The sequence below is a fragment of the Pieris rapae genome, chromosome 15 (assembly GCF_905147795.1).
Source record: "Pieris rapae chromosome 15, ilPieRapa1.1, whole genome shotgun sequence".
Classification (NCBI taxonomy): Eukaryota; Metazoa; Arthropoda; class Insecta; order Lepidoptera; family Pieridae; genus Pieris; species Pieris rapae.
In genome coordinates this window covers 67,052-188,947 of record NC_059523.1, presented here as the reverse complement: position 1 = coordinate 188,947, position 121,896 = coordinate 67,052, and the positions used below count along the sequence as shown (strand labels likewise).

Genomic DNA, 121,896 nt, shown 5'->3' with positions numbered 1-121,896 from the left:
AATGCTACGAACAAACGCAACTATGTCATTTTAGGGTTTGAATCGTAAGTCGTAACTAAGTACTTCCGCCTTCAGCGGTGATGGGCGATTGAGTTTCCATTTAATTTCAAGAACTACAACAACAACGCTACCAACGGATAAGCATGAATAAAACAAAGGCCGAGACGTCAAAGAAATAAAATATTCAAAAAATTACGCATACGAGGGGTTTCCCTAAGTTATAATTCGCAATTCGACGGAAAACATGGCAGTTGCAAATCGCGCGCCGAGCCAATATCGCGTCTCGCTCGACTCGATGTCTGTGGGAAGCGCGCGAAAACCCAAGTGACATATTGTTTTTTATAATGAAAGGTCAGAGCAAAAGATACGTGAACCAAAAAGGTCAAGCCTACGAGATGGGAATTAAGAAGAATGACGATGTCGGATTTTTTGATTTGGTATTTTGTTTTTTATTTATTTATTATTATCGTATTTAGAGTAATTAAAAAAAAACTCTTACTTTTATAAGATTTCTAATCTGCAATCTCTTGTTCGGTTTAAAATATAAATTTACTCGTATTGTTTTGATAGGTAAAAAAATAATAATTTATCTTAAAAGTTTATATATACGTGTCAATTTTGGATATTCATTTCAATATTTAGTATTTAAGATTTATTATTAAATAATTAAATATTAAAAAATAAACAATAGACAACATCTGAACAATAACCAGTTTTCCAAATAAATGCCAAAAAGCCAATAAATATCTTCCAAACCTAATCTAATAATTACTATTAAAACCTAATTTTAAAATACCCGACCGGTTTATCAGGTGCGCTTAGCGAAGAGGTCCAAGCAAGAGCTTTTATTATTAAAGCATTTGCAGCGGTGAGATTCAGCTTCGATCGGCTTATTCTAATTTTATCAAAATAATTAATCAATTACAGTTTTTATATTGATAAAAATAAATATTCTTAGGTTATTCACATTACGCGATTCGCAAAACATACTTATTTACTTACTTAATACATAAAATAAGCAATTATTTGCTTTACTATGTAAACTTATCTCGATGGATACTTACGATATTTAGTTCTTAAGCAGTTATCCATATTGTACAAATTGAATGTCTGAAATGGGTTAAAACATAAAACCACAATCTGTATAAATAAATTTATGTCTAAAACGAAACACCACGACATAAGTGACGTAAGCGTTATTTAAAACGATTATTATGATCAAAATCATATTTGAGGTTTTAAGAAAGGTCAATTTTGAGACAATTATTATTCAAATATCAATCTGCTAAATGTCAAATAAGCACAAAAATTAAATCTTTAAAGTGACAGTTCAATGAGTGTAATAACAATTAACTGTTATTTTTACTTTTAGGTTTTTTCCCTACATTTTCTCGACAACGTTTGGCTCTCTTATATTTTTACTTAACTCATGCTTAAATTAAAATCATACTCATGCGTATCACGCGACTCGCGACATAGGTAGGTAATGTTATTATACATTAGATGTTTATTTCGCAGAATGGTTCTAGGTACGGGCAGTATTACATGTCTTATCGGCCGTTAGTTAGTTACGTTTAGTTAAATCACTAAACCAATTCCTAAGGATCTTGCCACAAAAATCTAATTTTAAGTCTAGTTTTAAATATTTTTTTTCAGTAGGGACGTGCAGAAAAATATTTGGAGTTTTTCATTTAACCAAGATAAGCCTGCGAATACTAAACTTAACCATACCGGTCGAAAAACCAATAATTTTTCCTGCCATGAGTAAAACTAAGTTATTCGTAGAAACATTTTCCTTATAATAATATCTATAAGTGGTTCAATTGTGCGATACAAATACAAATTATACATAAAAGCTCAAATTTAACCGCGACATTACTTGCAGAATTTTTTCGTTTTCTTAAGTTACGTCCATTCTTCCAATTTCTTTACTTCTAATGAACTGTTGTCTCTCAGTTGGAATATAATTTAATATAATTTAAGAGAAGGGTGTTTAAATGTGTCTGTGTAAAGGAAAACGCTTCACAGAGAATTGTATGACTTTATTTTCTGTTTCCTGTTAGAAAGGCTTTGCTGGCAAAAGTAAAGTCCCGAACCCCTAAGCTTACCTTGGCATTCATCAAACGCCTTTAGTCATACAACATACAACCTCACCGGCGAGTCACATTTACGTCACACTTTTCGATCCTTGGGCAACTCTCTCAACTGATACGAGCAAACAATCAAATAAAGTTTTCGTAAATAAAAACTCTTTGTTTTGATATTCGTAAAAAACAAAGTTAACCGATAACAGGTGGTTCCGGAGACGGTTTTTCAGGAAGCTTATTATTGTTAACAGTTTATTATAGCTAGTTAAAATCCGCAAAGATATTATTGTTTATTTTTCTCACGATATTGAACCGAAACTACGACCCTAGCCTTGGTTTAATTTTTAATTAGGTGTAAAACGCCTACAATTTGAACAAAAGAAAAATTGCTGATTCGTAATTTAATTCTTATCGCTTGTATGGTTCAGTTGTTCCAACAGACAAGCACGATATTTTACTCGCGTATGAGCTTTGCATGTTGTTGCTTTTATTTATGATAATATCGCATCAATAGAGGAAACAAAGGAAAGAAATATAAAAAAGATGTGTGTAAGCCTGAGTTCGTATGAATAAATCAGAAAAGGCTACTTTAGTTCACTATTGCCCGTGTGTAGTATTATAATATTAATAATATAGTCCCACCAACAGGATAGGTACATTGCAAATATCACAAATCGCTTAACAAATGATCGTAAAATATTATTTTAATGCTTATTAGTATTGGCATGACATGGTATCACCGACGATGATATATCATAAAATAGTTTTGTGAATGGGTGATTGTGTGATACTGCCTGTTTCTTTTGAATGCTGAGTTGCTTTATTAATCTATTAATTATATTATCCGAGATTAGATATCTATCTATGCTTGTCTATCCATGGCCCCAAAGGGTATATTCTACTATGAAATAAAGAGAGCTAAATAACAACATTAGGTAACGGTGGTCATACTTAGGTACTACGCTCTATATTTATTGCCAGTTCTTCTCTTCCGTTCTACCCCCTTGATTTGAGAATTGGCAGTAAATGTAAAATAAGATTCAATTTATATTTCTTTTTTTTGACGTTCATAAGTGTACATTATGTTACCTATATGAATAAATGAAATTTGACTTTGACTTTGACTATACCTAATATAAAAATAAAAGCAAGTTAAATACGTTGGTTTGTTAGCTTAAGATCCGGAGTAAAATCACTTATTAGCCTCCGCAGACAAAACTGCCAATTAGCAATTTGTTTCATGTAATCAATTACCTCTATTAAAATAAAAAATATTCATTTTATAAATATTATGTTTTTAAAAGTTTGTTAGGTACTTTAAAATGAATAATAAATGCTCGCGGCGTTTAACGTCCTTAAAAACAACCAAATGATGCTGATGCACGGAGAAATTATGCTTTGCGAGAGAAACATGAGGCTACCTGTACGTACCGCAATGTACTTTTGCGCGTCTATGATTCATGAATGATAAAAACACTTCGGCCACCTAACGTTATTTTCCTGTTATAGGTACATACCGGGTTTTTGTAAACCAATTTATATGTTTATCGTGCCGTTTATATTTTTTACGCGAGTTTTTACCAGCGGGAAGCTATAACTTGTTGGGGTACGACAGAAATCCACCGAGACTTTAAATGGCCGCAGAAGTAGAAAATCTATGTAATAGTTTCACTTAGTTTCACTATCTCTCACTCTTCTAATCGAATACGTCGATATTTTCAATAAGTTTCATTTGTATCAATAACGATTGACTTGGATATAGAAATTTAAAGTATACTAAGCGATTATTCGATCAAAGCCTTCAATATGGTCAATGGAAATTGAAAGAATCAAAAGACACATTCAGTATCTTTCTGAAAAAAAGTAATAAATTGCAATAAAGCGCGGGATTCCCTAACGACGGTCAACCAGTTTGACAACTGCTTTGACCACGATTTCCTTGCTTTCAGGTTTCTCCCCTTTGGCCTCAAATTATATTTCCTCCTCCCATAATTGCGATGATGATGATGATGATGTATTTCAGTCAGTCAGTCAGTGAAGAGCTCATTTTGCTTAAAGTTTTACGTTGTCTCGTTAACATTTTATCCAAAGTTTCATTGGATTCAGAATTTTACACAACGTTATTTAAGTAAATCTGAACTGAATGATAATGTGATCTCGGCTCGTGATTAAAAATCTAAGTAGTAAATAAAAAATGATTTTGTACCTTGTTAATAATTTATACGCATAGTATGTGTCATACGGTCAATTGATAAATAATATCTTATTCTCATTGGAGATTCCCAATAAACTGTTTACAGGATAAAGCAATTATGATGTAACTTTTTTAAATTACAATCAATATCCGTTAAATTAGTAATTGCATTTACCCGTATGTACACAGTTTAATGCACACATGTAGATACAGACTTACAGTCCACTGTATCAATGAAATTATTTATTAAGAACGTTCGGTTTTGACTGTGCAAGAGACATCATAGTCACCCGAAGCTTTCTTCGATGCAATAAACCTGTTCGTGAGTAGTGAGTGAGATGCCCCTTAAATGTCAGTGACCCTGGTTTAGATTTCGTTTGAGTATTAGAAGTTGTGTACTTGAAATGAGTAATCTCTGTATGTTTATAAAAAAGCTACATTATACACTATTAAAAGTGAAGACAATAATGTCTCGTAACCAATTAATCTCTGATGTCGGCGTTGATTCACTATAAAAGTGATTAATTCTAATTTATTTCTATTGCTTTAATTCTGCTCATAGCAAAATGAATTAACACGTGTAAAAAGCTACTGCGTAGAATAAATTAATATAAACTTGTAAGTATTGATTACGAGTAATTGATCTCTTAGTGGAAATTATTGTGTAATAATTGGTGTTTGATATTTCTATCTCACCTGCACATGGGATGGGATTTAGATATTAAATTTATTATTAGAAAAGTATTTTATACGCCTTTAGAGCAGGCTCAATTCATACAATCGCCGAGTCTGACGTATTAGTTCTTATTTTGCTTTATTATCTGATATAACATATTTGTGTCCAGTGGCGCTATGCAACATATCCAGAGATCATCGCAACTATATCCTCAGCTCTTTGTGGATTTCTGTGCTCCGTGGGTCTGGTTGGGGCGGTACTTATCTACGGTGAGCTGACCGCACTTTTTATTCAGAGGGACCAAGGACACGACCCGCCCTCGGAGCCATTAATTTTGGAACTCTTTGGTGGAGGAAGAATAGTGTTAGTATTTGCCTTTTTCACTTGTTAAAATATGATAAAGAAATAAGACTCAAATTGACGCAATTCATGAAATGCTTTTCTCACTGCAAACTCTGTAGGAAAATCTGTCCTCAACTGGCGAAGATCATAAAATTTGGAAGTGGAAATGAGCTCTCAACATCATTAATTAATGTTCTCTCTTGCTTTTGCAGCTTGCGAGTAAGCTTAATATTGCTGTAATTGTATGAATGTTTCAGAAATGACACTGACAAGAATGAACACATGGATGCATTGGTGGACGACTCGATTTCGTTTGCGTTGGCCAGTGTTGCCATTATGCTGGTGCAAATATGCCTTGCTACGGCTGCCGTGTCTTTGGCGAACTGGGCCGCTGCGAGGATGGTAAGAATTTCAATATTAATAAGAAAATAAGAAATTTTATAGTACTGGTACTAAACACAAAAATAATAGACTTTTGCTAAGATCTTGATTCAATACTTAGCTACTTGCCTTACAGATAGCCCGAATACGATGGCGACTCCTGCGCGCGGTCTTAAGTCAAGAAACTGCCTTCTTCGATCTAAACACAACTATGAATTTTGCTACAACAATAACAGAGTGAGTTTAGATGTTTTTTGCTAATAAGCCAATTATAACTGAATCGACTCTTTTGAAATGTAAAACAACTTATTTCAACCGTTTACAGAGACACGGACAAGCTAAAAGCAGGTGTGGGGCAACAGGTGGCAATGGTGTCGTACCTGGGTGGGAGCGTGGTATCCGCCGGGATGGTGGCCATGCTGTACGGATGGCAGCTCACTCTGGCCGGGCTGTGTGTGGTGCCCGTCGCTTTGGTCATTGTCTCGCAGGCTGCTAAGGTACTTGGATCTTTCGTTTACGTTGGATTTAGAATGTTTAGAACTAATATTTAAATTTAGAATAATTTTCCAGTACCAGACGAAGTATACATCAGAAGAAGTAACCTCATACGGCACAGCGGGGCGTCTGGTAGAACAAGCATTGGCCGCCATTCGCACTGTCAGGGCTTATGCCGGGGAGACCAAAGAGGTGGAAAGGTAATTAAGGAAATAATTAACTATTGTTTATTTAATTTTGTCTTATTCAATTATTTGTAATAGTTCTAACCGCTTCCTTTTAAGTAGACACATTACATACATACATAATAAAATGTATGGTTTATAGGTTGTTTAACATTCGATCAACATGAACGCTGTTTGTGTCATTTCGCGTGGCTTTTCTTTTTCATTTCTTCTGAAAGTAGCTTACTTAAGCTATTGATTAAGTTTAATAAACTTAAAAAAGGCGTTCCATTACGCTATATCACCTTACATTATTTATTGAATTCGCTTTAGTTACGAGTCCGCCCTGCACGTCGCCAGTTCGTCCACCCAAAAGCGATGCCTCTGGACCGGAGCGGGCTCCGGCCTCAGCTGGCTGCTCACCTACGTCCTCAACTCCATAGTCTTCGCGTACGGAACAATCCTCTGCGTGAGGGACATGGGCGTGCCCGATGATGAGAGGATCTACCACCCCGGAGTTATGGTCACTGTGAGTTCAATCCACAAAATTGCGAATTTTTTAAATTTATAATTTATTCGAATATCACCCGAGTCTTTCCGACACAGAAATTTGTTACAAAACGTAGTTAGTAGTTACTGCACTATTTTTACGAGTAGGGGAGTAACTTTAATCCACGTTATAGAAGCAGTGTTTATGAAATTACCGTTTAATCGCAGGTTCTCTTCTGCTGTTTCATGGCTGCCCAAAACACAGCGATGTGCACAACCCACCTGGAAATATTCTCATCAGCACGTGGCGCGGCCAAGTCTTTGTTCGCCCTGCTCGAGCGCAAATCGAGCATCGACCCTTTACTCGAGACCGGGATGAAGCCCGATTCTATTAAAGGAAATATTTCTTTTGATAATTTGTATTTTAATTATCCTTCGCGTCCGGATGTCAAGGTATTTCATATAATGCTTTATATTGTATAAACTTATATCGACGGTACTCCTTATTTCCTCGTTCCATATGCACTGTATTTCAATATCTTTAATCCGATTCTTCAGGTCCTCCGAGGGTTGTCTCTGACAATTAAAGCCGGGGAGACGGTGGCCTTCGTGGGTGGTTCGGGGTGCGGCAAGTCCACTTTACTGCAACTCTTGCAACGGGCTTACGAGCCGGAAAGTGGGACCGTCACGGTGGATGGCCATAGGCTGAAGGAGCTGAACCTGCATCACTTCAGGAGCAGCATCGGTGAGAAGCCTTAAAATGTAATGTAGTCTTTCTTGCGGAGGTATAGTGGATTATATTGTAATATTGTTACATGTTCTAGGCGTCGTCGGCCAAGAGCCCGTCTTGTTCAGTGGCACTATCAGAGACAACATAGCGCTAGGCGTAGAGGGCGCTACCGAGGAGGAAATCGTCGCCGCTGCTAAAACTGCGCACGCGCATCAATTTATTACAAAGTTGGCTAGTGTATGTATCAGTTTAAGCGACAAAAACTGCATGACGTTGAATGCAGTTTCACTTGAAGCAAATATATTACACTGACAATTTCCAGCATAATTTTTTTTGTTGCTCGTGTATTTACTCTAATAGACCTGTCACATAAAAAATACTCAAATTGACAATTCTTCTTCAGGGCTACGACACGCGACTAGGCGAGGGCGGGGCACAGTTGTCGGGAGGGCAGAAGCAGCGCGTGGCCATCGCTCGAGCTCTCATCCGGAAGCCGGCCCTTCTGCTCTTGGACGAACCCACCTCTGCTTTGGACCCAGCCTCAGAGAAACAGGTGACAGCTCATTCTTCACATTCGTGTCTTTAGAAAGCTGTGTAATATCTGACTTTATATTAAACAACAAAATCAATGTTCTAGGTCCAATTAGCATTGGATGCTGCGAGCAGAGGACGGACCACGCTTGTCGTCTCACACAGGTATTGTTCAGTTTTATTTATTTAAATTTTAGTTTAGTTTTGCTTTCGTTTTTAATTTCAGAGGCAAGGGCTGATACTAAATTATAAATAATGCTTATAACAGGCTATCGACAATCGTTAACGCGTCCCGCATTGTGTACATCGAACAAGGCTCAGTTCTGGAAGCTGGCTCTCATCTAGAACTTCTGGAGAAGAAGGGGGCCTACTGGAAACTGGTGCAGGATGACATGACTCACAGGTCAGTGGGTTAAGGGGGAATGGAGCATAGAGACGATTTCCCGATACACCCATATAGATTAGTGCACATTTCATTGTTTATTTTTCTACATATATGTTTGTACCACAGCAGTATTGCCGAGAATCGAACCCTAGTTTATTGTGTACAAAATATACTGCTCTACTTGACATGCAAAATTGTTACCATGTCTGTGTTCACTCGTCTGAAGTCCTAAACCAACATGTCCATAATTATTCTTTTTATAATACATTAAAAAGAAAAAATATTAGTAAATGGGAGGCGAGAAAGTTACACTGCCTTGCGTTTAAGAGACGCTTCATGTGCTTTATGCTTTATGAACTGACAATAGAAAGGGTCTTGTTATTTTTTCTATTGTAAATAGTTAACAAATTTATTGAAACAAATAAGTTTCTTTATTAAAATAAAGCAGAAAAAGCAAGATTCTGTAACCATAATACGGCTTACGAGTAAAAGCTTCAGTCATGTTTAATGAGCGTGGACATTTCTAAGGTTAATACGAGTTCTTCATTCAATTCTACTTTTAACTATGAATTAACTTAGGCTTAAATAAAACTCTAATTTAAGAAGCGTGGAAAGTATGCAAGATGAGAACGGAGATGACGATGTCGTAGAAGAGAAGATGGTGAGAGTGAGAAGGAATAGCAGCGTACGATCACATAGAGGTGAGGTTTACAGGACGTAAATCCTTATATTTAATCAATATTTTTAAAGTTTACAAATTCTTGTTTTACCACTTCCAAATGTATTTTTTTTTGTAGGAATTTGATATAATGTAAATATATAATTTTAAACGCAGAGTCGTTAATGCGCGAGAGTTTCTCCCGTGGCAGTCGCAGAGTCGCTTCGGTGACGTCATTGCATCCTCCGCCAGATCTTATTCCATCTCATGTGAGTGTTATAATTCGATAAATAAAGAATAATTACACTTATGTATAATAATATAGTTTACTGATATTTTACCAAAAATAATAAAATTACAATCTTTGTCTTCCGTTCACTGATTTTTTCTATTAAAATATCTTTAATCTAAATAGTTTAGGAAATACAATTCACGCTTTATCTCATTAGGAGTCAACAGAAGAGGCCGAGGAGACCAGTGGGCAAGTGTCCACTTGGGAACTGCTGAAGCTAAATTATGAAGAGTGGCCTCTTCTTCTGACGGGAGGAGTCGCCTCCTTGATCATCGGAGCCACGATGCCGGTCTTCGCATTACTGCTATCCAAGCTATATGGGGTGAGGGTCGAAGACTAAAAGTGCCGTCCAGTCGCCAAAAAGCCAACAACTTTTTTAACCTTGTCTCTTTTTGTGATTATTCAAATAATAAAATATATAATGACGAAAATCGATTCCAGATGTTCTCATGGCCCGATCCAGAAGAGATTCTCCGGCAGTCACAACTGTACGCCGGCCTATTCGCCATAGTCGCAGCCGTCAGCGGTCTAGTTACGTTCCTTCAGACCTGGCTGTTCGGTCTCGCCGGAGCTCGGCTGACGAACAGACTCAGGGTTACGATGTTCGCCAATTACTTGCAGCAGGCGAGTGTCCTTTCTTAGCTGTTATTATTTCTACTTTTCTTCCTTTATAACATTAAAGTCGATTTGTCCAACAGGAGCAAGGCTGGTTCGACTCGCCGTCCAACTCCGTAGGGGCGTTGTGCGCTCGACTTGCCACCGACTGCGCGGCCGTTCAGGGCGCTACGGGTAACTCTTTTTACCTATTTTCATATATTTATTTTCATTGGTATGGAAAATACTCAATTCGATCTCGAACAGGGACTCGCCTGGGCACAATGCTACAAGGCGTGAGCACGATGGTGCTGGGAGTCGGAGTCGCCATGTTCTATTCCTGGAAAATGACGCTCATCAGCCTGCTCAGCGTGCCCTGCGTGAGTATGCGACGTTATAAATAGCCTCTGTGCACAATTGAATGGTAGGACGGCTCATGGTAGAAATGATGGTCTAATTACTCTTCCTGATGAAGTTGTCGCACGTTTCAGGTGATAGGTGGTATCTGCATTGAGGGTTGGGTAAACAAGAGGTCGGAGGTCATAGAGCAAGAAGCGATGGAGGAGGCGTCACGAATGGCCACGGAGGCCGTGCTCAACGTCAGGACTGTGCACAGTTTGGGTGAGCTTTCACATTAAGGGATGTCTCTTCAGCTTATGCGATTGATGGCTAATCGATTACATATATGTATTGACTCAGGTGTGGAGCGAACCCTCCTATCGAAGTACGTTCGAGCCATAGAGGAAGCCGAGGCCCGCGCCGGAGTAAGCCGCGGCATCCGGGGCCTTGTCTACGGACTTTGCCTGTGCGCCCCAACTATGGGATACGCTCTTTCCTTGGCCAGTGGGGGATACTTGATCGCGAGAGAGGGGCTGAAATACGAATACGTTATACTGTGAGTGTTATAGAGGAATATCAATATCAAATTAATCTCAAATTATAACTGATTCCATAATATGATATTCATCGCAGGGTTTCAGAAGCCCTCATATACGGCGCTTGGATGTTGGCAGAAGCCCTGTCATTCGCCCCCAGCTTTGCGGGAGCCCAGAGGGCCGGAGCCAGAGTGGTGAGGGCTTTGCAGAGGACTCCGCGGGTCATTAGCGAGTATGATGAGCGTGATGACGAGGACTGGGTTAGTAGTTTTGAGAATCTCTTTTATCCCAACACTGTTTCATTTTTTTTGTTTACTGCCCCTTTTGGTATAGATTGTGTTTTTCAAGAGAACTTTTGAGCAATTATGGAAAACCTGAAGAGGGAAGTTTCCAATTTCATGCGTATTTTTGTATCATACAACTCGTCCGCACTTAGTTTGATTTTCTCATTATAATAAATATAATAAACCGCAGGTCTCCACCGGCAACATTACCCTATCGAACGTCCACTTCGAATACCCCACGAGGCCCCAGCAGCCAGTCCTTCGGGGCCTTGAGCTGTCGATCCCCGCAGGACGGACCGTTGCAATCGTGGGGCCCTCCGGTTGCGGGAAGAGTACCATCATGCACCTCATTATGCGGAATTATGACCCCGTCAGTGGCACAGTGGTGAGTTATTTTTTTTAATTGTTTTAATTCTTGTTTATCTTTGTGTTATCTTAGGCCGGAGAATAACATGTATTTTGTTATAGAGCCTGGACGATCGCAACATAAAATCAAAGATATCCCTGAAGCGTCTGCGGTCGCAACTCGGCCTGGTGCAGCAAGAGCCCGTGATGTTCGAGAGGAGCATCAGAGAGAACATCGCGTACGGAGACAACGGGAGACAGGTGACCATGCACGAGATCATCTCGGCGGCGACGAAAGCCAACGTGCACGGATTCGTCTCCTCTTTACCACTGGTTGGTTAAAACTTCACGAGCTTGATGCAAACTTTACCAATTCTAGTGAGGTCTCTTTATTGATCTTTATATCCGACACACGCAGGGTTACGACACAGTCCTAGAGTCGGGCAGCTCTGCCCTGTCCGGAGGCCAGAAGCAGCGCGTGGCCATCGCCAGAGCCCTACTCAGAGACCCCAGGGTGCTGCTGCTGGACGAGGCCACTTCGGCCTTGGACGCCGGCAGTGAGAAGGTGGGCTTATCCTATCCATTTTCTAATTATTATAATCTAATGAGATTTTTAATGATCAATAAACCCTGATAATGTTATTTCTTATTACTCTTAGGTAGTCCAAGAAGCTCTGGAGACGGCGTCCGTCGGTAGGACTACCGTCATCATCGCTCATAGACTCGCCACCGTCAGACATGCGGACATCATCTGCGTGCTTGATAAAGGTATTTTGAATATTTTTAATTATATCTTAACTTTTAGACAAATTCATTTCACGTGACACGATTCGTTCCGATTTCAAAAGAAACTAGTTAAAAATGATTCGTTGGTTGCAGGGGTCGTGGCAGAGAGTGGTTCCCATGACGACTTAGTGAAAAAGAGAGGCCTCTATTGGGAGTTATTACAACAGCAGGCACCCAACGAGGCGTCGTAACCCACCGCCGATTTAAAAAAACGAATTTTAATCTGACTAATAGAAATGAATTACTAGTGTACACACAGGAAACTGTTTTGAAAAACAGGGAGAAGGCCGCGGGAAGCTAGAGAAATGTTTTTATTGTTAAGATTTTTCAAGAAATTTAAGCTGTGATTTTAGTGTATAAGTAATTATTGTATTTTAGGTTGTATTAAAAAATGTTATTAATAATCGCTTTATTATTCTAAATCCTTGTGACTATATACATATAAAGAGAATCCAATCGATTTTGAGACATACTCCAATAATGCATCTTTAAACTTTTAATCACAGCCCAGAAACTGAGTACTTGGCGTATTATCATAGTTTGAGAGATAATCAGATGGAACTCTTGTATTCTCCTACAGTTACTGGAATTAAACACCCAGTTGTTAAAGTTCATTTCTTCTAATTTCTTCTACAATTTCATCTCTAACACTTGTAAATAAATTACAAAACAATTCAACTTCTTGCCTCGATTCTCTCTTCAAAATTCCGACTAGTTGTATAAATTGGACAAATGATAGGCCTTCTCGATTTGGACAAAGTCGTTCATAGGATTTTGCAAATAGTTCCTCAGTTATTATTCTACCGTCAATAATCTTACAGGCTTTGAACCATTTTACAATTACCGAATAACTTATAAGGCCACCGTCGCTGGCTCCACGTAAGGTCACATAAATTTCTTCTAAATTCATATTACTAAGAGACTATTAATAAATAATCATAATCTATTCGGCTACGGCAAATGACGTCAAATTTAAGACTCGAAATAAATAGATAAATCTGTTGCAGAAAACTATATTTACATATTAATTTGATACAATTACCTAAATCTTAACAATTAAATCTACAACGTAATATTCTAAATCTACAATCTAATACAGAACATATTATATTTTTACCATGAAATTAAGGTTTTGTTATGAACATTACAGGAAATAAATGTAATAAAACCATACAAAATTTATGACCACAAAATGTATTTGTCTAAAATTACATAATAGTTTAATCTATGTGGTCATAAATTTTGATTCTCAAAAATTTTACAAATACAATGTCTAAAAGTCATCCCGACGGTTGTACAGGTTCCCGTAGTGCAGTTTGCTGTTGAGCATGTCGTCTTCGTTTGCGTCAATGTGCAACGGTGGGATCAAAGCACCTGCTATTGATCTGTTATATATAGATAAACTAAAGTTAACATAAATTCTTGTTGTTGTTGTTTATGGAATATAAAATATACATTTTAATTACAAAATAAGACTGAAATCATGATGTCTATCAGAAACTCGAGTCTAAAAGCAACATATGATTGAACTAAAGAAGCCAAATAAGAAACAGACCCAGGAATATCACAGACAATTAGTTCATTTAGTTCAATTTTAAGCTTATTACCTGCTTTCCGCATTGAGAAAGTTAAAGGTTGCACAGGCATGTTCAGTTGGTAAAATCTCTACATTCAGTTTTGCTTCACGACTGGCACGGAACACTGAGTTTAACACTTTACGGTCTTTCGTTTCAAGTCCTATTATCTGTGGGCAATAAAAATCTTACTTTGTTTGTTATGTGTACTCTTTTAAATTCCTGCAATGTAATTGCTATATATAAACTAGAAGCACATGTTATTGAGACAAATAAGACACATTCTGCTGACAAATTCAGCTGCTATATAGAATTTCTATATGCATTACTGACTTATTTAATACCTTCTTTTTGACAATATATAAAGCTAGAAATTTTTGAATTCAAATGTTACAAAGAAGCTATAATGTTAATACCACAAGATCCACTTTAGGTTCCAGCAATCTGAACAATGTGAGTGAATCAGCTGTGATGTTATTTGAACTGTGAATTTGCCAAGATAAGACTGTCCTGTAATGAGAAAATAATATACCTTTTTTAAAAACCAACCGCATCATTACGAGAATTTGGTTTTATGAAATACATTATATGTATAAGCTATAACTTAATTTACCTTGGAAATATAGCCATAGGTCCCAGCACAGTAAGACCATTGTTGAGGCGAAAGCCAAACTGAAATCAAATGCTATTATAATATCTAAGTGTATAGTCATGATGACAATTGTTTGAGTTATTAAAAATTATTGTTGGGTTTTGTTTAATAAAGCAGTATAGTGTTTGCAATAAACTATACATCATTATTAACTTCTACAATTGTAATTTTATTTTCAGCATGCAGGTTGTTTATTTAGGTTGAAGAAAATATTAAATATACCTAATCACTTACTGTGCCGTATGAGTCTATAATGAGTCCGAGGTCAGGATCCTGATTGATAATACGGACTGTTGTCTTGCCATCACCCTCATATGCTGCTTTATGGTATACTATGCTGAAAGGAGGACAAGAATTTTTTTTTTTGTAATAGAAGTAAGCACGTTGTCGAGCGTTAAATCGTTAAGCTTTATAATATAAAAATACTACGTACCAACCTCGAGCGGGACAAATATTTGGAATCCCCTTGAAAGGAAGATCTTAAAATAGCCCCAAACAGGGGTCGAACCTTTTGAATTAACATTTTTTAAAGGAATACTAATTAATGTGTTTAAATGGTTTTTACTTTTCATAAACAAACACTAAATAGTGTGCTAAATGCTAATCACATAATATCGACATCTGATGACAGAAACAGAACAATTGTCACTTTGAAGGAACAAGTGAATACAGAGCTGCAGATACAGAGTAACTTTGTAAATTAATATGTATTTTTAAATACACGGTAAAGTATAGGCGTAGAGGAAATTGTGAAAAAGAAACAAACATCAATGAAGTTTTCATAATTAGTATTATTATTATTTTCTTGTGTAGCCAAGTCCACATTTCAGGGATCGTCATGCTCACTTAAATGTAATTGCTTGTGGCGGCGTCCATGCGTCGGGTTGTCTCTGTCCCTGAAATATGGTGAGGGGGCCGATGGCTGGCCATGCGTCATACTCGTGAACGGATGCTACTTGTGTTGACTGGTCGTACTTATATTAGTGTATGCGGTGATATTAGTTATTTCTACTACGTATTTGCGTGTTCCTATTTCACCATGCCTCCTGCTGATAGAGGACAAATCTTTGTTTTTTATGACGTTCACAAGTGAACATTAAGTTACCTACATGAATAAATGATTTTGAATTGAATTGAATACGTATCGCGTCAGTACGACGGTAAATTACATTGACTACACTCGTACGTTTCGTATTACAAAAATGAGTAACAAAATTAAGAAAGCTTGCGTTGCCATTATTATTATTATCAGTATATTATGAAATACCCAAGACGTTTATTGTAAACATTTTCCGCTGCAGTACCAGATCGAATCTGTTATTTTTTTTATTCTTTTCTGTATTTAGATTTTAATGAGTTGTTCTTGCAATTACGTCTTTAGATGTCGTGCCTGGTTTAATTTTCTTGAATCTTAAGTTTCAAGCAACTACTCATACGCATTGGCTCTTTTCACTTATTCTCCTATTTGCATTTCAGCTGTTCCATACTTTAAGTAGTTTCTAATACAAGTATTAATTCTTTCAAGTGTTTTTGATCGTTTATTTGAAGTGCGGTGTGCGCCGCCACAATATGCGCGTCCTCTTTCATCATTCATCATTACTGACGCGATAAATATCGACCAGACACTAGACGCTCGGTATTTATCGACGATAATTTATACAGATCGTGGATTTTTAGATTTCTAGAAATCCAGCGATCCGTGATATGAATGCACTACACATCGTGATTCTGGATTATGATCCAAACATCACGATAAATATCGACCGTGTAGCATCCGCCGAAGATTTTGTCAAGTATTTAGGCATTCAAGTCGATTTTTAAACTATAATTTTCAATAGACGTTCGACTCATCACACTAACAAACCACCTAAGGACACAATTTGCAAAGCAAATTTATTTCATAGGTACTGAAGTATATTGTATTACTATATGGTCAAAATATTTTTTTTGTATAATATTCTGTATATTTCTAAAAAACTTTGATAACGACGATAATATTTTCTAATTTTCGAAGAAATTCGAGACAAAAGTTGTTGTTTAATATAATAAGTAACTTTGAAGTTTCAATTGTTTTTATAAAAGGGATGGATCACAAAATCAACAATCAAATATTAATAAACTTTTTAATAGTCTTAATATATCTATCAGTACAAAAATATAATACTCGCATATACATATTTATTTACAAATAGAAAAATCTAATGTGGTGGTTAAGAGTATTAATCAGCTAAACGGCTAGACATGGCCATGACAAAAGATGATGTTCATGGAGTGTAAAGAGCCAGATTTTTTTATCTTAAACATAAAGATTTAGAAATAACGATTTGTACAAATATTGTGTACGTTAAGTAAATGATTAGAAAATGATATGGATAATAAATATGAATCATTAAATAATCGGAAAATTAAACAAAAAATGTACAATATTCGAAAGCATATCTCTAAAAAGAAATTACACACTCATAGCCTCACTGATTTGGAAAACATAATCCTAGCGATCGACAAAGCTTCCTTTAAACTAAACAGTCTTCGACGGCTCAGTCTAGGCGTTAATAAATAAGAAACATGGAAAGAACATTACACAATTTATATTTCGTTACAATATTTATATCATTTTGTGCAGCGTATGCCAGTCATTTTGTACAAGTATGGTAACCGCGTTAAAACTATGGCTTAGGAGTTTAAATACACGGGCAACGGTCGCTTTTGGGTGATTGTAATCGGGTAACACTGGTTCGTAGCTCTGACTAGTATCTTATCAACCGAACGGAGAAATCAATTCACTTACACCACCGGAAGTCGGCACAAGGCGATCTAAATCAAAACTGTTTTTTAATCATTCTGTTTCGAGTGCTCTGCCCTTTTACCGACTCGCGTGCGCCTAGAATTCGATTATCCCACAAATGTCCGTTTCGATGTCCGGTCTATCCGTTGACTCCGGGTTGTTCTCGCGTCGGCCGTTTGGGTATGAAAGAAACGGTCATGAGGTCGTCCTCTTCTCGCAAGAGGCAGCCCTCACTCGGCTTGTTTCTTTGAAATAATCTGTCAAAACAAATAAAATAATACGTCTATTATGCTGTAGAGATGAAAGGGGAGTTTGCCGAATTAACACGAAAAAAGCTCAACGTCACCGAGACGAACAGAAAACATCACAGAGACAAAATATATAAATTGAAATCCAAACAGTTTTTGAAAAAGAATTTAAAAGTCGAGAATTATTTCTATTCGTGGACCGAGTTTTAATTTCAATTTAATATTTTGCCAAAGAAACAATATTCAACATCAAATAACATTCTACAGACGTGTAACACATTAACCTCGCGACGCACAAACAAAAATAAAAAATTAGTCAAAAACACACCAAACGACTAGACCTTTAAGAGTGCTGTTTTCAGTGAGTCGCGCCTTTCGCTGGAGACAAAATATTGCGTGAGTCGGAGGATTGAATACACAATAAATCTATAGATATAGTTAGAAATCGTGAGCATCGGCTTCCACTTGGTAAAGATCGGATTAAAAATGGTAAACTAGAGAGCGGTTGCTCCGAGGAACACTCATTTCATTGTTCTCCGGAGAAGTAGTAGCTTTTGAGAGGTTCGATGCAAACAGACAGACCATCGAGTCTTCGATCTCCTCCACGAAGTGGGAAAGCCCGGTGAGGCATTGGCGGAAGGGCAGCATTTTAAGTTAACATGTCAATTGATGATGTCACCATCGGAACGTACTTAGCCAGCGGTGAGGCGCGGCTGTCCGGGTATATTTTGTCGTCCAGGCCGCGATGCACGGAGACGGAGTCCAATCGCTCCAAATGTATCGACTGGAGATACTCCGTCGTTCGGAGATTCTCCGCTTTGGCTTTTCTGAAACTGAGGGACACGATTGAGCTGCCGCTCGACGTTTCGCCAAAAGTCGATCTCTGGCTGATACTCACGTCTTCAGCATCAAGCTAGAGCAGACGACGGACACCGAGCTCATGGCCATCGCCGCCGACGCCATCCACGGCTGAAACGATAACGATCAAATTAAACCTAGTGGCGCGGTACGAAGTCGGAGCCTCGACGCAAAAAGAGAGAGAAAGAGAGAGAGAGAGACGAATGTCGAGTCGCTCCCTTGCTTCAAACCCCTGGAGTGGCGTGGAGCTCGATAGAGACCTGCAGCTGAAGACCGAAGAGCGCGAAGGCGCCGCTGGCCAGAGGTATTCCCAGCAAGTTGTAGACGGACGCGAACACGAAGTTGAGCCGGATCCGACGGACGGTCGTCCGAGACAACTCGAGACACGCCACCACGTCCAGCAGGTCGTTCTGCGGGAGATCAGAGGGTCATCGTCGTACGGGAAGACGGGCGTTTGAATTCGAGTCAAGTGGAGGTAACACGCGGTCGGACGAACCCTCATGAGCACCAGATCCGCGGCTTCCACGGCGACGTCCGTCCCCGAGGCGATGGCGATGCCCACGTCCGCCTGCGCCAGCGCGGGAGAATCGTTCACGCCGTCTCCGACCTGCGACCGTATATTTGCTATTATATATCTGACGGCCTCGTAGACAGAAACCAGGCAGAGCGGACTCGAACTCACCATGGCCACCTTCTGGCCCTTCTCTTGCAGCTTCTGGATCTTGGCCACTTTGTGCGAGGGCAACACTTCGGCGTACACCTTGGTTATTCCGACCTGAAATCCAATCGTAGACATACAATTAATAAAATCCACGGTGTGAAGCAATCCTTCCGACGGAGACTATTTACCTGTCTCGCGATGGCCACGGCGGTCTTCCTGTTGTCTCCGGTGAGCAGACACACCTCTAAACCCATCTTCTTCAGGCAGTAGACCGCCAGGTGGGCCTCCGGTTTCACATCGTCGGCCACACCGATCGTGCAGACTAGCTGATCTAGATTTATATAGATTATTTATGATTAAACATCCAAATAAATGAGACTTCTCACTCGGTCGACGTCGGCCTCACCGTTGATGGCGACGAGGACGGCGGTCCTTCCCAACTCCTCGTCATCTTTGAGAACTCGCTGGACTCTCCTCGGGACGGACACTCCGTTGCGATGCATCCACTCTCGGTTGCCGATCAGAACTATTTGTTCCGCGTCCTGACAAATTAAAATTGGTCATGAGCATATTGTGCTTCGGGAACGTGAAGAGTTGCACCAAATATATTAATTTTTTTAAAGGTCCGGTTCGAAGGACCAAAAGGGCGCACTGTGCGACATCGTTACCTGATCGTTGCCATTATGGATGATGGCGTTCAGCCGGTGCGCCGCCTGCGCGGAACTGAGGGCCGAATCGCCATCGCCCTCGATCATGTCCACGGGAACACCGCGAAGTTGGAACGACGAGCCTTCTCTGAAAGTATAATTCTAAATATTTAATTTCTTCTTTTAGATTTAAACGTAAGTTTACGTGCGATCTATTAAGGTTTCGCATTTTAGCTACTTGAAGAAATACATTATTATTAACATAGACGCAAAAACTAATCGCGATCGATAGTTTTCTACCTTTCGGCCCCGATATCGAGTCGTGGGAAATTGTTGCGCGTGCGCAGAGTGAGCTTAGCCCTGAGGCCGCAGCCCGGTGCCGCGGTGAAGCCGCTGCATTGCGCCCGATCCGACGAACCGAGGACCGCCGTGCACCACCGGACTATGGCTGGCGGAGAGATTTCATTTGGGTTAGCGTCGATCAGTCTTCATAATAATACTCCGCATTCAAAATGCTACTCACCGGAAGCCACGGGGTGTTCGGAGTTCAGTTCCGCGGTGAGTATGCAGGCGAGAATGTCTTGGAGGGAGTTGGCTTCCCCCGTGAGCAGCGAAACTCTCGCCACGGCGGTACTCCCGCGGGTGATGGTCCCCGTTTTGTCGAATATCACCGTTTTAACCTGCGACAGAGAGAATGGTGCGCGTGATGAGCGCGGAATATCTCATCGTCTGCGGCACTCGTGAAGGTACGTACTTTGTGGGCGTTTTCTAAGGGTTCGGCCCCCTTTATGAGCAGGCCCAATTTGGCCCCGACGCCCGTGGCGACCATGACGGCGGTGGGCGTGGCCAGCCCGAGCGCGCACGGGCACGCTATGGCCAGAACGGACAGAGCGAAGTGGAACGAGGTCTGCACTATTAGTTCCCAATCGGAGAAGGTGCGGTAGATTTCCTGAAATCGTAAATTTCCTCGTGTTCATTTCTTCATTCCCGTCTTCACAAACTTGCTTAAAAAATACAATCTACACTGACCGGTGTGATCTTTTTGATCTTGTCGATATCCACCGCGCCCGTGATCATCCAGCAGACCAGGGTCAGAACGGACAAGAAGACCACGATCGGCACGAAGTATCTGGAACGAATGACGCGAGTTGGAACGTTCGTTCTATTGATTACGTATTGTAGGTGGAGACGCGACGGCCGCCCTCACCCCGCGATGGTGTCGGCCAGCCTCTGCACGGGCGCCTTGCTGCTCTGGGCCTCTTCCACGAGACGCACGATCTGCGCCAGGGTGGACGCCTCTCCGGTGTGGGTGGCGCGCATCAGAAGGGCTCCGTGCTGGTTTATGCTTCCGCCTATCACGAGCGAATCTGGAAGATGGCCGGTTGGCACTTCAAGTATTGTTTCGTCGCCGGCTGTCGATGGAAATGGATCCGTCGTACCTTTGCTTTTGGCGACGGGCATGGACTCTCCGGTGATGAGGGACTCGTCGCACGTGCTCTGCCCCGACATCACTTTGCCGTCCACGGGGATCTTGGCGCCCGGAAGTACCTACGGAGCGGAGGAAGCCCATTACTCGGATTCGAAGAATTATTATACGATTCTCTGAGAGAGAAATATACCTTCAAGACGTCTCCTCTCTCCACCAGCTCGACGGGAATGCTCTTCTCCGAGATTTCTCGACCCTCGCCGTCCAGCGTCACCAGCACCGCCTCCGTCGCCTTCAGGGACAACAGCTTCGACAGAGCTTCGGAGGTCTTGCCCTGTCACATCGGGTCGACGATTAATCCGCTGATCTGTCGATCGCAGGCTCGAGGCGCGGCGAACGATACTCACTTTCGCGATGTGCTCCAGCCACCGTCCCAAGGACACGAAGACCAGCAACATGGGCGGAGTGTCGAAGAAAGTCAAGGGGCTGGTGTCCGTCTGCATGGCCATCGCCGCGACGACCACGGCCAACGAGTACGCGTAACTGCAGACGTGTACGAGGAGAATTAACGTGCGCCTGGTGAGGAAGGACTGGCGAGGACGAAGAAGGCGATCGGCCGAATTACCTGATGGTGGTGGTCATGGAGATGAGGACGTCCATATTGGAGGTGCCGTGGCTGAGGGCCTTGTAGGCTTGCTTGTAGAAGTGCCAACCGCCGATGAACTGCAACAGTCAGTCGGACACGTTGGAACCACGGACATATCGGACATATTGGACAGTTTCAAAAGTCGGATTCGCTCTCGGCTTTACCTGGACGGGCGTGGCCAGCGCCCACATGATGAGGTTTTCCAGGCTGAGGCCGGGAAGGACGCAGCACATGTCCCGGGCGTCGTGGCCCTTGCCCATGTGCCACATGAAGTACACCATGGCCGCCATGCACGGCGCTCCGAAAATCAGCGAGATCAGGAAGGCCGTGCGCCATTTTCTTATTTCCTCTCTGTAAATGCGAGAAGACTCTCATTCACCTATTACGTTGTAATAGTAAGGAGGGCGTCCCCCCACCCCCCTCGCCCACCGAAGCGGGACTCACTTGTGCTCCAGGTAGTTCCCGCTATTCCGAATGCCGGAGGTGACGAGGCTGGCGTCGAACCCGAGCCCGTTGACCGCGTCGCAGATCTTTCGGGCGCCGATCACTTCGGGGTCGTACTTCACTTTGCCTCTGAATCGAAAACAAATGGGAGTCAGCGGACGAGAAGGAAGCGTCGACGTTGAGCGGCCGCTAAAAGGCCGAAAAGGCTGAAAAGGCTGAAAAGGCTGAAAAGGCCTACTTGGAAGTGGTGAGAGCGACGACGCAAGACACGACTCCGTCGAGCTTGAGCAGCCGCTTCTCGATCTTGTTCACGCACGACGCACACGTCATCCCTTTGATCTGGAATTCGAGAGCATTTTATGTTTAAAACGGCCCAGAATATTCATTTGATCACGCGAAAAACGAATAGAAGGAAAAGTTACCAGAAGCGTCAGATCCCTCGGCGCTCCGCTCTCGCCGACCACTTCGGCGGGGAAGCCCAGCTCCGTGATGGACTGCGCTATGGAGGCGGCCGGAATCACGTTCGGCTCGAACCTCACCTCCGCCTTCGCGGCCAACAGGGCTATCACTACGGAATGGACGCCTGGAAGCGGACGCGTCGTTAAAGCAACCGTTCGCGTGACATCTGAAGGCTCTCCCTCACTCACCGTTTAACTTGGAGCAATGTTTCTCGATGGCGGCCACGCAGGAGGCGCACGTCATCCCCCTCACTTCCAGCGTGCAACGAGATATCTCCTCCGCCGTCGCCACCGTTCCCTGGAATTATATTTAGGTTTTGTTTAATATAATCGAGAATCAAACATTGTCGATTATATAAAACAAAGAGTATATAATAAATCATACTCACATTGGCCGGTGCTCCGTTGACTCGTGGAGACAGATTGCCATCGCCGGGGGCCAGCTCTTGAGTGCTTTCTGAACAAAACCGATCTTTACAAAATTTCATAAAAAGCATTGCAATGTAATTTAGTAACATGAAATAAATCCAAGTTTAGGCCCAATCGCCAATGAAGGGGAAAGGGCGACTCACCACTGAGCGGTTTTCCATCTACGCTTATAATATCCACGTCGAACCCGAGAGAATAGACGGCATCTGCGATTTGTCTCGGCGTTATTGCTTCGCGTGAGAATCGAACCGAGGCCGAATTTTCAGCCAAACTCACGGCGCTGTGGAGGACTCCCGGCATTTCCGAAAGGCTACCTGTTGCAAAATTGAATATTTACATTTTATATAAATTCTCGGAAATACTCCCACGCAGCTTTAATGTTAAATGACAGCAATGTAATCACCCTGTATGGTGTTGACGCACGACTGACACGTCATGCCTGTGACGGCTAGCAAGAGGGAACTCTCGTCTGAGCCGGCGCCACTCATGTCGATCAATAGATCTGTCGGTATCTCGCGTTCAAGGAGATTTCTGAAAAACGATATTCAGTATGAAATTCTAGTGAGGCATCATTCCTAATTAAAATAGATTTGTGCGATGAACGGCTCACTTGGTCTCGTCCTCCGTGTCCACTTCGAAGGGCACTTCGAAGCCCATATCTTCTATGTGAGACCGGATAACACTCGCCGTACACTCGCGAGGGTCATATCTGAAATAACCGGCCTTTTCTGATAACTCCACCTGTAAGCGTTCAAAATGTCTTTAAAGCGTTTAGCAGTTAGTAGCTACACGTTGCGCACCAAGCTCCCAGTAATATCATTTCCTATAGGTATCAGGAAATAAGATAACTTACCTTGACGTGTCGCACTCCGGGCAGCTCTCCGACGGATCCTTCGATATTTCTGACGCACGACTGACACGTCATGCCATCGATCGGCACACGGATGGAGACCGGCTCCTCGCTCGAGTCCCTGGAACCCGAACATCATTCTCAATGTCGTGAAGTCAATTATCAAATTTCGATATGGTTTTTAAGATGAACACTTAAATAAAATGTTTGACGAGTCAAATGCGCATGGGCCTCTCGGTCAACACCACTAATTAATAATAATACAATTATGAAATAGTTAATTGTATTAAAAATGTATAATAATACTTCATCGTTCATTGTAAAAACGAGCAAAAAACAACTCATCTCATAACCAATTCTCATTTATCTTAACCACAAGGAAAATCTGCTATTATTTAAATTTAATTTATGCAAGACTTTATAAAAGATATCTTCGCGTAGATAACCTATCAATTTTTCCTACATGTGTAAAGTATCTTTATTGTCTCGAAATATCATAACGACAAAATGGGCTCTGTAGGTTGTAAGTATTGATAAAATTCCACTGCACTAAACAGTCGATATCGATATGACATAGATTAATAAATCATTTAAAGCCTTCATTCATTTGATCATCCAGATCGGACCGCGGACGGAGGTGCTGTGCTTGTTGAATATACGAACACAAAGAACCACGTAGCATAACCTCCTCCTTCGGTAAAATCCGAGAAAAATATGTAATAACAGCCATTTTCCTGTTGACCTTTCCTTAAATAGTTTTTTAATAATTAAATTATTTTTGGCGAGTTACCACAATTTAGTCCAAAACCATATTTTACGTTCTTATTTCCTACCAAAGAATTTATTTAGCTTAAGAAAATTAAATTCCCTTTTCTGTACTACCGCTAGTAGAAATTTTAGAGAAAATATTTAAGTTCAATGTGTAGTCTAGTCTAAATGAATGCGAACGAGGTAATATTCTCGTTTGTTCGCATACCTCTAAGATCGCGATTCAATTGTGTTGTGGGAATGGAAACTGGAGCGGCTGTGGGAAATGGGAATGACGATATCATTTTAGTTATTTTTTTGCCTGGCGGATCTATCTACTCGTCACCTTGAGAGTCGGAACTAATTCGAAGATACCAAAAACTTTTAACTATAGTATTGTAACTTTACCACTTTTTCACCAAACGTAGACCAATGTCGGTGACGAACATAACGTTGAAGTGAGTTTTAGCACTATTCACATGTGAAGCACTTGCGCGGCAACTTGTGTAAGAAATTAAACAAAAATATCTGCGGTTTACGGAATACTGCAGTAATTAGTTTGGTCGAGTGCAAAAATACCACTCCTTAAGCGTTTACAGTGATAACATTATTCTAGAATATTAAATTCTGGCTCATACCAAACTATGAGCAAAAGCTAGAAAAGTGAAGATGTTTTCTCTTCCGTGGAAGGCGTAAGCACGTTGCGTTGCATGTCTAGTTACGTATATGTGTAATAAAGTCAAGGAGAGTTTTTAAGAGCTGAATGTCGCTTGGTTAGCGCTGAAAGCGCTGTTTTTTACGCGCGAGTGACGTGAGAATTGACTCCACACGGGCCTTTTGTTGACTGTGGGTTTAACATAATTATGATTTATCTCGGAGATTTGTTATTAAAAATATAGTACATGAATACGAAAGTAATTTGAATACAAATTAAGAAGTAAAACGTACTTCGAATATTAAAATATTTATTCTAAAGAACTCTCGAATAATCAATCAGTGTTATGAATGCAAACTAATCAACATTCAACATTAGTGTATGCCGAAAAATTATAATTTGTCGCAAAAGAAGCGCACTCAACTTAAAGTTAAATAATTGCAAGCCAAAAGTAGATATGCACTTTGAATACATAAAATTCATTTAAATATTTTAATAAAGCGATAAAAAATATATAATAATTGACTATGATCATAATTCTACATTTTAACCTACATAAGTGGCAGAAACACCATATTCTTGCAAATAAATAATATAATTATTATAAGCACACTGTAATACCTGACATGAAAAAAAAATCACCGAAAACCACTCAACTACTACAATATACAACTTACCAACGTCTCCCAGTGCTACCGTCAGACTGAGTGTTTAAACAACACCCAGTGCTTAGTTGAAATAATTGTTTTAGTTTAGCTACAACTTGTTTCCAAAACTATCCTTTGTCTTATATTCGCAAGAACGACCCTTCTACGTAGTTAACCGACCGAGTCGAAACAAAAGAATTGTTTAAAAATACTATAAAATAAGACATTCTGATATTAAACTAGCTAATACTCCCAGCTTCGTCTTTTCCACGGTTCCATGTCTCAAAAAATCTTCAGATCCTCAGACATAATATTAACATTTTTTTAAAGTACCAATTAAACATAGTACCTACTATCGTGGAGAAATAATAATTTATGTACAAAATGCAAGGCTTCAACCATTCTTTCATTATCAATTTAACGCAATCAGCATATTATTTTTACATGGCAGTCTTTCATAAATGCTAGAGACAGCGTACTATGTATCGCTATGTATATGATCTCTGATACCAGAGCAAACAGCCTCTCACTTAGTCCTGGAATGCGGGGGAGTGGCCTGAAGGTGTCCTCAGAAGGCCATAATAGGACTTTACCTATGACTTAGATCACGCCAATTTCCCTCAAACAATACTTGAATTATAGAGGTATTTACAAACAATGCGCCATTGTGAGCGATAAAACTCTCGCACTTTTATTTACTTCAGACCATGACCATGCAATTACTCATTTAATATCACGGTTACTATGTAGTATATAACTGTATGTATTATACGATATGAAGCAGCTCTTAAATTAGTTCAATTTTGTTTATAGGATCGAATATGATTAATCCATCACATTTCACACAGATATATAGTATTTGATTACAATATTACAAATATTTTATCTAATAATAATGACACTGATAAATACATTTATAATTATTACTACCATATGCTTGATATTAACTTATCGCGCGTGTAAAACTAAAAAAATATCATACAGGACAAAAAAAGAATAATAGAAAATGTATAGTCCGATACATTAAATCCACGAGTGGGCGTACACGGCGTACAAAAGTCAAACAAAAGCATGACATGAGAAAGGTAACAAATTGGTCACAAGGCTGAGGTAGTAGGTACTTTGCACCACTGTTATGTTGTGTTATGTTGTGTTGTGTTGTGCCATAGCTGGTGCTACACGTGACAAGCCGAAGGCTGCCTTAGCTTCCAGTTTCGGCTCACTTTCAATTATGTATTACATTTATTTAAATTTGGAATTGCACTGGATACTATCGCCGTCAAGGATAATTATTCAGTTCAATATCACTACAACAGTATCCAAAGTATGTAAAATGTATAAACATTAAACATATGTCGGAGCTAGAAATAGTAGTAGTGTAGGTGTACACACAAAAGAAGACATAATTAATAGATCTTAAATAGATTATTATTAAATAAAGTACAAGCACATCTAGCCTATAGGCAACCATATAATGACGTCATCTATCCGCCCCGGCAAGTGGGCGGGAAAATCCACCCATGGGAATGTTTAATATCGCCTCTTCTAATTCCCAGGATTCCATCATGCCTTATTGAAGAATTGTATTGAGTCACTAATAACGATTACATAAGCGAATTTATGCAACTAGTTTCTGAACATGGGCAGGAAGCATTTTTGGATGTTGTTGCCAAATACCTGTGTATAGTATGTCTGCCTATTTTTTTGATAGCTTTAACATAAAGCAAAGGCGAAAAAAAATATTATACGTGGAATTGTAAGCCTACTCCTTGGATATAGACAAGATACGTCGGTAGGTGATTGACAACCTTAAATCCATCAAATCTCACTTCTGATAAATAGTATCTCGAGATACCGATATTGATGATAAACTATCTCAGAAGGCGGAGGAATTTAATACAGTATTAATCGTATTCGACATTCACCAGATTGTACTCCCTCATATCAGAAATGTCTGACATTGCTCTCCTGTTTTTAAAAAAAATAGCATTTTTATTAATTCACAAACAATTATAATTCATTTATTTCTATTGCTTACTAGTCCTATAATGCAAATGTACCAAGTCGAACTTAACACCAATTACTCAAAGCAAATATTTCGATAACAAGGTGGGGCACGACTTCCTTTAGAAAAAAAGAAACTCTTTAATTACGAATTACGCCAGCGAAACCTAACTTAAGGTTTTATGATAACATTTTAATTATAAAGACGAAATTGCGATCGTTCGCAAAAAAGGTTTATAAGCAATTTAATATTTGTATAGTTAATTTTCATATCACATATTTGCCAAATTTCGTTTGCTTCTCTATAACGAGACTAATTTAGGTGAACCACTAATTAACGAATGGTGAATTTATGAACTGATTTCGAATCCGAAATCAATTGCATTCATCAATGAAAGTGTCGGAGTCTATGTAAGCGTAAGTGTTCTGTAATAATAATTATAATGTCGGTTACGTCGGGAATTAATATAAAAAATCTTACCCAACATCGTCATCCTCCAACCGCGAATATTTAAAGCCTTTGGACAGCATTCTGCTCACTTACTACACTACACTTCTTTTGGAGACACCATGCCCTTGGGGCTTTTTCTATTTACGCTATGACAATGTACACTGTAAACTTGTATTGGAAGTATATATGTACAACATGATGTTTAAATATGATTTGTAACCAATTATTTACTTTTGACTTGCGGTCAATATTAATTAAAATATTTACCATAAAACATAAATACCTTTGTACGGTAAAAACCCTAATACACTTTATATTAAACGCAGCGAAATAACGTGCGCCTGGGCAACGGTTGAAATGGTCACAGTGACGTCACGGACTTTCACTTTTTGTAGCTTAGATTCAGTTGTTTTAAATGCGTTTAAAGTAAAAGTTAACAGCTACGATTAAAACGCGGCAGCGATATATTTTTCGAAAGAATAATGATCATTGACAGATCCATGTTAAAGTAGGAATCAACGAAATAGCGGCGACAACCCTAACGACTGGGTACAAAGAATACATATTTACATACGAACATACAATTGTAATTAGTAATACAATAACATTCCCAACTTCTCTAACAATATAGTTTTATTAACAATAAATCTGCAATATTTCAGACACAATGGCTGATACTAAGTCTGTGGGGTTCGGGGCAAAGGTATGATACCTATATATCCTATATATCATCCTATTTGTTAGAACAAAAAATACTTATTGTTAAATGATTCCCAAATAAAGCACTTACACTTGTAGTGTAAAATAAGGTTTTTAAGCAATTCCAAATGCCTCGCGAGTGCATAACTAGTAATTTTTAATTTGTTTAAATCGAGAAATAGTTTATGTAGCCCACGCCACATGAATTTCTATCAGGTTCGAGCAACAGCAAATATTCTTATTTGTCAATACTCTGTCCCCTACGATTCTTATCTTTTATCAGCCATGATATCGTTATCAGTAGCCCTTGTCAACATCAATACTAGTATTACGAGGAATGATATACCGTCAAAACCGTTTACGACGACATCGTTTAAAGCAAAATACCGGTTATATTGACCAAAATCAAAGGTCCCGTCTGAATTATATTGTATATTTTATGTACTTAATAACAACGTCATCGGCTGTTACGACTATCGGTTTTTACGACCAAATATGAGTAGGCCCTTCGATGTCGTTATAACAGATTTTGATGAGGAAAAATCTATTTATAGACAGAAGCAATGACTAGCACTATTGACTTGTGTTCGCCTGAACAGGTGAAGACATACTATTATCTTAATGCTTGTTTTACAATTGTAGAAGCATGTGCCTTATCATGTCGACAATCGTGCGATTTACATACAAACTTAATTACACGGTTAAGACTATAGGTCTATTTATTTTATGGAAAAACATATATTAAATAGGAAAAGAGATCACACGAGGTAGATAAGGATGGAAACGATACAGCATCTACAACATAGCAGAAGGAGTAACAACTATTGTTCAAGACTTGACGAGTTATTTTGAACTGTAAAGATTATGAATATAGGTAGGTGTTTAAAAGCAACTTAATCGGAGATAAGCCCATATTGCGACACGAATCCTTTTTTAGAACAACCTACTACTCATTTGGCATTTGATAACGGCAGGCAGCGACACCGAAAAAAAGATCGATTTTTTTAATTTAAACAACATGTGCCAAACAGGGTTACAAAGGCAAACAGAGTACTCGGAATTAACAGCCGTCTGGCAAAACCAGCTTCACTCGGTTTTCCCGTACCGAAACACATAGTATGGGTAATTATAGCATATATATATATATATATAGCATACATATGTTCTGTGAATACTTAGAATGACCCGTGTGATTTTGTTACAATTCTGAAGGAACTCTTCAGATAATTCTGCTGATAAGCGACTAGGACCCTTGATCGAGTTTTTTTTTCTATTTAATACTCAGTTCCAATTAAATTAATTACGCAAACAGAAAAGAAAAAATTAATCTTAAGCCTTTTAATACTGATTAAGAGTGTTAATGACACAGATAAAGTAAGAGATAGATATTAGCATACTAAATTCTTACAAATGTATATTTCACGAAGTTATATAACATTTTTTAATAATTAATAAAAATTGTGAATATTAAAATACATTGCTGCATTAGATTGAAAGTGATTTGAAATCAGCTAAACACACCTTAGCTAATTTCTGCTTGAAACAACATATTTGTTTTGATCTTTAATTATTATATTAATCAAAGTTATATAATAATAATAAAGAATATTCAGCATAAGGGTTACCTACTCCAATAATAAAATGAAACCAAGGCGGCATTAACAATACTACATATTATGTACTTAAGATAATAGGATGTGTGAAACGAGCTATAACTCATGTTACTGATAATATAATATTATTTTGTTATTTATTAGGATCACCAAGATCTAATTAATTTTTTTTATTACAGAAATATGTTTTATTATTATTATTATCATTACTATGTAGGTTAAGAAAATTGTACAAACTGTAATGTGTGTGTTTAAAATAATATCATGTGATTTGTAAATTTACATAAATACTTCCAACATTCAATTGCTAATTTATAGTATTAGAACTAAGAAAAGCGAGATTTTCACAGCAAGCTCATCACAAAATTACTAGTTACCATTTTCGAACACTTTTCACACGAAAAGAATAAAAAACAAAAACAGTCGACCACTAATCGTATTGAATTGTTATAGACGAACTTTTATCAAAAAGCGCGCGTAATCGCGACGTACTTTACGACGTCACTCTTCGTACTGAGTGCAAGAAGTGCCGTGCGAAGGTGAATGGGAGGCAGTAGGGAGGGGAAAGCGACGGTAAGGTTGTGTCGATAGACTTGCGTTCGTCTCTGTGCACGTTTTACTTGGTGAGATAGACAATCCTCTATCTTCTCACTGCCACATTTAATTAATCCGTTTTCCGTGAACTGGTACATAAAGAGGCTAGACGTCGACTCATGGAGAAGTATTAGGCAATGTTTCCTAGGTTTTACAAATCTATGTTAAATGTGACTGGGCCACCTTGAATTACTTTAGGTAAAAATAAGGTTCATAATAAACATAACTCGATAATATGCCTAGTTATCAGACTATTTCTAAAATAGTAGAATAAAAATATCGTTAGACATTGCGCACATCTCTAAACCGATTTCGAACCAATCAAGCAATTAATAGCAGTATCTGTAGCATACTTATAACAATTTGTACTTTATTGTAAACATAATACGATACAATTCCGTATACTGTCATCTGATTAGAGCGTTTAGATTAGATTGTGAAAGGAGTATTCAAGCCTAAGCTAAAGTCTGAAGTATATTTTGGCGGCTGTCACCTTGGAAACCATAATTCATAATAATATTATTAGCTACTTGCTGCTTACTTTTTTTGCGTGGATTCAAGATTTAAAGCCACTACTCATTCTTTCCTAGTATTTACGATTTCTAATGTACAATATACTACAGATATTTCATTTTTCTCTAATACTCTCGCCTAAAAAGGTAATTAAAAATATCATTCATAGTTATTTATTGCAGTTAAAAATTCAGTTTGTTGAACATGGAATTTTTGTTTAATTTAATTATTAAAAAAATTATTTGTGTAGTATGAATTCACAAAATCCATTATTATTTAAAAATTTTATGTTATGGAGTTGGTGATGATGCTGGTTTGATTGATAATTTGCTGATAGGACTACAAGCAGCCATATACTTTGAAGTAGAGGTTTGGAATTATTTTGGTTGAAATTGAAGCAATCGTTATTTATTGCTCCATTATTTAATAAATTTTTACACTAAATAAATATTCATAATAATTTTTCTAAGGACTTACCCAGATTTTTCTTTTTCAGTCATTTCTGCTGTTACATCTGAAATTTACAAACATACAATGTTTAACAAATGAGCATAAAGCATCTTTTAGATTATTTTGTAAGTACTTCACTTGTTATAAAAATATAAATTACTATTCTGAAATAAATAATGGAAAAATAAAGCTGCTATAATATTTGCTAGGTTATTATAGCAATCAGTTGTAGGATTGAGATCTATATCACAATAATTAATTAAACTCAATAGGAAGTATAGTTATAATATTACAAATATAATAATATAGTCGACTTACCAGTGAGTGTAGTGTTGGTTGTCATTATCGCATGTTATCTGTTGCTGAGTTAATCTGGAACAAAGAGGAGGCCAACCACTTGTAATATTTAATATGTAACTTTAACTATTGATTGTTTAATTTATGTATTAAAGCGCATCATAGCATTTCTGATGTTAAAATATATTACAAATCTACACAATTACAGTACATATAAAACTGACAAAAATGCTTAATAATTACTTGTTTAAAGATACTAACTTGCCTAAGATATAGGGCTTTAACAATGCTTTCAAAAATTATTCTAATTAAAGCAGATATTCAATACTTTATACAGAATATAGCTTTGTAGAAACAAGATGTACATTTTTAACAATAGAATAAGACATATTGCTATTGCAAATTGACTGAAATTAAATAACATAGCATACACACATGTTTATTAGTTCTTAAAAGGTGTTATGAGTGTTCATATTCATTTAGCAACAGGTGAGCTATTCAGTAAATTGTGGTGATCTAAAATAGTTTCTCTTCCACATGCTTATTTTACTGTGCATAAAAACATTAAAAGTGAAAAATACTACTAGTGTAGTCAGATTTATTTGCAATTTTTGTGTTGACGACCAGGACATTTATTTTCCAATTAGTTCCTTGTTTTTGTTAGAATCAGAAGTGTATTTTAATTAGTCATATAATAATGTTTCTACTGTCTATAAAGAGAAGCTATTGACCTTTATCGACAATGTCCTAAATTTTAGTGTATTGCCACTTCTCAACATAAGCACAATCGGAATTCGTGATAAATGTTTGAATACTACAAATCGAATAGACCGTACGTACTTTCGACATATCATGAAAACAATAGTCAATCGCAAATCACAACAGTACACCACATATAAAACGCTTAAATACATAAGCTATTGCTGTTTAACTGGTATATATCTAATAAATAGAACTAACTAATATGAATTTTTCACTGTTTATAAAAACTGTGGTAGAAAATAGAAATTCGAAATCGGGGCATCTTGGCCCATGTCAACCGCACAGAGTCAACTGTCAAGCCCTAGGCGTAGGCGGTCAGCTGAGAAATAACAAATTAGAGATGACATTGACTATACTCCAATGTTCAAATTAATTTACTATGTAGTGTATGGAAATTAAAAAAAAACTTTTTACGTATAATGTAAATTAGGTTGAAGTTTCTGATATGTTGTATATTATTTTATATTTAATTCAAGAAGGATTGAATTTAACACAATACACATTTCGCTGTATCAATAGTTGTATGTTGTTTATTTATCTTGTCTGTTTTGTTTTTTTTATCTATAATACAGTACTATGAATTACATATTATGATGTTGACATGATTTTTCGATAAGTATAGCCTTTTAGAGTTTAAGGCTCAGACTGTACAATATCTTCTCATAACAAGAGCCAAGAAGAAGTTGTATAGTTAATAGGAAGTTCGTCTGTGTGTGTTTTGCATATACATATTTAAATAAACATCTATGTATGGCCTAAAGGTTTAGATACTAGGCCAAAAATAAAAAAAGATTTAAAAAAATCACTTCAAAAGCCAATCTGAAAATATCAAATGGCAACACTCAACAAGTCTACAAAAAAAAAATTAACAAGTCTACAATCAATCAACTATGACTATTGACTAGGTATCAAGCAGTGTTCACAACCGTACGATAATTATCGTACATGTACGATAATTTCATAGCTACGTACGATGTACGATAGTACGCGACTATCGTACGCAGATTGTACGATAATTTCAGTGCTCATGAAAAGTTTGATGATTACACAGATAGCCCAATAATAATTACAGTTTTTTTAGTGTTACTGCCATCTATTGGCTCATTGTTTTACTAGGATCACATGCCGTTGCTTCGTGGCGCAATCGTTTCATTGGTTGTTACTGTTATTCAATTCGAATTATAAATTTGAAATGTTAGCACGGTCATCACATTCAAAGTGCCCTCGTCCACGATCAGGTCTTGCCATACGTCGAATATTTAATTTGAATTATTATTTTCAATTTAAAAAACACAAGTTTACAAGATTTAAACTATAAATCATTTCTAACATTATTGTCACGATTTATATGATTTTTAAAAGTATTTTATCCATTTTCCTAACTTGTACGATAATTTTTATCCATGTACGATAATTTTTCGGCCCTGGTACGATAATTGCCTGGCTTCAGGTTGTGAACACTGGTATCAAGTCAAGTCAACATAATTGTTTTGACTTTTGATGTGGGCGGCGTTTATATTACTCTATACTATAATTTACTGATAATATAAACCAACTTCATTATAATTTATAAGTTTAAATAGAAAGAACCAAAAAAGAATCGGAATTATGTCGGCCCAAAATGTCAATGTGTGCGATATAGGCGATGATGTGAAAGAAAAGTTAAAAAAATTTCGTTTTCAAAAGCACACGTCCAACAGTGCTTTGATCTTAAAGGTAATTTTTATTTTTATTCAAGCTCATTCAAATTGTATCGTAATTATGTACATAAATACACATATAAGTTGAAATAAAAAAGTAGACTATATTTTTACTAGACTATATTTTACTTCATGCAAACATATAAAAAAACAAAAACTTCAAGTAACATATAGTTATTATACTATTTTTATACAAGCAGAGTTATTGTATTCATTTTTTATTATAAAAGTAAAATAAAACTGTATTTCTTATAAAAAATCATAATGCCAACAGGAGCAATTTTCCTTTGTTATTTTATGAGTCACTGAGACTGACCAATAGCAATTAGTTGGGAATTTATTTCCTATCAAAGTGATTAATTAATAAAATAATTTACTGTTGATACCATGTTTATTTGCTTAAGTGTGATATATATAATAACTTTTTGTTACTATGGGGTATCCCAAAAAAATACTCTTTCCTTCCTATTTCTTAAGAGACTATGATTATTATTTTATTTAAAAAATATCTGAGACTTGCTATTAAAGTGTATAGTGTTCCCTAACTTTACTATATTTATAATAATTTCATTTAAGCTGTTTATATCCATACCTTATATAATATGTATGTACAATTTTTAAATATAAAAGTATAGCCAAAAATTATATTTTTCTGGTTCTAGCACATATACTACATTCCTTTAGTTATTTTAAGGACTAAATTAAACTCAACAGATTTTTATTGAACCTATACAAAAAATTCCAGGTAAATCGTGAGAAGCAGGCTTTAGAAGTAGACGAGGAGCTAGACAGTATTGAGTTAGAAGAACTGCAGGATATCCTACCTTCACATCAGCCCCGGTTTATTGTGTACAGGTAATTTTGACACCGAAATCATCATGGTCATGGGTATTTAGATAATTCTTTAAAATAATCAATTTTAGTTATAGAATGGAGCACAGTGATGGAAGAATATCATTCCCTATGTGTTTTATATTCTATACCCCTCGTGATGCGCATATGGAACTTCAGGTATATTGCTAATATTATTATTAGGTAGATTTCAAGAATGAAAGGCATACATTCCACTGTAGTAAGCTGCAGCAGCTTTGTCTTTTGCCATATAGATATACTTATTCCTATTAATTAACATGCAAATCTAATATGAAAATTGTATTTATAACAAAATACAATTTGCATTATATAATATTGGAATAATATATATAAATAGCTAAACTGTTCCAGGTCATGTACGCAGGTACTCAAAGGGCTCTGGCTGCGGCCGTGGGTGCCCCAAGGCTCCTGGAGGTGAGAGAGATAGATGAACTGACCAATGAGTGGCTTCATGAAAAGCTTCAACGGTAATGTTAGATATGCAACAGTTTATATTTACATTTGACTTTAAGGTGGCCAATGTGTATAAAATGAATACGTACATTTTTTTTTAATTTATCAAATTGTTTTTAGTGTAAACTGGCAACAAAATTTTTTGTCTTAAAACTTTCATCAAATTTGAATATGTTTAGAGTGCACCTCCTCATTCTTTTAGTTTTTTGTTAATTATGTATTCAAGATGGAAATAAAAAATAAATGGGAATTATTCTATAAGAACCAAAGCTGTAGCAGTTATTGTCCTATAACAAAATATAAATTGTACTCAAAATGTGTGTACCATTGGGATGCAAGAAATACAACTAATTGTCAAGTGAATTGGTGTAGAAATCTGTTATTTATGTTTTTTATCATATCCTATAAACTTGCCAGTTAAAATTGTTTATTTTTTATATGTAATCTTTAATAGATGAAGACTAGAGGTTCCAACAACTTTTAGTTACAACATAGACATTCCATATAAAATGTAAGGCTTACATGTCTTTGCTAAAATTAAAAGTATATTGTAAAGTTTGATATCAAATATATTATATGATGTGTGTCCTTTTGTGATGTGATGCATTTTATTATATAAATGTAAGCAATCATGTGATTTTACAATAAATGTTATTTCTAAATAAAATAAGTTTTTTTTTATTTACATTCTTCTCTTTGTGTCTTGGTGTAATGTTCATGTTAATATAAACAAATTTTGGAAATCATTTTATAGTACATATTTTAAAACTGCCAATAATCGCTCAGGGGCCGTTCATAAAACACGTCACACTGAAATCAGCTTTTTTTGACCCCCTCCGCCCCATTGTCACGCTGTGTCACACTTTTTGTGACCCCCCCTAGAAATATTTCGTCACAAAATCTAAGGACCCCCCCCCCTTGCTGAGTATGATAAGTTCTAAATGATAGTAGACAAATTCTGAAAATTAAAAACATTTATTTAGTTATTATAATAAAATTTAAATAAATTAATAAATATCTTTCATAACGAACATATAAATAATAAATAATATTTATATTATTCAGAAGTCTAAGGATTTTCTAAATGGGCCGAAATAATATCTAGAGTCGCGCCACAGAGCTAGCGCTGATGTCAAAAAATAATAAACGGCGAACGTCACGCTGCCAACCCCCCCCCCTCCCCCCTTGTCACATCTTGTCACACTCAGCCAGACCCCCCCCCCCTTGTATGCGAACGAATTTAATGAACGGCCCCCCATATTAAAACTAACATATGAAAAATAACGCTCTATTTAAAATCCTAAACTACTGATATAAAATTTTTTCCATCTGCATTATTTTATTCTACACTAGTGACCCGCCCCAGCTTCGCACGGGTGCAATGCTGATGAAAAGCAGGTTTTATTATGTATTGTTTTTTCCGTCGCTGGAAAGCTCCGATAATATACGCGTTCGATCGCTGCTAAATAAACTGTAATGGGCTGTATTGATCTATATTAAATGAACAATGTATTCAAGGTATTTAATTGGTTAAGGATTAATGCTGTATTGGTTAAAATCGCTTCGAAAATTAGCCATTATTTGTCGTAAAAAGTAAATGACAAAAAAAGTTATTGTGGGTTATCCATAAGAGATAGACATATACCATCATGGACTTTTCTGTAGACATTTTTAATGTGTACAATACTTAGGACATTATTTTGATAAAACTCGTAGGGCCTGCGTTTGCAATGTAAGCGAAAAAAATGTAATTATTTACGACATAACATTAGAAACCTCAAAAATAACAGTACTTCTCCACTATTTAATGGATGTTATTATACATATAAACCTTCCTCTTGAATCACTTATTATATTAAAGTAAATACATACAAGAAAAATTGGACCTTTTATTAATGTTTGCTCTAAAATGTATACTTTATTCCCATTAATTTTGCGCTTTTAGTGGTGCATCGGGTGAGGTCTATCCCGTATGGTTTCATGTCTTCATATTTCAACTCCGCCAGGGTATGATAGCCACATTTGGCAGCCAGAACTTGTGAGGTGATCGCAGTGAAAACCGTTGCTACGCCATAAATGTTGAACGTCTTGCATATTTGCTCTCTGAAGTATGAAAATGTAGAAATTTACGTAATATGTACCTACTCGGCATCGTTTGCCGCTAAATTCTACATTTCAAATTAATATATTCTAAAATATATTGTACATTTCGAACGGCCGGCAATATCATTGACTTTTCTCTTACCTCGCCGCAATTATCCTGGCGCCTATGTTCTGTCCTCGGTGTTCAGGTAGAACCGTCAATCCACTGGAAGTTAAGATCTGGTCTACGTTGAAAAGGTTAAAAACGTCCACAAGCTGTTCAGCCACTATCAGTGTCCTCAGCAGTTTCTTCCATTGTTCACCCTTTATCTGCAATTGGTATTCCATTCGTGTTACAATAATTCCTATCGCAGTTATAGGCTATTTGTATGGTAATAGGTATTACTTACAGTATCGAAATTTTCCTCAGCATCTTCCCGGCTCTTCACCAACAATATGTTAAAACCCACCAGGTCTTTAGGCTGTCCTAGCTCCTCGGTAAAGCAGGCAATGCAGAGACCTTGGTCTGCTATGTCTTCCCAGTTTGATCTGATCGTTTGTATAGAAGCTGGATCCTTTTCGATCTCTGAAACATTTCACTATTTTGTTCAGGATCTTGCATTTCAGAAGCAATTATATTTAGTTTCTTGTTTAAGCTAAAAGATTGACGAAAGCTTTTAAGAACAGCTTTCTTAATCATAAGTTTAGGGTGCAAGTCATAAAATATCTATGTCAGCCAACACCATAAAGAAAACTTTTATCGATGACGTACTCGTAAATGCAAAATAACACTCGTATTTATGTTCATTTACCCAATATTTGACACAATGGTTCATCGTCAATAAATGTCTTCTGCATCATGTCCAGGCACTGCTTCCGCCACCTTTCATCCATGTCACGAATTTGGTACCTGTACATAGATAGAGACAAGTGTTTCGTTCATGTGTTGAGACGTTGAGGCTTTTTTCCGGAGCAAATATTTCCCATATGGATATTGGTAGCTACTAAGTGTAGTTTAGGAAACGTCATAAACAAACTTACATGCGAGCTGGTTTCCCATCTCTGTCTCAGCCCTGAAACCTGCTCCACACCTGTCCCACTGGAACCGATGCAGGTCGCTTCCAACTCATTCTGAGAGAGAGAGTCGAAACTTATATTTCAGTGTTAAGTTTTAGTTACAACATTATGATGCATGTACCCAGAAATTTACTGCGAGTTGTGATAGTGGTAGAATTACGATTTAGCATTAATGAACCATCTGCATCTTGATCGTGAGTTAAATTGAATTTTAATGCGAACGAAGATAGCAACACCGTCTATTAAAAGCTATGGTAGTGTCATATCAAATAAAAAACAATCAACATTAAATAGCCATCATTTAATCACTCAATTAGGAACCTATCAATATCTCAGACCTGAATTAGAATTAGAAAAAAGTTTTATTTATTTCTTAATGTGAAATAACTTGCCTTGCCATGCCCAGTGAAATATTGGGATAATAATTACGAATATTGTCAAAAAATACTTAAATACCCTAAATTATCGACACTATATAGACCTAAATAGCATACATACATAATTTAACTATTTGAAATTACCCTAAAACAAAACCATAATTTCTCATAGAATTATGTTTTCCTATAGATTAATCATAGAGATTCGTTAGAATCTAATAAGGTTTTATTCGCCCAGTGAGTTTTCAAGTCATTTCTTCGAAAGTAAATAGAAACCTATGCAAAGGTTTTTGTTTACTTTCAAATAAATAAGTTGATAGAAACAGGTTTTACCTCATGAAACAGCACCGAATCACTAATTTAATGGCAATACACTGATCGACTAAACAAATGCAAATTATTTACAAACTTCTATTGGACACGATACGTGTGTGTTATCTCAAAAGCGACTTTATCTCGTTTTGATAAGAATTACGTAAAGTGCTTTAATGCGTTTTGGCTATTTATATGAGTATGTAAGTTTCCATTGTACGGATCGGACATTTACTAACAGTTGCCCGCGATTTTGTCTGAACAGCTCTTTTGTTCATTTTAAACTTCCTACTTAAATATCAAGTATCAAAATGTTGTAACATAGATTCTGGATTTTATTGTGCTCGCCGTCAACGTTTCTGAGAATATAAAAATTTAATAAATAGCTAGCAATTTTTTTGGTGGTGTATTTAGAATATTTTTGTAAAACGGAGGCACTACTTTTCTACTCAGTCAAAAATTTGAAATAATAATGGACATAAACTCATGCGCGTACGCCGATTTACTGGGTATGCGTCACCTTGACCGAGCTCAACCGGTAATAACAACTCACTACTCAGTATCATACTGGACAATGGACATCAAAGATAACGTACTGTACTTGTACACAGAATACTAGATAAAACGAGGCGTTATGGTATTATTATGTTTAAACAAAATGAGGTAGGTTTAAAGTTTAAAAGCAATAAGATGTACATGTTATGTAGAATATCTACATAAATGTAGTCTACATATGAAATTATGCTAAGTTTTCGCGTTATATGTCCAAATGACAAAATCCACCTTCACTCATTTTAATCCTCTATCTCCCTGCCATGAAATAATTAACTCAGAAAAATAAAACGAAGCATAGCAATTGAAAGATAAACAGGAAAAATTGTGGTAAAATTCCTGCGCCTAAATGCATTACGCACACACTCGCGGCGCGATTGTTTGGAGCTGAGTCCTAAGGGTCCTTACGCCCGAACCCAACTATTAATCCAACCACAATTTCAGATTGAAAATAATCTGACATCAGACCATGACAGTCGATCGATCTAATATCTGCATCCCAATAACCAAACCTACGAAAAACTACGAACACAATCCATATTTGGCGACGGATAGAATGCAATCTCTTTTTACACAAAGACTTAAAATCTTAAGATAGGATATTGGCACATTTGAACTGTCATTTTCATACAAAGGTACATACACCGATCCGACCTACCATGGATAGCTTGTATCGACAGATGGCTATTACAATCCGTCTATTTTTTATTGGCACACGTTTGTCAATTTTTGGAGTAACGTGTCTGTCTGAGGTGGTCAAAAATGGATTGAGATAGGTTATTGGGTTTGGGTGTCAGTCGAACTCGCGATCTGTGCATAGCCACACGGCCGCGGCCGCGGCGCCACGAACACTCGCTCCTGAGTCCAGAAAGGGCGCGGTAACAGAGGAACTCCGTCCGTGGCAACTTACGTAGCACATCAACCAGTAGTTGGTCTACGCGTAAGTAGAAATACATAGAGAAAATACATCTTCTTCTTTAGTCTCGTTGGTGTATTGGTGCACTGATAAAAGGATAACCGTAGTGACTCGTAGTCAGCAGTTTTTGAAAGACTGAATATCAGCAACATCAGTGATAGTGGGTAGTGCGAGCAAAAATAAACAATGTGCTTCTACGAATTCTCTCCAGGTGATGTGATTGAGTTCTGGGCAATAATATATCGATTAGATATTTTATAAGTTTTAGCATTAGTTTTAAAAACATAAATTAATTAGAAACCTCTTTCATTACCCCTACGCTTATTCCCAATAACAGATTTTACTTTAAAATCTACCTAAACTGACAACTGAATACGATAGCACAGTCGTTTCTTATTTATTTATTTTAAAAAGGCACACTAACAAAATACATAAAAACACTAACAGAGAACACACGACATACAAAAACACAACACATGCATGTGCATGAATGACAGGTGTGCAGAACAATTAAAGAAAAACATTACAATGATAATAGACAAAAAAATATATACAATAAACTCCATTAAGAAATACAAGTACTTATGTACTTATATTAATTAATATTCTGTTTACATGGACAGAATATTGAGAGTTGCAGACAACACTACCATATTACAAAATGCACGTAGCTAACTTCTTCAAACCTATGTTTGTCGACTGACGGGGTGCTATTAAATTAATATTTTAAAATGTCGTACATATTATAAAGGCATAACATTGTTATTTTGATCGACAAGCTTGAACATCACTAGCCCGTCCGTAATGTTATATTTCCCGAATCCCAACGGCCAGTGGCCGGCTGTGTTCGGAGGCGCGCGACGTCGTTACAAATTCGCGAGTAGGTATTTTCGTACACAAATAAGTGTTTTAAAAATAATTTAATTTGTCTGTTGTGGAGTCGTTCGACTATGATTTTGTAAGTATATTGTGCTTAAAATAAACGTTTTAAATGTATATTTTCATAACAAATATGATTCCCGCCAAAAAACTGAAATACATAATGTAAATATGAAGATGAAGCAACGTCTTTTGGTGAAATTATACTTTACTGCTGTAAATATGTGTAAAGATTAAACGTGTTTTTGTGTTATAAGACTAGTTTAAAAACTGTTTAATATTTTACCTTCTTAATTCAATACTCATTTACTTCTTGTATGTATGCAATGAATGAACCTAATAAGATGTCATGAATTGAAGAATTCTACAAAATATTTATTAAAGCTCACATACATTACCACTATAATATTATTTAATTCTGTAATTTCTTACATTTTCTGTTTTGTTTTCATCGTTGGGATGCTATTTATATATTTTTAAGTTTCATTCTTATATTCCAGATTAGGTACTTACACGTGTACAATTCTCGCTCTGAAATCATTAAAAAGCTACATACTACATAATACATATTTCTTTTATTTTATGATCAGCTGATAAAAAGAAATATAAATTTCATCGCCTCTGCTTGTGATATAAATCTATCAATATCAATCATTATATAGATATGTCACTCTTTGTTTGATACATTCCCCCGAGCCAAAGATGCGCCAAACTATGTTCCTATTTTTCATTGAAAACATACTTTCATGTTTGTTTTTATTTTTTTCAATAATAACAGCTAATAAATACAATAAATAAGCCTTAATAAAAATTGTTAAATTGCATCTTGTAAAGGTATTTTAGTAGTAGCAGTTCAAGAGCCACTTTTTGTGTGACATTTTATTAATTGTTATAAAGAACTATAAAGGTGGTAGATTTTAAATAATAAAAGATTCTCGACACATTTGTTTTGTTACAAACAAAGATGCAATAAAAATAATTTTACCTTCTAACAATATTAGTGGATGCACTAATTAGAATTAGTAGTTAATAGTAGTAGTTAATGTATATATATCTACCTAATAGATAGCAGTTTGTTGGGGTATACCTAATCCGTGTCTAACTCCGAGTTGTTCGATCCAGCATTTAAGTAAATAAGTATGTGGTTTTGTAGTAGAAACCCCTATGCTTCTAGCATGGGCTTAAACTACCCCCTTAACTATATGAATTCCTTATTTGATACACTTACCTTAAACTAGGCTTCTATTCTAAATCCACAGTAGGTAATTGTTTCGACAAAAAGTCACAAAGCCAAAATGTTATCAAGGATTACCTTCATTAGTAACTAAAATAAGGTTTAATCCATTAATGGAAAATGATAACATTGGAATGAATATAAGCCGAATCGACCCCACGTCGAATAGTCATTAAAAAGGTGAAAAAACGTTCGCGTAAACAGACTCGCTGCCAAACGGTTCTCCTTCAATCCCTCGCCTCGCGTATGCATCCGCGATGATTCTTCAGAAATTCTCTAGTTATTTTCTCGTCTCGTTAGCTGAATGTTTCTTTTTATTCCGGACTACTTTAATGTAATCAGAATAATTGAAAACCCTTATATTTTTTTCTATATACATGTGGTCGAGAGCTTCGTGAAAAAGAGAACATAATTTATTTTTTTAAGTTATGAATAAAAGTGGCATATTTGTAACATTAATGATTTAAGAGTTAAACTTTAACAAAATTGTTTAATACGTCTCTCTCCTAAGCTGATTATAGAATTTGTAAACTATTTTAAAATTTGGCACGAGACGTCGTTCGCCCGTAATTTCTGTAATTTTGTGGATAATTTTTATTCCTGAAGTGCAACCACGACATGATTTAATGCAATTTAATTCAAGACAAAGACAGATTCCGTTCTGAAATCGTTTGCAGAATGAGAATCAAGACCAATATGACATGGTATGACTGCTTCGCCAGCACACGGTCTAGAAAGGTAAAACCAATATTTGTAAGAACGGTTCACGACTTTTTTATTATATGTAATACATTAAGCTTAAAAATTACGTCAATTTGTGATTTTGCCTTAATAGGCGAAGAACTTGATCGTGCAACTTAAAAAAATCGGAAGCATCTGTTTTATTACCTCGTCAAAATAAAAAAGTATTTATATAAAAAACTGGATAGGTATATTATTAGGTAATAGTAAAACATTATTATGAAATCCTCAGAACTCAAACGACATGCAATCACGAAGGTTTTGCGTTCCAATTTACGGAAGAAAGACAATGCTACTGAATCTAAGGTCCTTGAGAATTTGCGTACTGGAAGTTTGATGGTTCCTGTGTTTGATTGCACGGCAGTGACCCACATCAAATTTAATTATTTATCCAAAGGTACATCGCATTCGATTATGGTTAACGATTAGTACAAAAGTTATACTGCATATAATTATTCGGTTGAGGAAAAAGTCTTTTCGCATTATAGTACCTATATAACTTGTAATCAAATCTCTTTGGCTATTTGTATCTGGTTGGTTTTGGTATCACTAAAAGTTTAGATTTTAATGAAAATATATTATATAATATATATATATAGAATTCGAAATTCAAATAAGGAAAATGTGTTTTTAAGGATTGAATTGATGGAATTAAGGAATTTATGTTAATAAGGAAAAAACAAATAAAAAAAAAATTGTTCGGAAAGTAACCGAACACCTTGCAATTAATTAGCATAAGTACATATAGTTCGCCGCCTGCGCGCGACGCTTTTCTTTACACATTAGTGTGTCATCAACCATCACCGCGATCACTCATTACATTAGTTTTTAAGAGCAAAGCAATCTTTTATTTAATTATCATTAAAGTGTTCGGCAGCAGCCCGAACATTTTTGGTCCTTCGAGCTTACGTACAGGCGGGACCTGAAACGCGAGTTTTCGTGAAAGTTTCGTGTGTACGAAGTGCTAGCACCATTGCATTAAATCATCAAGTGCGGTGAGCTGCTCCAGCTCCCACACAGCATATATCACAGCATACATCAGTTGCATAGCATAGCAGCATCAGCATTCGTGTGGTGGCCAGGCAGGCTACTCACACAACAGCATCACTTTCTGTGGGCGAGCCAGGCAGGCTTGCTACGCAGCAGCATACAGCAGCAGCATACAGCATTGACGGCACCGCGCGGGTTCGAGCAACAGCACTACAGTAGCAGCATATCAAGTGAGATCTTTCCATATTACTTTTTAATTCAGCATGGATCTCGATAATCTTATTCAAAATCAAAAAACAACATACGAGGCTCTCGATACGGACGAGAAACTTCGGGAGCTTCTTAGAAAACAAATCTCGAATTTTAAGGCATTCGAGAGGACAATAGGCAACATAGATTTAAGTAACATGTCCGAAAAATGGGAGTTTGAATACACCCTAAAATCATTACAGCAGCGCTGGTCAGCTATCGACTCTCTTCACTGGGAGATCGACATGTACCAAGAAGGTGAAGATGAGGTATATCAAAACGTATTTTCTAAGAATGAACGAATATACAACGAGCACATCAAATCAATCAACAGCAAATTATGGTCCGTTGCACATCGCGAATATTCTACGCCCAAAATGGATATTCCCGTTTTTACGGGTAACTATCAGCACTGGACCTCATTCAAGGACCTTTTCCTAGAAACAATCGACCGCAACCCGTCCTTATCTAACGCACAAAAAATGCAGTTTTTGAAAAGCAAGGTACAAGGTGAAGCCGAAAATTTGATTCGTCACCTACAAATCAGTTCCGAAAACTACACTGTATGTTGGGAAATCCTAAATAACAGGTATAATAATCAAAGATTAATATTCACATCACACATGAATATCCTGTTCAGTCTCCCAACCATGCAGCAGCAGTCATTGATCCAGATCAAAAGGATGCACGACACAGTAGTCGAGGTACTTAATGCTATAAAGAACCTAGGTGTCAACATAAGCACATGGGACCCCGTCATAGTTCATATTTTATCACAAAAACTCGACACAGAGACCCATGCAGGTTACATTGAATCAGTCAAAAATCCCCGTGAATTACCTATTTTACGAGAGTTTATCGACTTCTTAGAATTGAAATTCACTACCCTAGAATCGTCTCGCAGAAAACAAGACTTTTCGACTCAAAAAACAAATCAAGGGGCCCAACAAACTTATTATCAAAATCAAAATCGAAAACAGCATTTTGAACATCAATCAACAAACAAAGTTTTCCCACCGCGTCCCATCATGAAAGCGCTTCATGTATCTACAGGTATCAAATGTCCATTATGTTCCCAGGAACACGGAATATTCCAATGCAATAATTTCTTGCAACTGCCATGCGAATTGAAACTAAAAACCGTACAAAAGTTGCAACTTTGCGCAAACTGTTTGTATTCTCATAAAAATAATAAATGTTATTCAATAAAACGATGTCGTACTTGTAATGAAAATCATAACAGCCTGTTACATGACGCCTTTAGCAAGCAAAAATCAACCATATCAACCGCAAGTACTTCGAAGTCTCACGCTCAACAAAATAGCAACGCGGCAACTAAGCCCCATTCACCCGTGGGAAAGGCAACCGAAGTACTCTTAGCAACCGCAGAAGTCAAAATCACGGCAATCGATGGTTCACAGCAAAAAATGAGGGTCTTGATTGACCAAGGATCCCAGATATCATTAATTTCAGAAAAGGCGGCTCAATCATTAGGTCTACAACGGCAAAAATGCAACGGCTCTATCTTTGGAGTCGGTCAAAAGCAAAACAATTGCAAAGGCATGCTCACTATTAAGTGCACGTCTCTAAACGATGATTACTCATTCGAAACCGAAGTTTTAATTATCAACAACTTAATCAAAAGTTTGCCGACTCACAGCTTCGATACACCGTTTCTACCATATTTAGATAACATAAAATTAGCGGACCCTAATTATAATATAAGTAGACCAATCGATCTACTATTCGGAGCGGATGTCTACGCATCTATAATCTTAAGCGGAATAGTCAAGGGCGAAAATCAATCACAACCAATAGCACAACAGACGCGCCTTGGCTGGATTCTCTGCGGAAACATGCCTGTACTCAGCAACTTCGAAGACCTGAAACAATTTTGGGAGATCGAGGGTATAACGGAGGAGTCTTCAATGTCCACAGATGATCAATATTGTATTGACTTTTACAAGCAAACAACAAAAAGACTCGAAGACGGACGGTACCAGGTCAGGTTACCAATGACAGATAATTTTGAAGAGAAATTAGGAGAGTCTAAACACATAGCAATAGCACAATATCGAAACATCGAAAAGAAACTAGCTAAGGATCCTAATTTGGCAACAAGTTACAAACAATTCATGCAGGAGTATTTAGACTTAGGTCATATGACACTCTGTATAGATAACGAAAGGGCTTCCCCGGAATGTTATCTCCCGCACCACGGCGTGCAGCGTGCCGAGATGGGCAAATTCCTACGCGTTGTTTACAGTGGGTCAGCAAAGACATCGTCTGGGTTCAGTCTTAATGATTTAATGTACAAAGGTCCGAATTTACAAAAAGACTTGCAATCACTAATTTTATCATGGAGACAATATAAAGTCGGCTTCATCGCCGACATAGAAAAAATGTTTCGGAAAATTTTGGTAGATAAAACCGATCAAAATCTTCAAAAAATTGTATGGAGGAATTCACTAGAAGAACCTATCAGATCTTATCACCTTACGACCGTAAGTTACGGGACCAGGGCAGCCCCGTTTCTAGCTATGATGACCCTTAAGCAGTTAGCAGCCGATGAACGCGAAGGTTTTCCTAAAGCAGCGAAAATTCTGGAAAATCAATTCTATATGGATGACCTGGTAAGCGGAGCACATTCTATAGAAGAAGCAAAACAGATTGTAACACAGCTGGATCAGTTATTAAAATCAGGCGGATTCTTGCTGAGAAAGTGGACATCTAATGCAGCAGACATTCTAGAAAATCTGAACACAGAGCAGACAGAGCAAATATTCAATTTCAAATCAGAAAACACAATCAAAACCCTTGGACTAGGGTGGTCTCCGGCTAACGATGCATTTACTTTCGAGTGCAGACTGTCCAAGGAAACAACATCAAAATTAACAAAGCGGAAGTTACTATCAGAAATATCAAAGGTGTTTGATCCGTTGGGCTGGCTAGCGCCAGTCGTTACTAAGCTTAAGCTACTTTTCCAAAAAGTTTGGATGGAAGTCAAAGAATGGGAAGACGAAGTATCAGCCGAATGTGTAACAGAGTGGATAAGAATCAGAACAGACCTGGAAAATATCAACCAATGCACAGTTCCTAGGTGGATCGGAAGCGGTGAGAAAGGCGTCATCGAGCTCATTGGGTACTGTGACTCATCTGAAAAAGCATCAAGCAAGCAAACGAATGAATCATGTAAAGGTCAATCATTAGCCGGAAAGAAGACACGACCAAGCAGACAAGTTAAGAAGAAATTCGACTTTATATCAATGGCGATAGGGCTTCTTTCATTCATGAGCATTATGCCTACTTCTAGATCGGAGTATAATATTACAGAGATGAGCGCCAGCCAATCGTTGTATTTCGACCCCATAACAAAGATGCAACTTATTAGAGACAAATGGACCTTAGTTGTGTACCACGACATGGCCCCGTACTGGCAAGGTGAACAAGCATACAAAAAATTATCAAATCACTTGGACAAACTATGTACTAACATAGAGCATAATCAACAATGCCATATGATTTTACTACAAATGAATCACGACTACTCAGAGTTACAATACAACAATCAACTTTTATTAACACAGCATTTTACCGAGCACTCCAGACAGCGTCGCGGTCTTATCAACGGTGTAGGTTACCTTGCGAACACATTGTTTGGTGTGCTAGATCAGCATTTTGCAGATAAATACTCTGAGGACATTGAACTAATTAGAAATAATCAACAACACTTGGTAAATCTATGGCGTAATCAAACTTCTATAGTAGAGTCAGAATTTAACTTGCGAAAAAGAACAGAAGCATCGATGGAAAGGCAGTATAACATTATAAGTAGTCGGTTAAACTCTCTCGTTAAGGCAACAATTTAATATTATACAAACGGCACCGAACATCCTTACACCAGATGTTACAGACATCAAACACATTATCAATATAACAATGCCTTACTTCAAAGAAGACGATACAGATATCGATAAACTGAACAGCTCTATAGATAGCTTAGAATCCCAAATAATAAGCATGAAGAGCAACATAGATGAAATGCCTGAGCTATCGAGCCACGACATACATCAATACTCCATCAGCTACAGCCTGGTCGGCGTTTGTGCGTGTGCAGCGCTCGTCGTCGCCTGGAGGAGGCGTCGGCGTCAGCGGCGTCTGGTGCTCTCACCGGGCGTGCAACGCAGTGATAACAGTGAAATAAAATCAGTGGTTCACAGTGAAAGTGAAAGTGTTAGTGCGCGAAAGGCATTCTCGATAATCGAAGATAGTGTTATGTAGCATAAGCATTTTGTATTTTTTTCTCTCCCGCCCGGGAGCATGTTCGGAAAGTAACCGAACACCTTGCAATTAATTAGCATAAGTACATATAGTTCGCCGCCTGCGCGCGACGCTTTTCTTTACACATTAGTGTGTCATCAACCATCACCGCGATCACTCATTACATTAGTTTTTAAGAGCAAAGCAATCTTTTATTTAATTATCATTAAAGTGTTCGGCAGCAGCCCGAACAAAAATTATTTGTTTTTTCGTACCATCAAGATGAGTGAAACTTATAAAGAAATTCCATACAGTTTAAAATTTTACTACAAAAAATTAAAAATGCAACGCAAGCCGCAAAACAAAAAGCGCAAATTTGGTTTAAAGGTGATGAAAAGTGGATCACGTACAACAAAAAGTTGTGCTCAAAGGCCGGTCAGGCTTCACAGACCACAGTCTGTGTAACCCGGGTTACGCTGTGGCGTGGGTTTACTCGCAACAAGGTAATGTTGTGTGTGTGGTGGAAGTATTCATTATGAGCTGTTGCCACCAGATAGGAGGATTTCCACCTGTTTCGGTCTCTTCAAAATTCCGTAGGCAGTGTCAGGTTAACATCTCGTGAGGACTGTCCAAGCAAATTGTCGTGGTATTGGCAATGGGATCATGTCCCTACCTACAAGATGGCGAAAAATTATCGATCAAAATAGTACCTACATAGTTTTGATAAATGTTAATGAACTATATTTAAAAATGTTGTGAATTTTCTTAAAAAATTGCGAAGAAACTTTTTCCTCAACGTATAATGAAACTAGAAATGAAGAAATAGGTGCTATAGTGGGTTGGTAAGGGATTACCTATAACTAGACAAACGCTAGAAAATGACTGCTGTATAAAATGAACACGATACCTAAACGCAAAGTCCCATTGTAATAATAATAAATGAAATTAAAGAAACGGAGTTTGATATTTATTTAGGAAACATACATGTCTGTCTAACCAAAACACAGGCTGCAATTTCCCCGTACTAGACTATGTAAAGTTAGTAATTCTTTTTTGGGAAAAGGGATACTCTTCTTTAATAAAATCCCAGAGGCTCTTTTATCTCTGCCTTTTAATAAATTTAAGAAATGTATTAAAGAAAAGCTGTGTAAAAAGGCTTACTATAAAGTTATTGATTATCTAGTTGATAAAAGGGCCTGGGACTAGTGCTGGGCAGGCTGCCTCTAATTAACTTGATATATTTGTTTTAAATATTGTTTGATGATTTGCTTTTTTAAAAGAGTACCGAGAGTTTTTTACGCCGGCTTTTTCTCTCGGCCTACACCCTCTGTCTTTGCCGATGAGTAGGGATGCCTACAAGTTCGAATTGATTGACGTGGAATAAGTGATACCTAGATGATCTTATGTTCCAAAATAAACGTATTTTATTTTTTTTATTATTTTTAACGAGCAAATGATTATTTCTAAACGTTAAAGTGTATTTTTTCAATTCAAAATCAATAAAACTGTTATAATTAAATTTTGGCTAAATCAATATAAATTCTTGTTTAATAGACTTGTAATTTTTGTCTGCGTCCAAAAATCAATTCAATTCACAATAAAACTGCAAAGATTTTGATGTTTTTTTTTACTTTTGGCAACGGATTTTCAGGGAAATCGCATATTTGCACCATAATAAGGTTTATAGGAAATACAATAAACCTTATTTCTTAAATGACCGATCCCAATACAAACGTCTACAGGTGTCGGTATTCTTCCTATAGCATTAATGCTCCACATGCGTCTTTGAGTCATGTCTTGAGATAACTTCGCATTGCCCATAGCTGCAGGCTCTCCGACCCGACTAAAAAATAATATATGTATTATTGTTATTTACGTTCAAGCTACTGCTACCAAAACGTAACTAGTTCAAACAGAGCCTTCTAAAATTTTAGTCCTGCTCTATTTTAACGAAATAAGTGTTTCAGTGACACATTGGCAGAATGACAAGCAGTCATTAGAAACCACCGATATCAGTAGGTTTCGACCTATTTTCTATTACTGCACGGCCATTCACCTACGGCTCATTCAAGGCGTGTGTTTCTACGTTGAAAACACACATTTTCTTACTGTCAATATTAAAGTTATTTTTTAGTAAAGTTGTACCAGAACCATTGTTATCATGATGCAAGACATTCTTACATTTATAAATAAACGAGTGAAGAGAATTCCGACCAAAATGACCAAACACGATTTGATGTGATCGAAATAAGACGGAAGCGAAAGAAACGAGAACGACTCATACACTCATACGTGTATTAGTGTCGAGTGTCGGCGACCGCGGCAAGTGTGTACCTGGGAACCGAGACTCCAGAAGCATGCTTTTCATAGCTTATCAATCTTATCATAATTCAGGTTTTAAAGGAACGTGAAAAAAATACGTAGTTTTTCTAAAAGCACCAAAAAACATGTAAGAATGTTTCGCTCAAATTTTCAGTAATTAAAAAAAAATCTTATTTGATCTGACATTAATCTTAAAATTTGAATAATGTTTTTTTGGTTTTTCTTAAGAGAAAATTTCAAGGTTCTTCAAAATAAAACTGCAGAGTTAATTTAATTAGGTTTTATTTCTGGTTCCAGAGTACCTAATTTCTGGTTACTTGATGGGCCAATCTTCTTCTATGCCCGCTGAAATACCAGCAAACACTAAAAAATCAATCTTAAAGATTTAAGCTCCACTTATAATTTAATCGTCATCGAGCCATTTTTCACTCGATAATATGTAGGCAAGTACATATTATCGATTGAAAAAGAACATTGTGGCGTAAAACAAAAATCAACTGCTTTTCAGAAATCGCTTTTAACATGGGATTAAGGGGCAGATTCATTTAAAAGTCATTGATAACCATTGTCCACTTTGTTAGAGTTTTGAGGAACAATACTAAATATCATCCAAACTGGACACTGTTATTTTTATCGTGTTTCACGTGCACGCTGTCTATTTATAATTTAACGTCTTTGGAGCGGTGTAAATTTTAAATATTATACTAATTATAAAACATTTTAAGCAATTGTACTTTGTAATTGTATTTTGTTAATAAGAGTTGTTAGGTCTCACGTATCACCTCGTTCCACAACTGAGCGTTTTTAGTGGCGTTGAATAAAAATCGTACACGTATAACAATTATTATGAGTTACACACACGACTGTTATCTATTGTTACAGGATCAGAATAGAGCAGGGGAAATCGGAATAATAATTAAGTATATTTTGTGAAATGAAATTACTGATTTAAAAAAAATATGTTGCAACGGACTATAATATTTGCGTAAAATAATTCATCGTGAAAAGTAAAAATTGAACGTGGCTCAGGATCAGCAAAAGATGTCGCTGGTGGCGCCTAGGAGAGTGCAGTTGGATTGGACCAATTCAATACCATGGTGAGTTTAGCACTTATATCTTTCCTAAGATGATTTTTCGAGATTCATTCTCAGTTTTTAGGGGAAATAATTGGCGAAATTATATGTGAAATACCTATTTGGTCAAATTCAAAGCACAATATTCTAGACATAATAAATAACGCCTGCAGTTCCATATCGTTGCATTATATTTAAATAAAATAAAAAATACTAATCTTAAAATTAAATTATATGAAATAAAAATCGATAAATATAGATTTTTTTTAGTGGTGGTCAAGAGGTGATAACTGATAAATGGTCACGATAAGTTAAGTTTTTCAATACGAACTTCACTCGGTAGCGAAAGAATTTATCCGTCAGCTGAGCTAATGTCAAATCCGACCAACAGACAACTTCATACTAGTGAAAACCTGTCATGGTTGCTCGATCGATGTGTGTCTCTGTCTTGTGTTAAATTCGTAAAAAATGCGATAATAATATGTCGCATAGAACGAGGAATAGGTCTAGTAACGCAAATTTCACAGTTTCACGTGCGATACAATAAAAAAATATTTAAATCGTTATCTAGTGTAGTTTACTCAGTGAAATTTCAACGAATCTAAATTTATTCACGAAGCAGGACCTAAATTTACGCTGGTGAGATCTGTATTTCAATTGAAACTGCTGTCAATTAGCTTTTAAATATTATGCTTATTTAATTCAGTGCATTTTTAAATAGTTTTTATGCAAAATCTAACTCCTAGAATTCGAAAAATCGATTTTATGTGGGTGGGTAGTAATGGAACGTCCATCTCGCTCTATTATAATCCGATCGCGTAAAGAAGTGACGTAATTCAAACAAACTGCATAGCGGTGTAGTGCAGGCTATATCGGTGGATGTGCTTATTTATCCCTTTCTCTCATTTGTGTTAACAAATTTCAATTTGATGAAAAGAGATTTTTTTAATTTTCAACCAACATTGGATAAAAAATATTAACACATTATGGGTCATAAAATACAATATAATCAAATTATTTTATTGTGTTTTATGATTATTTATATGTATTCTATTTAAAAAATATTCTTTAATATTATTTTAATTCTGAGGCAAATAAGGATAATTCTTTATTTATAATATAAATCTATATTTTTGGGTCTGTTGAACTGATAGGGAAGTTAGCTTTTTATCCCTGCTATGTGCAACTGTAAATTTTTGTCAAAACTGATCATAAGCAATCCATTGGGATTTTTGCCTCTTTAAACCTTTATTCCTGTTATTGATCAGTATCACTTGGTAACTCTTAGCTTTTAACTGTAATGTCGCTTATAGTGCTTCGTTATAAATAGAATATGTTATTGATTAAGTCCAACATTAGAGTGAACAATCTTAGTTAGACTTAAAGGGTAATGTTGTTTACCTTTGCAAGCTCTTGATTTACATTATAACACATACTACTTATCTTTTTCCTAAAAATTATTTTATTTTGGGCAACAAGACTCATATTAATAAACGCTATATAGACATACTTTAATAACTAACCTTTGAGATATGTAGGAATGCATGCATTCAACAGAAAATAATGGAGGCCCTGATTTTCTATGACACTCTCACTGCTGATAAGGTGTATTGGTTATGTTATATGAATAATATTAAGACATTCTGTCATACTACTGTGGGTGACTGCTGTGGGAATGTATGACAAGAAAATTAACAGAATTTAGAATTTTTTGTTCTAACTATAAAAACAACTTTTTATGAATACAATAATTATGGCTAACTATTATATGTATATGCTGTTGTAAATTTTCTAACTAGACTACATTTGCACTCATATTCTCCAAACCAAACTAGTTAATGTTAACTTAAAAGATTTTTGTTATCTTTAGTTGTTACCACCATATCATTCACATGATAATAGTCTGTTTAAGTGACCTAAGGGCCTTAGGCTAAGGCAGACCATACCCTCATATATAAGACTGCATGTTAAGATGTGAAAAGTGATTACTAAATGATATATAATCTTTGGTGCATTGACAATGTCCCAAAGCTTTACAAATAACAACAGTCCTAGTTCTAAATTGCTTTTTGCTTTACTTGCTTATAAATAAGCAACTTATTAGTTGTGTTGTTGCAATTTTTATTTAATATATTTCTAAAAATAATACAGTTTAGTATTAAAGTCATTTTTAATTGAATAGTTAATTATGCGTACGTATACATAATATAGTTAAATATAATTTCAGGGAGCAGGCTGGCTGTGATCGTGAGCCGTACGCGGACGTCGCGCGGCATCTCTCGCATCAATCAAGTAAGAGATGCAAAAGTGTATTCCCGAAAAACTCCATTTGTATTAATTGCTGCAGACTCATTACACTTATGTTTGCAGAGTCCTCCTCTTCGTCGGCCGACACAGCCTCACAAGGTTCCGGTTCAGCAGAGCAGCCTAAATTACGCAAATATGAACCGCCGGTAAATAATATTGGCAACGAGTAGACGAAATGAAATAGACTTAAATACAATAGTTATTGTATATAATATTTCAGAAACAGGAGCGTCGCGCGGAGGTCTGTCCGGCGCGAGTGCAGCCCAACCCGCTGTTGAGGTAACCCCGACTTTATATTAATAAACAATAATCTTAATGTGTTCCTCATCTGGAGTTAAGCCCACCATCAGCGATCAAATCTTTTGAAACAAACGCACATCTTCGCAGTTGGCTCATCCGACAAATAATTCACATATAAATCTCGGCAGAAACCCGATAAGATGTTTGAATAGGGAAACCACAATGAAGCAAACGGATCACTGCTCCAAGGACACGACAACTTGCGTGTAAATTACATTATTATCAATAAACGGACCGTGACTATTGTATTGTAGCTTCAAGAGCTTGGAGTTTAATCTTTGCGAAAAATTCCTTTATTTTTATGAAAATGATAATGGTATAACAGAAATGATAAGTGGAGTTGAAGGTTTTTTTTCAAGAAATTAACGTGAACAGATCGCGGACCCTTCCTAACTTCGGCGGCAAGTGCTCCCGCGAAGGCTCGCGTTGTGACACGTCCCGTCGCGCGCATCACATCACCATGGCGACCGAAGACCTGCTGCAGCCGGGGCACATCGTCAAGGAGAGGTGGAAGGTGAGCTCTCTCAGAGTACATAATGCTCGAGCCACATAATTCAGTTTCATTGCGTATACACGTCTCTCGGGGGTTCGTAGGTGATGAAGAAGATAGGCGGCGGCGGCTTCGGCGAGATCTACGAAGGTCTGGACCTGGTGACGCAGGAGCAGGTGGCCCTGAAGGTGGAGTCGGCCAGGCAAGCCAAGCAGGTGCTCAAGATGGAGGTGGCCGTTCTCAAGAAGCTGCAGGGTGAGACCTTCGACCGTTCATCGGAATCGTATCTTCCGGTAAACGCCTATTGACGTCACGGTCTGCGCAGGCAAAGAGCACGTGTGCCGCTTCATCGGCTGCGGAAGGAACGCTCGCTTCAACTACGTGGTGATGCAGCTGCAGGGCCGCAACTTGGCCGAGCTGAGGCGGGCTCAGCCCAGGGGCGCCTTCTCCCTGTCCACGACCCTCAGGTGCGACTCGTCGCTCGACGACCCGTGTCCGTGGACACTTCCTTTCCTCTACTCAGGTTTCTCAAACTTTTCGCAGGCTCGGCCTCCAAATACTCAAGGCGATAGACTCCATTCATTCGGTGGGCTTCTTGCATCGGGACATCAAGCCGGTGAGTCGGGCTCTCCACGAATGTTTCGGAGAGAGGTTCGCCTAGAGAAGACTAATTTAGAATTTCACCTCGCAGAGCAACTTCAGCATCGGGCGCCACCCCTCCAACTGCCGGCGCGTCTACATGCTGGACTTCGGGCTGGCTCGCCAGTACACCACCGGCACGGGGGCCGTCAGGCCTCCCAGGGCCGCGGCCGGATTCAGAGGTACGTCGTCCGCGCGTCTCTCGCGTCCGCAAAGCGACGAAGCGATGTAAAACGAATCGTTCGGTCGCAGGCACGGTCCGGTACGCCTCCATAAACGCCCACAAGAACAAGGAGATGGGCAGACACGACGACCTCTGGTCGCTCTTCTACATGCTGGTCGAGTTCGTCAACGGCCAACTGCCCTGGAGGAAGATCAAGGACAAGGAACAGGTATTGACCCCGGACTCGGATGAAAGTGTCCATTTTATTCGAACGTATCTGGTTCGATTTACCGGAGAATTGTTCACGCAGGTCGGCCTCATGAAGGAGAAGTACGACCACCGTCTTCTGCTGAAGCATCTTCCGTCAGAACTGCGACAGTTCCTGGAACACGTGCAGAGTCTGGAGTACGCGGACGCCCCGGATTACGGGATGCTGGCCGCTCTTTTGGAGAGATGCTGCAAGAGACGCGGCATCAAGGATACCGATCCCTACGATTGGGAGAAAGACGTGAGTTTTTATTTACATTTTTCCTTTGTCTTTGTTCGCGACTGAGGAAATGGAAGGACAACGTGGCGCACAAATACACACATATTGTCGGTATTAAACTCGTTCAAATCGCTTTTGTGTCGCCTAAGATCGTGTTTATATCGTATAATCATTGGACAGAGTGTTCCCGCTCGCGCCCGAGTCCCTCTCCAGGCCGCTCCAGAATTACCGCTGCAGCCAGACGTCCCGGACAGGGTGAGCGCATTGTCTAGTGTTTTTACTCAAATTAAAATATAAACAAAAGTTTATATTTCTCTCGTAATCCCCGCAGACGTCTCGTCGGCGCGAGCCAGATGCGACGACGGCGGCGGCGACCGACACTCAAAGCAACCTGAGAACGTCGCCGAGACATGCGCATGCGCACCTCAACGGATACGTCAGTTGTCTATTATCATTTCGTGAAACATAGCCGGTATTAGCTACTGTGAATTTCTAATCGATTCGTAACAACTATTTCAGTCCGCCACCGTGGAGAAAGTGGAGAGGGAGAAAGAGAAGGAGCCGGAGCCGAAGACCACTCCGGCGCCTTCCCCCGACAGGCACGTCAAGGTATCCGTCGTCCTGTCGTCCGTCTGTCGAACGAAGCGAAGATGAAACCTTAATCTCGACGACTTATCGTTCGCAGGAGACCTCCACCTCGGCCCTGGCCAGCAACACGCCCGGGCGCCCCGAGAGGCAGAGCGTGCCGCCCTGCAAGCCTCGGCCCAACGCCACGGGTAAGCTCCGTCCCTCCAAAACCACTCTATCGGTGCTCCGACGTCTAACGTCCTCTAAGCCGTCCGTTATTCGTGTACAGGTGCTCCGACCTTGGCCCGCCTGCGAGTCGTCACGGCTCCGCCCACCTGCGTCCAAGAGTTGGCTCAAGCCTCGCCTTCGATCACCGGTAACGACAGCCTCCCCCGCGTCTCCGGCGTTCGGTTGTCTCGTTCGTAACGGCCTATGTTTTTGCTAATCGACACGAGCGCGTAGAGGTGCGTATGGTCGTTTAACTGTGCTCTAATGTGACGGACGTTCCGCGCAGGCGAGACGAGCAGCCCGCGGGCGGCGGCGGACGTGGACAGCGTGCACTCGGACACGCACTTCAAGCGAGGTGAGGCTCTCGTGGGCCTTCGGGCTCCCTGGGGGCTCCGTGGGGTCTCTGTGTCGTAGCGGGCTAAAGACAGATGTCCGCAGGTCGTCGCGGCGGACGTCCGACTCGCGCGGAGCAGAGCGTGACGCAGTGCGCCGTGATGGAGGACGAGAACGCGTCGCAGGCCGTCACGCGAGGGGCGGCGCTCACGCTCGTCTCGCTCTGGAAGTCGCAGTTCGACGACTCCTCGGAGACCACCGACAACGACTGGAAGCACGAGCACGCGCAGGTGAGTTCGATCGTCTCCGATCTCTGCCTAACGTTTCGAACGGACGCCACCATTTATTTTGTTTCAGTCCCCGGAACACCGTCAACGGGCTTCGGCGGTGTCCTCCTCGAGCAAGGAGCCTCGCACTCAACCGCCGCTGACCCACACGTCGCAGCATCACACCCACACGCAGCCCACTCTGCTTTCGCAGCCGACGCAGATAAACGTGGTGGTGCCCGGTATCAAGGAGCCCGTCGAGCCCTCTCCGGGTCCGCAGGTGCGTCTCCCGTCGCCGCGACGGACGTCCGAAAGCGAGTGAAATATGGAAACATTCGTTTCAGGTCGAGAAGGAAAAGCCAGGGCGAGCGCAGACGACGGAGAGAGCGGAGAAGGGGCGGAGTCGGTGCTGCCTGCACAGCGCGGGGGTGGAGAATTTCCCCAAGGTCGTCCCGCTCCTGCCTCGCAGCTGGTCCTTGCCTGCCATCGGTGCGTTGAGATAATGTCTAGCGTTTTATGGCAAAGCACGATTCTAAATCTAAGACTTCCCGAGACCCTCGGCTTTAAGAGGAGTCAGATGACGACGTAGATCTGAGCAATAAACGAATGTCGATCTCTGAATCTGTTTTTATTGTAAGCTTAGCGGTAGTTCGCACGTCAGAAATGAAACTCGGTTAAGACCCCTGATCTCGTAGAAGCGAAGCGAACCGTCGTTCATCCGGCGATCGTTTCAGGCTCGCACGTCCGCGACATCCGGCCTCCTCTGCTGCAGCAGGCGTCCTTCGACGACGGCACCGGCGCGGCCCTGCGGTACCGGCTCGACGTCATGCGGGGCGTCGCCGCGAGGCTGGAGCCCCACGAGCCCTCGCCTCGGCGGATCGTCCGCCGCGGGAGTTTGCCGGTCAGATGGGTGTTTCCAGTCGTAGAATCGGACGCGTCGAGGGACGGCCGCGGCTTCCATTTGAAAGACCTCGATCGGTTCCAGAGCTTGTCGAATTCGGGCGGCTGCGAGGCTCCGGCGGCGGCGCCCCGAGAGGCCACCGTCTCCAGCCGCCTCGAGATCAGGGTTCGCCGCGACGACGACGCCTCGCCCCTGCACTCCGGTAATGGACCTCTCGACCGGCGCGACCGGTTCCCTCCTACCTCTCACCCGCCGCCCACTAACCTAACGCCGTCTCATCTCCAGCGGTGCGCATCCAGTCGGTGGTGGTCGGAGCCAACGAGGAGGCCTCCGTGTACTACGACGCCACGGACAGACATCGCGACAAACGGTGCGGACCTCGCGCTCGTCTCGCCTCCGAAGAGATCGATCGGCGGAACTGATGTGTAAACTGGGTTCGCAGGTCTTCCACTCGCAGCGCGGAGAAGAGCCGCAGCGGAACGGAGAGGCCGCGACCGGATCTGCCCGACAGGTTCAGTCTTTTAAATAAATTATGACGACCCGACTTCCGAAGCCGTGTTCTATCGTCTCTCATTTCAGGAGCGGTTCCATGCGACGCGACGCGAGCGGCGCAGGCGACGGATCCAGTCTCAGAGACGTGAGTGTTGTCCGGTTTCAGTCTACGCTAAGTTGCCTATGCTTAAGTGTCCGCGTAGCGGCGACGGCATTGATGATTTTTTGTTATCTGATTAGAATACAATTTCGTTATCGAGGATAAGTGCACACCGATAAAAACCTATTATATCTATAATTTATTTGACCCTCATATAGTCGGAGAGCTATTTGTTTTCGATAATATTCCATCGTAATGATTGTATGATTAGTGGTTGGTGACTTACAATGTTGTATAAAAAAACTATTAACTAACTAAGAAAAAGGTAAAAAGCTATGCTCTTAAAACACTATTGGCCTCGAGCTCTCGAACTACGTCGGTCGATTTAAATAGGCGGATCCGATGAAACAAAGTTCATTCGATCGACGATGGAAATGTTTCTGCCGCTTCTGGTTTCCCTTTTGACGGTGGCTCACGCTCGAGTGCAGACCGTGAACGGTAAAATAAAACTGGAGATCGGCGTGACGTCGCGATGTGACGACGCGCACAATTTTATCAACGCTTTCGCGCCCGTCTACGAGAAATACGAGCGATTCTTGGACGTGGAATTCGTGCCCTGGGCGCGGACGCGGCGCGTCGGAGACGAGCTACAATGCCAATTCGGATTCGAGGATTGCTGGGCCAACCGCGTCCAGCGTTGCGTTCTCGACGGTCTGCCGGACGAACGCTCGGCCGTCGAGTACATGCGCTGCGAGTTCACGCGGCCTCTGCCGGCCTACTCGGGCTCGTACTCTTGCGCCCGGGCGGCGGGTCTGCGCCTCGTCCACGTGGACTACTGCGTCTCGACCACCGGAGAGGACCTGGACAAAGAGTACGAGGCGAAAGCGACGGAGCCCATGCGCATCGTCGGCTTCGTGCCGTACATCGTGGTGAACGGCGTGGCGGACTTGGCTCTGTCCGAGTCGGTGCGTCTGGGCGCCGAGAGAGTGATCTGTGCGGCGCTCGGCGACGATCCCTCGACGGGCGTCGATCCGGCGGACTGCCCCAACTGATAACGAAAGAGTTAATTTGTTCAAGCCGATGGTGGACTACGAAATCCCGACACGCGGCGGCAATTACAATGTTCCTTATCAATCTAATCAAATATTAAATTGGACATAGATATTGATAATAATTATAAACCATTATTGAATCATGTTTAAGTCATATTTTAATACGTGAGAGAATTGTTAACTTACGTCGAAGTTTATTTTTCTAGTTATTAAACTAATAAATTGGGAGTTATGTAATTATTTGAATTAAGTAGGTTCCGTAGGTCTACGGTAAGATGTCTGCAAATTCTAAAGCTGCGACAGAGTAAAAACACCGATCGTTATGTACTAAGATTTATTTGACAAGTTATATTTTGCAAGCTACGACCCCGGTGGTAGGATCGTCCGCGAGGGCGAAACAAATGACGCTCTCCAGGCGCCTTGAGCTCTGCTGGGTGACAGCCCTGTCGATAAGCCCGTTGATGACCGTGTAGGGTATCGAGTTGAAAGTCGCGATCGGCTCGGCGGCGGCGGCTTCCGCGGGCAATTCCAGCGCGTCTCCTGAGGAAACGGAAAAGTTTCATCACTTGAAGCAAAATTTGGAAAGCATTGAAAGTATTCTGTGTGAGAGAACATTGTCGGGCCAAACATAATATGTCTGAAATCTATACCGTATTACACATGGGGCATTATTCCAACTTCTAACCCAACCTCGTCCTTTCTGATGTGTTAAACCTTCAGGCGTTGCGTTGCGTCCCTCTTCATCTTCTTTCGAATATATTCGTTGGTCAGTTGTGTGAATGATTTGCTCTTATAAATAAAAACAATGCTGATAGATTTCTTCGACTCTTGGTAGATAAACGATAAAAATTTGCTACGTTGGCGATTAAAACGCCCGACCTACCTATTATTTTTACACAATATTTTAAAACGTTTAATCAAATAGAAATTGTTCGTCGGGATTTAAGAAGCCTTACCTTTTGTCCCACTTATGAACCTTGATCTTTTCTCCTCGCTAGAGTAGTATATTCGTGGGTAAAAGTACATGTTTAAAGTCACGAACACTGTTACCTTTCGAAGTAGCCATGCAATTGTCGACATCTACCAGCCTCAATCCTGCCCGCACGGCGCAGTGGTAACTGCCGGTGAACCCAGGCCGGGGTTCAGTGAATTCGCAATTCAAGTACGACATCGCAGCCGTCTGATTGGATTTTAGGAAGTCGAGAGCACATCGGTGGAGGCGATTGGCCCAGCAGTCTGTCGCTCCAAATTGGCATTCCAGTCTACCTTCGACCCTTTAACGAGAATTAAATGAAAACGATATGTGAGCCCCTGAAGCCCAGTCCATTCTCTTCTTAACGTAGCTAAGTACCTGCGAGTCTTGCCCCACGGCACGAACTCGATATCCAAGAACCTTCCATACTTGGCAAACACCGGGGTGACACTCTCCCGGATATATCTCGCGACGTGGGGACAGCCCGCGGTCCCGCCTATTTGCACCTTCAGCCGCCCATCTACCGTCTGGACGCGACTAGTGACCGCGGTTAGAAAAGAGAGAAAAAGTACACAATATATCGTGCGCATGGCTGCCGGTGAACTGCCTCGCATCGTGTTGCGATTAGATTACTCACGAGATATTATCGGTTCGGAATTCTGAGGACGATTATGTGCAGCGATCGGCGGGCAGCGGCTCTCGTATTCCGGTGGCAGCGGGAGGTCACCGGTTGGCCAAGTGCGCTTCTTGGAGTGGAGATAGAGATCCGCCCCCGCCCGCCGTCGACGACCTCACGCCCGGTAAGGACATCTCATTGTATTTATGTTTTTTTTCATCCGTTACAGATATTTTTCCTAAATGTATTTAACACATTCTCATCTGTAATGTACGTACAAGAGTGAGAGTGAGAGACAGGCCTTCATACAAATGTGCTATTTATTGAATAATTATGTAATCGATATAATTAAACATTTAAGTCTTATAAAGTTATAACAATTTAATTATGTATTTAGACTCTTCCTTTATGGTAAATGTTTGATTAGCTTAATTTTTTTAATAACTTTTGTGCAATTGTCTTGCGTTGAATGTTTTTCAGTAACTCGGGACGTACCATTGTTTGATACGCAAATAAGTGTTTATAAGTGAGTCGGTGAATCTAACCAAATTATATTTTAGCCTTGCGCCGGCGCAGACAGAACTCCGATAAATATGCGATGGATCCCGCCCGGGAACTGAACCTGAGATTCGCGAGACCGAGACATCGGCCCGTCGCGCAGCCGCCCGCCAAGTGAGTAGACGGAGCGCCTCAGGCACGCGACTTCGAGGCTAACGATTAACGAGCATTGTCCGACAGAGCGGAGTCCAGCCGGTCGGGCTCCTCGTCATCGGGCTCCCCCCCTCCCGCGGGGAGCGCCCCGGCGCCGCCGCCGCCCGCGCCCCCTCCCGCCGCACCGCCCCACAACGCCGCCAGGGCCAGACGATTCCGACCGCTCTCCATCGCGCCCTAGCTCAGTTCGTACACTCGCTATTCTTTCGTACTGCCAGAGCATTGCATCTATATCCGACTGTTATTTTATTATTTTAATCGAAGCATTAGACTCGGGTAACATGTTAGTTACACTTGCTACTTCGTCTGTAATAAAAGGATTTGAAATGTTAAATTGCAGGAGCGGAAGAGCAAGTCTGACAGCAGTGAACGCGTGTTCGACCTCAAATGAACGTACGTACGGCACAGATGCCGAGTAAAATGTGCTGAAACTGAGCGAGCCTGGGACACAATATGCCGTCAAATAAACGAATGGAAACCTAAACACGCGTACTTCTATAAATTAAGCATTTTCAAAAAAAAAACCAATTCAAATGTGTTAATTTGAACCTTGCATCCATCTGTTTTATGAAAACAGTGTAAACTCTAATTGGCGACGCTTAAGAGTGCATTTCCTGGCTTTTAGAGATTATTATTTGGTAAGAATAACGTTAAGATTATGCTTTCTTGGTGCAAAGTGGTTCACGATGAGCTGCAACCGTGCCGCGGAGCTTGCACTCTTTAGAAACCTCCTGAATATCACTCTCTGAATATCACTGACTCCGTGGAATTCATGTTTCTTGTCAAAGTCGTACATTTAATGAACCGTACAATGTGTTCGTAAAGATCACTAGTCCTCATTTTGCTCATTTGGTTCGTTTAGACCATCCTTTGTATTTATTTAGCTTACACGATAAGTTAATTTGTGACGCATTGTGCGGTTCCAATCGCTGATCGAGATCCTTTCGGTGGATTCGTTCGGTTCCTTGAGCTTCGTTTAATATGAAATAATTAAATGTTAAAAAAAAATTAAAACGGTGCATGCACTATCTTTAAAAGTAAAAAAATTGTCATTTCACTAATAATTAAAAGTTTAATAATTGTAAATTATTCGTCTTGTGTATTTAAGCTTTACTTCGCCGTTCGTGCGACCGTCGAATGTGTTCTCTTTCATCGTGTGTAGATCCTTCAATCTTAATGAAAGTTTCGAACTGATTATTTTATTGTTAGTAATTTATTAGATTTCTACTTTAAGCCCCGAAGCTCATTTATTTAGTTTATTAGTTTAATATAAGGCTGGCCTTTAATATAAGTGTCGGTGTGGAAGCGTGTGCTACGTCCTCGAAGCCAGGAAAACTCATCGCTGGCAACGATGGCTTTGGTTGGCCAGCCGTGTCGCTTGCATAGGATATGATGGAAGGACGCTTTCGTGTTATTTTCGGAGACATTTTTAATCTATTATCATTAGAGTCGCTTAAGGAGGAGAGTGTTGCGCCATATCGAGATAGTAGTTTCAGTTGTGTATAAATATATATTAATAAAGTCATCCTGGTATATATATACAATTAGATGTTACTGAATTATGATCAGAGATAATTAAGTACGTTTAAATTTCAGATTAAGAAACAAAGGCAGGTGTTCTGATCAATCGCAATGATGCGTCGAATTGTTTCATTTAAATTATTTAAACAGCGCTTGACTCTAAGGGTCTGTTTATTACGTTGTTCAATTTGCCTTTGTTTTAAATACATAGTTATATATCTTGATGCTCTAATAATATCTTACATTGACATTTAGCTCGGGAGAATTAATAAAACAGTAACAGATATTGAGCCACTCGCTTATTTGGCCCGATGAGGCCGAGAGACATTCGAAGCTAAGTAAACGGATAAGTTTTAGTTTTTTTATTGGTATTAAATGAGTTTTGAATGTCAAAGCTACGAGTGATGAATCGTGTGAAGAGCGCATTAAGTACGACGGTTGTGTCCATTGACTTGGATGCTCTCGTGTGAGATATCTCATTTGAGATAATTTAGATATAACCTGGTGTTGTAAGAAAGTGGGCACAATACTATTGTAAGAAACGGATATGGATCGGACAGAACGACATTTAGTTACGTATGTGTTGAATGTAATGATTTAGCAGCTCTCTGAAATCTATATCTATTTGAAAATGAAAAGATGGTGAGAGATGAATTGCTTGTCATATAAATCTTATGAAAAGGTTATAGGCCCGTTTATTTTTTAGAGACCGATGGTCTTAAATCTCTCGACGTGAGTCGTATTCTACATTTTTAATATTCTTTTCATCGTTTTATATGTTAGTGTTGCACGCGAATCTCGTCGATATGCGTTTCATGTCTTCAGGAGACATTAAAAAACGTGACTTTTTAATTAAGTCTATATCTTCGAACTATATACATATTATGTATAAATATATAACTATGTTGTTATGTAGACGCCATTCGACTCTAGTCTCTGCTGCTTAGTTTAGTAACTTATGTAACAAAACTGTAGAATTAAGATTTATTGGTAATTTCGAGCGGTGTGCAACTCGACTGCGATGTTGCAGCTATCAGTGGTGGTGGACAGTTGTCAGCTGCGAGTGAGAGTAGTCCAAATTGTTTGGCCGCGGGCCCCACAGTACATTCTAGTCTACGAACAGCTTCCGTCTCATAGTTATATTGAGGACAGATAAATAAAATTGAGACAATTATTTTTGACAGATAAAAAATTATGTATAAAGTTGTTGTTATATACTTAAGCCCTTTTAATGGATAAAGTTGCGGCTAAAAAGTCGCTGACGCGATCCGAAGTCGGAGGTGCACGCTCGGTTACGTTTTGTTTTGCGATTTTTTTATATTTATCAAAATATGCACAATGACATTTAAATTAAAGGTATTTGCCCTTTAGGTCTTGTTTTTATTCTCTTATTCAGTCCTATTAAGTTTATAACTCAAATAGTACAAAATAAACATTATCATTTTACCAAATAGCTACATATATCTAATGGACAGGTGAACACACAAACATTAATCACAAAAATATTTTAATAACTAATATATTAAATAATTTACTAATCTTCATCTCGATATGAGTTTTCTCTATAAACACATTTAAGAACATGTCTAGAAGTTTACTCTGTGGGCCTCCCATGAGCATGATCCAGCCGAGACTGGAAAGGTTCCTAGCATGTATTCGTACCATGAATTGGAATCGATGGATAAATTTGTTTGAGGTTTTATGAAGTTTTGAAATTTAACTGTCAAACTTACTTCAATAGATGTGTATGAGAATAAATCAATTTTAAAAATTATTTGAAATAATTCATCAATCACAATAAGATTTTGTTTTATTTAACCAAACAATCACAAGTTCATTCAAAAAATTCATTTTAATTCAATGTGTTAAATGTTTAATACATAGAAATATATACTTGAATTCCGCGTTGCGCCTGCGCCGCTACGAGTGGTACATGGTCAGCAGACATTGGCTGATGACGCGCATGTACCGCTCCCACACTGACTTCAGATCTGCCTCCCTGAGACAACGAGCATTCGGTGAGTTCTAAGAGATGTTCCTTCTCAACGTTTAACTCGATAAAACGCAGACAAGGAAAGTTACCGCAATACGTCCATCTGAAAGGCGCACTGCTCGTAGGCGGCGAGGAACTGAGAGAGGTCGGACTTCGGCCATCCGCCCGCGCGCAGAGGCTCGATGCATCTGCCGGAGGACCCTCGTCACTACTGCGCTTAGAGATCACTTTGATGCAATCTGACACACGTTTACCTCTCCAACAGGTCGATGAACAGGGAGCGCAGTTCTCGCGCCCGATGCAGGTTACAGGCCACTCCCACCAGGGCGCGCGTGTACACCCTGCGATGGTTTTCGACAACATATCGTTTAATAAAATCAAAATGGCTCAATGTCTCGATCAAAGATACGATTGAAATAATGTCACCTGAAGTTAAGCTCCAACTCTTGATAAGACTTCTCCAGGAGCTTGGGCTTCAGACGCATGCACACCAGACTGAAACGAAGACAGTCTATGTTATCTCGAGCGTCGGGTGGACGTCATCCGAGAGAGGACGATACGAAGACGCACTGCTTATGCTCCTTCTCCTTGTCGAGCAGCACTCGCAGCTCCCTCAGCTCGAGCAAGAACTCGCGGTCCATCTCGGTGTCGTAGTACTCCGGGCCCGAGCAGCCGTAAGTCCAGCCCGCCTGGACCGCTCGCGCGCAGCCGGCCAGCTCCGCGAACGACAGGTACTGCAGCTTGCGCTTGGCCGTATCGAAGCGCATGCAGGCCAGGAAGACCACGGCGCCGTACTTGGCGGCGAGGCGCTCGGACAGCAGGAAGGTGGCTCGCACGTTAGCCACCACGGAGCCCGGCATCTCTTCCACGGCTTTGAACACGCGCCTGACGTTGTCGAACTGGCGCCGGCAGCAGCGCAGCGGCGCCCCCGAGCGCTCGGACACCTCGTCCAGGTCCTTGCGGTGGCGAGAGGACAGCTTGCGCCCGACCAGCTCTCGGATCACTGCATCGTCCAGCTCGTAGTACCTGCGGATATCGCAACAGGAAATGTGTTCTCCCTACCGACACCTGCACAACCGACGGAGAAATCTCTAACATACTTCTCTATAAGCATCTGTTTGGTGGGCTCGTCCAGCTGGAAGATCATCTGTTCTGAAAGCTTTGCCGGAACGGTCAGCAGACGCTCTAACAGGGCAAATGTCCTGCAATACAAGATTTTATACTAACTACAAATATAAATTCAACTTTACTATCTATGTGAACATTTATCATCCGCTTGTGTAGTGAAGAAAAGCTCTGTGAGGAAAACGGAATTACTTAGACTCAAAAAACCAATGGTATGTCTGAAGCACTGCGGCCACAGTCAGTGATATACTTGCCTATTAATAAAAAAATTAAAACAAAATAAATATATCTTAGCCAAGATTAAGGGATGTAATGTTGTAGTTTGTTTTTATTGACATGTAACAACTACCTACCTACCAATTCACATGTTACAAAGACAAGCAATATTATTTTTATACTAAATGCTTATATAGGAAAGAAACCACCAAATTTTTTTAAAGGAATTAAGTAAAGTAGTAGTAGCAGGACAACATTCTCATTCCAAAGAGGCACCACCTCCAGAAAAAGTTCAATCAGTGAATTAAGTTAAAAAAATCCATCGTCTATGTCAATTCGGAGGTTCTAAATTAAAAAGAATTTTAATTTAGAAACTTTATTCTTTACTTATTATATTTTTATCAAGTCTGATTCAGTCGAACATAGTTTGTTAAAATAAAAAAATTGAGAATGGCATGAACTAAACTTGGTCAAGCTAACCTTATCCCTATCTTTAACTGTTTTATAAATAGTTCCTCTGGATTCTCACCCCAGAGAATAATATATATTATAATATGTAATAGTGGCTTATAAAGCCAAATATTCTTACCTATAATGATCAAGGACATCGCTTGCTATCAACTCTACAGTGGCCCCAGTTTGCTTGGTTACTGCTCTTTGGTGTAAAGTTGACACTGCTTCGCTTGCTGTTTATTCATTAAGTTCAGGTTATCATATTCTTTTTTATGTAACATCGAAAGACATTTAAGACTTTGTTTTCTTTATTTACTTAGATATTACATTAAAAGGCTGGCAACACACTCGCGAGCCCTCTGGCATTGAGTGTCCATGGGAAGCTCACCTGATGTTAAGTGATACTTAACATCAGGTGAGCTTCCTGCCAGTTTGCCCACTGTTCTATAAAAAAAAATATACGTAAAAAGGTAAAATTACAGCCACACATTTAGATTGGTGTCTTTTTTCTCCAATATACTGAAATATATTATTATTTCCTAATTATACTTGTATTTCATTGTTTGCAACTTTCTGTATTATTTACTGGTATAAAGTGTTTACTTTAATATCCAAAAAGTAGCTGAAACCAAATCAGAGTACCCCACTATCCATGTGGTCTTGTCTGCCCTAACCCTAGTGTATATAAAAAACGGAGCAGCAGAAGAGCAGCCCCCATCTGCTGTAACAAAGCACAGGCATTATGCAAGCCATAGCAGCTAAGGCTGGGACCAAAAAGTCGAAGCTAAGGAGGCTTGAATAAATACCTGTGCTTTGGTACGCAAGGGTTGAGAGACTGCATTTCCCGTATCGCCGGAGCTGTCCAAAAAATCTATTATTATTATTGTTGTTCGGTTAGGTTAAGTATATGGTAAAATAATAGTATGAAATAAAAAAACGGATATCCGTATCAATAGACGGAGCGTAAAAAATTTCTACTTACAGGAACAGCCTTCAATCCACAATTGGTAAATCTCTGGGTCTATGAGTGTGTAATTAGAAACAAAAACATCTACTTCTGTGTACATTGCAATAATTGACTTAGTAATATTATTCTAATTTATAAATAAATTTCATTCAGCATGGTACGGTTTTGTAATAGAGTTATAAAAACTTGGATGATATTTGATCAAAGTTATTTTTTATACTATTGACTAGAGTCTAGAAGTAATATTTTTATTAAACAATGTTTATTTATTTTTTAATGTAATGGGCTACTGTCGATTGTTGACAGTTAAAGTGACAGCAGTCCTGTATTGTTAGAACCAGTTATAGTCTATAGAGTGTAGTATAAGCACAGTCTGCACAGATATGTAATATACCAGTTTATTAAGTTACTAGCAGACTCGGCCAAGCGTTGCTGTGGCTAAGGTTTTTGTTATATTACATAGTAGTAAATTAATCAAGGGAAACCGTAGGAGAACTTATGTGAAACGTTGGTACCACGACACGGACCTAAACTAAACTACCTTTAACTCAGCGCCATCTGTTAGAATTGTATCAAATAATAAACAAATGTTAATGTTATCGTAATTTTAGTAAGGATGCCTATTTTTTTTGAAAATGAAATATAGCCTATGTCACTCAGGAATGATGTAGCTTTCCAACAGTGAAAGAATTTTTCAAAACTGCCAAGTAGTTTCGGAGCCTATTCAATTCATACAAACAAACAAAAAATCAAACCTTTCCTCTTTATAATATTAGTATAGACAAGAAAAAAAAACACAACAAAAAAAAAGACAAATTACGACACAATAAAAATGATTTATCACTTTTTGAAGTGAAACTTCTTTGGGCGCATGAGGGTAAAAAAATTTACGGAACGTCACGATGATGTGCAGCGTTTTTATCAAAGAAAATGGAAAGATCGAATGAGACCGATTGAGAGAGAGAGAGAGTAAAGGAGATCGACAAGAAATACACGCTATTGGTGTATTCGTTAAGTAGTTACATATTATAACTTTAGATGGCAATTCAGTCGCATAACATCTTGTGCAGTAAACGTACATTTTTTATTTATTTATTTATATTATCCTTACATAAAAAAGGTAAACACGATAAGAAATTTAATTCTTCTTATAAAAATAATTACACAATGCAATGCCTTTTTACAAATAATAAGAAACTGTGAAACATCATATGTTATTTATAAAAATAGATATGTAGTATATCTAGAAAACTTAACTTTACGACGAATGAGTACACTGTTGAGATAAAAGGTAAAGAAATAGTTTCTTTTATAACTAAAATAGCAACAGAAAGGTACCGAACCTAACCACCAACTTACTGTTCGTAAGTAAAATGGCAGACGCTGATTGCTCTGTGCTATTTACTAACAATAAAGCAACTGTAAATAACCCTTAAAATGGAATAAATATTATTACGACATATAAACAAAAATACGGTCTTCACTATGTGTGTACGAGCCAAGGCTGTACATTTTTCTCACTTAGGTTTTCTTAGTTTTGTAAGCGTGATGTTTCCCTATGTACGTGCCAAAGCTCGTCGTACATCATGCTCAGCTACAAACGTGAAGATTTCCAATGTATGTACCTGCCATGGTTATACATTTGGATCACTTATAAGCAGGACGATTCCCTTAATCGTCGGAGTCACGCCCCGAGAGTATAGCCAACCGCAGGCACTCTATTCTTCTGCAATTTACTAAGTCATGGGAGTTACACCCCGAGAGCATAGCCACTCTCTTCGATTGTTTAATTATAATTTTATTATATCGCTCATATTCTATTGTTATACGTAAGTGGTGAATATAAAGTAATCTATAAATCTTATATTATTTCCAACATCTGATGACCCAGAAACCGTACAATGTGAAACCAGATCAATATGAAAGGTACTATCAGTAGTCACTTGTCACAAGATCTACTCTGAAGAAATTAACGAATTTATCAAGTATTAATGACTGGCACAGAAATCTGGGTCACATGAACGTAAAAGTTCTGAAATATGCAAGAAGACTTGAAAACTTAATTGGCTTAAATTATGATGCATCGGAAGATTTACATGACTGTAAACTGTAAAGTATGCATACAAGCAAAACTGCACCGTGAACCTGCTCTACATAATAAAACAACTTAAAGAACAAAAAGTGTTGTATGGTTTTATGAAACCACGGTAAAGTGAAACTTTGTTTTTCACATTATAGACATTTAACTAAAAAATTTTGGAATAATATTCCATTAAGGGTATAAAATCGCTTTATCAATCTTAATTTTATGCTTGGAAAGTTGGAATGATAATGGGACTAATAAGACTAAGTCTCCTCACTTAAGTATATCACTTTAATGTCTTCTCTCTATAGTTATTATTGTTATTTTAGAAGCTTATCTAGTTCTATACTCTATCTACGGTTAACGCGAACCCTGGGCTTCCCCTACCCTACCATATAAGATACCTTACCACAGACATATTGATGTAGTTTTTTTATACGGACATATACTGTTGTGATGTAATCATGTAATCTGTGAACAAGGTCATAGATAGTACAATTGTAATTGTTAATTGATTATTTGGTTCTAAATTCTAATAACTAATTCTTACGACTTACACTAAAATCTAAATTCACTACATTGCTTTTACTCTGAATTCTGATAAGATTATTTTTATACCAATAGTAAATATGAGATACTATAAATTTCTGTAGTAGGAATAATTCTTTAATATGTTACTATTTTCATAATTATGATATATACTGCACATTCATTTAATCACTGCAGCAGCAGCAATACTGGGTTTTAACACAAAGTAAGAATGTTATCAAATCAGCTGATGCATTAACTGAAAGGTATTAAAATAAACAAACTCCTGTTTTATTTTGCTATCGTATCGCGTTTAAAAAATAGTATAGACAAACTTGTAAATAAAGCTTATATTGTGTTTATTTACTAACATGTAAGAAAAATATCCGCTCAAAGAATTAAGCCTTTTGTTTAAAGCTGCAAGAATTTGTCTCTATGTGTAACATATGTTGTTTTGTAATAAGGATGTCTGACAACGAGATAGAGAGCAGTGTTGTAACATGTGAGCCTGAAGAGGGTGAGCTGACCAATATGTTTGCAAGTGTATGGGTCAAAGTAGAAGTGCAGGCTGACGCTAATGTAGACACCCATTCTTCAAAACCCAGGTATGTCAATAATTTTCTTAAATATGAAACTATTTGTATTTAGTGAGTGAGAGGAATTAATTCTGACATTACCACTAGAACTGTATTGTGTTACGTAAAATATGGATTATATTACTATAATTTTTTTGTTTGTCTATTTTGTCAGGAAAAGTAAAAAGAAGAAGGGTAAAGAAGTACTTGCATGTCAACATTGTGACTACACAACTAAATATAAGAACTGTCTCAGATACCACATCCATGGTCATGATAACAAGTTACTTACATGTGAGCATTGCTCTTATACTACTAAATATCCAAATTCCCTCAATCGTCATTGTAAACTCCAACATGACCTCTCCCCAGAAGAAACCAAAGACAATACCTACAAATGTGAATATGAGAACTGTGAGTATGTAACTTACTATCGTTGGAACTTGAATGTCCATCAGCGAAAACATAAACTTGAAAAGCATCACAAATGTCCAAAATGTGACTATCGTACAGCCTATAGACATAATCTATTAAAACATAGTAAAAGCCATAATGAAGGAGTGTTCTTTAAATGTGATAAATGTCCATTTGTCACCAAATATGAAGGACACATCTCTAGACACCTTGCAAAAATACACAATGAAGTATCAGAGGGTGCAAATCGGTGTGATATGTGTGATTTCTCAACAAAGATCCGTTGGAGACTAAACACACACAAACAGCGTAGCCGGCAGAGCAATAACTTGAAGTGTGAGCATTGTGAATTTACAACCTTTTATATGTGTGAGCATAAAAAGCACAAAGAGTTACATTTTGGAGCTATTTATGTCAACAAGAATACGGAATCAAGTGTGTCTCAACCTCAACCTAGCTTGCCACCAGACATCACTAAAGTTGAACCAGAATCTCAACGGGACCAATATGTGATAGACCCTAACTGTCTCGATTGGAACAGCATTCAAGTATTGGAGTCTGAAGACAAAGAGAGACCATTCATGTGCTTAATGTGCTCGTATACCTCTAAATTTAAAGCAGCTGTTCAAAGACACTTTCAGAGACATCACACTGGCACTAAGAACCGACCATACAAATGTTGCAACTGTGACTTTTCAACAAAAACCAAAGATCAAATCGCTCTTCACAACAAACGTAGCAAATCTGATAAACTATTGCATTGCCCTATTTGCAGTTTTACAACTATGTTCAAGTGCCACCTAGCAATGCATCAAAAAACCCACTACACTTTTAAATGTACTATGTGTTCATATTCCTGCCGTCAGAAATATGATTTACAAAAGCACTATGCGGTTACACACATGGGAAAGGGTTTGAAATGTCATTTTTGTGATTATGTCGCAGCCAGGAAAGAGAGTCTTCTCTGTCATGAGGCAATTCACACGGGAAATAAGCCTTTTAAGTGCACCCTTTGCAACTACAGCTCAGTGAGACGATCTCTTCTGGATGTCCACACGAGAAGATTTCATTGTGATCAACGACCTGATGTCACCATAGTCAGCGATGACAAAATTGAGTCCCTCAAAGTACCGCTGCCCGAGTTATTAAACCAGTTGAAGGAAATAGAGTCATTTCAATATCCACAGTGATTAGATAAGTTTCTTAGGACATTTTTACACTATACATGATATAGCTATAGCCGTGTATATGAAATAGATTTTTATGTTAGTGATACTATATGATTTTAATAATACACTTTGTTGGAAATAAAATCGAGATAAGCAGTGTAATAGCTTGTTCGCAGATAACTGTCAAATTTTGTCACTTGCAATAATATAAGATTATTACAGATGTTCAGATATTAGACAAATTTAATTTTTTACAATACATTTAAGTAATAAAATAACTATTGTAGGTATAAGATACACTTGAACTTACATAAAATGTAAATAAAGGTCTTACTATAAAATTGGTTTTTAACTGTGAATTTTTTTACTTTATCTAAAATTTGTGAATAATCTAATTGCAAAAAAACTCTTACAAATGGAGTTTTTAATTGAATAAAACTTCATTTGTTAGAATTTTCTTGCAGTACATATACTTGCATAGAAAGATATGCAAAGATAAATAAAAAAAAAATATTTGAAACATTTTATTAAAATCCAGCACTAATTACAAAATGTCCCTCATACATCACAATAGTAGTACGCAGTATGTCTATCAATATTCTCACTTTGTACCGTCACAATTTATCAAAACATAACAGATTAATATAATTAAATAAAATCGAAATCACAGAAAACCTTGAAATGACAAAAAAGCTATGTTTGTATACATATTATTTCATGTTAGCTTTTTGGACTGTGCGTCAGAAATATTTTTTTCAAGTAATTACCAACGTAATTATCAAGACCTCGGTAAACGAGGACAACTAAAGCACTGTTCGGCGAGTGGCCTATTTTCTATAGGAACGAGTCTATATTTCGAAATTTAGGATTGAGATAATTTTACATTACCATTCAAACTCGTGATTAAGTACCGATTAATGACGTCGCTAAAACTTACATCGCAATAATTATCATCCGCATTATATACATTTAATAAATAATAAATTAAACAATTAAAAAATCTGTTGTATTATATAAGTACTCAAAATTAATCTAGTTGTGGTTCTTGGGAAAGCAGGGCGAGGTTCAATTATATGAAAGTAAAACATTCAAGATCCGATATTACACCTACAACATATTACCTATTCGGTTCGAACAACTAACGTTCTCTTTGGATACATCTTGTTTTATATAAACGATTATACAAAGAAAAGGCAAAACGCTTAAGCGGAATATTAGCTTTATTATACTGGATAATACTTCATTTTAACAGCGTTAACGAGTCGATATAATTTATTTACAGGTATGTCAGATAAACAATTTATACGTCTAGAATGGTTTGGCTCGACTGTTTTCTGAAATATTGAAAAGGATCAGTCACACAGGAACTGACTTTAAACTCGGGAGGGCGTGTCGTTGAGCAACGACTTGGCTGCCCTGAAGCACACAGAAGAGCCCCATGTGAGTTAAGTGCGTCTCAGGTTCGAGTTAGCGAACTGCTTTGGACCCAAACTGTCCGGAATGCGGTCCGCTCGCACATCAGTCAAATCCCTCTCGCCTCCGACTTCTATATGTATATATATATACGTATACAATATACATCGACAACTTGTCAAAACTTCATTAATTTCAAGCGAAGAATAAAATATTTCGTTAAATAATTGTAATATCTCTTACTACACTAGTGTTTTTCGATTTGAAAATGCGACATCTAGCGGCGACGATTGACGCTTTGACAAAGTTTAATGAATAAATCGATTTTCCCAATTTCGTATCGGCCGACACGCCCCGAGTGAGTGACGTCACACGATACGTTCAGGAATAATTTATTTACAACTTATACCAATACTTTTTTTTAGTTTATTTGTTCGACGAGGAATTAACATTTATTCAATTCTATTCTACGTCGTCGAGCAAACGAACCGGAGAAAAGAAAGTTACCGTCTCGATCAGTCTTTTTACAATTATTTCTTACCGGTTCCCACCGACTGGCTCTTTTTTATATGCACGAACGCGATTGCGGAGAAAGAGACGCCAAGAGACCGCGTCATCCAAAATATGTACACGACAATAAGACATCTACAATATTTACATCTATCGGGGCGAGGTCTCGGTCATATTTTTTTTTAATTTACGATATTTATTTGTGCATTTTCTATTCGGGATCGATCTGTCGTATGACTAAATAGGAATCTGCCGGCGGAGGGGCGTCTCGCTCTAAATAATAATATGCTTAAAAGAACGTCTCGCTGAGAACCTTCAGGTGGACACGACCGCGTGTCAGGTGTCTCCGGCGCCGGTTCATATGTCCACCTCGCAGATTTTCCTCTTGTGAGGGAGACCGCACTTCTCCTTTTTGATCAGCTCCCGCTTCAGCCGCATGTAGGTCTCCAGACGAGACAGGGCGAACTCCCAGTACCCGAACGGTATCTGGCTCTTGGAGGCGTTGACGATCGACCAGAGACTCCAGAAGAGGTCGCTCACGGGTTGAAAGGCGTCCACCTCGCCCAGCAGCTGGTTGACGTCAGCCACGGACGGCGCCTCCGCCTCCGGGCCCCCGCCGGCCCGCGCGCACCCGCCGCGGTAGGCCTTCAGGTACTCCTTTATGAAGATCTCCTGCAAAGCCCTCGACTTTTGTATTAGCCCGCACACGCGACCTTCGGCGCAGGCAGCGATCGCGACTTCAATTATGTTCTTGCACAAAGACACCAACGACAACACTGAGATCGGGATCGCTCTCGCCATTTCTACTTACAACTTGCTGGCGCAGAAGAGAAATGTCTTTAGACATTCAATTTAATTTTTTAACAGTTTAAAATTATTAATTTTACTAATCATATGGAATAGTAATGTTCTATCGTTTCTGATCAAACGAAAGTGATCAATTCAATCTTTAATTTCTAGTGAAAGTACTTCACATGATTCATTCATTTCATTGAGACAGGACCTCTCAGTGGCAGCAAAGACAATTAAAGTAAAAAACAAATCATTGATGAAATATAAAGCTTTGGACCCTGACGCGATAATGATATACTGAGCACTGATTCCATTGCAGTGGACCACATCAACGATCATCCCCCCTCAAAAAAAAAGGTGACATGTAACAAGATAAGCTTAATGTCCAACATCTCTAGTTTTTGCGAAAGTAATTTTGCGTCGAATTCCTAGAAATCTGGATAAAAACCAACCTATAGAGCGGGTTTTATTGTTGCTTCATCGACTCAACTCAACAAGGCATTGAAATTCAGACTAAATGGTTTCCATTGTAAAAGAGTGAAATAAGTTTTACTGCAGTCACAATTTTTACTCTATTACTTTGATTGTCTTTGGTGATCATCGTTCAGTTTTTACTCTCAGAGTGCACAACATTTTAAATATTATTTGTATTTGGAAACCGAAAAATAGTGTGACCGGTGGATTCCTCCGAGATAACTACTTTTGTCCGAAGTGCTATCGTTAGCAGTCGTCGTAATTCGACAATCAAATCGGTATTAATAGAATGAAGAAGAAACAAGGAAGCGAGTGAAGAAATCCATCGGTTATAATTTTTATAAATTAAGAACCAAGAGCTCGGGCCGCTCTGCCGTATCGAGGGAGCGGCGAGAATCGAAATGATCTCACACACTTCGGTTAACGAGCCTACTCGGAGATGTTCGAGAAGACGATACGGGAGAGCGTTTACACTTACGAGAGTTGACACTTGTTTTAACATTCGCCGCAACAGAGTATCCGTGCGTACTGTCGGAATGTTTAAACAGGCGGCGAGGCGAGATTAGGTGGAACCGTTTCCTCCTCGCGCCGAGCGAGCCAGGGCTAAGGCGGACGCGGCGCGTGGACCTCGCGCCCCATCCCCGGCTACAAATAACCAAAACTCACACGAGCGGCGTAACGGGGGCGTAAGCTAAATGTACACCCACCCGTACCCGACGCTCTGTCGTCACAGACGTTTAATTCGGACTATCGCGTCGGCAAAGACATCGACCGCGCAAATTGGAATAATAAAGAACGTAAGAGAAAGAAGTGCTATATGCGGTCGAGCGATGCCAACATAGAAGCGATATTTGCATTCGATGCCGTTTGTCTATTCGCGGCTTTACCTTCTGCTCGAGCGTGGGTTCCTGGTCCAGATACTCGAAGTAGAAGGGATGCTGGGAGTTGCTGTAGTCGTAGCTCCACTCCTGCAAGAACGGAACGGTCAGCGGAATGTCAATCGGCGACCGGAGAGAGAGGGAGGAGGGGGGGGGGGCGACACGTGCCTGGAAGTGGTTGGCGATGTCGAAGGCGCGATGGTTGTAGGCGCAGTACTCGAAGTCGATGAGCATCAGCCGCGGCTCGCCGAGGTCCGACAGGCTCGAAGACACAGAGTCGCTCGAATCTTCCAGGGGATAGGTCTGCACTAGCACTCCTTCCTCTTCTTCCGCGCTCGTCTCTTCTTCGACCAGAAGCACGTTTCCCTCTTGCATGTCGTTGTGGCAGAAGACGACGGGAGAGTTGACGGTGTCGGTCAGCTTCCGCACCCACTCGATTTCCGCGTCCCACTCGACTGCGCGGAGTCGCTCCATAATTTTGCGTTCCTCGCCTTTCTAAAATTACCCATCGATATGAGAGGGAGTGTGCACTTCTGCGACGAGAGCCCAACCCATAAATTATACACTTCTATCTTTATACGTACCAGATCGTGCACCGTGAACCGTTCCTCTCTAGCGGTCCGCAGCCACTTAGACATGGTCTTCCACAGCCAGTTGGGTTCCTTCGACAGCGGGACCTCCATGCAGTGTATGGCCGCCATCTTCTCCGCTATCTTCATGGATAGGGCTGGCTCCGATAGCTCCTTAGTGAGGAGAGATCGCGCCTACGTTTCAAAATATTAGGTCAGTCGAAGAACAGAATGAACTCGCGAGCCTTCCGGCGACCGTGGCCATCCGTTTGCCCGTTTAATATAAAAACATTAAAATACATATTAGTGAAATATACCGGAATATATGCCTCGATGCGTCCCCCTGAGAACACCCCGTGCAGTTTGGGTCCGAGACGTCGCTCGGACAACAAAGTGAATATCACCGATTCGGTTACGATCGCATCCATCGCTCGCTCGCCGTGCACCTGGCCGTAAATACGCAGCAACACCTGGGAAAGTGGCCCCGCCCAGCTTTACGATTCATTCGGCTTTGGGACAGTGTTTACCATACATGGCACGGGCGAGTGAAGTACCTTTTTGGGCTCGTCAAGCGAAAAAGAGTGTTCGCTGAGCGTCTTGATGCGGTCTTGCGGCGCGTCGCGATACGAGGCCCGCGACTCCGGCAAAGCGACGTAGTATAAGAAGTTGGACAGGCCTCCGCTGGAATAGACATTATCTTAGTATAACTAAAATCGGCTGTAGCCTGTATCAAATCAATAAGAATATTTTGTTAAATGAATGTTGTTTAAACAAGTTGCATTCATTAATCTAATAATGAAGCCTCCTGTTGATGTAAGTATTTATTACATGTTTGTTTCATTATTTTTATTTTTGTTACAATATCTTCAAATGTGTAAAGAACCTAAGAAGACTTTATTTAAATTTGTTGAGACTATTTCACATTTGTATATAAACCGTGGCAATTTTATTGGAATAACATAGCTATTTGAAGATATTGTAACATCAATAAAAATAATTAAGCAAACTCATAAATATTCACAATGGCGTCTTTAATTGATGCGGTCGTTTCTCATTAGACCGTGTTTGAATGCCATTGCAATGGAAATTAATGTTCATCAAAGCAATCTCTAAGAAATATTATGCGTCTCATAAATGCCTCGTAAACAAGGGGAATGGCCCGTCTGAATCCTTTCAGTGTTTACCATCGAAACAACTGAGGACACTTGTAATGAACATTGAAGATAACATTATTTATTTAGCTATGAATCATATAATGTGGGCCATCGGAAAAGTACAGCTGATAACATCAATCTATTAAGACGTAGTTGTACTGTTTGTCAGACCACGTGTTGTATTTAAATCCTTGTACCTCGGATTGAGCAACAAACGAAGGCAGCCGTTTTTAAAAGGTAAAGAAAACTCGATTAAAGTCATACAAATGTTATTAGAATTCTTTATTACAATGAACAGTACATTTCATTAGCTCTGAAGGTGACCCTTGCATTGGTTTTCCTCAGTGCGAATAAAAATACAAGCATAAATGGATGTACGTTTCGCTTTTTAAAATTAACATGACTTATGACATTGCTCACTGTCGCTCACGACTATTGCTTTTGTGGACATATTATAGAATTATCTGGAAATCTGTGTATCTTATTATCATATTAATCCCGGTAGTTTGTATTTTGCAGTAACTGGGTCTATATGAATATCGATGTAATTTTGTTAAACATTAATCTATTATTAGGGACAATTTGTGTTCCAGTAAAAGATCATAGTGAGAAAGCTTAGTTTATCGCGTGTCGCGCGTGCCTTGCGCTGATCGTTCGTTCAAGGTCACGGACGCCTTGTATTTACGTTTTTTACTCGTTGTTATTGTCAATCAAAGATAAGGTCAGATAAAACCATTCCGCCCTCATTTTTTATTCCATTTTACTGAGAAGTATATTTGTAATTGATTATTTGAATACGCGTCTGACACGCAATTACATTTTCATGTTTTCTTATTTTGCTTTCAAGAGGGTAAACACATTTATTTATATATATTGGTATATTGCGTCGCGATTCTTCAAGGCCCAACTAAACACGTCTCGAACTGTGATCATTATTTACAAACAACAGTAATTATTCCTCATTTTAACATCCGGCAACATATAATAATATTTTGCGATCTTGCTTTTATATTGACTAAGTAGGTATACATCCTTCGTGCCTTTTAGTATTATATTATGTGTGTAATATTGTGTCTATGACTAATGAGAGAGTCCGTAACGTATCATTTGTTTCGATTTTCTTGGAGAAGACAGAAAAGGGCATTGCTTATCATTTCTCAACACACAACTGTTTCTGTTTAAAGGATTTGTTCAACCAAATCCTCGTGAAATATAGGAATTATCAATACTTATTTCAAGCGGAATGCTGCAGTTTGCGAGATATGAAACAATAAAATTTTGTTTAATTTATAAAAAAAGAGAGTAGTTGTTTGACGACATATTTTTTTCCAATATAGTACGCAGTACGCACATTTATCTTTATGCTTTGTTACACACAGAACTCAAGGGTGAAACTAGAGTTTTGTCTCAATCAAATTTATTTTTTTATGAATAAGACCGTTACACAAGTTGTGTGTTTGTTTAGTTTTGAAAAAGATGGAAGAGACAACTTTACCGCAATTGTCACCCATCGAGAGAACTGAGAGACTGTTTACTTTACCTAATCCTTTTGAAGTCTAGGTCTCTGGGATCTACAGTCTTCCAGGCGCCGTGGAGGTAGTTCCGACAGATCCTTCCAGCCACTTCACGCATTTCTTCCTCGCTTCCGCACATCTGTAGTTTCTGTAAGCGACGAGGGAATATGAAGGTTATATTACAAGTGGATGTTGTCCTTAAGATGAATAAGAACTAGTTTATTAGAATTTCAAATAGCTTTGACGAAGTAATACATTCATCACCCGTTAAAAGGGCATTATTAGCTTAAGAATATATCCTACCTAAATGATAAAAAAATATTAAGCTTGCGAGCCAAGGCAGGTAGGTCAGCAGTTGACTATTTTTGGCAGGGAGATCACAACATTATACAGATGTTGATCGCTTCAGTACATTTAATTATCAATCATATCACCTGCTGTAGTTATTCACAATCATGTTTATTGTTGGTTCATAGATACTACATTAATAAAAGGTAATAAAAATATTATTGTGATTTGGCGCGTTAATTAAAATATGTATGTATACAATATTTTAATTAACGTGCCAAATCACAATGATATAAGATTGTTTATGTGTCATCCATATTGTTTTGTTTACTCAATGTTACAAACTGCAAGTTCTTCTATTATGTACATAAATATGTGAACAAATGGAATTGGTATAAAAAAGATATTATTTATATAAAATAATGATAATTATTTTAAGCGTTAATACATCTATGACATGTGGTACATGTCACTTTGTGGCAGTTATAAAGTGCCATAGAGACCCATTCACTCAAATCCAAAAATAATAATATCTTTGGCCTTCACCTCGCACAAGCCACACAATAATTATTTATCTTTACAATAGGATGAAGCACTTTTTAATGTACCCATATAGCCACATAACTTTTTTATGTTAGACCATATATTATATTGCTTATTAGCTTAAGCCTATTAAAATAGGCTATATTATACTTAAAGATAAATGTCAAAGTTATAGCACTGAACTTGGTAATTGATTTAGGTTTAAAAAAGCAAAGGTGTTTCGTTTTCTTTTCATTATACTGGGAGCAATAAACTGATTGCTTTACAGTGCTATTGTAAAATTAATGATAAGATATCAGGTAACACATAGTGAGGATTATGTTGCTATGTGGTTGTTGTAACATCAAGGACAATCATAAATTCAACATGCTGTTGTTAGAGTCTCTAGAATAAATGACTGTGCTAAAAACACATTCTAAATAAGAAATATAGCAGAGCTATTGAAAGTGAACTTCTCAGCTTTAATCAATTCCAAACTTTTTTTAACAAAATATTATTTCTATGAATTTATACTAAATATAAGTACAGTGTTTTACAGCACTTTTATTATGACAATACTTAATCAATTAGTTAATTGAGAGCAGCTTGTTGTGATTACTAATTGACACAATCATATAGTGGAATTTTCCCTTGATAAATTAATATAAAGCACTGATAAAATAATACAAACATACAAAGTGAAATACATATCATTGGGTTGGGATGCTAACATATTTTTGTTCTCAAAGGATATCCTAATATTAGATTATAAAATAAAAAATAATAACCTATTAGTATGTTCTCCAATATTATTTAATTAAATGTAACATTTAAAGCACTATTGTGGCAGCTCCTTTCTTAATTAATGTAAATAGTTCTAAAATATTAAGTGTTCAGGTCCAGGTATACTAGCCCAGGATACTGTAAGTGAAGGAAGAATTTAGATAAAAAGCGAAAACATTTAAATACTGTACTTTATAGTAGTAATATTAATGTATTTGATAAGAGAATTGTTGTGCAGTATCACTTATCAGTCAGACAGTAATAAAATTCAACAGTCAAGTCTATGCAAACTTATTTGTTCTAAGATGACAAACATTGTTCGAACATATTTTCCAACACAATGAAAGTATTTTTTTTATTTCATGATATTCATTTCACAAGACAAACACCACCACTATCCACTGGAAACCTTTATATTTTCCTGTGACGTAATATAAAATTTTCCACAAAAATTATAGTTAAGTCGTGAGTGAACAATTAGTTAACGAACAAACCTCCAACTCGCGAACATAACGCCTCACAAACATTTGTGTTTTTAACTGATAGCATTTTCTTAATATTGTCCCTATGCCAATCATTTTAAAATGAAACTGTTTTCTTGAATTACTAAAATATTTTTTTACGCGGTTTTTAACGTTTTTCAGCGATCAGTTAATTTCGCGCCGGTACGTCGTTCTATGTGTGCGTGAATATATTGATTTTTGACACTGACACAGCCGTCAAATATTTTCAACAACTGTGACGCAATCTGTAAAATAATTGACGTTATGTATTTATATTTGTAGCCGTAAATAATGAATCGAAATTAACTTTGAAGTAATTTGGATATGGATATTTTTTAAATACCGAAAACATTTGGTACACTTGAATTTTATTAATAACTAATAATATAATTTCTTACTTCTACGTAAATACAGTTAAAATAAGCGGGGTATTTTAAAAGGATTTTAAAAATTGTAAATTAAAGTTCTTTACTTACAAATAAATAATATAATAGGTATCATTTATGTCCAACATTCTTAAAAAGGTGATCTCATTATTATAATAACATAAGATTACGTTATTTAGTTGTATTATTTTAAGTTAAAAATACATAATATTGCATTTTCCAATTCTAGCATAATACATACGTCACAGGGTGGTCTGATGTTCGCGATGCAAATTATCGTTTTTGCAAACTGAAAGCCTTCTCGCTGTTAGGATTTATTGGAACTTAAAATATTACCTTAGCCATCGTTTTGAAGAAGTATTTTTGAAAGTTAATACAGAATATATTTATTTTTAATTCAATTACAAAAATACACCAGTGCTTATTCAAATTAAAACGTCTGAACTGCGCAAGCTAAAAATCGTAACTGACGAGAGACGAAAGCCGTCACTCGTCAGCCGTCAAATGTCAATTCATTTTTGAGTTGAGAGTTGAGACCCGAGACTGGAAAATTAACGCGTACTGTTGACGCGTTTGCCAAGAACACTTACTTGAACTGAGACAGTAGTGTTGCCATCATATTATTGTAACATTTCAAGTACATAATTCATATATAGATTTATAAAAAAAAATAATAAAATGTTCTCTAACACGAATTGTTACAATTCAGGGAGTCGATGCAGTGTATTCATTGAAAGTTCGAGGATGTCAATCAATGTTCGACATCGTAACAGATTTTATTTTGAGATGATGATAATTCGTGAGATGTTATAATGAATCGTGGTGGTTGTGATACTTAATTTTTTTTATAACGAATATGATTTTAAGTAAAAGAGGTCAGCAAAGAAAAAGAATATGTAAAGGTATCTCAATATTTATTAACTCAGAAAAAGTAGCAATAATCAAATGTTTTTTTTTGTATTTCCCTCAATTATGCCAGTAAACTTATATATGATTTTAAGTAAAAGAGGTCAGCAAAGAAAAAGAATATGTAAAGGTATCTCAATATTTATTAACTCAGAAAAAGTAGCAATTATCAAATGTTTTTTTTTTGTATTTCCCTCAATTATGCCAGTAAACTTATATCTTTCTTGTTACATGTTTATCTTTTACAGTCGAATTACGACGCGAATCTAACCCAAGTGTCTTCTTTCTTTAATTTGTTTTATTGGACTCAAATCAACTCAAAGCGAGCAATGAGCGGCTCTTTGTTATCTGGCTTCCTCACTCGCTGTGTAACATGATAGCCGGAGCCGGTTCTAGACGAGTGTAACGTGTAATGTTCGAATTCTACGTTTGGACAGTACTATGAGCACTAGTGCACGCACGGGCTGATCTATTGGATGTCGGGTTATTTCCGCGAACACAAAAACGCTCGCAGTGGTCGTTTTGGTGCAAAATGATTTGTTACACAATTCGCGTTGCGTTCATGTAACGTCCACAGGAACGCAAAGTCCACTTAATCTTACATCTCGTTACACTGCGTTACACTGGTCATTCCAGTGGGCTTAGATACGTTGAAAATGGCAATTTATGACTCGTGTCGACAAATTTTCATAAACATTTAGTTTTCGATTCTACGTAGTTGATCTCAAAGTTCTGTCACGGGCATATTATTTTTAAATTTGGAACATGATTTTATAAAAACAATATTGCATTCTATTTTTCAAGGTTTGACTATTGTTTCAAAACAAAAAACAATCACTTCTCGTAATTTTTCTCGATGGAGTGGACTTGAAGAGAAGTATAATAAACAGAATGATAGAGTGTAAACTATAAGTTCTGAAGAAGCTGGAAATAAAGTTGCAATGGTACAACAACGACATAATCCATCATCAGGCACCGGTAATGGTCTGTTTGGGACACTCCCATTATGGGCCAACTTAGGTTTATTTTTGCGAAAAGGGGATCAAAACCTGGGAATAGTTGTACCAAGACATGGTTCTGGCTTGTCAAAGACCTGCCCAGCGTGCTATTTGCGGGACATCACTTCATGTTCCAGCAGGATTCTTGCCTGCACACAAAGCCACTCTAGCCTGGTTTGAGCGTCAAAACATCGACTTATTTAGACATGAGGATTGGCTTTCCTCCAGTCCAGGCCTTAATCCTTTGGACTATAAGATTTGGCAGGTCTTACAGAGGATAGTTCTGTAATAAATCTCATAAAAATTTGGAGAGTCTGAAGTCATCTTTAAAAAAAGGCAGTCACTAAAATCGACATGAATATGTTGCGTGCTGCGATAGACGACTGGCCGCGGCGCTTAAGGGATTATTAAAAATAAGGGAGGTCATATCAAATAATTTTATACTATCTCTATTTCTTATTCGTTTTATTAAGAATTGATATACCTATCACTCATTAAACACAGATCAGTATTTTCGTTTCATTATTATTTCCATTTATGAAAGAACTTTTTACATACACTACTGATAAGGCATCTTGACTAAACCCCAGTGGCCACTGGCTAGTAGTCAGTACTCAGTACCCAGCTTAACCTAGCCAGGTTAGTCGCAGTCGAACCGCCGCCCCGATCGGTCAGGATCCGCAGTTAAAAATTCTTAAAAATAGGTTTTTTGTGGCGAATTAAATAGTGCTTTATATCGTTGTACGCGTCTTGCGATCCAAATATATAAATATTGTATTATAAAAAGTGCCTAAAAAGTGAAAAAACACAAAAAGTGACAAAAAACCAGTGAAAAAGTGCATGCGGCGTGCGATACAGATCTACGACCCCAATATTTTTTGGTATCGCTAGATGCGCCTAATCAAGCCGCATCTAACAAGGTTTTTACCCCTACATTTGAGGGAGATAATAAGGAATAACAAAAAAGGGGCGTGACAACTGGTGAGCGAAATAGAGTTTTCCCCCACAAGTGTAATACACCAATCAACGCATCGCAAAAATACGAGAAGATTGGTGTATCGCTTCGAAATATCGGACTGGAGGAAAAATTTTAAAATAGAAAAAACATAAATAACCTATCAAAAATTAATTAAAAGCAGATAACTCAAAAACAAAAGCGATGACCACCAAATGAAAAATCGGATCTAGATAGAACTTAAAAAGCTGAATCGTTTGAGGGGTTGAACGGATTTTTCGAGACAAAAAGAAAAAAGATATTAAGAAAAAACATAAAAACCACGTGTAACGTGGTTAGGGATCCCGAGGGATTTTGAAGACGTGCAATATATCATTGGGAAGGTCCCGTCGAGTGCAGTAAGCAGCCGCTGCAATCGTCGGAATCGAGTCAGCGGTTGCTGAGTAAAGCCGACAGGAAGACTCACCTTAAAAAACATGGAATAACTCGGGAACGGTAGGAGACAGGCCTTTTTTGACATCACTCCGGTATATGGACATTCATATACCACGAGACCACGCAACCAATTAATATATTTTTAAATTTTTTAAATTCCGAAATTTGCAACATATATAGTGACTCGAGGTCAGCGCTCGGCGCCATATTAGGCAGTCGCTCTCTCAATCCCCTCGTCACTGAAATCCGCGAAGTGCTCGGAGATCACCCCGAAAACATCTCTGGGTAAAAGCCCACGCGGGTAGGGAGGGAAATGAGAGAGAAGACGAGCTGGCGAAGGAAGCGACAAAAAGCCTCAAAAACAAGCCGACCTACGATTGCTGCCCGCTGTCGCACGTAAAACGCCTCGTAATGGCGGGAACACTGCAAAAGTGGGCAACAAGATATAAAAATGAACCCACGGGTAAAACAACACAAATGTTCCTTCCGGATGCCATCGCTGCATATAAGATCATCCGAAATTTACAATTCAGCAGCCCGCTGACACAAGTGCTCACGGAACACGGAGGCTTTTCTGCCTACTTGCACAGGTTCAAGCTGAAGGAGAGCCCGGAGTGTGTTTGTGGACACGCGGTAGAAGACGTCCCGCACATCCTTTTTGACTGCCCTGTCCACCTCTATAAAAGAATGAAATTGGAAAAACAGATCGATGTGGGAAAACTAGAAAAGTCGAATATAGCATTGGAATTGCCGAATAGAGATAAAAGAGATACTTTAGTAAAATATTGCATAGAAATAGGGACCATAGTAATTAATAGAAATCATTAAAATTGTATGATGTTTTTGTCAAAATGTAATTGTGAATAATAATAAAATAGAAATAATATTTTTATAATGTATTCTTAAATTGTATTGAAATGTGATTCCGAATAATAATTAAAAATTGTATAATGTATTTTTGTAAAATTGTATGACTGTTATAAGTATAATTCTGAATAATAAAAATAATTAAACGAATAAACAAACATTATCAGATTTTCCACGGCCCAGAGTTGCCCAACGTCCGGGAGTAGGCTATTAGGTGCATTAAAAAAAAAACCTAGCCAGGTTTTACATATTAGTACACAATAGTATATTTTGACCGTTTTAACGGAAACTTTTGTTAGTTATTAAATAGTTATAATTTTTATTTTACCCTTCTTGGTTTCTTATATGTTTGCGTAAAGTTTAATGTTTTAAACTAGAGTTTATAAGTTTGAACTTTGTTTTAGATTTTTGTTAATATTTTTAAAAATTACAAAGAAAATATGAAGAATAACAGCATATTAGTATAGATAAATGTTTATTTATTTTCCTTTAAGCTATAGTTTCTGAAATTTGAACATTTTAGTAGTATTGGGGGCACCCTTTTATTAACAATTACATGATATTATGTAAGTTTTTAAAATTAGGCTTTTATTTGAAAAATAAATTACAACTTGTCAGTAAATATTAACGATACTTGTTTGTTGTAACCTTTATACCATCTAGGTGTATTGTTTGTAATCATAAAGTAAACTTATATGTAGTACATTTTAATTTGTTTTTTTCTATTTTTAATCTTATGACCTGGTAACTTAGACTTTTAAGTCATAACTTATTTGGAAAATGTTCCCGTTGCCTTTCCCACTAGAGATAAATTGAAGAAAAAAAAATGGAAAATGTTCAGTATTTTGGAGTTTGGACTGAAGTGGATCACTAAATTTAGTCACTTAAATTTTTTGAACTGTATCTTTTATGTAATTATAAATAGGTTTGTAGGATATTGGATCTTTTAGTAAAACCTTGAGTGGCTGCGGGCGGGAGGAAGAAACACACTTATATGCATTGGTCACACTAAGGTCACTAGCCAGCACAAGTCTGAATTGAATATGGGTCTTTGGCAATCGAATATAATATGGTGGATTGTTCCTTCTGCTTGACAGTGATTACATTTATTGTTTAAAACAATCCCAAGTCTTGCTAGGTGTGACGGAGCAGTATTATGACCAAATCTCAATCTGTTTATTGTTGTAATGTAATCTCGACTTTCATTCGTTTTCAATTTGTCATACCATGGTTTAATAGGTAGGTTATCTCGTATACTTCCATACCACTTTCCCTTGTTTTCCTGATCTTCTTTCCACATTCCCGTCCACAGAGTGTAAATGTTTTCCTTAATATTTACGAAATAATCAGTAAAAGTAACGGATACTGAATCTGAAACGTCAATACTGTTCCTTTACTGTGTTACTGTGCCTCACATGCAGCTTTCAGCTTTGTCAGCTTTTTCGTTGCCGGTTATGCCCTTATGTGAAGGCACCCACATAAGCCTATGCAGTAAAAATGGAACAAGATCTATTCAAAACAAAGCTTTGAGAAAACTTGGTCTTTTAATCATAAAAAGCTGCATGAACAAGATAAGTGCCCTTGCTGCCATCAGTACATTTTATTTTTGTATATTTCATGATAGCATAGACTATTGCACTATTGAACTTAATTAGTAATTTTAAATATAGAAGAAAGTTACGAATAATTTAAATTTACAAAACAAATAAGTAGATCATATAACTTGGAAATTTAAAATTTAGAGAACAATACTAAGTAATGGTAAGCAAACATGGTCTTTAATTAATTCTTGATCATAGTTAGTTTATTTGTAAAGAAAGTGACACTTTTTTTATCAATTATAAATAATGCAGCTTAATGAGCCATATAATAATAGGCATGCAAATATCATATTAATTACTAACTTTATAAAGAAAATTTTATTATAATATTGTTAATACACAAGTTTGAATTCAAGTTTCTTAGAAATTACGGCCATTGTTTGGTTATTAACAATAAGCGACAAAGTGACAAATTAAGTCTTTTTTCAGTTTAGAAATAAAATTATAAAGTAAAAAATATTGTGATCTTAGACAATTTTATCAGTTTTCAATTTGATTGAGTACTTATGAAATAAATGTTTTCATTTTAGAAATAGAAAAAACAAATGGACAAATTGTATTAAAGTCCTAGCTTTAATTCATTCAGTCTTATATTATGTAATTACCTGTGAAAATGAATTTTAAATTATACCAAATAGGTACTTAAAAAATGTCTGCCTCAAAGGTAGATGTAAATTTTCTGGCAGCAGACATACTTTAGTCAATAACCTAATAATGAACGGCTAAAAACTTTCCAGAAGTGACAGATTCTTCACTTTTCAGCCCAAAAAATTGTTTAATATTACACTTTGGTGGAGATACAATCAGCAACCTTAGAAGTGCCAATGATTTATTTTCTTGGCATCAAGTGAGAAGTTTGCAGTACACATAAATATATCTAAAACTGAGGTTATGGTCATGGATAGATCAGGAAGACTGCCACAGGAACTTAAAAATCGGAGAATAGGGCAAGTTTATATAACCTGGTTTCCAGATAAGCAGTCAAAGAGGAAGAGAAAACGAAACCCAAAGAAGAACCCAGGTGACCAATGCTGCAAAACAAAACTGTTGTGTTTGCAGTCTTGGAGTTCGTAATAAACGACGTTTTATATATACATTGTTGTTTTATTTGGGCATGTAAAATTAATTAATTAAGTTAATTAAAACAAAAACAACTTGGTTTTAATGTTAGAATAAAAATGCCACAACTATTCAGTTCGAGAACACTAACATTCGACGCATGCGCAATGGCTTAAAAGCGTCGCACAGGCGGCATTCGCTATCTTCGTTTGACAAAATATGTTATGCGTTATCTCTCGCTCAATTATTTATCATTAAGGCTTGAACAGTGCTCAAATCGGTCAACTAGCCCTAGTTTAAATTAAATTGTTGGAAGAACTGTCGCTCATATGCATTTGAAAAAAATATATATTGTGGGTTGAAGCCTACTGTATCGATTGATAAAATCAAAAAAGATAAAAGCAATACCAATTTCCCAAAAAAAAATTTACCATCGAACCGTAGATTAGACATAAATTACAAATTCGCTCCAAAACGGTTTATGCGATTTATTTTAATCTTAAACGTATTATTAGATATAGCATATATTATTATTTTGATAAAAAAAAAATTGTATTAATTCGTTTCCTGGGCATGGAAAGTAATAAAAGGTAAATAAACTCAAGCGCAATGGGCTTCCCTCCGCAATTTCACACCCGCGAGCCCTGCATGCGGCTTGTCTTCACTCTTCAGTCCACCTCAACGCTTTGCGACGGGAGGACTACGCTTGTGTGTCGAAGCCAATAATAATTAAATATTTGCGTATTTTAGTTTTTACCCGCGGATTTTTTTAGGAATGCCAAAATATAAAAAGAAATATCAAGTGAGGCGAGGACATGAACTTCGGAAATTATTGTATGTTATAAGTATATGTATATAAGTACCTACCCAAACAAAACTCAAATTTAGAGTTGTCAAGTTTCAAGTGCAACTTGTACAACCAAGTAAAATAAGTTGCTGAACCTGATACCTGATGGAATCTGAAAGTGGGTACTGGATCTCGAGGATGGTAAGCAGTAGACATACCGTCATTGAGCTCGTTGTTATCAGCTCAGCGAGACGATACTAGAAATGTGACTAAATGAACCTGATGATGGACTCCGAAGGTGGGTACTGGGTCTCGAGGATGGCAAGCAGTAAACATACCGTCATTGAGCTCGTTGTAATCAGCTCAGCGAGACGATACTAGAAATGTGACTATATGAACCTGATGATGGACTCCGAAGGTGGGTACAGAGTCTCGAGGATGATAAGCATTAGACATACCATCATTGAGCTCGTTGGAATCAGCTTAGCGAAACGATACTAGAAATGTGACTATATGAACCTGATGATGGACTCCGAAGGTGGATACTGAGTCTCGAGGATGGTAAACAGTAGACATACCGTCATTGAGCTCGTTGTAATCAGCTCAGCGAGACGATACAAGAAATTTTACTATATGAACCTGATAATGGTCTCCGAAGGTGGGGACCGGATCTCGAGGATGGTAAACAGTAGAAATGCCGTCATTGAGCTCGTTGTAATCAGCTCAGCGAGACGATACAAGAAATTTGACTATATGAACCTGATAATGGTCTCCGAAGGTGGGTACTGGGTCTCGAGGATGGCAAGCAGTAAACATACCGTCATTGAGCTCGTTGTAATCAGCTCAGCGAGACGATACTAGAAATGTGACTATATGAACCTGATGATGGACTCCGAAGGTGGGTACTGGATCTCGAGGATGATAAGCATTAGACATACCATCATTGAGCTCGTTGTAATCAGCTTAGCGAAACGATACTAGAAATGTGACTATATGAACCTGATGATGGACTCCGAAGGTGGATACTGAGTCTCGAGGATGGTAAACAGTAGACATACCGTCATTGAGCTCGTTGTAATCAGCTCAGCGAGACGATACAAGAAATTTTACTATATGAACCTGATAATGGTCTCCGAAGGTGGGGACCGGATCTCGAGGATGGTAAACAGTAGAAATACCGTCATTGAGCTCGTTGTAATCAGCTCAGCGAGACTATACAAGAAATTTGACTATATGAACCTGATAATGGTCTCCGACGGTGGGTACTGGATCTCGAGGATGGTAAGCAGTAGACATACCGTCATTGAGCTCGTTGTAATCAGCTCAGCGAGACGATACTAGAAATGTGACTAAATGAACCTGATGATGGACTCCGAAGGTGGGTACTGGGTCTCGAGGATGGCAAGCAGTAAACATACCGTCATTGAGCTCGTTGTAATCAGCTCAGCGAGACGATACTAGAAATGTGACTATATGAACCTGATGATGGACTCCGAAGGTGGGTACAGAGTCTCGAGGATGATAAGCATTAGACATACCATCATTGAGCTAGTTGTAATCAGCTTAGCGAAACGATACTAGAAATGTGACTATATGAACCTGATGATGGACTCCGAAGGTGGATACTGAGTCTCGAGGATGGTAAACAGTAGACATACCGTCATTGAGCTCGTTGTAATCAGCTCAGCGAGACGATACAAGAAATTTTACTATATGAACCTGATAATGGTCTCCGAAGGTGGGGACCGGATCTCGAGGATGGTAAACAGTCGAAATACCGTCATTGAGCTCGTTGTAATCAGCTCAGCGAGACGATACAAGAAATTTGACTATATGAACCTGATAATGGTCTCTGAAGGTGGGTACTGGGTCTCGAGGATGGCAAGCAGTAAACATACCGTCATTGAGCTCGTTGTAATCAGCTCAGCGAGACGATACTAGAAATGTGACTATATGAACCTGATGATGGACTCCGAAGGTGGGTAATGGGTCTGATTGACTCTGATTTCATTTTCGGGCTTAGATATAACATGCTGCACTCGTAGGTTTCAGAACCAAGAAAAATATTTAAAATTTCAACTGGAAGACGAATCGTTGAAATTGATTATTTTTTCAATAAACTCAAAGAAATATAGTGGTATTATAGTAAATATTACCTAATATTTATTTAATATTAAATATTAATAAGTTCATATAGTCGCATTTCTAGTATCGTCTCGCTGAGCTGATTACAACGAACTCAATGATGATATGTCTACTGCTTACCATCCTCGAGATCCAGTACCCACCTTCGGAGTCCATTATCAGGTTCATATAACACATTTCTAGTATCGTCTCGCTAAGCTGATTACAACGAGCTCAATGATGGTATGTCTACTGCTTACCATCCTCGAGATCCAGTACCCACCTTCGGAGTCCATTATCAGGTTCATATAACACATTTCTAGTATCGTCTCGCTAAGCTGATTACAACGAGCTCAATGATGGTATGTCTACTGCTTACCATCCTCGAGATCCAGTACCCACCTTCGGAGTCCATTATCAGGTTCATATAACACATTTCTAGTATCGTCTCGCTAAGCTGATTACAACGAGCTCAATGATGGTATGTCTACTGCTTACCATCCTCGAGATCCAGTACCCACCTTCGGAGTCCATTATCAGGTTCATATAGTCACATTTCTAGTATCGTCTCGCTGAGCTGATTACAACGAGCTCAATGACGGTATGTCTACTGCTTACCATCCTCGAGACCTAGTACCCACCTTCGGAGTCCATCATCAGGTTCATATAGTCACATTTCTTGTATCGTCTCGCTGAGCTGATTACAACGAGCTCAATGACGGTATGTCTGCTGCTTACCATCCTCGAGATCCACTACTCACCTTCGGAGTCCATCATCAGGTTCATATAGTCACATTTCTAGTATCGTTTCGCTGAGCTGATTACAACGAGCTCAATGACGGTATGTCTGCTGCTTACCATCCTCGAGATCCACTACTCACCTTCGGAGTCCATCATCAGGTTCATATAGTCACATTTCTAGTATCGTTTCGCTGAGCTGATTACAACGAGCTCAATGACGGTATGTCTGCTGCTTACCATCCTCGAGATCCACTACTCACCTTCGGAGTCCATCATCAGGTTCATATAGTCACATTTCTAGTATCGTTTCGCTGAGCTGATTACAACGAGCTCAATGACGGTATGTCTGCTGCTTACCATCCTCGAGATCCACTACTCACCTTCGGAGTCCATCATCAGGTTCATATAGTCACATTTCTTGTATCGTCTCGCTGAGCTGATTACAACGAGCTCAATGACGGTATGTCTGCTGCTTCCCATCCTCGAGATCTACTACTCACCTTCGGAGTCCATCATCAGGTTCATATAGTCACATTTCTAGTATCGTTTCGCTGAGCTGATTACAACGAGCTCAATGACGGTATGTCTGCTGCTTACCATCCTCGAGATCCACTACTCACTTTCGGAGTCCATCATCAGGTTCATATAGTCACATTTCTTGTATCGTCTCGCTGAGCTGATTACAACGAGCTCAATGACGGTATGTCTACTGCTTACCATCCTCGAGATCCAGTACCAACCATCAGAGTCCATCGTCAGCTGATGATGATGACTCGGTTTCGGTATTATGGCAATACTGACATTAAAAAGTTTTAACCTCAGAACGAATTAAACATGTAAAAAAATCATGTATGTACTAGTTAAATAATTGGCAGCCACCATTTTTTCTAGACCAATATTTATTTATAAATTTTTATATTTAGCTAATAATTGGTTTCGTATTCACGTAGTTTTGTTAGACTATTCACTATTTTGTTAGACTAGATGGCGTTAGTAAATTATTGTTTGTAGTAGAGGTCAAATCCTCAAAGTCATCGGCGTATGTTAGAGTCTTAACAGCAGGTAACCCTTATTTGCGGTCAGATTTAACTGGGCACCCATAGCCACAAAAAAGCTTAAATTTGATATATAATTAATAATTGTAAGTACCTAACATAAATGTATCGAAATCATACATGTTTACACCTGGCTACGAAGAAGTGCGGCCAGGTGGGCATTTTTTAAGTTATGTAAATTGCCGTCATATAAACGATATTTATTTAAAACACCGGTTTCGCACGTCGACGCGTCGAGGGGAAGATATCGGCCACGACAAACAGGGTCCCGCATATATTTGTTTTAAATTTAAATGTTCGATGTATATTGTACTTTTACTACGTATCAGTTATTGCTAGAAGTAAAAATTATTGTATGCAACGACTATTATATTGAATTCAAATTTTGCAAACCGTTTAAGATCGTTGTGCCATATTAATATATAGTACCTGGATGACCGATATTTTTTTTATGAATTGTGTTTTTGGAAATTATATTTAAGTACGAAAAACATACTAATATGAATAATATAAAATGATGAAGTATGAATAATATTTTTCGATCATACCGACAGAATAATAAAAAATATGAACTGGACTACTCAAACGCCACTTTTTGTTATTTTTCTTCCAATAAAAAAAGTAAGTTTATGTTTAAATTCATAAAACACGAATAAAATGACATTCTCTAGAAAATTCCTAGCTAGATCGCGTTATCGCCCCCGAAATGCCCGTATACTAAATTTCATGAAAATCGTTGGATCCAATTCCAAGATTTCAATTATTAATATATATACAAGAATTGCTCGTTTAAAGATGTAAGATAATACATATTGTCTAAATAAAAAAGTAAATCGCTTTGAAGATAATGGTTAAGAAGTACCTTAACGTCTTGCTTGGTCTTGTGTGATAGCTTCTGGTTCTTCTGTATGATGGCAGAGTAGTTACTCTCACCCTGATGATAACATAATAAAATTAGCAACAAGTATTTTATTATTTCATGGCTAACGCGTCGTGTGTGACCTGCACGATTAGACTGTCTTAAAATCTAATTAGCAAGCTCGCTATTACACTGGACTGAATATCGCGTGCTAACTCATTTTACTCATTTGCAAAGCGTACGTAGTCGGTGACGGATGTCACCATGTGACTTAAGAAACTACCTTAGAGTAGGAGTTGCCGAGTTTGAATGACTATTAAAATGTTATATTAGTAATTTATATTATTACTAGCGGATCCGACAGACGTTGTCCTGTCTACACGTCTTTAATTTCAAAATTTCAATTTTTAATAAGCCATTTTGATGAAAATTATTATTCAAATGTTATGACAATATCTAACGATCCAGCACATGGTCACACACGATATAACACAATGATAACAAAACTTTTTTTAAGTTTCGGGACAGACTAAAATTAAAATTCGAATATTATTTAAAATTTGACACTGCGATGGTAGCGCCGTCTGTCGGATCCAATGTAAAACATTCCAAAATCAACAACAACTAATAAATTGAAAATTAATTAAAAATACATTGTCCAGCGGACAAAATTGTGAATCTAAACCATTCCCAGATCCCCTTGAACACACACAAAAAATTTCGTCTAAATCGGTCCAGTCGTTTAGGAGGAGTTCAGTCACATACACACGCACACAAGAAATATATATATTAAGATATGTAAGTAATTTAATAGATACTCCATACATTCAATATGTCAATAAAAATGGCATGTCTCGGTAAAAATCAAGAGCAGAACCAGGCTGGCACACTTTAGTATGTTGTCATTAGAGAATCGCAGAAAATTTATTTAAATTTATTGACACATCGTTTGCAGCTAAGATATTCTATAATAAGATTGATTGTCCGAACCTTCTTTCTAAATTTAAGATTCATGTTTGTTTTTACCAATGTATCAGTGTGTCGAGCGTTGGCTAACTTTATATATAAAAAATAAAAAACATTCCAAAGTATTTTTTTTCTTTCGAACACGCCATGGTGCACGCGGCCACAGAAAACAAACATGAACGAACATCTTTGCTCTGCGACTGCCGCGCGCTGACTGAATGGTTAAGTCTTATTATGGTGGGTTTACACGCTTGCCATGCCTTGGCAAACTGCAAACTGTGCCAAACCTCTACAATTCTCGTTTGGTGTTTGGATTGCGTTTACACGCTTGTGAATGCGTCAGTCTGCTATATACATCCAAGCATGGCGGACACCGAACTTGTGACGGCTATTACATTTGGTTTAACGTACTTTGGAACATCATCAAACCATAATATGATATTATGATATGATCTTTTTTTACATCGGATTCCAGATACATGGTTCCATCTGGTAATGTTCCAGAAACGAAAGACTCTCATTAAAATAAAAATAAAATAAAATACATAGATCACAATGGCTTCTAAACGCAGACCAACATGTAAATGCATCGCAAGCGCTTGCCGCAAACGCCCTTTGATCTGCGTTAAAAAACTGACACTCGACTGGATCGGAAGCAAGCCGGCACAAGCCCACGCAGTCCAAGCCAAGCCAAGCCAAACGCCCTGTTTACATGCTTACGAATGTCGATACTTGCCAAGGCTTGGCCAGCGTGTAAACCTACCATTACACTACACGATATTCAGCAAGTAAGCAAGTAAGCACCGCCGAACCCATTCGGTCGGTCTAATTAGACAGGCTAACTGGCTAACTCTTATAACATTAGGCTAAATGATGTAATAAGCTCTATAGGGGGCTGGAAGCAGTGAAACTAGCAAAAATAACAGTTTATACCGCCTGGACTTACTCCCTGGTAAACTTTCTTGTCGGAAATGGATGGAATAATGTGTTCCAGATCTACTATATTCTTAATCCTACTACTGCGATTATATTAGTGTGAAGGAAGGAAGGTTATACCTTACATATTACATAGTATGTACCATCCAAGTATTTGAGGTAACACCCACCGTAAGTCTTTGTCTCTGTTCTAAGTTAATTAACCGCTTCTCCATAAACCCAAGTCGTTTGTTGTAGTCATCGGCGATGCATCGACACAAATTCATAGACTCTCCGAATATTCGGGCCTTGCATTTCAACTGCTCGAAATCTGATCGGAATCTAAAATATAATCAATAATGCTTGGATATTTGTTATTTAATCATAAAATAAAATTAAAATAAAATACGTTTATTTTGGAACATAAGATCATCTAGGTATCACTTATTCCACGTCAATCAATCCGAACCTGTAGGCATCCCTACTCATCAGCAAAGAAGACAGAGGGTAGGCCGAGAGAAAAAGCCGGCGTAAAAAACTCTCGGTACTCTTTTAAAAAAGCAAACCATCAAACAATATTTAAAACAAATATATCAAATTAATTAGAGGTAGCCTGCCCAGCACTAGCCCCAAACCACAACATTGAATAAAAAAAGATGACAAATAGCCCTCGCCATTATGAAAGTTTATATATTTAAATACGTTAGTGAAGAGAAATGTAACTCGGTAATTTGGTACCGCTTCCCCGCTTGTAAATTAATTTTGAAACAAAACAATTTACCTTGAAATGGAAGAAGTTAAAGACGGGCGTGATGTTGAAGTTGCTGTATCGATGGTGGTAGACGTGAGGGATTCGCTGGGTCGAGGTCGTCGGCCTCCAAATCTTGGCCAGGCCCCTTCGCTGCTCGAAGAAGAGCCGACACCATCCGTCCCCGCCGACCGCATTATGCCATATCTCACAAACTTTCTATGGAAAGACCGATGAAATTTCCCATTAATTTCCAATTTATTACAAATTGCGTATCCGAACACTAGTAATTTTTCTAGAATCCACGTATTAGACATTCAATAACTCGAAATTTTTTACCAATCAACTTGACAGACGTCAGTGTGCTATGTAGCATACCATATGATATTATATCAAACGAAACATTGTTGCAAACTCTTTTCTGTATCTGCACAAAAACATTATTTAAATCTATTATAAATTTCTCAAACTGATATTTAACATATAAGTGTTAAATAACATCTTAAAGTCTCTGTTACAGGGCAGACACTCTGTCTCGTGTACTATTATTTTGATTACCACTGTTTAGTACTTATCAGACAAACGTTTAATCACACGAATGTCTAAAGTTAGTAATTCTTTTTTGGGAAAAAGGATACTCTTCTTTAATAAAATCCCAGAGGCCCTTTATCTCTGCCTTTTATTGTATTAAAGAAAAGCTGTGTAAAAAGGCTTACTATAAAGTTAGTGATTATCTAGTTGATAAAAGGGCCTGGGACTAGTGCTGGGCAGGCTACTTCTAATTTGCTATATTTGTTTTAAATATTGTAGAATAGAATAGTAGAATTGTTTGATGATTTGCTTTTTTTTAAAAGAGTACCGAGAGTTTTTTACGCTGGCTTTTTCTCTCGGCCAACAACCTCTGTCTTCTTTGTCGATGAATAGGGAGGCCAACAAATGATTATCTTATGTTCCAAAATAAACGTATTTATTTTATTTTTTATAATGAAATTGGATCAACTTAAGTACGTTATTAAACTATTATTCGAAAAAGTATATTAATTCGTAGTCCCTTTTGAGTTGACTAATTATATACCGTATAACCCGCCTGGAAAAGGTGGTGATAAAATAAAAGTAATAAGTACATATATTTTTAGCAACCAGAAGTGATAATTAAATTAAAAAAAAACAATTCGAAATAACCTATGAAGTGATTTACTCTTGATGACTAAGAAAACACGGTATTCTCAAAATCACACTAAAATTATCTTAAAACTGACTTATACAAACAAAACAACACGACTTTAGATATTCTAAAAACACAACCGTTTATCTTAAAACAATAACACAAAATCACACCGAATAAAAATAACATGGAACGAACTCACAGTACGCGGCTTCGAAACCAACCACCTTTCTAGTCAACGACCGGGCAGCGAATGCTAGCGTGGCTTTTTTTTTTTTTGAAAGGAATCTCGCTGTTGGCCTTAAGGGCCTTTACAGCTCAGCACGGGCTGTTTGGCGAGCTTAGCTCAGCAGCGAGCTTAGCTCAGCGGCGAGCTTAGCTCGCTAGCGTGGCACACTGAGGCCTTTCTTTTATAGTAAGCGGGTGGGGATCGAAACCACCTACTGCCAGTTTGTTCAGTTTCTGCTTATAATATTTATATTACATACTGCAAATAACGAGACGTGTTTCGTTTATAACTTCCAATTAAAAGTTTATTCTTACGACGACGAGCGCGGTTTTATGAAATTATAAATTAAACTCAGTAGTTTAGCACGCTTTTAAAGCTCAAAAGAAAGAGAAATAATGGGAAAATATGTACAAGAAAGGACTCTAGGACTCTGGGGTCTAGCGGGGTGATTTGGGCTAAAGTCGTAGCCGCGCAGGTTGATATGGTGCGAAATCCTCTAATTATTTTTATGGAAAATAGCCTTTGTGTGTTATTGAGACGTTTTTTAACATATTTAACATAGGCGAGGGGGTTTGTCTGATGGTTTTGGGTGGTGAGCGGAACATATTGAGTTACCTGAGAGGATTATTTATTAAAAGTGGAATTTAGTTTAAAGTTGTAATTGTATGTATATTATTGTTTTAAGCCTGTTTAAGAAAATTGAGTTTTAAGATATTTTAAACTAGTGAAATAAGATTTAATGCGCTTCGCGAATTCGGCGAAAACTCGGTGGTAGACGGGTGACAAAGGAGACCCGACCCTAATAAAACGCTCGCTGGCGCACGTGCAAAAACAAAAGGCGACCGATGCCCTGGATGTATTTATTGCTTGAGTAATTTAGTTTCTGAGCCTAAAATGATTTTATATTTATTATGGCGGGATTTAATGGATTGCAAAGAACCTAAACAGTGCCTACCGGTGAATTTTAACGCGGAGTATTAATTTGACTCTAACAAGCCGTGGTGTGAGGAGTGAAGTGTAAAATTAAGAATTTAAATTAATAATACAAAAAAAAGTAATAATAATAAAGGTTAGGTTAGGTTAGTTTTTTTTTGTTAGGTTAGGTTAGGTTTTTTTTTTTTGCACCTAATAGGCCTACCTTCCCCGGCTACTTTATCGCCGGGGCCGTTGGCTAAGCTAAACTTCCTTCCTTTCTCAACCTAACCTAACCTAACCAAACAAAAAAAAACCTAAAAAAATAATAAAGGTAAAAAATAAGGTATAAAAAAATAATAATAATAAAGGTTAGGTTAGGTTAGTTTTTTTTTTTTTTGTTAGGTTAGGTTAGGTTAGGTTCCCCCCCTCCGCGGCCTAAGCCCCCCCGGCACGACCAGCCTAGGAGCCGCGGGTAAATTCGTTGAAAATTATACGAAACGTTATGGAATGTAAATAACAAGTATTATTTAAATAATAAAATGTAACATAAAATCTTGTAAATTTTTTTTTAAATTTATATCCTATGCTCTCTGAATTCCTTTAAATTTCCAGAAGTACTAAAATGATGTGATCAAGACTTGGTCATGTATTTATTTACAAGGAGTGCAACCTGATTATGACATCGTTAGATAATCCTTATTGTTAAAGTATAATAGCAAAATAAATACAATAGCAAACAAACAAAAATACATTTATTCATATTGGTAAGCAAGTACACTTATGAACTACTAGCTTACTATAGCAAACAAATACTTAAATAAAAACAACTGTTTATTGAAATTATACGCTTAACTGACTAGAACTTTACTGGATGATGGAAAATAAGGGAAAAAAATAATAGTCTGAAAGAATCTGAGGAGCAATTAGGACAAATAATGTAATTACACAAATTTCCTTGTTATGTAGTAGTGGTATTAGCAGGGGCAGATGTGACACGTTTCACGACATTTCGCCAGCGTTGCCTATTAGAAGTCACCTGTTACACTCATTGAGTGATCGGCAGACTTAATCTGAACAGGCCGACACGTAGGTGATCGTCACGATCTACTTCCACTTTCCCCCTGGATGACAGGGCTTTCTAGGGACTAATAACCACGCAGAGATACGTGTCCGAAGAATGTTAGGATGCGAGATTGAAGTGTTGAAAACAGACGCTGCTTAATAACGATTTTGAAGTATCAAGAGGTATTTACGAAACTCGGTCCACGAACTCCCAAGCATTCTCCTCACTGTTCCAGAGCGTCTATTTTCTGTCTTCCCACGACTCGCAAGGTCTACGTTTCAGCCTCGTACAGAAATATGGGGTGTATATCTTCACTTTCAACAATCTTTTTTTTTTAGATCTTCTCCATCGCCGTTCTTGTGATGCCCATACGTCATTTGACCTTATCAATTATTTAATGACATCCTGAAAATAAAACTCTTTTAAACCATGCTCTGCTACCAAAAAAAATATGTACTACAAAGAACGGTTCAGTGGCCATCGATCCATAATCTTATACTAAAATAATTCCTGAGTGCGTACCTCGTTATATTGTCCTTATTAGGAAGAAATGCACACAATAACGTCAGCCGTAAGGATATGGAGAAATTGTTAGTTTGGGAACAAGGAGAGGTTAGACTGATGCTGTACCTTGCCTTACAATAATAGTTCAAGAACACACACAAAAAACTAACTATAAAGTCTAAATGGAGGACGTAACTGTTAAAAAATAAATTAACAAAACAGTATATATAAAAATGTATCTAACATACCCAAGTAAATCTCAACAGACTTGAGAAAAATGCGCGGATCGGCCGAGTAAAAATATTTTAGTCATCACCCTCATGATCTTCATATAAATATTATGAAATAAAAATTATCTATTTCGAACAGTCAATATTAAATTAAGAATACAATGCTTCATTTACATTTTGATGTTGTAATGCATAATGAATGAGAATTATATGAATAATGATTATCATTCATTCATCATGTAATTTTGTGAAGAAATAGTATGATGCTATTAAAACGTATGAGGAGCCTAACAAATTGACAGAGAACTAAACTTATTTTGAAAAAGGGTATATCTTTGACAACTTTATTTTATTTGTTGATGGAGATGTGATATGGAGATCAGTCGAAACTCGTTAACAAAGATGGGTAAGCTTTTAATTTATCATCATACGTCAAAAAAAAAAGTAGAAAAAAAAATAAAATAAACTAACTAATATTGCATTGTGAAATAATATATTGCATAATATTTCAAAATTTGATATTGTTCTAATGTTTTGGGGACTTGATAATTGATGGCGCCAGATGAAAATTAAATTTTGTCAAATCGCGATATAGTTACATGGCACAAACGACGTAAAACGTCGACGTAATATTTTAGGTTAGGTTAGGTTAGGTTAGGTTAGGTTAGGTTAGGTTTTTTTTTTTTTTTTTTTTTTTTTTTTTAATTGGCTAGTAGGCCTACCTCCCCGGCGACTTCCGCCCCGGGGCCGAGGAAGCTAAGCTTAAGTAATTTTTCCAGTAAAAGGTTTGATTGAAATTAAAACAATGTTGTTTGTGGACATGAGTGAGGTGGCTGAGGGTCGGTTATGCTATTTGATACATGTTCTTTCCCTCAGCCACCTGCGTAGAGTCCGCGTCTTACAAACTACTTATATATAAAACAAAAAGAAGAAATTATTTAAACATCGAGAAAACAAAAGTAATAAAAGAAAAAGAAAAAGTATAAAAGTAGGTTTACAAAATATCTTATGTTAAGTTGATGGGAACATAGTTGTATGAGTGACGATGATGGGATGATGGTACATATATTGATGAATACAAAAGTGCTTAAATCTAACAAGGTACTTATATTGATGAATACAAAAGTGCTTAAATCTAACAAGGTATGTTTATGTGGCGTATATATTTACATTAAAACATTAAGACAGTTATTGATATGTGTACATAAAAGTTGCTTATAAAATAGAGGGAAAACAAACAAGTATGGAGTTATAAAATTAGAATAATAACAAATAGTGACATTTTAGTGGATATCAGGTGGGGTGGATGACGATCAGCCAGTGGAGGGTGGGTTGTTGAAGTCTTTTAGGGAATTAATAATTTTAGTTGCTAACTTTAATAATGACTGTATTGTTTGCGGTTTATTGTCGGATAGGGAGTAGGGATTTCTACATTTTCTATTTTTCTGTGTGTGTTCGTGTCTGATGTGTGCAAAGCGTGGACATTCCTCGATGAGGTGTTGAAGTGTCTGAGTGGTGTTGGAGTCGCAAGGGCAAGTGTCGTTGTCAGTAATGTGGAACCGTTTTAGATGATCTTTGGCGAAGGAATGTCCAGTGAGTAATTGAGTGGTTTGAAAGGTGATGGGGAATTGTTGAGTAAATCTTTTAATGTTGTGTATGTCTTGTAAAATGTTTTTTGTGTAATTGGCAGTTGGTTCATTGTTAAATCTCTTCTCCCATGTTGCTATTGTTTCTAATTTGGCCCTTGTCTTAATGTAAGACATGGGGCAATCATTGAATGTGTATTTGAGGTGTGAGTTTGCAGCCGATTTGGCTGCCAAGTCAGCCTCCTCGTTGCCAATGATGTTGTGGTGTCCTTTAACCCATTTGAAATGGATTTGTGTGTTTGTGTTGGCGCTGATGGCTTTATGTATATGCGTGACTATTTTGTGTGTAGCGTTGGGTTGGGCAATTGTCTGAAGGGCAGCCATGGAGTCTGAATTAATTGTGTAAGTGTATGTGTTTTTGTTGGCGTCTTTTTGTGAGTGTGTGATGGCCCAGTCGCATGCCCCTTGTATGGCAAGCAGTTCAGCCTGGTATACGGTGCAGGTGGGGTGTAGTTTTCTTTTCCATCGGTGTATGGCGGTGTGAGTGTTAGGGGAGTACGCAATAAACGCGGCTCCCGTCTGTCCGTTTTCCTGTTTGCTTCCATCCGTGAATATGTTAATGTTGTTTGTAAGGTGTGTGTTGAGATTGTTTTTGTGAGTACTGAATTTTAAAAGCGGTCTGGAAGCGGGGTGTAAGAGTTCGGTGTGGTGTGTAGGCTGTTCGATGGTGATGTCGTCAGGAATGTATCTACTGACGCCTTTAATGCGCGCCTTCTCAATCTCACATGATTCAAGAACCTTGAGATCAAGCGGCACGAATCCCGCTATTGCGATCGCAGCGTTAGTAGATACATTTCTGAACGCTCTGGTGGTCTTGATGGCGAAGCCGCGTTGGGTTTTTAGAAGTAGCTTGCGATTATATTTTTTAAGTGCTGCGTGGCCCCAGATGGAGGCCCCGTACGTGATGATGGGCTCTATTACCATTTTGTATATTGATTTGATGTTCTCGGGGTGTGGTCCCCAAGTGGGTCGTGTGTAAATAGATAGTTTGTTGAATAGTTGGGTTGCTTTAGTGGTTATGTGTTCGATATGGTGTTTGAATGTTAACCTGTTGTCTAAAATGATGCCTAGGTATTTAATTTTGTCTGTGAATATAAGTGGGGTGTTGTTGAAAGTTAGGCTGCAATTTTGTGCTGGTTTGGAGAAGGCCATTGTCTGGGTTTTGTCGGGTCCGAACTGTAGTTTGACTCCATCGCCCCATTCTTTAATGATTTTGAGTGTGTGGTTAGTTTTGTCCTCTAATGTTTTAATGTCTGTGTCGGTGGTTAATATTAGAACGTCGTCGGCGAAGGCTTGGATGTGGCACCCTGATGGGAGTGGTGTGTTGAGTAGTGTGTTAAGGATAATGTTCCAGAGTATAGGGCCGCATGCCGACCCTTGGATACATCCCTTTTGTGTATTGCGAGTGGTTCGTGTGTTGCCCATTTGGTGTGTAACTGTTCTATTTGTGAGGTAGTTTTGGATAAGTTTGAATATATTGTGTGGGCACTTTACCGCACGTAATCCGCTCAATACCGCCGGCCACCAGGCGTTGTCAAACGCGGCCTTAATATCGAGGGATACGGCTATGATGTGTTGTTTGTGCTGTTTGGCGTTATTTATTGTGTCTAGAGTTTTGTGTAGAGCGTGTGTTGTACCAGTTTGTTCGGTGAAGCCGAATTGAGCTCGGTTTAGCAGTTTTTGTTTATGCGCGTTGAAGGTGAGGCGTTTAGTAAATAGCTTTTCTAGAACTTTCCCGAACACGGGGATTAGTCCTATGGGTCTGAATGAGCTTAAGTTTGTGTAATCGTGTTTGTTGGGTTTGGGAATTATTTTTATTACTGTTTCCTTCCATGGAGTCGGAAAGTGTGCTATTTGTAGGCAGCGGTTCATGAGTTGTGTGGTTAGCTCTGGGTAATTGCGTGCAAAGACCTGGCAGATGTCACTGGTGAGGTGATCATTGCCCGGTGCTTTGGTGTGACTGATGGAGTCGAGTGCTGCAATAATTTCGGATGTCGTGAAGGGAGGGTCGTCCTCCGTGTCGGGTAGTATACCAGAATTGTTGCGCATATTTGTGTGTCTGGCGTCCGTGTCTGGGGTGTCGTCGGGATAAAAATGTGTGAGTAATGCCTGTGATGTCTCCTGTTCGTTGTTTGTAAATTTATTGTTGACCTTAAGGGTGCGGGGTTGGATGTTGTTGTTAGATTTTAGTAATTTGTTGGTGATGGACCAGACATCTTCTGCACCTTGCGACTCGCAGAAGTGTTTGAAGTGTTCGGTGGATGTCCTTCTGATAGTATTTGTGTATGAGAGTTTAATTTCGTGATATTTGTTTAAGAGGTCTGTAGGGGGTGTCTGTTTGTTTTTGGAATATGTGTGTATTTTGTGGTGTAGTTTAATGCATTGTTTCTTAAGTTGATCTAGGCTTTCGCTCCACCAGGGTGCTTTGGGTTTTGTGTGTCCTGTTTTAAGGGCAAATGAGTTGTGGCAGGCGCTGTTTATGGTGTTGGCGAGGGAGTATACAAATTGGTCTAGTTGATCGGGTGTTAGGGTCGATATGTTTATTTCTGTTATTTTATCTTTAATCATTGCGGTGTGTAGTGTTTCTTTAAAGGTGTGCCAATTGCCTTTGCTGGTGTTGTATTTAAATGTACTGCTATTCATGGTGTGTGGAATAGGGTCTGTTCTACAGTCTAGTTTAAATTTAATTGGATTGTGTTGTGTTGATGGGAACAAACGTTGTTTGACTTCCCATTTGTGTATGTGATGGTATGTGTGTATTGATGTGAACGTGAGGTCGATAATGGATGACCTCTCCGTTCCGTGTGTTATTGTTTCAAATGTGGGTGTGTTGCCTGTGTTGTTTATGTATATATTATTGGAATTCATGATATCTATCAGTTGCTGTCCCCGGATGTTGTTTCGAGAGCTGCCCCAGATTTGGTGCCACGCGTTAAAGTCGCCGCCAACTATAATGTTTGAGTTGGTGTATGTTTTTATGAATGTGTCCAGTGTATCTAGCGTGTTGTTAGCGTCGGTTTTTGGTTCAACGTAAACCGATGCTATGTATAGTGTTCTTGTCTTTGTGGGTATAGCGATAACTACTATATTCCCTGTGGTGAATTGTGAGATGATGTGTGCGTTTATGTCTGTACTGGTTATAATGCAGGCTTTCGTTGTGTCCGCCGAATCGGACTGAAACACGCGGAGTCCTGCAATATTTTTAACTGTGTTTTTGTTTGTGTATGGTTCGGATATAATGGCTATGTCGAGTTTATTTGTGATGAAGTGGTGTTTAAGTTCTTGTGTAGCGTTGCGAGACCGGTCTAGGTTCGCCTGTATAAACTTGATGTTTTTATGCATGTTTTATATATAGTTGACCTTGGCCTCTACGCGGGCACGCATTGCGCTAACTTTGGGGCACCTTTCCGAGTCGGCTCGATGTTGTGTGTTAGTGTTTGTTTTGAACTGTGCGTTGTGTTCGTGGCAATTGGCACACCTGTGTGATTGTGGTTGTTCTTTGCACTCTGCTGTGGGGTGATTTGCAGAGCACTTGGCGCAAGTGGGTGTGGTAGCGGGGCAGCGGCTCTTCGTGTGTCCGAAATTTAGGCAGTTTTGACACTGCCTAAATGGTGAAAAATTGCCGCTGTGGACCCTTTGCATGCCTATGTTAATTCTGCCTAGATCGGTAAAGGCCTTCCAGGCAGAGGGGGTGGTGTTTAGAACCACATTGTAAAGAGTGTGGTTTCTGTTAACTGTCTTGAATTTAATGCTGAAAGTGTGTTCAATCAATGTATGGTTCTGATCTTTAATTGTGTTGATGAGTTCTGCTTCGCTCGTGTTTTTGTTTATCCCTTTGAGAATTATCATCGGGTCGACCCGCTTTTCTTCCTGGGTTTTTATTGCGCTATGGTTCTGTAATTGTGTGAGTGTGTGCAATTTGTGCTCGTCTTTTTCGAAGACGAGCTTCACTTTGTTTCTTGATAGTGGTGTCACCCTGATAGGGGCATATCCCCCCTGCCGGAAGTTGACCGTGCTTCTGATTTCGGTGATTAATTTCTCGGTGGTGTCGAGACCCTCTCCGGATACAACAACAGAGGGACCTGCAGGGGGTTTGGGGGCTGCGGTAGCCTTAGCGTAAGATTTATAAATGTTGTGCGGGTCCGCCGCCGCAGGCTGTGGTACCGCCGGTGTAGGTCGCGGTTGCGCTTTTAATGCCCTGGAGTGTTCCTGCAGGGCCCTGTTGCTCTCCTCGAGTAGCCGAGAGTGGGCCTCTAGCTTGTTTAGGAGTAGTGTATTATCGACGGGTGGTGTATTGTTGCTTGTGTTATTGTCGATGCTATTGGCCGGAGGTGTGAGGGGTTTGGAAGGGGAGGGGGTGGTAGGGTCTAACATAGCGACGACTCCGAAGAGACCGTCGATTGTCTCTGTAATTATAGTTTTCAGCTCACTCTTGAGGTTACGAGAGAGTGAAACCGCGTTCAGGCCTTTGAGTCTGAAACTCCTCGCCATCTCCATGTAGGTGGACTCTGCGGGGGGAGCTTCTCGAGTGAAGGCCGGACTTAGATTGTCCACCAAATTCCGCCTAGCGGTTGTAAAGGATGTTTGGGGAGATGGTGAGGCGGTGGTTGTGATTTTGGGTGGGGTGCGGGGTAACATTATTTCGTGATGGGTGGGGGGGGGGGGGTCGAAACTGGATTTGGTCTATTGGACTAGAATCGCCTTTAACAGCCGATTCAGATGATATATGACTCGGGGGGGTGCGGAGGGGGGGGGGGGTAAAAATTTAAGGGGCGGGGGGGGAAAAACTCAACCTGGGGGTTGAAAGGTGGGTTTGCGGACGACTGTATGACTATATTATTGTTTGGCTTGAAGAGGCGGTTTGAATGAGCCCAAGCTCGGTGTGTTTCTGTGTATGTGGAGTTGGTGTTGGAGATGAGGCTGGTAATCCACCCTACCTGGTGCTTCCGCACGGGATAACTCCAGCACCGCTGCACTGCTGATGCTGGAGTTTGGTGTCGTCTAGAAGCCCGCGACGAGGTCCACCCGATGGTGCTGGTGAGGAGGCAGTTCCTGGTGATCACCAGGAATTTTGGCTCCTGGTGGAGCTGGTGATACGTGGTGAAGAAGCGAAGAAATCGGTTCCGGAGCAGAAAAGAGTTGCGGATACGATGAAGTCAAAGTTTTATTTTTATCTGAAGTGGATCCTGTAGAAACCCTGGGTTGAAAGTTACAATTGCTTATAACTCAGGAACTATTAAGCGAAAAATGGAAATCTTGATGTCGTCTGATGCGCCAGACGACGCCGGTTCTGCTGTTATGGTGTTCGAAAACCCAGGGGCGTTAGAACGCAAAATATTTGCAATAATAGTGTTTTTTCCAGGTTTCAGGGGCTGTCAGTGCCCCGATCTCCAAAAAAGATGTGTCTGCTGATAGCTGAAGTAATTGCGCGCCGTTCTATATATAACTTGTTGTAAAATACTGAAGCGCCGCGATTTGGCGACTGAAAAATCAGTTTTCAGCCGCTGAAAAATCCAGTTTCAGTCGGATTGATGTAATATTGGTATCAAACGACGCGTCTGACAAGGGCTATCGTTTGATGTATAAAAAAGATATGGTTGTAGATCGTTATAAAAAGTTATTTGAAATTTACCACTGTAATGTCTGCCAAATCCACAAATATGTGTCCTTATCGACCCAAATATGGTCGAAATACGCACCACACTGCGCTCTATCTATTAGAACTCACTTAAGAATTTTTACTGCACTGATAATATTTTTAAAATCGAAAAAACTGAAATTTTTAATGTTTTTGGTCGAAAAAAAATCGAAAAAGAAAACCTGGGATAATGAAAATAGCACTACACGAAAGAGCGGAATTTTCCGCGTCTTTTGACGTATAACACACTGCACTTAGTACGCGGGAACTATTTTTAAAGATTTTTCTTAACTTTGAAAAGGCGCGGAGCGACGTGGAGTCGACCGTTTTTCGTGGCGTCTGGACGCGGACTGGTTAGGTTAGGTTAGGTTAGGTTAGGTTAGGTTCCCCCCCCCCCTCCGCGGATGAATTTACCCGCGGCTCCTAGGCTTGCCGTGCCGGGGGGGCTTAGTACCTGGAACGACTGCAGCAATGCCGTCGTAAAGGGGAAGCGAATAAGGAGGTATAGGCTGGCCTTCACTTCGAAGGCTAGTCTCTGGAGAGGGCATCAGCGCCCAGCGGAAAAGATTTCCGTGAGCCCTTAGCAAGCTGGAGAGATCATTTGATCTCAAAGGTGAAACTGAGGGACTTTTACTTATTCGACGTTCCCGACTGGTGTTCTTTTGAGTGTGCCGGAGGCGGCCAGGGAAGGGGTCTGCTTCATAGCGCTACTGCGTACTTGACTCCGGGCCTCATCTGCTCTCGACTCTTTCTTTTCTAAGAAACGTGCTAGATGCGGTGTAGCTTCATGCCATGCGAACTTACGGGGTGCAAACAATAATCTCGGGAGAACCAATATTAAATCTGGTGTTGTTGTTGTGTTCTTGGGCCAAAGTGCAGTGGAACGATGGATAGCCGGCGGAACCGGCAATTATTGGATATACCTTTTGGCGATATAGTCAGCGTATGGCGGCGAACGCTCGAATACTCTTCAGCTTGTGATTGTTCTGTGTTCAATTGAAGGAGAGGCCTTATTGGGCAACAAGAGGAAGGAAACCTTGATACAAAAATCCCCTAACGTTCGGCGCTGATGAGCGTGGCGTCGGACACCTAATCCCCTCTATGAGGAATTGAGGTCGTTGACGGGCAGGTCAATGCCTAGCGCCAAAAAATAAAAAAAAAACGCGTCCCCGGTTCCCTCCGGAGTGACGGCGAGGACTCGCTACAGCTCGGGCACTCGGCTGCGGTACATGGGTCTTAAAGAGGGCCACAGGGGAGCGGCCCCTGGTCAAATAAAAGCAAGCATGAGTTCCAATACACGTTTAACTACCCCAGGTGGGTTAAATCCCACCCATGGCGATGCCATGGCTCAGCCCCACCGTACTCTGGGGGGGGGCAAAACTCATGAGGAAGAGAAGGATGAGGAGAGAAGAGTGGTAGGATGTGGTGATGTGAAGGATAATACAAGGGACGGAGGCGAGATGTCTAACCGGAGTACGCCCGTCCCACTCAAAGATTGTAGAGTTATGTTGGTGCGAACTCCACTACCCATATTGAGTCCAAATAACAGCATAGGAGACCGTGAAGTTGAGGCCATTACTGCCATAGGAAAAAATGTCGGACGACAAGTGATGGAGGCCAGCCTGGAGACGAGCTGTGAGATGCTCAGCGCTGACGTATCGTTTACCTCCATCAACTCACCACATGTACAAGGGCGACCGGCGCGATTTTTTCGTCGGAAAAGAAGGAAGGAAGAATGCAGCTCTAGCGACGCTGGAACCCCTCACTCGACGAGAAAGTCGCGGGCTGCATTAAGTAAACTCCAACGAGTAGAACGGGAGAGGAGGGTTGAAGCAGAATTACTAGAGGCGACCCCCAGTCCCCCAACAAAAACTGGAAGCACAGCGCAAACCGAACGTCACGCTGATCCAAAGGTGAGGATTGAGGCCAGCCTCGCTGCAGTGGATAAAGTCGCCCGACACTCGAGTAACCTGAAGGGCACTTTTGTCTCAGCACTAAAACAGGCGGTAACCTCGATCCGTAGAGACGCCGAAGAGCTAGCTGACCGTACAGTCAGCGAGGAAACGAGGGCGCTCCGGAACGAAAATGAGAGACTTCGTGGACAGGTGGAAGCACTTCAAAAAGAAATGGCTGAGTTGAGAACCCTGATACAAGAGTGCTCAAGGAAACCGGTGCATAAAGAGCCATTACGGACTTCTTCACCATCTTCGCAGCTACCACAACTCTTAGCCGAGCTGGAAGGTCGTTTAATGAGGCAAATGGGCGAATGTCTTAGCGCGAGACTCGCAAACCTGGAGCCTCGATTAAATGCGGAACCGAAAATTCGGCCACCATTAGCCGCGGATCCGATTCCAATTGAGGACTCTACGACAAAGAGCATAGAAGAACACTCGATAGGGGAGAAGAGAAAGTCTAGGAAAGGAAAGAAGCTGCGGGCACCTGATGCTAACAATGCACCCGATGCAGTAAGTGCGCAGATCCCACCAACCCAGAGCAACCCAGAGGCAAACTGCGAGCAAGAGTGGAAAACAGTGCAAAGTAAGCGTAAACAGGCCAAGAATACCCCAACCGCTGGCATCGTAAAGCCCGCGGCTACGACTACTCAACGGCCACGAGCAAAGCTGAGAGCCCCGAGATCCACGGCCGTTGTGCTTACAATCACCGAAAAAGAACAGACCTACGCCTCTGTATTACGGGAGGCAAAGGAAAAAATTAAACTAAGTGATTTGGGCATAGATGCCGTCAAATTTAAGCGGGCGGCGACGGGAGCGGTGATACTAGAGCTACCCGGATCACGTAGTGGAGACAAGGCCGATGCCCTTGCCAGTAAACTGAAAGAAATCTATGCTAGCGGAGTGAGTGTGTCGAGGCCGGAGAAGTGTGCCGAGGTACGAGTGGCTGGCCTCGATGACTCTGTAACGTCGGACGATATCAAAAAGGCGATAGCGGAGATTGGGGGCTGCAACCGCGAACAAGTAATAGTGAGTGAGGTTCGGCCAGACAGAACTGGATTGTTTGGAGCCTGGGTTCGGTGTCCAATTCTTGCGGCCAAGAAAATCACCGAGGGACGACTACTCATAGGCTGGGTCGCAGCAAGGGTAACCTTACTGGAACGCAAGGAAATTAGGTGCTACCGGTGCCTTCAAAGCGGGCACGTAGCGAGCCGGTGCACGTTTGGCGCTGATCGTAGCAATCTCTGCTACCGCTGCGCACAACCAGGCCACCGGGCCGCGACTTGCGAGGGCAAACCCGTGTGCGTCCTTTGCACGGAAGCGGGCCGAAAGGCAGACCATCGGCTAGGGAGCGCTAAATGTCCGGCCCCTAGCGCCAAAGTTGCTAGAAGAGAGACGCCGCGGCACAACATGGTTCCGACCGGGTCCGCCCCACCGGACGGGGCAGCAATGCTTACAGATAAAATCGTAAATGCCTAGCACGGTACGGTTCCTCCAATGTAACCTCAACCACTGTGCCAACGCCCAGGATCTTCTGACACAAAGCATGGCACAGTGGTCCATTAATGTTGCAATGGTGTCAGAACCATATATCTCAGAGCTGAGGACCGCTTCAAATTGGATTGTGGATACGGAAGGCCTCGCAGCCGTTATACTCGACGGGGACCAGATGGCACTTGCGGGACCGCACCTAAAGGGTCGCGGGTGTGTCGCCGTCCGAGTCTCGGAGAATCTGGTAGTAATAAGCGCCTACTTTTCACCCAACAAGACACTCGCCGAGTTCGAGCGGTTTTTAGTCGAGATAGGCTCACTGGTAGATTGGGCCCGACCCCACGAGGTAATTGTCGCCGGTGACTTCAACGCAAAGTCGACTGCGTGGGGGACGCTGGATGACCGTGGACGAGGACAGGCCTTGTTACGATGGGCCGCAATGTACAATTTGACAGTATTAAATAAAGGCTCCGAGCACACGTGCGTACTGTTACACCCCTAGATTGTTAGTTATAATGCTAAGCAATGATCTGCATCATCAATGCAGACTCTCAGAGGACTAGGTCGTTAGCGTCTTCAGTCAGTCTGCGCGCATAATTCTAAGAGAGCGGTCGTCCAATTTTGTATTGCTTTTTCTATTTCAATTAAATCCTTTTTTTAAAAAGGCATTTTAATTCCACGGCCTAACATTTGGTGGCAGCGGTGGGATACGAAAATCCCCAGTGTCTGACGTCGCTCTGCAGACTCGCTCTTTATTCTTGGCCGTGTCAGTCAGTTTTATATATATACAATTGTGAAAAGTGTAATAAAAACGCATAAAAGTGTATAAAAGTGCAAAATAAAAGTGAAAAGTGTGTGTCTCCGTCCCTCCTCCGTGTCTCCTCTCAGAATATCATATTCAAAGGAAATCTATATAAGAACCTTTTATTTCATTAAACTGTCTAACGAAATATCAACCAAGTGAATTAAAACATCTGGAAAGAAATTAAATCGTCGCTAATCTATTCGGAATGCTGCTGCACGTCGTCTCATTGTTATCGGTCGCCCACGCAGTAATTCAGTAAGTCGCTGGTCATTGTTTATCTATAACGTTGTTTATCTATAAGTTAAGACTGTTCATATTCACATTGAATTAATATATAATATTTCTGTTTCTCGTTTATAACTTGCTCATTTATTACGTCGCGAATTTAAAATTATGCCAAAGGCGCCAAAACTTGAAGAAGGCAAAATCACTATCGAAATTCCCGAACTCGAGCAAGGTACAAACGAACTTAAAGACAAATCACCTGTTACCTCTCCTCGTGTTACGAGAAAAACTGCCGCAGCGCTCGCCATGGCTGAATTAGATATAAACACCCTTTTTAAATTTATTAAATCATATGACGGGAATCGCGAAACTCTTAACTCATTTCTTGTCAACTGTGACAATGCATTTGAATTAGCATCGGAGGCTCAAAAAGACACTTTGTTCAAGTATGTGCTAGCACAATTAAGTGGTAAGGCGGAAATTGCCTGCTCTATAAAAGATTTCACAACCTGGGAACAACTAAAAGAATTCTTAAAAACTCAATTCAGCGAAAGGAAACATTATTCACATCTTTTGATGGAATTACAAGAGAGCAGGCAAGGTCCTCAAGAGAATGTTAGCCAGTACTCATTGAGAATGGAAACTTACTTATCGCAATTGCTTACTGAAATATCTTTATCCACTTCAAAAAATAAGGAGCTTCCAGGCAGAACAGCTGCTATGGAAGACCTATCACTTCATCATTTCCTTATGGGGTTACAACCTCGTATTTCAAATATAGTCAGGTGCAAATCACCCAAAACATTAAACGAGGCCATTAATTATGCAATTTCCGAAGAGCGTATACAGTTGACGTTATATCGACGCCCACAAACCGACCAGAAGCCTAATAATAATGGTAACAATAACATCAGGTTTAAATCAGGCCCTTCAAAGCCTAATTACAATTTCTATCCCTCTCAAAAGCCTTTACCTAACGCCAACTCTCAAAGAGGGCCAAACAATAACAACATTGCTTATTGCCGTTATTGTAAGTTAACTGGTCATGATATATCGCAGTGCAGAAGACGAGAATACAACAATAAGCTACGCAATCAACAGAATGGCCAATCGTTTAGACAACCCCCTCGCGTTAATTTTGTAGAGCAGCCCGACGAAGAAACGGGTTATGACGAGGTAGACCAAACCCCTTTAAACGAATAAGTGTCTCGTCCCGGTGTCTTTCGAGACAGAATACTAAAAAAGACACCAAACAATATTTAACTATCTCTAACTCAAGGGACCACTCGGGTAACCAGCCCCCAACAAGCGCCCATTATCGCAATTCAAGGGACCACACGGGTAATCAGCCCCAAATAAGCGCCCATTTTCTTAATTCAAGGGACCACACGGGTAACCAGCCCCCAACAAGTGCCCATTCTCACAATCACAGGGACCACTCGGGTAGCCAGCCCCCAACAAGCGCCCATTCTATTAATTCAAGGGACCACACGGGTAACCAGCCCCCAATAAGTGCCCATTCTCTTAGTTCAAGGGACTACTCAGATAATCAATCCCAACAATCGCATCGTCCTAACTTCTCCATCAAAATTCCTCCAAATCCCAATAAAGAAGTTTATGAAATCAACATAGATACGACAAAAAGATTATTACCACATATATTAGTAGAATCTCAAGTTTCAGACATTCCGTTATCTTTGCTCGTGGACTCGGGCTCTGCCATATGTTTATTAAAGGAATCCAGTATTCATATTAACCGAAAACTTAATAAGGAATTAATAAAAATTAAAGGTATAGATCCTGGAGATGAACCAACACAAACTGAAGGTCATTTCCAATTAAAATTAAAAATATCTAAGGAAAAGTCAGTTTCTTTTAAATTCCATGTTGTCAAGAATATTAATCTACCATATGATGGTATCTTAGGTACAGATTTCCTAACAAATTTCGGCTGCAAGATCGATTATACCAATGATATATTGAAAATTGGTAATGAAAAGGTTAAACTACATTTTTCCAAACCTTTTTATATTATTCCTCCTCGTTCTGAATCTGTTATAGAATGTTCAGTTAAAGAAACTAATCTTAAAGAAGGAATAATAACAGATCAACATTTATCCTGTAATCTTTTTATATCAAATTGTATTGTCAAGGTTAAGGATAACAATCGAATAAATCTTACCATAGCTAACACTTCAGAAATTATTGCGTATGTCAAACCAAACTTAAATTTAAATATAGAACCATTATGTCATATGTCCTATTCTATAAATGCAGTGAACCAAAGAACTCTTAATCGAACAGAACAAGTGATAGAATCTCTAAGAACTGATCATCTCAACCAAGAGGAGAGATCTGCCCTTATAGAACTTTGCTCTCAATACTCAGATATTTTTCACCTTCCAGATGATCAATTAACCCATACGTCAGCCCTAGAACACCATATCAAAACTACTACTAACATCCCAATACATACTAAATCCTATAGATTCCCCGAGTGCCATAAAAAGGAAGTCGAAACCCAGATTAGTAAGATGTTAGATGATAAGATTATAGAACACTCCTCGTCCCCTTGGAGTTCTCCAATATGGATAGTCCCAAAGAAGCTAGATTCCCAAGGCCAGCGCAGTTGGCGTATTGTTATAGATTATAGAAAATTAAATGATATCACAATCGGAGAAACATACCCAATTCCACAGATATCGGAAATACTCGATCAATTAGGTAAGAGTAACTATTTTACCACTCTGGACCTAGCTTCTGGCTTCCATCAGATCCGCATTTCTCCTGAAGATGCATCCAAAACCGCATTTTCAGTCCCGCAAGGACACTTTCAGTTTAATCGAATGCCGTTTGGGCTAAAAAATGCCCCCTCAACCTTCCAAAAACTCATGAACACCTGTCTTACAGGTCTCCAAGGTTCCAGGTGTTTCGTTTACCTCGATGATATTGTCGTCTACTCCTATGATTTAACCTCTCACATCCATAACCTTAAATCGGTATTCCAAAGAATCCGTAATTTTAACTTAAAAATACAACCCGCAAAATGCGAATTTCTTAGAAAAGAAGTTGCATACTTAGGGCATATCATCAGTCAAAATGGTGTTCAACCTAATCCAGACAAAGTCAAGGCTGTCAGTAACTTCCCTACGCCTAAATCCTGTAAAGATATTAAATCATTCTTAGGACTTGTCTCATACTACAGACGGTTCATACATAACTTCTCCAAGTTAGCCAAACCCTTGACTAACTTACTTAAAAAGGATGTACCCTTTATATGGGATCATACCCAACAATTGTCGTTTGAAACCTTGAAAAACCAACTTGTTTCAGCCCCTATACTAGCGTATCCTGATTTTTCCCAACCATTTATTCTTACCTGTGATGCATCTAACTATGCGATATCAGCAATATTATCTCAAGGCGTCATAGGGCAAGATCGACCCATAGCTTTCGCATCCCGTACACTTAATAAAGCTGAAAGTAATTATAGTGTAACAGAGAAGGAATGTCTCGCAGTAATTTTTGGTACCAAAGTATTTAGACCCTATATTTATGGGTATCGATTTACAGTTCTAACAGATCACAAACCATTAGAATGGTTATTCAAATGCAAGGACCCAGGGTCACGCCTTATAAGATGGCGTTTAAAGTTAGAAGAATTCGAATACGATATTAAGTATAAAAAGGGAAAAATAAATACTAACGCTGATGCATTATCTAGATTCCCTGTAAATCCTGTTCAACCTGAAAACGTAATTAAATCAAACCCAAATATAGAAAACGTTTCGACTCGAGAGTTAGATAGAGACCTGATGGATTTATTAACATCACCACCTTCTTTTAATCCCGACGAACTTATTTCAACTCCCGATCCGCTTCGAACCGACGAAAATATCGAATCGCTACCTGAACTTAATTCTCCTTTACAAGAACCCGATTTAGTCCCCATAACAGACTCAGTCTCACCAGCCATTGCTGAAAATCCTTTGGAAGAAGAAACCGGTAACATTGCACCGGAGTTAATACAACCACCTCATGATGATGATCATGCTGTCAAAGGTTCAATTCCATCTTTGAGGCTTTCACCTGGCCTAAGTTTACCCGACGACAACTATTCTACCTTCCTCAAGACAATGAGTAAGAATGATAAAATTTTCACTACAAAAATCTTAGAATACAATGACGATATAACTAAAACGAAATGTACAACCATCGTATTACCAACTTCAATTGACCTTGATGAATCCAATCCATATGTTCAGGGTATTCTTAATACCGTACCTGAAAATTCAGAAATAATTAACAAAGAAAGAGTTTTAAACTCATGCATATCCTTTAAACATAATAATAAAACTTACTTTTTATTATTCTTCAAGGTTCATCATTTCGATAATTCATCTTATGTAGATATCTATAAAAGTCTTAAAACTCTAAGGGATGAATTAGTGGCAAATCCTGAAAATAATAATGTCACTGATATAGCAATAACAGATTTCAAAAATCCTTTTGACACGCATCAGTTTGTTAAAATTTATAACATGTTCCTTTTCCTTTTTGATAACTCTGAGATAACTATACATATTTACAGAGATAGAATTATATATCCATCCCTCTCCGAAATACCTAAGATATTAAAAGACAACCATGATATCCCAATTGCTGGACATCTTGGTTCCAATAGAATGCTGAAGCGCATTCAAGAAACGTTCTACTGGAAGAAGATGCGAAGTGATATTGAGCACTTCGTAAAGAAATGCCCTCAGTGCCAAGTTAATAAAGCACTTAGACAAGTAAACCGATCTCCTATGCAGATCACCAGTACTTCGACTGAGCCGTGTCAGAGAATTTCTTTAGACATTGTAGGACCTTTACCCGAATCAGGTCCGGCGAAACTCAAATATATTTTGACTATTCAGGATGATCTCACTAAGTTTTCCTCCGCTTATCCGATCCGTAGTACAACGGCTGAAGAAACAAGCGAATGCTTAATTCATTTTATTTCAATATTTGGAATTCCGAAAACAATCCTCACTGATCAAGGCACTAACTTCACGTCAGAATTATTCAAAGAAACTTGCAAATTCTTAAAAATAAAAAATCTGTGGTCTTCTCCTTATCATCCACAAACTCAGGGTGCTCTGGAAAGGAGTCATTCAACTCTTAAGGAGTACCTAAGATCCTTCGTAGACGAGGGTCAATCAAATTGGCCGCGTTTTGTTTATACGGCCATGCTTACTTATAATACATCAGTCCACTCAACGACCCACTATACTCCTTACGAATTAATGTTTGGAAATAAACCAGTAATTCCGAATTCCGTCTATGAAGAAAAACCAGGTGCAACGTATCCAGAGTATGTGCGCATGCTCCAAAGTAGACTAAAACATTCACGAGATAAAGCATTAAGTTTTATTAGGAAATCTAAGGAGCATTCAAAAGCTTACTATGACAATCATACCCGTCAAGTAAAATATAAACCAGGAGATTATGTGTATCTCAAAAATCATTTGAGAATGCGAAAAGCACTCTCAGCCCTCTGGAAGGGACCATATAAAATAGTTAGGATAAATGGAAATAATACACTGACTCTATTGATAAATAGACGCCATGTAACGCATCATTTTGATCAGGTTAAGTTGGCCGAAGTAGCCGCAATAGATGTTTAAAGAATAACGCTATAAATAGAATAGAATAGATAGACACATTTATTTACTTTAAATATTATTTCACAGCTCAACTCTTGGAGAGCCCCAACGCGACCTTGTCAACCCAATAACTTCAAGCTCGGGCCTCTATTATGATTATCTCGGGAAACTTAAAATTAATAATGTTCAACTGCAAATAATAATGCCAGTAGATATTTCACATTTTAAACCGCACTTACAAAACATTGAAGATACTCTAGTGGTTATTGAAAATCTATGTAATAAGACTCATATCGTAGAAGTTATGTCAGAATGTCAAAATTTGTTACTCCCTTTAACAGCACGATTCGAAGATATGAACAGGCAATTTTCTACTATCTCACATCTTATCGACAATAGAGTAAAA

The 121,896-nt window shown here is 38.9% G+C and overlaps 11 protein-coding genes, 1 long non-coding RNA gene and 1 other non-coding gene across 31 annotated transcripts; 6 read left to right on the top strand and 7 right to left on the bottom strand.

The window, feature by feature from the left end:
• Positions 1-231: 231 nt before the first annotated feature.
• On the top strand, positions 232-12,712 carry LOC110996199 (multidrug resistance protein homolog 49). The gene is made up of 27 exons (XM_045631373.1): positions 232-437; positions 5,127-5,320; positions 5,557-5,701; positions 5,817-5,917; positions 6,006-6,177; positions 6,251-6,375; positions 6,673-6,868; positions 7,057-7,281; positions 7,387-7,573; positions 7,653-7,795; positions 7,962-8,111; positions 8,196-8,254; positions 8,358-8,492; positions 9,078-9,175; positions 9,310-9,401; positions 9,582-9,746; positions 9,866-10,048; positions 10,123-10,213; positions 10,286-10,398; positions 10,510-10,639; positions 10,718-10,913; positions 10,991-11,153; positions 11,368-11,562; positions 11,646-11,855; positions 11,941-12,091; positions 12,186-12,290; positions 12,402-12,712. The coding sequence occupies exons 1-27, from the start codon at positions 345-347 to the stop codon at positions 12,497-12,499; spliced, it is 3,915 nt and encodes a 1,304-aa protein (XP_045487329.1). The 5' UTR covers positions 232-344; the 3' UTR covers positions 12,500-12,712.
• Positions 12,713-13,321: 609 nt separating this feature from the next.
• LOC110996198 (NADH dehydrogenase [ubiquinone] 1 alpha subcomplex assembly factor 3) lies at positions 13,322-15,157 on the bottom strand. Its single transcript, XM_022263764.2, has 6 exons — positions 14,972-15,157; positions 14,769-14,871; positions 14,496-14,554; positions 14,299-14,392; positions 13,916-14,052; positions 13,322-13,693 (listed from the first exon to the last, which is right to left on the bottom strand). Exons 1-6 carry the CDS (start codon positions 15,055-15,057, stop codon positions 13,582-13,584), a joined length of 591 nt encoding a protein of 196 aa, XP_022119456.2. The 5' UTR covers positions 15,058-15,157; the 3' UTR covers positions 13,322-13,581.
• Positions 15,158-16,638: 1,481 nt separating this feature from the next.
• LOC110996188 (copper-transporting ATPase 2) lies at positions 16,639-33,706 on the bottom strand. Of its 7 annotated transcripts, XM_045631403.1 has the most exons (32): positions 33,497-33,706; positions 32,678-32,731; positions 32,387-32,423; positions 23,990-24,107; positions 23,747-23,877; positions 23,540-23,667; positions 23,280-23,450; positions 23,097-23,164; positions 22,897-23,005; positions 22,672-22,832; positions 22,488-22,588; positions 22,250-22,378; positions 21,970-22,156; positions 21,785-21,882; positions 21,567-21,702; positions 21,353-21,493; positions 21,173-21,281; positions 20,941-21,100; positions 20,763-20,862; positions 20,488-20,682; positions 20,257-20,413; positions 20,034-20,181; positions 19,755-19,881; positions 19,493-19,628; positions 19,275-19,417; positions 19,108-19,200; positions 18,922-19,032; positions 18,686-18,835; positions 18,466-18,536; positions 18,260-18,400; positions 17,896-17,945; positions 16,639-17,576 (listed from the first exon to the last, which is right to left on the bottom strand). In XM_045631403.1, exons 2-31 carry the CDS (start codon positions 32,700-32,702, stop codon positions 17,903-17,905), a joined length of 3,624 nt encoding a protein of 1,207 aa, XP_045487359.1. In that variant the 5' UTR covers positions 32,703-32,731; positions 33,497-33,706; the 3' UTR covers positions 16,639-17,576; positions 17,896-17,902. The 7 variants fall into 7 exon arrangements, with proteins under 7 accessions (XP_045487359.1, XP_045487353.1, XP_045487352.1 ...); XM_045631397.1 differs by lacking the exon at positions 17,896-17,945 and having other exon boundaries at positions 33,388-33,706; XM_045631396.1 differs by lacking the exon at positions 17,896-17,945.
• A 1,098-nt stretch (positions 33,707-34,804) lies between these two features.
• Positions 34,805-37,095, top strand: LOC110996193 (glia maturation factor beta). The gene is made up of 4 exons (XM_022263759.2): positions 34,805-35,134; positions 35,864-35,973; positions 36,042-36,129; positions 36,343-37,095. The coding sequence occupies exons 1-4, from the start codon at positions 35,027-35,029 to the stop codon at positions 36,460-36,462; spliced, it is 426 nt and encodes a 141-aa protein (XP_022119451.1). The 5' UTR covers positions 34,805-35,026; the 3' UTR covers positions 36,463-37,095.
• A 133-nt stretch (positions 37,096-37,228) lies between these two features.
• LOC110996176 lies at positions 37,229-39,656 on the bottom strand. The gene is made up of 6 exons (XR_006750679.1): positions 39,568-39,656; positions 39,339-39,436; positions 38,937-39,112; positions 38,690-38,856; positions 38,331-38,547; positions 37,229-37,402 (listed from the first exon to the last, which is right to left on the bottom strand). It is a non-coding gene; the product is annotated as an uncharacterized LOC110996176 (transcript).
• Positions 39,657-42,590: 2,934 nt separating this feature from the next.
• Positions 42,591-67,024, top strand: LOC110996178 (tau-tubulin kinase homolog Asator). Of its 6 annotated transcripts, XM_022263735.2 has the most exons (30): positions 42,591-42,718; positions 53,318-53,532; positions 55,736-55,800; positions 55,879-55,961; positions 56,036-56,094; positions 56,491-56,629; positions 56,710-56,860; positions 56,931-57,072; positions 57,149-57,221; positions 57,297-57,426; positions 57,497-57,636; positions 57,718-57,915; positions 58,075-58,149; positions 58,226-58,330; positions 58,414-58,503; positions 58,580-58,670; positions 58,751-58,879; positions 58,976-59,044; positions 59,128-59,312; positions 59,380-59,568; positions 59,633-59,777; positions 60,023-60,189; positions 60,274-60,391; positions 60,475-60,559; positions 60,632-60,700; positions 60,769-60,826; positions 63,486-63,606; positions 63,983-64,094; positions 64,161-64,318; positions 64,474-67,024. In XM_022263735.2, the coding sequence occupies exons 2-29, from the start codon at positions 53,477-53,479 to the stop codon at positions 64,312-64,314; spliced, it is 3,198 nt and encodes a 1,065-aa protein (XP_022119427.2). In that variant the 5' UTR covers positions 42,591-42,718; positions 53,318-53,476; the 3' UTR covers positions 64,315-64,318; positions 64,474-67,024. The 6 variants fall into 6 exon arrangements, with proteins under 6 accessions (XP_022119427.2, XP_045487375.1, XP_045487373.1 ...); XM_045631419.1 differs by having other exon boundaries at positions 58,751-58,837; positions 60,023-60,391; XM_045631417.1 differs by having other exon boundaries at positions 60,023-60,391.
• LOC110996181 lies at positions 61,118-62,061 on the top strand. Its single transcript, XM_022263740.2, has one exon. It carries the CDS (start codon positions 61,210-61,212, stop codon positions 61,831-61,833), a length of 624 nt encoding a protein of 207 aa, XP_022119432.2. The 5' UTR covers positions 61,118-61,209; the 3' UTR covers positions 61,834-62,061.
• LOC110996180 (GILT-like protein 1) lies at positions 62,151-63,435 on the bottom strand. The gene is made up of 3 exons (XM_022263739.2): positions 63,185-63,435; positions 62,884-63,107; positions 62,151-62,373 (listed from the first exon to the last, which is right to left on the bottom strand). The coding sequence occupies exons 1-3, from the start codon at positions 63,418-63,420 to the stop codon at positions 62,180-62,182; spliced, it is 654 nt and encodes a 217-aa protein (XP_022119431.2). The 5' UTR covers positions 63,421-63,435; the 3' UTR covers positions 62,151-62,179.
• A 422-nt stretch (positions 67,025-67,446) lies between the features above and the next one.
• Positions 67,447-70,722, bottom strand: LOC110996179 (acidic fibroblast growth factor intracellular-binding protein). Its single transcript, XM_022263738.2, has 8 exons — positions 70,424-70,722; positions 69,578-69,674; positions 68,748-68,849; positions 68,218-68,673; positions 68,074-68,142; positions 67,902-67,988; positions 67,737-67,835; positions 67,447-67,653 (listed from the first exon to the last, which is right to left on the bottom strand). Exons 1-8 carry the CDS (start codon positions 70,506-70,508, stop codon positions 67,575-67,577), a joined length of 1,074 nt encoding a protein of 357 aa, XP_022119430.1. The 5' UTR covers positions 70,509-70,722; the 3' UTR covers positions 67,447-67,574.
• Positions 70,723-72,965: 2,243 nt separating this feature from the next.
• On the top strand, positions 72,966-75,512 carry LOC110996189 (zinc finger protein 761). 2 transcript variants are annotated; one of them, XM_022263751.2, is made up of 3 exons: positions 72,966-73,245; positions 73,484-73,624; positions 73,770-75,512. In XM_022263751.2, the coding sequence occupies exons 2-3, from the start codon at positions 73,485-73,487 to the stop codon at positions 75,196-75,198; spliced, it is 1,569 nt and encodes a 522-aa protein (XP_022119443.2). In that variant the 5' UTR covers positions 72,966-73,245; position 73,484; the 3' UTR covers positions 75,199-75,512. The 2 variants fall into 2 exon arrangements, with proteins under 2 accessions (XP_022119443.2, XP_022119442.2); XM_022263750.2 differs by having other exon boundaries at positions 72,967-73,285.
• A 174-nt stretch (positions 75,513-75,686) lies between these two features.
• On the bottom strand, positions 75,687-85,450 carry LOC110996190 (choline/ethanolamine kinase). 7 transcript variants are annotated; one of them, XM_022263757.2, is made up of 9 exons: positions 85,300-85,443; positions 84,080-84,212; positions 82,508-82,629; positions 80,368-80,494; positions 80,131-80,283; positions 79,829-80,008; positions 79,413-79,739; positions 79,254-79,334; positions 75,687-77,772 (listed from the first exon to the last, which is right to left on the bottom strand). In XM_022263757.2, the coding sequence occupies exons 3-9, from the start codon at positions 82,618-82,620 to the stop codon at positions 77,458-77,460; spliced, it is 1,296 nt and encodes a 431-aa protein (XP_022119449.2). In that variant the 5' UTR covers positions 82,621-82,629; positions 84,080-84,212; positions 85,300-85,443; the 3' UTR covers positions 75,687-77,457. The 7 variants fall into 7 exon arrangements, 6 of the variants coding, with proteins under 6 accessions (XP_022119449.2, XP_022119448.2, XP_022119446.2 ...); XM_022263756.2 differs by lacking the exon at positions 85,300-85,443 and adding an exon at positions 84,569-84,795; XR_006750710.1 differs by lacking the exons at positions 84,080-84,212; positions 85,300-85,443 and adding exons at positions 78,845-79,011; positions 84,569-84,797 and having other exon boundaries at positions 77,634-77,772.
• A 3,729-nt stretch (positions 85,451-89,179) lies between these two features.
• Positions 89,180-91,819, top strand: LOC110996192. Its single transcript, XR_002600276.2, has 2 exons — positions 89,180-90,363; positions 91,488-91,819. It is a non-coding gene; the product is annotated as an uncharacterized LOC110996192 (long non-coding RNA).
• Positions 91,820-96,887: 5,068 nt separating this feature from the next.
• On the bottom strand, positions 96,888-100,292 carry LOC123689832. Its single transcript, XM_045631503.1, has 4 exons — positions 100,013-100,292; positions 99,423-99,573; positions 97,354-97,425; positions 96,888-96,920 (listed from the first exon to the last, which is right to left on the bottom strand). The coding sequence occupies exons 1-4, from the start codon at positions 100,174-100,176 to the stop codon at positions 96,888-96,890; spliced, it is 420 nt and encodes a 139-aa protein (XP_045487459.1). The 5' UTR covers positions 100,177-100,292.
• Between the last annotated feature and the right edge of the window lie 21,604 nt (positions 100,293-121,896).

What these genes read in the sequence shown, in the direction of transcription:
- LOC110996199 (XM_045631373.1), top strand. Translation starts at nt 345, where the DNA reads ATGAAAGGTCAGAGCAAAAGATACGTGAACCAAAAAGGTCAAGCCTAC. An exon ending in GAGACCAAAGAGGTGGAAAG is followed by an intron (nt 6,376 to 6,672) that starts GTAATTAAGGAA and finishes AATTCGCTTTAG; the next exon opens with TTACGAGTCCGCCCTGCACG. An exon ending in AAATACGAATACGTTATACT is followed by an intron (nt 10,914 to 10,990) that starts GTGAGTGTTATA and finishes TATTCATCGCAG; the next exon opens with GGTTTCAGAAGCCCTCATAT.
- LOC110996198 (XM_022263764.2), bottom strand. Translation starts at nt 15,057, where the DNA reads ATGTTAATTCAAAAGGTTCGACCCCTGTTTGGGGCTATTTTAAGATCT. An exon ending in TTATAGACTCATACGGCACA is followed by an intron (nt 14,555 to 14,768) that starts GTAAGTGATTAG and finishes ATTTGATTTCAG; the next exon opens with TTTGGCTTTCGCCTCAACAA. An exon ending in CCTATGGCTATATTTCCAAG is followed by an intron (nt 14,393 to 14,495) that starts GTAAATTAAGTT and finishes TTCTCATTACAG; the next exon opens with GACAGTCTTATCTTGGCAAA.
- LOC110996188 (XM_045631397.1), bottom strand. Translation starts at nt 32,702, where the DNA reads ATGACAACCAACACTACACTCACTG. An exon ending in CGCTGGCCACGCCCGTCCAG is followed by an intron (nt 21,883 to 21,969) that starts GTAAAGCCGAGA and finishes TGACTGTTGCAG; the next exon opens with TTCATCGGCGGTTGGCACTT. An exon ending in CGCGCCTCACCGCTGGCTAA is followed by an intron (nt 17,577 to 18,259) that starts GTACGTTCCGAT and finishes TTGTTTTGACAG; the next exon opens with ATTATTTCAAAGAAACAAGC.
- LOC110996193 (XM_022263759.2), top strand. Translation starts at nt 35,027, where the DNA reads ATGTCGGCCCAAAATGTCAATGTGTGCGATATAGGCGATGATGTGAAA. An exon ending in ACAGTGCTTTGATCTTAAAG is followed by an intron (nt 35,135 to 35,863) that starts GTAATTTTTATT and finishes AAAAAATTCCAG; the next exon opens with GTAAATCGTGAGAAGCAGGC. An exon ending in CCCCGGTTTATTGTGTACAG is followed by an intron (nt 35,974 to 36,041) that starts GTAATTTTGACA and finishes AATCAATTTTAG; the next exon opens with TTATAGAATGGAGCACAGTG.
- LOC110996178 (XM_045631417.1), top strand. Translation starts at nt 53,477, where the DNA reads ATGTCGCTGGTGGCGCCTAGGAGAGTGCAGTTGGATTGGACCAATTCA. An exon ending in ATGCGCACCTCAACGGATAC is followed by an intron (nt 58,331 to 58,413) that starts GTCAGTTGTCTA and finishes CAACTATTTCAG; the next exon opens with TCCGCCACCGTGGAGAAAGT. An exon ending in GTCGCGCAGCCGCCCGCCAA is followed by an intron (nt 64,095 to 64,160) that starts GTGAGTAGACGG and finishes ATTGTCCGACAG; the next exon opens with AGCGGAGTCCAGCCGGTCGG.
- LOC110996181 (XM_022263740.2), top strand. Translation starts at nt 61,210, where the DNA reads ATGGAAATGTTTCTGCCGCTTCTGGTTTCCCTTTTGACGGTGGCTCAC.
- LOC110996180 (XM_022263739.2), bottom strand. Translation starts at nt 63,420, where the DNA reads ATGCGAGGCAGTTCACCGGCAGCCATGCGCACGATATATTGTGTACTT. An exon ending in CCGTGGGGCAAGACTCGCAG is followed by an intron (nt 63,108 to 63,184) that starts GTACTTAGCTAC and finishes TTCTCGTTAAAG; the next exon opens with GGTCGAAGGTAGACTGGAAT. An exon ending in TTGCATGGCTACTTCGAAAG is followed by an intron (nt 62,374 to 62,883) that starts GTAACAGTGTTC and finishes CCGTTTCCTCAG; the next exon opens with GAGACGCGCTGGAATTGCCC.
- LOC110996179 (XM_022263738.2), bottom strand. Translation starts at nt 70,508, where the DNA reads ATGTACACAGAAGTAGATGTTTTTGTTTCTAATTACACACTCATAGAC. An exon ending in GAGTTGGAGCTTAACTTCAG is followed by an intron (nt 67,989 to 68,073) that starts GTGACATTATTT and finishes AAACCATCGCAG; the next exon opens with GGTGTACACGCGCGCCCTGG. An exon ending in TTTCAGATGGACGTATTGCG is followed by an intron (nt 67,654 to 67,736) that starts GTAACTTTCCTT and finishes TCGTTGTCTCAG; the next exon opens with GGAGGCAGATCTGAAGTCAG.
- LOC110996189 (XM_022263751.2), top strand. Translation starts at nt 73,485, where the DNA reads ATGTCTGACAACGAGATAGAGAGCAGTGTTGTAACATGTGAGCCTGAA. An exon ending in ACCCATTCTTCAAAACCCAG is followed by an intron (nt 73,625 to 73,769) that starts GTATGTCAATAA and finishes CTATTTTGTCAG; the next exon opens with GAAAAGTAAAAAGAAGAAGG.
- LOC110996190 (XM_022263753.2), bottom strand. Translation starts at nt 84,652, where the DNA reads ATGATTGGCATAGGGACAATATTAAGAAAATGCTATCAGTTAAAAACA. An exon ending in GTTATGTTCGCGAGTTGGAG is followed by an intron (nt 82,630 to 84,568) that starts GTTTGTTCGTTA and finishes CGTCGCTTACAG; the next exon opens with AAACTACAGATGTGCGGAAG. An exon ending in ACATCGCCAACCACTTCCAG is followed by an intron (nt 79,335 to 79,412) that starts GCACGTGTCGCC and finishes CCGTTCTTGCAG; the next exon opens with GAGTGGAGCTACGACTACAG.
- LOC123689832 (XM_045631503.1), bottom strand. Translation starts at nt 100,176, where the DNA reads ATGCGGTCGGCGGGGACGGATGGTGTCGGCTCTTCTTCGAGCAGCGAA. An exon ending in AACAGAGACAAAGACTTACG is followed by an intron (nt 97,426 to 99,422) that starts GTGGGTGTTACC and finishes TGTTATCATCAG; the next exon opens with GGTGAGAGTAACTACTCTGC. An exon ending in AGACCAAGCAAGACGTTAAG is followed by an intron (nt 96,921 to 97,353) that starts GTACTTCTTAAC and finishes TCGGTCATCCAG; the next exon opens with GTACTATATATTAATATGGC.